General features: G+C 38.0%; 2 protein-coding genes and 1 pseudogene across 3 annotated transcripts in view; 2 read left to right on the forward strand and 1 right to left on the reverse strand.

Annotated features, from left to right (window-relative positions):
• Window positions 1-60452: 60452 nt before the first annotated feature.
• On the forward strand, window positions 60453-120144 carry VIRMA (vir like m6A methyltransferase associated). 2 transcript variants are annotated; one of them, XM_059901545.1, is made up of 24 exons: window positions 60453-60719; window positions 68999-69114; window positions 72841-72927; window positions 74028-74076; window positions 75594-75762; window positions 80157-80279; window positions 80848-81120; window positions 83002-84142; window positions 87249-87740; window positions 88748-88902; window positions 91702-91784; window positions 93896-93989; window positions 94134-94678; window positions 95199-95434; window positions 95935-96187; window positions 98097-98314; window positions 103804-103936; window positions 113292-113444; window positions 114222-114382; window positions 115048-115144; window positions 116816-116982; window positions 117437-117768; window positions 118668-118811; window positions 119803-120144. In XM_059901545.1, exons 1-24 carry the CDS (start codon window positions 60657-60659, stop codon window positions 119955-119957), a joined length of 5439 nt encoding a protein of 1812 aa, XP_059757528.1. In that variant the 5' UTR covers window positions 60453-60656; the 3' UTR covers window positions 119958-120144. The 2 variants fall into 2 exon arrangements, with proteins under 2 accessions (XP_059757528.1, XP_059757531.1); XM_059901548.1 differs by lacking the exon at window positions 113292-113444.
• On the reverse strand, window positions 105318-106029 carry LOC132351611 (nascent polypeptide-associated complex subunit alpha-like; annotated as a pseudogene).
• Window positions 120145-129703: 9559 nt separating the features above from the next.
• RAD54B (RAD54 homolog B) overlaps window positions 129704-142958 on the forward strand; it is a 112243-nt gene continuing 98988 nt past the window's right edge. The window contains exons 1-2 of the mRNA XM_059901323.1: window positions 129704-129788; window positions 142368-142518. Coding sequence (XP_059757306.1) covers window positions 142384-142518 — 135 coding nt within the window. The 5' untranslated portion in view covers window positions 129704-129788; window positions 142368-142383. The remainder of the gene's footprint in view (window positions 129789-142367; window positions 142519-142958) is intronic.

Genomic DNA, 142958 nt, shown 5'->3' on the forward strand with positions numbered 1-142958 from the left:
GTCTTTCTCTTTCTCAGTATCTGATTCATTTTCTTCTTTGCCATTTCATGGTGTGAAATTTTTATTTATGTATCTGTTTACTTGTTTATTGCTGGTACACCTCCACTAGAATGCAAGCTCTAGCCCCACAAAGCAGATGCTCAATTAACATTTGTCTAATAAATCAGTCATTTGCACAATAGTACAGATGACTGACAAGTACTCCAAGTATTCCATTTTTGGGGGGCATTGCATTTTACCTGGGATCAAAGCTTTAAGATCAAGAAGAAGCAAGCTAGGGACTTCCCTGGGGGTGCAGTGGTTAAGAATCCGCCTGCAAATGCAGGGGACACGGGTTTGAGCCCTGGTCCGGGAAGATCCCACATGCTTCAGAGCAACTAAGCCTGTGCACCACAACTACTGAGCCTGCGCTCTAGAGCCCACGAGCCACAACTACTGAGCCCATGTGCCGCAAGTACTGAAGCCCGTGCGCCTAGAGCCCACACTCCACAACAAGAGGGGCCCCAGCAATGAGAAGCCCACGCACTGAAACGAAGAATAGCCCCTGCTCTCTGCAGCAACAGAGAAAGCCCTCGCGCAGCAACAAAGACCCAATGCAGCCAAAAATAAATAAATAAATTTATTAAAAAAAAAAAAAAAGAAGAAGCAAGCTAGTGAGATTTCAATCATCAATTTACTGACTGAGGAGAATTTCTTCACCACTGTCCTGAAAAATCCTACCTCGATTTTCACAGAGGCCACCCACATTTTCTCTCTGTACTTGCTTCTGGATTCCTTCTAACTTTCCTGGGAGGTTTCCTCTGAAAACTGTTCCTCTAGTTTTCCCCCACCCCCAATATATGTTTAAGTGTCCAGGCTTACGGATTCTTGCTTGCAGTAGCTACACCTTGGTACCCTTGTCAGAGGCAATGCCAGGTTCTGGAGGTTGGTTGGGCCCTTCTCACCCTGCATCTCAGTAGTTTTCAGTAGCCTACTGCCACCTCAGCATCATGCTCCTGGTCCGTCCACACCCTCGTTCCAACCTACCAGCTCTGCTGAGCCTATGTTTCCTGTGCCTTTCCTGGCCTGTAACTTTTCTTGCTTTTTCACTGGCTAGATGCCTAATTCGGCCTCCAGCCTCTCCATATCTGGAAACATTCCACCATTACTGCTGCTGCAATTCTGCCCCCTAGCAGCTGAAACTGAAAACACTCATTTCTGACAGCAATGACAACACTCCCTCTTTCTAAACTCCCTCCATCATCAGCTTCCGTTCCCAGAAGGACCCAGGCAGTGGAGAATCTCTCAACTCGGGGGGTTCAGGAGAACTGGCTTTCTCTGTGGGGTGGTGAAGGCCAAGGTATTTCTGTATTCAGTTACACTCTCCTCCTTAACACCTCAATGGTATGGTTCCTTTTTTTCTCCATGTCCCTTATTCATGATACAGGTGGCAGTTACTCCCAGGGCTGGAATGAGAATTTGGTATCCCTTCAAATAACAGATATTTTGCAAATGTTCAACATTTATTTAGTGAGAGTGGAGAGAAACTAGTTTTCTATCAATAAAAATGACTCGGACTAAAGGATTTATAACATGTACTTTTCCAAACTTCCTGGGAAGAATAGTTTTTTGCCCTCCTGAGATAACTACTATTCTGACTTCTATTACCGTAGATTAGATTTGCCTGTTGTTGAACTTCATATAAATGGAATCAGACAATATGTGATTTTTTTTTTTTTTTTTTGGTCTGGCTTCTTTCACTCGTCGCATTTTTGAGATTTACCCATGCTGTTGCATGGAATAGTTCTTTTTATTGCTGAATGCTATTCCATTGTATGGATATAACAGATTTGTTTATCCACTCCCCTAATTTTTTTTTTTTCGCAGTGCCACATGGCACACGGGATCTTAGTTTCCCAACCAGGGATCAAACCCGTGCCCCCTGCAGTGGAAGCATGGAGTCCTAACCACTGGACCACCAGGGAATTCCTCCATTCCCCTACTGATGGACATTTAGACTGTTTCCAGATCTCTTCAGGCTGTTATGAATAAAGCTACTCTGAACATTTGTATACAACTCTTTTCATGGATGTATGTTTTAATTTCTTTGGGGAAGTTACTAAGAAGCAGAATTTCTGGGTCATAGGGCATATATATAAGTTTATTAGAAACTGCCAGTTTTCCAAAGTAGATGAGTCATGTCACATTTTGGGAGACATATAAAACCACTTAAATTTTTTTTTTTTAAATGGCAGTGCCACACTTTTTTTAAAAAATTAATTAATTAATTTATTTTTGGCTGCGTTGGGTCTTCGTTGCTGCGCGTGGGCTTTCTCTAGTTGCAGCGAGCAGGGGCTACTCTTTGTTGTGGCATGCAGGCTTCTCATTGCGGTGACTTCTCTTGTCGCGGAGCACGGGCTCTAGGCACGAGGGCTTCAGTAGTTGTGGCCCGTGGGCTCAGTAGTTGTGGCTCACAGGCTCTAGAGCACAGGCTCAGTAGTTGTGGTGCACGGGCTTCGTTGCTTCGAAGCATGTGGGATCTTCCTGGACTAGGGCTCAAACCCGTGTCCCCTGCATTGGCAGGTGGATTCTTAACCACTGCGCCACCAAGGAAGCCCCTAAAACCATTTAAAATTTAGATAATATAATAACTTGCCCTCAGTAACTAGCCCTACACTATGCTTTATTCAGTATAAGAATTTCATTTTTGTGACCACTAGACTCCAGGAAACTGTCAGCTGGAAAATCTTAGGGCTGGAGCCTCCTTTTTTAGTTGTATCATACAAATCATACATTCAGGTCACAAAATTAATCACCCAAGATCAGTCAAGTAAACCTCAATAATAAAAAAAAGATTCATCAATTCTAACAAGGCATGGCTTTTCATTTCTCTAAAAAAATACTGTTTATTTGTTATCAGTTCTGTGAGGATTCAGGCGGAAAACCAAGTTAACTGGTACAATATTTCAAATTTATTCTAGTGATGTGTTTAGTTCCCCTTACAAATCATTGCTTGGAAAATTCAGGGCATATAGATGTCTTTCTGTTATTATCATTATTGTTTTAGGCGAAGGGAATGGAAACATCTTTACTGCACCATCTAAAACCTAAAATCTTCTATAAAATCTAGTTATATCAAATATTTTAAAAAGCAAAAAATAATATGTATTTTAATAAATTGTTACAAGGCAAACACCCTGTAACCACCCTCCATGAAAGAAGACACCTGGCCAGTCACTCCAGAAGCAATTCCTATGCCAATCCCAGACACAAATCCTCCCCCTCTCCACAAAGAATAACCACCGTCCTGACTTCTATGTTCATTGTTACCTTCTTTTATTTGCAGTTTTATTACCCAGCTATGAATCCCTAAACATTGAAGTTATGTGGGGGTTTTTTTGTTTTTTGTGAAATATGTCTTTTAGGTCTCTATAGAATCGCCTTTTTACTCTTTTTTCCCCTTGCAATTTATTTGTTGAAGAAACTGGATCATTTGTCCTAGAGGTTTCCCAGAGTCATGATTTTGTTGACTGCAACCCTATAAAACAGTTTATTTATCATTATACCCTGTCTGTCCTCTGTACTTCCCCCAAATTGATGGTTGAATCTAGAGGCTTTATCAGATTCAGGCTTGATTGGGGGGTATGGGGGGAGACTCCTTTGTAGGTAGTGTTGTCTTGTTTCTCAAGAAGCACATGGTGTCTAGGTGGCTCTTTTTGCATTGCTAGCAGCCACTGAGGCTCAATTCATCAGGGGATGCAAAATGATGATATCCCAATTTAAGCATCCCTGCCACACGCATTTCTAAAAAATATTTATTTATTTATTTATTTGGTTGTGCCAGTCTTAGTTGCAACAAGCGGGTTCTTTAGTTGAGGCATGCATGTGGGATCTAGTTCCCTGACCAGGGGTGGAACCTGGGCCTCCTGCATTGGGAGCACAGAGCCTTAACCACTGTGCCACCAGAGAAGTCCCTCCACATGTAGTTTTGAAATGCTTCCATAAGGAGAAACTTCTCTTCATCAGTAATTTGGCTATCTGGTGGTATATTCATGGGAAAGGAAGATAATTCTTGAGTCTTTCGCTTTATTTAACCGTTTTCAAAATAAAGAGTTGGTTCCCAATCATCCTCCCAAGATGACTGAACTTTTCTTTTTTTTAAAGTTATTTTTTGATGTGGACCGTTTTTAAAGTCTTTATTGAATTTGTTACAGTATTGCTTCTTTTTTTTTTAACATCTTTATTGGAGTATAATTGCTTTACAATGGTGTGTTAGTTTCTGCTTTATAACAAAGTGAATCAGCTATACATATACATATATCCCCATATCTCTTCCCTCTTATTGCTTCTGTTTTATGTTTTGGTTTTTTGGCCACGAGGCATGTGGGATCTTAGCTCTCTGACGAGGGATCGAACCCACAACCCCTGCATTGGAAGGCAAAGTCTTAACTACTGGACTGCCAGGGAAGTCCCCTGAACTTTTATTATTTTATAAATTGATTATTTTAAAATTATTTTATTATTATTTATAATATATTAAAATATAACATATTTTATATTATTTTATAACATTTATTATATTATTATTAACTTATTATTATTTTTTTATTATTATGAAACACATGGATTTAAACATATTGTTATCTTTATTGATACTCAAACTGCCCCAGCTCCCAAGTCCTTGTAACATACTATCAGTTATTTATTTATTTATTTATTTATTTTTGGCTGTGTTGGGTCTTCGTCTCTGTGCGAGGGCTTTCTCTAGTTGCGGCAAGCAGGGGCCACTCTTCATCGCGGTGCGCAGGCCTCTCACTATCGTGGCCTCTCCTGTTGCAGAGCACAAGCTCCAGACGTGCAGGCTCAGCAGTTTATCAGTTTTTGATAGATCTTTTTTTCTCTCTGGTATGATATGATTTTCTAGGTTCATCTTACACATTTACTACCTTAGTCCTGGAATCAGCTTTTTCTCTCGAGAAGCATTTTCAAGACCACATTTGATTATTAGAGTTGTTAATTGCTTTTGAGTTTGTCATTATTTCTTTTCTGTTTTTTATCTCTTTCTTTCTTCCTTTCATTCTTTTTGATAAAATACTTCATGAGTCATACGGTATTTTCAATTCTAATTCAGGACTACGAGATTTTTATATAACCTTCTATATTACAACTGTGCCTTATTTTCTCCTCACCAAAAATCCTGGTTCTCAAGGACACTGGAGATAATAGAACTAGAATATCATTCTCTTGGCTTTATTTCTCTTCTTAATTAAAAAGAAAATTGAAGTATGATTGACATATAGTAAAACTCACCCATTTTAGGTGTACAATTTGATGAGTTTTGACAGATGCATGTCGATGTGTAGCCATGACTACGATCAAGATATAGAACATTGACACCTCAAACTTGATGTAAGCAGGGACTATAAAAGGGCATACATAGTGGGAGGTGTGGTTCGCTGGGGCCATATTTGGAGACTTGCTACATATCAAGCTTCCATCTGGGGCCCTCCTTCTTTCCTTCTCATTCCACATACTCTCCCAGGTAATTTCATCTACTTTCACTTCTTTAATTACTGGTTCATGATGACTCACATCCATGTATCCTGAACTCTAGACCTGACATGCAATCATAGCCTCCTGAACGTGCCACATCATCTTTTCCTAAATCTGCTCTTCCCCTGCGTGCCTTATCTTAGTTGTTACCAATTACCCAGTGATTTATCCTTTATCTTAGACCATACTATTCTCCCTCAGCTCTCCTTCAATTCCCACAGCAAATAGGTTTCAAGTCTGTCAAATACCTTTTGAAATATCTCTAGACTCAATCCTTCCCACTATAATTTTTAGACTTGAACCCTTGCCATCTCTCACCTAAATAACCTTTTTGTTTGTGTAAACTCTTTCTTCTTCCAGGCTAATACCTCCCTCCTCTCCATCCCACCCCTCCTACTCACACTTCACACTTCTTCCTTCTTCCCATCTCTTACCTTCTTTTAGTTTATTCTCAATACTCTGCAGAGTTATATTTCTAAATATAAATCCTGTCATATTATTCTACTGCCTACAATTTCTTGAATGACTTGTCACTGTTTATAGGATAAAATGCAAACATTTCTGCATCCTATACAAGGTCTTTTTCACATTCTAAAATATACTTGTAGTTTCCCCAAATAAGCCATGATTTTTCCTTCCTGCATAAAGTTCTCTTTTCTTGGTATGTCCTTCCACAATTCCCTATCCATAAATTCCTTCCTCTCCTTCAGCAGATAGAGTAAGAGCTTCCTTTTCTGTGTAGTCTGTCTTGATTTTCCCAGACAGACGTAGGGTTGCTCTCCTTATGCTCTCATTATATCTTTTACATAACTCAAGTATGTTTCTTTTTTTTTTTTTTAATTTTTTTTTTTCTGGCTGTGTTGGGTCTTTGTTGCTGCGTGTAGGCTTTCTCTAGTTGCGGTGAGTGGGGGCTACTCTTCGTTGCAGTGCGTGGGCTTCTCATTGCAGTGGCTTCTCTTTGCTGGGGAGCACGGGCTCTAGGTGCATGAGCTTCAGTAGTTGCAGCGCGCGGGCTCAGTAGTTGTGGCTTGCGGGCTCTAGAGCGCAGGCTCAGTAGTTGTGGCGTGTGGACTTAGTTGCTCCGTGGCATGTGGGATCTTCTCAGACCTGGGATCGAACCCGTGTCCCCTGCATTAGCAGGCGGATTCTTAACCACTGCGCCACCAGGGAAGTCCCAGTTATGTTTCTTTATATAATCCTCACTACGACCCCAACCCCATTCTGCAAAATATGCTTCTTCAGAATAAGAACCACCACTTTTTTAGTTGTATATTCTCATTGCTAACATAGGGACTAGCTGTATCTGTTAAGAGTCTTCTGCTATTAACAATGGAAGCCCGACTCTAATTAACCTAAACTAAAGGGAATTTACAGGAGGGATATCAGTTCATAGAAGGGAAGGATGGAGAGCCAGATTTGGAAGTAGGAAGGGTCCAGGGCTGTTCTTAAGAAATAGGAAACAGAAGTGGACAGAACAGTCTTGTAGCTGGAGCAAACTGGATGAACTCCAACAATTTTCTGTCTCTTTGGCTGGGCAAAGTTCAAGAAAGGAATATCCAATTGTCCTAGCTATGCCCATCCCTAGCCATGAAAGCAGGGCCCCTGATGAAGTACCATATAACTGATGAACTGGGATGAGGCAATTTCTTGAAAGGAAATAAGATGATTTTGGGAAGAGAAAACGGATACCTGGTAGCTAAAAAAACAACAAACATTCATTATACTAGCACATAGTAGCACTCAATAAATATTTTTATATGAATCAATGACTGAATACTTGAAAATTTTATTTCCTGTCCTATTAAACAGCCATTCCCTGGATGCCTCAAATAACCTCTCACTTCCCCTTCTCACATTTGCAGGGGCTGCCACCTCCATTGGGATAGTCCTTTCTCTTCTCTTCTGCCTGGAAATGTGTTTGTTCCTCCAAGATTCACCTTAAATGAAACAACCTCTTGGAAACTTTCCAAATCCCTTCTCTAACGTGTGCTCTTATACTCTACTCTCTTCCTCTGTCATATGCTTCATTGATTATGATTCTTTACACGTCAAGCTCCCCTAGAGTTGATTCATGTTGCTTTGTAGCAAAATTATTCTCACTGATACACCAAGACAGAAACATTTCCTGCTCTCCTACATCTTACATACTAGAATATAGTATCAAAATTCAACTTCCAGTGTTGTGGGTTTGGCCACTGAACTCCCATTTTTAACTGTTTGGTCATCGAACCACCAATTTTAAAATTTTCTATGGGAAATCTTGTGCTGAGCTCCTGAAACTTAACAAACTATAGAAACATGATATTGTATATTGTGGCCCATCTGTTTATTGGATTGTGATGGATTCATGGAAGAATAAAGCCTGGTTCCTGGATAGTTTTTATTCCTATCTTCAGGAATTCACAGGTAGAGTCTATTGGGAGAGACAGATGTTTAAATAACTGATTATATCAGAAGGCAAAACGTACATTCACAAACAGGCAACACAGCTCTCGTGAAATCTTAAAAAAAAAGTCACTTCTTTTAAGGACCAAGAATTATGTTTTACCTCATTTCTGTCTCTCATGATGTCTGCTAGTGTGCTGTCCACAAAAGAGGCTCAGTAAACAGTGTGTGATTGTTTCTCTGATATAGAGGAATTGAATGACAGTATAAAAAAGGAACCTCAGCAGAAATTAAGAAAAAGAAGATAAGTTGTAAATAAATATGTTCTTGAAATGACATATAGTAAAATAGACAAGATAATGCCTACTTGGCACCTTAAAAGGTCAGCCTGAGATTCCTGTTTATGCCTTATGTGTCATTTTAAGTATAAACAAGATTGTCTCACTGCTGACTCACGAGGATATTTTGTTTTACTAAATCACCTATATTATGTCCCAAAGCACAGTAGGTTTTCCCTGAAGGTCTCCAAAGATGTCCAGTTAGTTGTGCCTAGAAATGAAATTAGTTTGGGAGAGGAGCATAATAGATAAGGTCCCATTTAGAATTTTTCTATTTTTCATTTAGTTTTTTCTTTTTCTATGACAAACGTTTCAAGAGAATATTTAAAATATTTTTCAGGAAGAATATTTTTCACAAGTGTTGTTTTAAATTTTAAGATTTTTTTTTAAAACCTCTTTTCAGATCACCAAGTTCCGGTGTGAAATGGAGGAAACAAGTCATTAGGAATAGGAGTCAATTATTGCAACCAAAAATATTATATATACTTTAAAATGTTTTACTCAAGGCTTAGAGATTAATCCTTTACAGTTGAAATGGAAGGCTTTCATTAAAACCAAACAGTTCTAGAAAAAAATAGGAAGTAAAAAAATTGAAAACATCTTTTAAAATATAAACTATGTTGTCAATCTTCAAAATGCTTTTGTGGGACAGGATGGTGTATGAGACATGCAGGTTTGGTAATTACCTGATTGCACACACCCAGACATCTATTCTTAAAAACTGGTGAAAGGAGTCTCACTGCAGATGCCTGAATAATTTTGTGATTATGTAATGCCCAGGTTAATTTCAGAAATCACTTAATTTCTGAATTACAAAATTTAATTGGGGTGGGGATTAAAGAAGTAACCAAAAAGGATCAAAATATAAAAGGGTCATGTCCAGATATGTTTTTTTAACACTCAAATCAGAAGCTTTGATTTTTACCCTTTTCTTTTTCCAACCTGCCAAACTGGCTTTTCTGGAGGTAGGCTTGATCCAGATGAGTGGCAGTTGGTAATATTTCTGTTTGGGTAAAATCTCCTTTATATTTTTGGTCTCTTACTCCCTCCCCTTAACTCTTTAATCTTTCTCCTTTTTTCTTCTTTTATCTCTTTGTCGTGTGCTTTTTGTTTTTTTTAACATCTTTATTGGAGGATAATTGCTTTACCATGTTGTGTTAGTTTCTGCTTTATAACAAAGTGAATCAGCTATACATATACATACATCCCCATATCTCCTCCCTTTTGCGTCTCCCTCCCACCCTTCCTATCCCACCCCCTAGGTGGACACAGAGCACCGAGCTGATCTCCCTGTGCTATGCAGCTGCTTCCCACTAGCTGCCCATTTTACATTTGGTAGTATATATACATGTCCATGCCACTCTCTCACTTCATCCCTGCTTACCCTTCCCCCTCCCCGTGTCCTCAAATCCATTCTCTATGTCTGCATCTTTATTTCTGTCCTGCCCCTAGGTTCTTCAGAACCATTTTTTTTTAGATTCCATATATATGTGTTAGCATACGATATTTGTTTTTCTCTTTCTGACTTACTTCACTCTGTATGACAGACTCTAGGTCCATCCACCTCACTACAAATAACTCAATTTCATTTCTTTTTATGGCTGAATAATATTCCATTGTATATATGTGCCACATCTTCTTTATCCATTCATCTGTCGATGGACACTTAGGTTGCTTCCATGTCCTGGCTATTGTAAATAGAGCTGCAATGAACATTGTTGTACATGACTCTTTTTGAATTATGGTTTTCTCAGGGTATATGCCCAGTAGTGGGATTGCTTGGTCATATGTTAGCTCTAATTTTAGTTATTTGAGGAAACTCCACACTGTTCTGCATAGTGGCTGTATCAATTTACATTCCTACCAACAGTGCAAGAGGGTTCCCTTTTCTCCACACCCTCTCCAGCATTTATTGTTTGTAGATTTTTTAGATTTTTTTGGCCATTCTGACTGCTGTGAGGTGATACCACACTGTAGTTTTGATTTGCATTTCTCTACTGATTAGTAATGTTGAGCATCCCTTCATGTGTTTGTTGGCAATCTGTATATCTTCTTTGGAGAAATGTCTATATAGGTCTTCTGCCTATTTTTGGATTGGGTTGTTTGTTTTTTTGATATTGAGCTGCATGAGCTGCTTGTATATTTTGGAGATTATTCCTTTGTCAGTTGCTTTGTTTGCAAATATTTTCACCCATTCTAAGGGTTGTCTTTTTTATGGTTTCCTTTGCTGTACAAAAGCTTTGAAGTTGCACTAGGTCCCATTTGTTTATTTTTCTTTTTATTTTCATTTCTCTAGGAGCTGGGTCAAAAAGGATCTCACTGTGATTTATGTCATGGAGTGTTCTGCCTATGTTTTCCTCTAAGAGTTCTATAGTGTCTGGCCTTACATTTAGGTCTTTAATCCACTTTGAGTTTATTTTTGTGTATGGTGTTAGGGAGTGTTCTAATTTCATTCTTTTACATGTAACTGTCCAGTTTTCTCAGCACCACTTATTGAAGAGGCTGTCTTTTCTGCATTGTATATTCTTGCCTCCTTTATCAAAGATATGTGCGTGGGTTTATCTCTGGGCTTTCTATCCTGTTCCACTGATCTATATTGCTGTTTTTGTGCCAGTACCATACTGTCTTGATTACTGTAGCTTTGTAGTATAGTCTGAAGTCAGGGAGCCTGATTCCTCCAGCTCCGTTTTTCTTTCTCAAGATTGCTTTGGCTATTCGGGGTCTTATGTGTTTCCATACAAACTGTGAAATTTTTTGTTCTAGTTCTGTGAAAAATGCCATTGGTAGATTGGTACGGATTGCATTGAATCTGTAGAATGCTTTGGGTAGTATAATCATTTTCACAATATTGATTCTTCCAAGCCAAGAACATGGTATATCTCTCCGTCTGTTTGTATCATCTTTAATTTCTTTCATCAGTGTCTTATAGTTTTCTGCATACAGGTCTTTTGTCTCCTTAGGTAGGTTTATTCCTAGGTATTTTATTCTTTTTGTTGCAGTGGTAAATAGGAGTGTTTCCTTAATTTCTCTTTCAGATTTTCCATCATTATTGTATAGGAATGCAAGAGATTTCTGTGCATTAATTTTGTATCCTGCTACTTTACCAAATTCATTGATTAGCTCTAGTAGTTTTCTGGTGGCATCTTTAGGATTCTCTATGTATAGTATCATGTCATCTGCAAACAGTGACAGATTTACTTCTTCTTTTCTGATTTGGATTTATTTTATTTCTTTTTCTTCTGTGACTGCTGTGGCTAAAACTTCCTAAACTATGTTGAATAATAGTGGTGAGAGTGGACAACCTTGTCTTGTTCCTGATCTTAGTGGAAATGGTTTCAGTTTTTCACCACTGAGAACGATGTTGGCTGTGGGTTTGTCATATATGGCCTTTATTATGTTGAGGTAAGTTCCCCCTAGGCCTACTTTCTGGAGAGTTTTTATCATAAATGGTTGTTGAATTTTGTCAAAAGCTTTTTCTGCGTCTATTGAGATGATCATATGGTTTTTCTCCTTCAATTTTTAAATATGGTGTATCACATTGATTGATTTGCATATACTGAAGAATCCTTGCATTCCTGGGATAAACCCCACTTGATCATGGTGTATGATCCTTTTAATGTGGTGTTGGATTCTGTTTGCTAGTATTTTGTTGAGGATTTTTGCCTCTATGTTCATCAGTGATATTGGCCTGTAGTCTCCTTTTTTTAGTGGCATCTTTGTCTGCTTTCGGTATCAGGGTGATGGTGGCCTCGTAGAATGAGTTTGGGGGTGTTCCTCTCTCTGCTATATTTTGGAAGAGTTTGAGAAGGATAGGTGTTAGCTCTTCTCTCAATGTTTGATAGAATTCACCTGTGAATGCATCTGGTCCTGGGCTTTTGTTTGTTGGAAGATTTTTAATCACAGTTTCAATTTCAGTGCTTGTGATTGGTCTGTTTATATTTTCTATTTCTTCTTGGTTCAGTCTTGGAAGGTTGTGCTTTTCTAAGAATTTGTCCATTTCTTCCAGGTTGTCCATTTTATTGGCATACAGTTGCTTGTAGTAGTCTCTTAGAATGCTTTGTATTTCTGCAGTGTCAGTTGCTACTTCTCCTTTTTCATTTTTAACTCTATTGATTTGGGTCTTCTCCCTTTTTTTCTTGATAATTCTGGCTAATGGTTTATCAATTTTGTTTATCTTCTCAAAGAACCAGCTTTTAGTTTTATTGATCTTTGCTATCATTTCCTTCATTTCTTTTTTTTTTGCTTGGTTTTTTTTTCATTTCTTTTTCATTTGTTTCTGATCTGACCTTTATGAATTCTGCTAACTTCGGGGTTTTTTTGTTCTTATTTCTCTAATTGCTTTAGGTGTAGGGTTAGGTTGTTTATTTGAGATGCTTCTTGTTTCTTGAGGTAGGATTGTATTGCTATAAACTCCCCTCTTAGAACTGCTTTTTCTGCATCCCATGGGTTTTAGATCGTCATGTTTTCATTGTCATTTGTTTCTAGGTATTTTTTGATTTCCCCTTTGATTTCTCCAGTGATCTGTTGCTTATTTAGTAGTGTATTGCTTAGCCTCCATGTGTTTGTATTTTTTACAGATTCTTTCCTGTAACTGATATCTGGTCTCATAACACTGTTGTCAGAAAAGATGCTTGATATGATTTCATTTTTCTTAATTTTACCAAGGCTTGATTTGTGACCCAAGATATGATCTGTCCTGGAGAATGTTCCTTGAGGACTTGAGAAGAAAGTGTAATCTGCTGTTTTTGGGTGGAATGTCTTATAAATATCAATTAAGTCCATCTTGTTTAATATATCATTTAAAGCTTGTGTTGCCTTATTTGTTTTCATTTTGGATGATTTGTCCATTGGTGAAAGTGGGGTGTTAAAGTCCCCTACTAGGATTGTGTTACTGTCGATTTCCCCTTTTATGGCTGTTAGCATTTGCCTTATGTATTGAGGTGATCCAATGTTGGCTGCATAAATATTTACAATTGCTATATCTTCTTCTTGGACTGATGGCTTGATCATTATGTAGTGTCCTTCTTTGTCACTTGTCGTAGTCTTTATTTTAAAGTTTATTTTGTCTGATATGAGAATTGCTACTCCAGCTTTCTTTTGATTTCCATTTGCATGGAATATCTTTTTCCATCCCCTCACTTTCAGTCTGTATGTGTCCCTAGGTCTGAAGTGGGTCTCTTGTAGACAGCATATGTACAGGTCTTGTTTTTGTATCCATTCAGCCAGTCTATGTCTTTTGGTTGGAGCATTTAATCCATTTACATTTAAGGTAGTTATCGTTATGTATGTTCCTATTACCATTTTCTTAATTGTTTTGGGTTTGTTATTGTAGGTCTTTTCCTTCTCTTGTGTTTCCTGCCTAGAGAAGCTCCTTTAGCATTTGTTGTAAAGCTGGTTTTGTGGTGCCGAATTCTCTTAACTTTTGCTTGTCTGTAAAGGTTTTAATTTCTCCATCGAATATGAATGAGATCCTTGCTGGGTAGATTAATCTTGGTTGTAGGTTTTTCCTTTTCATCACTGTGAATATGTCCTGCCACTCCCTTCTGTGTTGCAGAGTTTCTGCTGAAAGATCAGCTGTTAACCTTATAGGGATTCCTTTGTATGTTAATTGTTGCTTTTCCCTTGCTGCTTTTAATATTTTTTTCTTTGTATTTAATTTTTGATAGTTTGATTAATATGTGTCTTGGCATGTTTCTCCTTGGATTTATCCTGTATGGGACTCTTTACACTTCCTGGAGTTGACTGACTATTTCCTTACCCATATTAGGGAAGTTTTCAACTATAATCTCTTCAAATATTTTCTCAGTCCCTTTTTTGTTTGTCTTCTTCTTCTGGGACCCCTATAATTTGAATGTTGGTGCGTTTCATGTTGTCCCAGATGTCTCTGAGATTGTCCTCAATTCTTTTCATTCTTTTTTCTTTATTCTGCTCTGCAGTAGTTATTTCCACTATTTTATCTTCCAGGTCACTTATCTGTTCTTCTGCCTCAGTTATTCTGCTATTTATTCCTTCTAGAGAATTTTTAATTTCATTTATTGTGTTGTTCATCATTGTTTGTTTGCTCTTTAGTTCTTCTAGGTCTTTTTTAAACGTTTCTTATATTTTCTCCATTCTATTTCCAAGATTTTGGATATCTTTACTATCATTACTCTGAATTCTTTTTCAGGTAGACTGCCTATTTCCTCTTCATTTGTTTGGTCTGGTGGGTTTTTACCTTGCTCCTTCATCTGCTGTGTATTTCTCTGTCTTCTCATTTTGCTTAACTTACTGTGTTTGGGGTCTCCATTTCACAGGTTGCATGTTCGTAGTTCCCGTTGTTTTTGGTGTCTGTTCCCAGTGGGTAAGGTTGGTTCAGTGGGTTGTGTAGGCTTCCTGGTGGAGGAGACTAGTGCCTGTGTTCTGGTGGATGAGGCTGGATCTTGTCTTTCTGGTGGGCAGGTCTGCAACCAGTGGTGTGTTTTGGGATGTCTGTGACCTTATTATGATTTTAGGCAGCCTCTCTGCTAATGGGTGGGTTTGTGTTCCTGTCTTTCTAGTTATTTGGCCTAGGGTGTCCAGCACTGTAGATTGCTGGTTGTTGAGTGGAGCTGGGTCTTAGCGTTGAGATAAAGATCTCTGGGCGAGCTTTCTCCGTTTGATATTACATGGAGCCCAGAGGTCTCTGGTGGGCCAATGTCCTGAACTCGGTTCTCCCACCTCAGAGGCTCAGGCCTGACACCCGGCCAGAGCACCAAGACCCTGTCAGCCACACGGCTCAGAAGAAAAGGGAGAAAAAGAAAGAAAGAAAAAATAAGTAAATAAAATACAACAAAATAAAATAATTAAAGTAGAGAAAAATTATTTTAAAAAATTAATAAGAAAAAAAAAGAGAAAGAAAGAAGAGAGCAAGCAAACCAAAAAACAAATCCACCAATGATAAAAGCACTAAAAATTATACTAAAAAACAAACAAAGAAACAAAAAAACCAAAGTGGACAGTCAGAACCCTCGGACAAATGGCAAAAGCAAAGCTATACAGACATAATCACACAAAGAAGCATACACATACAAGTTCACAAAAAGAGAAAAAGGAAAAAATATACATATATGAAATTAAAAAAGAAAGAGAGCAAGCAAATCAGTAAACAAACCTACCAATGATAATAAGCTCTAAATACTAAACTAAGATAAACATAAAACCAGAAACAAGTTAGATGCAGAAAGCAAACTCCAAGTCTACAGTTGCTCCCAAAGTCCACCTCCTCAATTTGGGATGATTCGTTGTCTAGTCAGGTATTCCACAGATGCAGGTACATCAAGTTGATTGTGGAGATTTAATCTGCTGCTCCTCAGGCTGCTGGGAGAGATTTCCCCTTCTCTTCTTTGTTCGCACAGCTCCTGGGGTTCAGCTTTGGATTTGGCCCCGCCTCTGCATATAGGTCGCCTGAGGGCATCTGTTCCCCACCCAGACAGAAGATGGTTAAAGGAGTGGCTGCTTAGGGGGCTCTGGCTCACTCAGGCCGGGGGGAGGGAAGGGTACGGATGCGGGGCGAGCCTGTGGTGCAGAGGCCAGCTTGACGTTGCACCAGCCTCAGGCGCGCTGTGTGTTCTCCCGGGGAAGTTGTCCCTGGATCATGGGACCCTGGCAGTGGCGGGCTACACAGGGTCCCGGGAGGGGAAGTGTGGATAGTGTCCTGTGCTTGCACACAGGCTTTTTGGTGGCTGTAGCAGCAGCCTTAGCATTTCATGCCTGTCTCAGGGGTCCATGCTGATAGCAGCGGCTTGTGCCCATCTCTGGAGCTCTTTTAGGCGGTGCTCCTAATCCCCTCTCCTCGCGCACCCCAAAGCAATGGTCTCTTGCCTCTTAGGCAGGTCCAGACATTTTCCTGGACTCCGTCCCGGCTAGCTGTGGCACGCTAGCCCCCTTCAGGCTGTGTTCATGCAGCCAACCCCAGTCCCCTCCCTGGGGTCTGACCTCCGAAGCCCGAGCCTCAGCTCCCAGCCCCCACCCGTCCCAGCGGGTGAGCAGACAAGCTTCTCGGGCTGGTGAGTGCTGGTCGGCTCTGATCCTCTGTGCGAGAATCTCTCTGCTTTGCCTTCTGCACCCCTGTTGCTGCGCTCTCCTCAATGGCTCTCAAGCTTCCCCTCCATGCACTCCCATCCCTGCCAGTGAAGGGGCTTCCTAGTGTGTGGAAACTTTTCCTCCTTTACAGCTCCCTCCCAGAAGTGCAGGTCCCATCCCTATTCTTTTGTCTCTGTTTTTCCTTTTTATTTTGCCCTACCCAGGTACGTGGGGAGTTTCTTGCCTTTTGGGAAGTCTGAGGTCTTCTGCCAGCATTCAGTAGGTGTTCTGTAGATATTGTTCCACATGTAGATGTAGTATTGATGTATATGTGGGGAGGCAGGTGATCTCCACGTCTTACTTCTCCGCCATCTTGAAAGCGCCCCCTGCCGTGTGCTTTTGGCTTTGCTTGGTTTCCTCTGGGCTCTGGTTGCTTCTCCAGTATTTCCCGCAGAAGCCCTCCTGCCCCCTCTAGTCCTGCTTTCTGGTGGCAATCTAGTCCCGTGCCTGTTTTCTGACACACTGTCCTGGAGATGGGACAGTAAACAGCAAACTTTGCTTTTCAACTGTCCTGGGTCAATTATTAATTATTGTGGCAAATCTTAACAAACAAGTATAATTGTTTGTTGGTAGTATGCTTGCTAAGAATACACATGACATATAAAATGTGGGTGGTTCTCACACTCAGTGGGATAACTATGATAAAACAAAGCAAAACAAAAACAGAAAATAGCAAGTGTTGGCAAAGGTATGGAGAAATTGGAACCCTTCCTTGTGCACTGCTTGTGGGAATGTGAAATGGTGCAGCCTCTGAGGAAAATAGCTTGGCTGTTTTCCTGAAAAAGTTAAACATAGAATTACCCTATGACCCAGTAATTCTACTCCTAGAATTATTGTTATTGTATACTCCAAAGAATTAAAAGCAGGGACTTGAACAGATACTTGTACACCGATGTTCATAGTAACATTATTCACAATGGCCAAAAGGTGGAAACAACTCAAATGTCCCTCGACTGATGAACAGATAAACAAAATGTGGTATATACATACAATGAAATATTATTCAGTCATAAAAAGGAATGAAATTCTGACACATGCTACAACATAGATAAACCTTGAAAACATTTGCTAAAGTGAAACAAGCTAGACACAAAAGGACAAATATTGTATGATTCTACTTACATGAAGTACCTAAAGTAGTTAAATTCATGGAGACAGAAAGTAAAAAAGGGGCTGCCAGGGGCTGGGGGTAAGGAGATATGAAGAGTTAGTGTTTAATGGGTAGAGAGTTTCAGTTTGGGATGATGAAAAATTGCTGGAAATGGATAGTGGTTTTGACTACACAACACTGCTAATGTACTTACCTGATGTCACTGAATTGTATACTTAAAAATGATTACAATGGTAAGTTTTATGTTATGTAAAAGACTAGTACTTTTTCCCAATGAGAGCCATCTTTGGGCTTTCTGACCCAGCTGTGGATCTGCTCTGACTCGGAGGACCTAGAGGAGATTGAATCTGTCTTCTCCAACCTCTGCCTGGAGTCAAATTACTGTCATTAAGTGGAGCACTTCCTAGAAAGCACTATTTAATAAGAATCAGAACTTCGGAAAAAGCCCAGAGCTGTGCATGATAACTGGCCTTGATATGGGACCTCTCTAGAGTTATACTGGAGAACATTAAATTGAAAAAAAGGCAAAAAACAAAACCTCTCTCATTACCAAAATAACACCTACTTATTATAGAAAATTTTAAAAATAATGGTAACCAGGAAAAAAAAATCACCTATAATCCCATCTTCCAAAGAGAGATAACTGTAACATGTAGTATACATGTATCTTTTCAATTACTTGTATTTCATCTATATTATACATATAAAACTGTTTTACAATCTCCTTTTTTAAAAAATTTGACAATTAAAAAGTATCTTTTGATGGGAAACATTTAGATAAAATATTTAATGGTTATTTAATTAAATTTGTTCTTTTTTTTTTAACTTTAAAATAAACTTTTATTTTGGAATAATTTTAGATTTACAGAAAATTTGCAAAGTACAGAGAGTTCCTGTATACCCTTCATCCAACTTCCATCTTCCATAACCTTGACACATTTTTTTAAATAAATTTATTTATTTATTTATTTTTGGCTGCGTTGGGTCTTTGTTACCATGTGCGGGCTTCCTCTAGTTGCTGTGAGCAGGGACTACTCTTCCTTGCCGTGTGAGGGCTTCTCATTGCGGTGGCTTCTCTTGTTGCAGAGCACGGGCTCTAGGTGCATGGGCTTCAGTAGTCGTGGCACGCGGGCTCAATAGTTGTGGCTGGAGGACTCTAGAGCGCAGGTTCAGTAGCTATGGCGCACGGGCTTAGTTGCTCTGAAGCATGTGGGATCTTCCCGGACCAGGGCTCGAACATGTGTCCCCTGAATTGGCAGGCAGATTCTTAACCACTGCGCCACCAGGGAGGTCCCGACACATTTTAATAAATATTTATTTATTTATTTATTTATTTGGCTGCGCTGGGTCTTAGTTGCTGCACGCAGGAACTTTGTTGCCGCGTGCGGGATCTTTAGTGGCAGCATGTGGGATCTTTTAGTTTCCGCATGTGGGATCTTTTAGTTTCCGCATGTGGGATCTAGTTCCTGGACCAGTGACTGAACCCAGACCCCCTGCGCTGGGAGCTTGGAGTGTTAATTCCTGGACCACCAGGGAAGTCCCACCTTGACATATTTGTCAGAAATAATGAATTCATCTTGGTGAATCCATGTCACCTTTTCTCAGGTCTGACCATGAATCAAACTCATCTCTACAACTTTTTAAAAATTTAGATATCTGAGCCCAATTGCCCCATCTCTTGAACCTAAATTTAATAAGGCAATGCCAATCATTTTTTGTTTGTTTGTTTGAGTCCATGAGTGATTGGAGCATTAGGAGAGAATCCAGAAGACATGGTTAAAATAATTCAATAATTCACTAAATTGAATTGACTCTATCAGTTTTTTTGATAAATTTGAGCACATTCCTTTTAGTAGATTCATCAATAGAGATATAAATAGAGGCACTTTTTCATAAAATCTATTAGATGATCATTATATAATGACCTGTCACCTCTGCATCTCTACTTCTACCTGCTTGAATAATTCCTGCTGCCTGTCAGTGATCAAATGACTGCAATATTGTCTAGAACTTCTTTACATGAGATTATGCTCCCAGTTCCTCTTCTGTGAAGTGGCAGGGAGCACTCAGAATACATTGCACTTGTCATTTTATAGTTTAGTGCTGCTTTTAGCATGGCTAAGGCACTGTTACCCTTTCAGTATCCAGGGCCCCTTCCTTTTTTTTTCAGCCACTTTTGAAAGCTCTATCTGAAGTGTAAAAGATGCACACATCTGTGTGAAAAGCTGAGTTCGCTTTGATTCTCTGCTACATGATCTACTGGGGCATGTCTGCACGCAGTAGTGGTTAGAATTTGGATCCTCATGACCTCACTTTTGCTTACAAAGCTCACTTTGTCACATGCGCCCCTTAACCATTTTGGTGGAGCAGTAAATAAATAGGAAAGGCTCCCAGGAATTATATTATATTAGGAAAACAGGACTGAGCTGCTTTATGCAAGTTGCTTCCCTAATTTATGTACATGTTTGGGTTGGAACAAGTCAAAGGCAAAGATTACAGCTAAAGAAAAATACTGCAGAAGCTCTGGAGATAAAAGAGCTTCAACAGTTTTGTCTCCCCCTGGTGGCCATATGGAGTCAGTACAGCAACTTGCAGAATTAAACTCTGCCTTCCCTCCCTGTACTGTGTTGAAGTTCCTTAAAATAGACATTCCTACCAAAGAGTTCTTCATGACAAGAGACAATAGAGATTTTTAAAGCTTCTGTTTTTGAGTTCAAGAATTCTGTCCTAAAATGGGAATAACGTCAGCTACAAGGATATATTGTACAACACAGGGAATATAGCCAATATTTTATAATAACTATAAACAGAGTATAACTTTTAAAAATTGTGAATCACTATATTGCACACCTGTAACTTATGTAATACTGTACATCAAGTATACTTCAATTTAAAAAAGTTAAAAAAGTGGGAATAATATCAATACCTTCATTTGAAAACAGAAAGGACAATAATAAAAGACAAATTAGAGGTTCCAGTGAATAAAACGTAGTTAACAGTAGGGGCATTTAGGAACAATGACAGTATTAATCAAACATGAAATATGAAGCAAGACGGAAACAGCAGTTCTGGAAGAAAAAAAGCTACTACGACATTTTCAAATATTCAACAGATAGGTAAAACTGTACCTTTTTTATTCAGTTAAAGTGTATCTGTTTAACAGTGTCAGTGTGTGTAACAGATTCGTGGGCAGAGAACATACTAGTTGCTCTTTTAAAATAAAAGAAATACCTACTTGTCTAGAATGTTATATCCCTCTGAACTAATGCACAAGTCCAATTTCTCCCTCCTACACAGAAAAACAGACTGTTGAAAGACTCTGGCCAAACTCAAGTGCTGCAGCGTGGCAATCTGGACAGGTGAAGAATGAGAGCAAAGGTTATTTTCTAACAGCTTTCTTTGCTAGATGGCTCTAGTCAAAGGGTGTGGCTTGGGCTGTGGCCAGGTGGGGACAGAAGTTGGCCATAGGTGAATACAGTCTCACCATGGTAAGTCCTCTGTGGGGAAATGTCAGCTTTATTCAGAGAATCTGTACCTCAAGGAAGCAATCTGGGGCTGCCACAGCGTTCTCTCTCAGCACTGTCAGTGTTGGTTGCATGAAAGCATTTAGTCCGGCCTCAGAGCTTTCCCACACAGAGGCCCCTCGCTGGTAACATCTTTCCCCACTCTTCACAGCACTGGCTCCCAATCCTTCAAGCCTCAGCTTGTTACCCTCTTACACACGACTTCCCTGACCATAACACCTGCTCTCTATCAGGACCCTGTTTGTTCCCTTGCTAGCACTCTCCTTACTTTTTTATTGTATTTCTTGGTTTGCTTGCTTGGTTAGTGCCTCTCTTCCTCCATAGACTTTGACCTCCACTAGGGCAGGGTCTGCATCCATTTCCATCAACATTTGTCTAGCACAACACATAACTCATCGTAAAAACTTTATACATATATGTTGAATGATTGGGCAAATTTAACATTGGCTAAAGAGAGGAATATAGGTTTTTATCTCCTGTGCTGACTCAGACCTATTGCTATGAAGTGCTTGTGTTAGGAATCTGAGACCAAATCTGTACTCAGTAAGAACTGAAAGATTGATCATTAATGGTGGGCTGAATAATGGCTCCTCAAAAATGTCTACAGCTGAATCCCCAGAACCTGTGACTATGTTACCTGAAATGGCAAAATGGAGTTTGCAGATGTGATTAAGTTAAGGATTTAGAGATGGAAAGATTATTCTGGATTATCTAGGTGGGCTTCATGTAATCACTGGGAGGAGAAGAAGATATGCCAATAGAAGCAGAGGTCAGAAAAAGAGAGAGTAGAAGATGCTATGCTGCTGGCTTTGAAGATGGATGAAGGTAATTCCTACAGCCAAGGAAAGGAAAAGGCAATCAAACAGATTTTCCCTTAGAGTTTCCAGAAGGAATGCAGCCCTGATGACCAATGTTAGACTTGTTACTTCTAGAGCTATAAGGTAATAAATTTGTGATGCTTTAAAGCACTGAGTTTGTGGCAGTTTGTTATACCAGATACAGGAAATTAATACACTCAGCATTGTCACAATATTTTCACAATATTCCTGAATAATTTACAATAAGCTTTCATGAGCAGGTACAAGCTGACTCCAACATACCACTACAGCTAAGAATGACCAGTAACTTGGGACTTCCCTGGTGGTCCAGTGGTTAAGAATCCACCTGCCAATACAGGGGACAATGGCAGGGCCCCCTTTAGGTTTCCATATTGGGCAGTGAAGCCCTACATCTTGTTGGTCTTGAGATTGCGTCCAAATAGGAAGGATATTTAGAAGCTGGCCAACCAAAACAAACAAATGTCCACTACAGAATTTGTCCATTTCTCCTTTGAAATAGTGGTCACATTATATTTATTAAATATATTTATATTTATTTTATGTGTGTCTATTTCTCCACTAAACCATCAATTCCTTGTGGACAGTGACCTTATCTTTTCACCTCTATCTTCATAGCTCCTAGCATACTGGTTGGCACAAGATCTATATAAAAGAATATTTATTCAATTTCATAACTGTGGAAAATGTCCATATTTTGTTCTTTGTATGTCCCTCATATTTCCCCCTAGTAATTAGTTAAAATTAATTAAATAGTATCAGACCTAAACCTCTGCCATTTGCCCTTTAACATTTTGTAGGTGTCTATCCCTCGAATAAAACTTTAATATTACTAAAAAAAAAGAATATTTATTCAACAGATCACTTAACGGATATAAACTATATTCTTACTTGACAGTATGTTATATTACCTGCTCAGTGGAGTTTTAGATGTAGCTCTTCTTCTAAGCTAAAATATATCTATATATTTTAAATATGCATATACTTTCTTTTTTTATTTTTATTTTTATTTATTTATTTTTGGCTGTGTTTTGTCTTCGTTGCTGTGCGTGGGCTTTCTCTAGTTGCGGTGAGCGGGGGCTACTCTTCTTTGCGTTGCGCGGGCTTCTCATTGTGGTGGCTTCTCTTGTTGCGGAGCACGGGCTCTAGGCACGCGGGCTCAGTAGTTGTGGCGCATGGGCTTAGTTGCTCCGCGGCATGTGGGATCTTCCCAGACCAGGGCTCGAACCCGTGTCCCCTGCATTGGCAGGCGGATTCTTAACCACTGCGACACCAGGGAAGCCCCCATATACTTTCAATTTTTAAATACTTTGACTCACAAGAAGTTGCAAAAACAGTACTACTGAGAGTTCCTATATGCATTCACCCAACTTCTCCCAATGATAATCAGTGTAACATTTTACGTCCGTGGTTGAATATTTCTTGACCCTGCTGTCTCTTTAGTCACTTCTCATGTTGCCAACTGATGTGAATGCAGGGAACTCACGCTAGTAATCCGTGTTTCCTCCACCATTTATTCCCATCTTCTAATTTCCTCCTTTTTCTTTCTCTCTGCCTCTTTCTGTTTGCTTTCTATGGTTATTCTCTTTAATGCCTCCCCTTTCATTCTTCTTGTACTCACTTTCAACTATATTTAAAATGTCTTAATTCCAAAGATACTTGAGGCGTAATAAAATATGCATTAGTGTGTGTGCGCGTGCACACACACACACACACACACACACACAAACTGGTCATAAATTGGGGGTGAAAAGAAAGTTGGCACTCAAGCACAGGAGTTTGTCTCATGTGTCCCTCTTCTCCCTGGAGTCCATCTACCAAGTCCACAGCCATCTCCAGTCTGGGCACTCTAAGGCCCCAAAAGTTCTTCCTCTGTTTGCCATGGATTAAATATCCTCCTTGATTACAGCCACATCTTCAGCAACTCCTGTCAGAGCAAGGTGGAGTTCACTACATGGGGCAGTGTATTAGTCTGCTTGGGCGTCATAACAAAATACCATAGTTGATTGCCTTAAACAACAGAAATTCATTTCTCATAGAGAACTTACTCTTGAAATGAGTGCATATAGCTGATTCCATGTGTGGCAGGAGACAACTGTTTAACTGAAAATTCTCCCAATTCACTCCTGTCTGGGAAGCCCAAGGTTAAGGTGCCCGCCAATTCGGTCTTGATGAGAGCTCTCTTCCTGGCTTGCAGATGGATGTCTTGATATGTCCTCACATGGTCCTTCCTCGGTTTGTGCATGCAGAGGCGGGGGGTGGGGGGAGAGAGAGAGAGAGAGAAAGTATCTTCCTCTTTTATTTCTTTTTTTTTGGCCATGCCACGTGGCTTGCGGGATCTCAGTTTCCCAACCTGGGATTGAACCCAGGCTCAGGCAGTGAAATCGCCAAGTCTTAACCACTGGACCGTCAGGGAATTCCCCGCGTCTTCCTCTTCTAATAAGGCCACCAATCCTATTAAATCAGGACGCCCACCCTTATGACCTCATTTAATCTTAATTAGCTCCTAAAAGCCCTAGCTCCAAATACAATTACATTGGGAGTTAGGGCTTCAACATACAAATTTGTGGGGGGGACACATAGTTCAGCCCATAGCAGGCAGAGTATGAGCTGGATAGTTGTGTGCTGTGCACTCCAGGGATTGTGTAGATCACATTCTTTAGCTGTATTTACTCTTTATTTCCCAACTGTTGTTCTTAAATCTTTGGTAAAGACTTTGTAGTGAATAGCAAACTTAACAACAGAGCAAACAAGTTGAAATTATGTAGGGGGTGCATTGTCTGTATTTTTAAAGCCAAAAATAAACTTTGGCTGGAGTTTTGTTATCACTATGTGCTAGTAATTCTAAACAATGTAAGCAATAACATGCTCCTCTAAAAAATCTTTTGTTGCTCTAAATTCTAAAGACTTGCTGCAGTTACTGTTGAGAGTTTTAATAGCTTCAAACTGACACATTACTATTAGTTATCTTTTAACAAACATGGTATTCTACATGGAAGTGAATTGGGAGAACTCCCAGTTAAACAGTTGGTTCCTGTCATGCATACAACTCAACTATATGAATTCATTTCAACAGTAAGTTCATGGGAATTCCCTGGCAGTCCAGTGGTTAGGACTCGGCTCTTCCACTGCCACAACCCTGGTATCCCACAAGCCCCTCGATGTGACCAAAGGAAAAAAAAAAGAGTAAGTTCATAAAGGATCAGCATGATCTGAGCTCACTCTGAGCTTAGTTCGTGTCTCCACCCCTTGTGTTATTAGATATTTTGTGTTTAAAAAATAGATTAAAATAAATAATGATAGCACAGTAATTGTATGGATAAACAGAATTTGAATGACTTCATTTCTGCCATTCACTGTGACCCCTGGAACTTGTTATCTGTGTTTAACATTTAAAACAGTAAAACAGAGTGTAAACTGCAAGTTGTGATATTTTGGTTTGGTAATGCAAGCTTTAGTTCACATATAAAATATTTTGCCAAATTTGAATAATATCTTTATAATTGAAATGTAGTATTCTTTTGGACTTCCCTGGTGGTCCAGTGGTTAAGGCTTCGCACACCCACTGCAGGGGGCGTGGGTTTGATCCCTGGTTGGTGAACTAAGATCCCAGGCCCCCCATGATGCAAAGCCAAAAAAGTAGTATTCTTTTAAAATTGTTGTTTGGGACTTCCCTGGTGATGCAGTGGTTAAGAATCTGCCTGCCAATGCAGGGGACATGGGTTGGATCCCTGGTCCGGGAAGATCCCACATGCTGCGGACCAACTAAGCCCATGTGCTGCAACTACTGAAGCCCGCCTGGCTACAGCCCATGCTCCGCAACAAGAGAAGCCACCACAATGAGAAGCCCATGCACCGCAACGAAGAGTAGCTCCCACTTGCTGCAACTAGAGAAAGCCCGCGTGCAGCAACAGACCCAAAGCTGTCAAAAAAAAAAAAATACTATCTATATTTAAAAAAAATAAAAATAAAAATAAGATTATTGTTTGTTTTAAACCTAGAAAAAGAATCAAGGAAACACAAAGTTATATCAGTGGTACAATTTAGTATAGTTGTCTAAATTGTATCTTTTGCAGGTGGTTTGATTTTTTTAAAATGTATTTATTAGTTACTGGACAATTATTTACAAAAATATTATTGTATCAGGATGTAACCAAAAGGTTAAAATTAAAACTGGTAGGTAGAGCCTGAACCAAGATGGCGGAGTAGAAAGACGTGCTCTTACTCCCTCTTGTGAGAACACCAGAATCACAACTACCTGCTGGACAATCATCGACAGGAAGACACTGGAACTCACCAAAAAGGATACCCCACATCCAAAAACGAAGGAGAAGCCACAGTGAGATGGTAGGAAGGGCGCAATCATAGCAAAATCAAATCGCATAACTGCTGGGTGGGTGACTCACAGACTGGAGAACACTTATACCACAGAAGTCCACCCACTGGAGTGAAGGTTCTGAGCACCACATCAGGCTTCCCAACCTGGGGGTCCGGCAACGGGAGGAGGAATTCCTAGAGAATCAGACTTTGAAGGCTAGTGGGATTTGATTGCAGGACTTTGACAGGACTGGGGGAAACAGAGACTCCACTCTTGGAGGGCACAAACAAAGTAGTGTGTGCATTGGGACCCAATATGTAGGAGCAGTGAACCCAGGGGAGACTGTACCAGACCTACCTGCTAGTGTTGGAGGGTCTCCTGCAGAGGCGGGGGTGGCTGTGGCTCACCGTGGGGACAAGGACACTGGCAGCAGAAGTTCTGGGAAGTACTCCTTGCCATGAGCCCTCCCAGAGTCTGCCATTAGCCCCACCAAAGAGCCCAGGTAGGCTGCACTGTTGGGTTGCCTCAGGCCACACAACCAACAGGGAGGGAACCCAGCCCCACCCATCAGCAGTCAAGTGGATTAAAGTTTTACTGAGCTCTGCCCACCAGAGCAACACCCAGCTCTACCCACCACCAGTCCCTCCCATCAGGAAACCTGCACAAGCCTCTTAGATAGCCTCATCCACCAGAGGGCAGACAGCAGAAGCAAGAAGAACTACAATCCTGCAGCCTGTGGAACAAAAACCACATTCACTGAAAGATAGACAAGACGAAAAGGCAGAGGGCTATATACCAGATGAAGGAACAAGATAAAACCCCAGAAAAACAACTAAATGAAGTGGAGATATGCAACCTTTCAGAAAAAGAATTCAGAATAATGATAGTGAAGATGATCCAGGACCTTGGAAAAACAATGGAGGCAAAGATCGAGAAGATGCAAGAAATGTTTAACAAAGACCTAGAAGAATTAAAAAACAAACAAACAATGATGAACAATACAATAACTGAAATGAAAACTACACTAGAAGGAATCAATAGCAGAATAACTGAGGCAGAAGAATGGATAAGTAACCTGGAAGACAGAATGGTGGAATTCACTGCTGCGGAACAGACTAAAGAAAAAAACAATGAAAAGAAATGAAGGCAGCCTAAGAGACCTCTGGGACAACATTAAACACAACAACATTCGCATTATAGGGGTCCCAGAAGGAGAAGAGAGAGAGAAAGGACCAGAGAAAATATTTGAAGAGATTATAGTCGAAAAGCTCCCTAACATGGGAAAGGAAATAGCCACCCAAGTTCAGGAAGCACAGTGAGTCCCATACAGGATAAACCCAAGGACAAACAAGCCAAGACACATAGTAATCAAATTGGCAAAAATTAAAGACAAAGAAAAATTATTGAAAGCAGCAAGGGAAAAACGATAAATAACGTACAAGGGAACTCCCATAAGGTTAACAGCTGATTTCTCAGCAGAAACTCTACAGGCCAAGGGAGTGGCATGATATACTTAAAGTGATGAAAGGGAAGAACTTACAACCAAGATTACTCTACCCAGCAAGGATCTCATTTAGATTTGATGGAGAAATCAAAAGCTTTACAGACAAGCAAAAGCTAAGAGAATTCAGCACCACCAAACCAGCTCTACAACAAATGCTAAAGGAACTTCTCTAAGTGGCAAACACAAGAGAAGAAAAGGACCTACAAAAACAAACCCAAAACAATTAAGAAAATAGTCATAGGAACATACATATTGATAATTACCTTAAACGTGAATGGATTAAATTCTCCAACCAAAGACACAGGCTTGCTGAATGGATACAAAAACAAGACCCATCTATATGCTGTCTACAAGAGACCCACTTCAGACCTAGTGACACGTACAGACTGAAAGTGAGGGGATAGAAAAAGATATTCCATGCAAATGGAAATCAAAAGAAAGCTGGAGTAACAATACTCATATCAGATAAAATAGACTTTAAAATAAAGAATGTTACAAGAGACAAGGAAGGACACTACATAATGATCAAGGGATCAATCCAAGAAGAAGATATAACAATTATAAATATATATGCACCCAACATAGGAGCACCTCAATACATAAGGCAACTGCTAACAGCTTTAAAACAGGAAATCGACAGTAACACAATAATAGTGGGGGACTTTAACACCTCACTTACACCAGTGGACAGATCATCCAAAATGAAAATAAATAAGGAAACAGAAGCTTTAAATGACACAATAGACCAGATAGATTTAATTGATATTTACAGGACATTCCATCCAAAAGCAGCAGATTACACTTTCTTCTCAAGTGCACATGGAACATTCTCCAGGATAGATCACATCTTGGGTCACAAATCAAGCCTCAGTAAATTTAAGAAAATTGAGATGATATCAAGCATCTTTTCTGACCACAACGCTAGGAGATTAGAAATGAACTACAGGGGAAAAAACGTAAAAAACAAAAACACATGGAGGCTAAACACTACGTTACTAAATAACCAAGAGCTCACTGAAGAAATCAAAGAGGAAATCAAAAAATACCTAGAGACAAATGACAATGAAAACACGACAATCCAAAACCTATGGGATGCAGCAAAAGCACTTCTAAGAGGGAAGTTTATAGCTATACAAGCCTACCTCAAGAAACAAGAAAAATCTCAAATAAACAATCTAACCTTACACCTAAAGGAACTAGAGAAAGAAGAACAAACAAAACCCAAAGTTAGCAGAAGGAAAGAAATCATAAAGATCAGAGCAGAAATAAATGAAATAGAAACAAAGAAAACAATAGCAAAGATCAATAAAACTAAAAGCTGGTTCTTTGAGAAGATAAACAAAATTGATAAACCTTTAGCTAGACTCATCAAGAAAAAGAGGGGGAGGACTCAATAAAATTAGAAATGAAAAACGGGAAGTTACAACGGACACCGCAGAAATACAAAGCATCATAAGAGACTACTACAAGCAACTCTGTACCGATAAAATGGACAACCTGGAAAAAATGATCAAATTCTTAGAAAGGTATAACCTTCCAAGACTGAACCAGGAAAAAATAGAAAATATGAACAGACCAATCACGAGCACTGAAATTGAAAATGTGATTAAAAATCTTCCAACAAACAAAAGTCCAGGATCAAATCACTTCACAGGTGAATTCTATCAAACATTTAGAGAAGAGCTAACACCTATCCTTCTCAAACTCTTCCAAAAAATTGCACAGGAAGGAACACTCCCAAACTCGTTCTACAAGGCCAACATCACCCTGATACCAAAACCTGACAGAGATACTCCAAAAAAAGAAAATTACAGACCAATATCACTGATGAATATAGACGCAAAAATCCTCAACAAAATACTAGCAAACAGAATCCAACAACACATTAAAAGGATCATACACCATGATCAAGTTGGATTTATCCCAGGGATGCAAGGTTTCTTCAAAATACACAAATCAATCAGTGTGATACACCATATTGACAAATTGAAGAATAAAAACCATATGATCATCTCAATAGACGCAGAAAAAGCTTTTGACAAAATTCAACACCCATTTATGATAAAAACTCTCCAGAAAGTGGGCATAGAGGGAGCCTACCTCAACATAATAAAGGCCATATATGACAAACCCACAGCAAACATCATTCTCAATGGTGAAAAACTGAAAGCATTTCCTCTAAGATCAGGAGCAAGACAAGGATGTCCACTCTCACCACTATTATTTGACATAGTTTTGGAACTCCTAGCCTTGGCAATCAGAGAAGAAAAAGAAATAAAAGGAATATAAATTGGAAAAGAAGAAGTAAAGCTGTCACTGTTTGCAGATGACATGATACTATACATAGAGAATCCTAAAGATGCCACCAGAAAACTACTAGAGCTAATCAATGAATTTGGTAAAGTTGCAGGATACAAAATTAATGCACAGAAATCTCTTGCATTCCTATACACTAATGATGAAAAATCTGAAAGAGAAATTAAGGAAACACTCCCATTTACCATTGCAACAAAAAGAATGAAATACCTAGGAATAAACCTACCTAAGGAGACAAAAGACCTGTATGCAGAAAACTATAAGACACTGATGAAAGAAATTAAAGATGATACCAACAGATGGAGAGATATACCATGTTCTTGGATTAGAAGAATCAATATTGTGAAAATGACTATACTACCCAAAGCAATCTACAGATTCAATGCAATCCCTATCAAATTACCAATGGCATTTTTTATGGAACTAGAACAAAAAATCTTAAAATTTGTATGGAGACACAAAAGACCCCAAATAGCCAATGCAGTCTTCTGGGAAAAACACGGAGCTGGAGATATCAGATTCCCTGACTTCAGACTATACTACTAAGTTACAGTAATCAAGACAATATGGTACTGGCACAAAAACAGAAACATAGATCAATGGAACAAGATAGAAAGCCCAGAGGTAAACCCACGCACCTATGGTCAACTAATCTATGACAAAGGAGGCAAGGATATACAATGGAGAAAAGACAGTCTCTTCAATAAGTGGTGCTGGGAAAACTGGACAGCTACATGTAAAAGAATGAAATTAGAACACTCCCTAACACCATACACAAAAATAAACTCAAAATGGATTAAAGACCTAAATGTAAGACCGGACACTATAAAACTCTTAGAGGAAAACATAGGAAGAACACTCTGACATAAATCACAGCAAGATCCTTTTTGATCCACCTCCTAGAGTAATAGAAATAAAAAGAAAAATAAACAAATGGGACCTCATGAAACTTAAAAGCTTTTGCACAGCAAAGGAAACCATAAACAAGACGAAAAGACTACCCTCAGAATGGGAGAAAATATTTGCAAATGCATCAATGGACAAAGGATTAATGTCCAAAATATATAAACAGCTCATGCAGCTCAATATTAAAAAAACAAACAACCCAATCCAAAACTGGGCAGAAGACCTAAATAGACATTTCTCCAAAGAAGACATACAGATGGCCAAGAAGCACATGGAAAGCTAGTCAACATCACTAATTATTAGAGAAATGCAAATTGAAACTACAATGAGGTATCACCTCACACCAGTTAGAATGGGCATCATCAGAAAATCTACAAACAACAAATGCTGGAGAGGGTGTGGAGAAAAGGGAACCCTCTTGCACTGTTGGTGGGAATGTAAACTGATAATAGCCACTATGGAGAACAGTATGGAGGTTCCTTAAAAAACTAAAAATAGAATTACCATATGATCCAGCAATCCCACTACTGGGCATATACCCAGAGAAAACCACAATTCAAAAAGACACATGCACCCCAATGTTCATTGCAGCACTATTTACAATAACCAGGTCATGGAAGCAACCTAAATGCCCATCGACAGACGAATGGATAAAGAAGGTGTGGTACATATATACAATGGTATATTACTCAGCCATAAAAAGAACGAAATTGGGTCATTTGTTGAGACATGGATGGATCTAGAGACTGTCATACAGAGAGAAGTAAGTGAGAAAGAGAAAAACAAATATCATATATTACCACGTATATGTGGAACCTAGAAAAATGGTACAGGTGAATTGGTTTGCAGGGCAGAAATTGAGACACAGATGTAGAGAACAAACGTATGGACACCAAGCAGGGAAAGCCGCGGGGGGGTGGTCGTGGTGGTGTGATGAATTGGGCAATTGGGATTGACATGTATACACTTATGTGTATAAAACTGATGACTAATAAGAGCCTGCTGTATAAAAAAAAAATAGAAAAAAACCTGTTTAGTAGGTTTATAGACCTGTGTGCAATTAAAAAAAAAAAACAAACACTACTGTTACCTTGGGGAAAAAAAAAACCGGTAGGTACTTTATTACTATTATTACGTTATTATTTAATTAATTATTATTATTATTTTTTAACTGCCAGACACACACATATAAAGTTCAGTAGAAGAAATTTTTCATTGTCTCTATTTCTCTTCTGGTCATTGCTATCATTCATTTAATTTCTTTCTTTTTTCTTTTTCCTTTTTTACTTACAGTAAATGCAGCAGTAAATCAGCAGTTGAATTCCATTACAATTGTTATGTTGGAAGAGGAAGAAAGGGGGAAAAAGTCAAATGCTTTCTTAGTAGAAACACACACACACACACACACACACACACACACACACACACACCCAAAAAAAATTAAAAACTGAGCAGAAGAAAGAAAATGAAGAGCTGGGAAATAAACACTGAGATTCCTCAAGCCCAACAGAGCTCACCGGAAAGCAGAAGAGCTGGTAGGGAGCAGAAGGAAGGCAGCAGGGCTTCCCTGGTGGCGCAGTGGTTAATAATCTGCCTGCCGATGCAAGGGACATGGGTTCGAGCCCTGGCCTGGGAAGATCCTACATGCCGTGGAGCAACTAAGCCCGTGCGCTACAACTACTGAGCCTGAGCTCTAGAGCCCGTGAGCCACAACTACTGAAGCCTGCGCGCCTAGAGCCCATGCTCCACAACAAGAGAAGCCACGACAATGAGAAGCCCGTGCACCGCAACGAAGAGTAGCCGCCACTCACCACAACTAAAGAAAGCTTGTGCACAGCAACGAAGACCCAACACAGCCAAAAATAAATAAATAAATTTATTAAAAAAAAAAAAAAAAGAAAAAGAAGGAAGGCAGCAGATAGGTCCAGAAGCTAAGGCCAATCCTGTTCCTAAGGGGGGTGGGGGAGGGGACAAGAAGCCTGGAGAAATGGTTTCCCAGTCCCAAGGCAATGAAACATCTTTGCTCCTGCTCCACGGAGAAAGCAGCACAGAGAAAAACTTCATTTTTATGAAATTTGAGAGCTATCCTAGGTCTTCCACTTGTAAGGATGCACTCTGGGTGCCAGGAAAGGAAGGGGGAAATGTATGTGTGTTTCAGGGCCACGGGCACTAAGGCTGTCCCTGGAAAGGAAAGGAATTGAAGGCCTAAGTGGGGGAACCTAAGCTGGGTCCTTCAGAAGTTCAGCTTTATGGCTTGCTCAGCTGCTCTGGGACAGAAGGCAGTCTGTAGGCCAAGAAGGCAGAAAAGTTCCATCCTAAGTCACTGTGGTCCCTCCTATCTACTTCCCACAATTTTCTCAAAACTCTGGGCTGGAACAAAAGGAGTTGAGAGTTCTCTTTTGCCTTGATGGCTTCCCAAAGACATCCTAAAATACCTGATGAGGGATGTGAAGAGAGGCTAGAGATTTAGAAATCTCTAAATCTGCTGCTGTGAGACAGCTGTTGGGGACCTTCAGTGCCAGTTGTTCCCTGCCCACAGGAACACGTGTTATGATATAAGGGGCCACAAGTAGGCTTCTGTGGTGCTACCGGCAGTGGTACAAGGATTAAACCACTGGTTGCATGGTGGGTGGGTTTAGGCGTAAGCCTGGAGGGACCAAACTAAAATTACTAACAAAGGAGGAAAGAAATAGGGCTCATGGGAGGTGGGGGACAGAACAGACTGTACAGTGGAACTGAAGATCATACCTATTTACAGGGAAGTAGAAAAGGCATGGTAATCAATGGATCAAACTGAATGTGAACCCTGGGACAGGATAGAAAACCCCTCCCTCTTGCCTGACTCCTCTTCATTCCCCTACTGTGGTCTACACTATCCTGAGATCCCTCTCCAGTTGCTCAGTTAATTCCCCAGGAAAGGCAAACCTCTACCCAAGAGCTGGGTTGGCAAGAATATAGGTGAAGTAAGAGTCAGAATTGGAGGAAGCTGACAGTGGAGACTGGGTTGGAGTAGCTGCCGCCCGTACTGTTTTCTACAGCCCCTCCCCAAACCTCAAATACACCTTGGATTCCATTTAATTAAAAAGGTAAGAAGGCAGGTAAATCAATCAGAACCCTCATAAAACAACTATCACAACTGAACTACCATTAAAGAACAAAGTGCAGGGGGATTTAGTGGCTGGGGCTAAGGCCATCTGCAGGCCAGAGGGGAAAAAATGCTTATGTATAAATCAGAGTATGGGTATCAGAAACTTGTCCCTCCTCCAATTAGATCACAGCAGCACCCAAGATTCAGGCAACCAGTGAAGATTCTTTGGAGGACTCTGGGGTCCAGAGTCTCCCCCACTATGGGGGAAAAGCTATCTAAGAGGTTGGGTGAGGGGAAACTAGGTCTTGGAAGAGATCCAGAGGCACAGATGACACTGCATCTCCACCGCTTCCACCTCTGCCCAGTTACTAACAACATGACTCCCACCTGGTGCCCAAGATTTTTCTTCCCATTCTCACCTCTACTTAGAAACACCCTCCACATGGCCAGCTCATGAATACTGCAGTGTTTTCAAAGATGAGAAACTGCAACCAAATAAAAACAAAAACTCCCTCTTGCTCTGAGCTTTACCTTCCGCCAGGGCCTTTAATGTCATTGAACAGAAAACCTCCTTCCTCAGTTCCTGGGTTCACCACCTTCTCCATCCTGGGGAGAGGAGGAAAAGGGGATGCAGATTGACCAAAAGCAGGATGGGAAGGGGCAGGAGACAAAAAGTGTTTTCTGAAAAAAGGGGGAGGAGGAGGAAAGATAAGTAGGTCACTGTCTTGTACCTATAATGCAAAGTAAAGAAAGTTTGTTTTAGAGGGTGAGTCTTGGGGGATCTGACCCCCAAGCCCCAGGGTAGGGGCTGGAGGCCAGTGGCAACAGCTGCCTGATGTTGGTTGCTAGAGTGGTAAAAAGTGCCATGATGGAGCTGTTAGGAGGCAGCCCTTGGGAGCCAGGGCTTAGTGTGCTTCTACCGTGGGGGCTGTGTGCTGAGCGGTGGGGATGGAGGTTATTTCTTAGGTCTCATGCTAGCTCTACACTTGTTTGCTGCTAGCCACCTGCTCAGTTGCTACAACACGGCTCTTATTCTGCTGGGACTGTTCTTGGAGATCCATACCCAGGCTTTGGCCCGAGGCGCCCCCAGATTCTAGCGTTCATCTGGCAGCTTCTTAGCTGTTGCCAGGAAGGAATAATTCACGTTCATAGCTGTCTTGGCTGAAGTCTCCATAAACAATAAGCTGTTTTCATCTTCATACACCTGGGCCTCTCCATATTCTACCCTGTGCTTGCTGCCTGGGTCAGCTTTGGTCCCTGACAGGGCAATAACCATGCTAGGACTGGCCTGTCACTGTAGTTCCTTTATTCATAGTCTAGTGAAATATAAAGACAAACGTATGGAGTGGCACTCAATAATTCAGGGACAAATTTGTCATTTGTGGGTTTTATATGCTGGTAAGATAAAAATTTCAGTCTTAGGGAATTCCCTGGCCGTACAGTGGTTAAGACACAACACTTTCATTGCTGGGGCACAGGTTCAATCCCTGGCTGGGGAATTAAGATCCTGCAAGCTGTGTGATGCGACCAAAAACAAAAAACAAAACAAAACAAACATTCGGGCTTCCCTGGTGGTGCAGTGGTTAGGAATCTGCCTGCCAATGCAGGGGACACGGGTTCGAGCCCTGGTCTGGGAAGATCCCACATGCCGCGGAGCGGCTAGGCCTGTGAGCCACAACTACTGAGCCTGCGCGTCTGGAGCCTGTGCTCCGCAACGGGAGAGGCCGCAACAGTGAGAGGCCCGCGCACCACGATGAAGAGTGGCCCCCGCTTGCCACAACCGGAGAAAGCCCTCGCACAGAAACGAAGACCCAACACAGCCAAAAATACATAAATAAATAAATTAATTAACAAACAAACAAACAAAAAATATACATATATATATTTCAGTCTTAATAACCTTCTCAATTTTAAGACCATTCGTATAGAGATAAATATTCTGTGAACTTTTCTGGCCAAGATAGCCTGTTATCCTGGTGAAGACACAGCCAGATTAAGAAAAAAAAAAAAAAGTAATAATTTAATTTTAAAAAAGTCATGTTCTGGTTTTACTTGTAAATCAAGAAGAAAAAAGATTAGGACATGTTAATACATGTTTTGGAAGATATAGCTACTTTCATTCAGTTTGATAATTTGATCAGTCACTAAAAAATTCTTTAAAATTTGTAGTTTTAATCTTTCTTTGGATTTTCTGGATTTTTTTAAAACAATTGGTGAATTTTTTAATTAACCAGAATTAATTATAGTTATTATATAAATTCATGCTTATGACACAAATGATAGTGATTGAGATGTATGCTGAGAGATTATGTGTGCTTAAAAAAAACTAAATGAATTAAATAATCAAAATTTTAGTATCTGAAACTGTTCACTAACTGATAAATAAGCCAGTATTTTTCAAGCCTTTATATGTGTTCAAAATGTCAAACAGGTGGCAGGACTTTCCAGGCGTGTTAAACTTGTGATTGAAGTTATAAAATATTGTTAAAGGTGTTTCATTTACAGTTATAAAATGTTGCAGTTTGTTCACAGTTATAAAGTATAGAAGATTGGTTGTGTTTATAGTTGTAAAATGTTACATAAAGTTCTTTTGCTTACAGTTATAAAATGCTTTAGAATGTTGTTATGGTTATTAAGTGTAGAAGGTTGGTTGTGTGTACAGTTATAAAATGTTGAGGAAGGTTGTTTTGCTGACTATATCGTTATTGGAAATAGTCTACTTTAAAAATACTCTAGGTTATTATATTAGACAAAACTCTTTTTGTTGCAAGTCATAGCAACTCAGTTTGATAGCCATTGACCTTCTTAGTTTCATGTGCTTGCAGCTTCTCTGCATCATAGGAGTGGGTAGTCATGGGAAGGGCTGTGGCTCTCCCAGGTTGAGTTGTGGACTCAGCTCTGAAGCAGTCACTGTTGCCATGTGGACAGGTTAATCCAAAGGTATCCTTTAGGGCATGGGGTTCAATGATTGCACTCCCACCTGGACCATAAAGAGTGAGGAATAGTGGTTCCCAAAGGAAGGCATATTGGGCAGATAAGTCACATCTGTCCACTCAGGTTTCCTTTCAAAATGATTGTTATCTGTGAACAGCCTTGTGGGGCCTAAGTTTGGATTGTCCTCATTTGGAAAATGACAATACTGCTGGATTTACTCATTATTTTTATGAAATCATAAAAAGAATAAAGTTGTAATTTGCATCATTATAGATCTCAGGGTTTGTGGTGAAACTGAAGAGACTTTCTTACAGGATAACATTTATGTTTGGTAGGAAAGGTATCTGCAAAATTAATTATGTTCATTATCTTATTATTTAGAAATAGCATATCTGACTTTTTATTTTTTATTTATTTTATTTTTGGCTGTGTCGGGTCTTAGTTGCGGCACGCAGGATCTTCATTGCGGCATGTGGGATCTTTCGTTGTGGCACTTGGGCTCAGTAGTTGTGGTGCATGGGCTCCAGAGCACGTGCACTCTGTAGTTGCGGCATGTGGGCTCTCTAACTGTGGCTCGCGTGCTCAGTAGTTGCAGCACATGGGCTAAGTTGCCCCATGGCATGTGGGATCTTAGTTGTCTGACCAGGGATCGAACCTGCATCCCCTGCATTGGAAGGCGGATTCTTAACCATTGGACCACCAGAGAAGTCCCTTAACAGAAGAAAACCATAGTGAATTTATATAATGTTCCACTATTTAAAAATTCTTCTCTAGAGTTTGGTAGGTTGTGTTAGTTTGTATAAAAACTTACTTGCAAAATTTAATTTCATTTAGCAAATGTAAAATTTAAAACTTAAGGTGATCAATTCAGTTCTATTTTATTCAATAAACAATAATTGAGGGTAAACTACAGGCCAGGGATTGTGCTGAAAGCTGGGAGTACAAAGATGAACCAGGGCACAGGGCAGAGCCAGGGCACAGTCTCTGCCATCAAGGAGCCAATTGTGAGAGGGAAGAAACATACACATAATTTTAATATAATATGCAGGGTACCATGTTAGAAGATTGTCCAGACATAAGGGAGAACTTAGAGTACCCAGCACATTCAGGAAAGGCTTCATGGAGGAAATGAGCTGAACCTTGAAGAAAGAACAAAACTGAGCTGGAAGAAGACGCTGAGAAAGGCAAGCCTGGCAGAGGCTCAGGCCCCGAGCAATGGCTCAGAGGTGTAAATTAATGTGGCACATGCGCAGAAAGCTCAAGGAGCTGGATACAGTTAGAACATAAATGTCAAGGTGAAGAGTGACAGGAGACAGAGAGAGGAGTGTCTTGACATTCTTGGCTATGATGCTAGAGAACTTGCGCTTAATGCAGGTTAGAGTTACATTTCAGATGGCCTACTGTGCTGCAGTGTAGCCGAAGGCTTAAAGAGGGGTAAGCCTGGAGGGAGGGAGTCTAGTCAAAATACTAACGTGACAGTCCGGTGAAAAGATGACGAGGGATTGAACTGGGTGAGACAAAAAATATTTTTTATTCATCTTTGAATCTCTAGTGCCTGGTATAATTCTTGGTACATGGAATGAACTCAAATAATATTTACAAGTTTAGCTATATTTATTTTTTCTCTTCTGCATTCCAATGAAATCTCCACCTTTTGGCTTTAGAACCACATTTCTAGTGACTATCATAATACAAACTGGAGTTCTAGAAGCTAAATCTATAAATACATCATGCAATATACAGCAAGAATATATATGCTGCTGAAGAAAATCTGCTTAACATGACCATAATTCATTCCACAAACATCACACTTCCCTTTGCTTTTCCTGGACCACAGGGTTGTGGATAAGAATATAGATTTAGAAGGATTGTTTAAATGATCATTGCAATAAAAAAAACTAAAGCCAAATGGCCTATCGACTAAGCAATGATTTGTGCAGAAATAAGCAAATCTGCAGCTGTGTTGCCTATAAAATACCATATACCTTGCTGGGCACTTGATTGATTTGTTGGAATATGTTTTAAAAAGTCTCTGAAACCAGAGTTTAGTCTGAAATTGGGCATTTCATATAAATATATTCCCGAAGACTGAGGTGTCAAGATGAGGAGAACTAAACAAAGCTAGTGGGTGAGGGCAGGAAAGGAGTAAAGAATCCTATGAGGCCCCGAGCAGGTTAGATTATTAACCACTGGGAATCTGACACCATTCAAGCCCTTCACTGGATATCAAAGGGAATTTCATCTGTGCCCACATTTCTTTTACTTTTTGATAAAGAATCATAGTTTTCACATTTCTTTTACATTACTCACTTTTGGACTTTTTTTCTCCAATGCCCTCTAAATCCGTGAGATATTTTGGGAGAAAATTTACTAATGGTAATGGCATATTTAGCATCTACCTTTTTTTTAATAAAGAGAACATTTTCACAAGATATTTTACCAAGACATGTGTGAGATCTCTTCACTTTGTGAAATAGGGATGGGAGTGGAACAAGGACAGTTTTTTGGTTTTTTTTTTTTAACATCTTTATTGGAGTATAACACACACAATGGTGTGTTAGTTTCTGCTTTATAACAAAGTGAATCAGTTACACATATACATATGTTCCCATATCTCTTCCCTCTTGCGTCTCCCTCCCTCCCACCCTCCCTATCCCACCCCTCTAGGTGGTCACAAAGCACTGAACTGATCTCCCTGTGCTATGCGGCTGCTTCCCACTAGCTATCTATTTTACGTTTGGTAGTGTATATATGTCCATGCCACTGTCTCACTTTGTCACAGCTTACCATTCCCCCTCCCCATATCCTCAAGTCCATTCTCTAGTAGGTCTGTGTCTTTATTCCTGTCTTGCTCCTAGGTTCTTCATGACAATTAAGGACAGTTTTTAACAGGGAACATTTTCTGGGAATATTGGAAAGTCTGGGTGTCATTTTCTTGTAAAGCTCTTGTGATTTTAGAGTCTACAATTTACCCTGTGACAGTGTCCTTAAAAGTTTGCCATTCCCAGAGATACCTATTTAATACTGTTTCATTTCTTTCTAACCACGGTGTCACAAACGAGATAGTAAAGATTAAGCATGGCAATTATTGGCAGACAAAAGACTCGTGAAATTGTTGCACAATAATCTCATATTGCTAAAAAAATTGTAAAACAGCATTAAATCTTCTGGTTGCAAAACCACTCCTGGCTCTGTAATTTCTGTAATTGTTTGTTTGTTTTTATAGATTTATTTATTTATTTATTTTTGGCTGCATTGGGTCTTCGTTTCTGCGTGCGGGCTTTCTCTAGTTGTGGTGAGCAGGGGCTGCTCTTCATTGTGGTGTGTGGGCTTCGCATTGCAGTGCTTGTTGCAGAGCACGGGCTCTAGGTGCACAGGCTTCAGTAGCTGTGGCACACGGGCTCAGTAGTTGTGGCTCGCAGGCTCTAGAGTGCAGGCTCTAGAGCACAGGCTCAGTAGTTGTGGCGCACGGGCTTAGTTGCTCCGTGGCCTGTGGGATCTTCCCGGACCAGGGCTCGAACCCGTGTCCCCTGCATTGGCAGACGGATTCTTAACTGCTGCACCACCAGGGAAGCCCTCTGTAATTGTTGAGTTGGTGACTAAGTAGAAAGAAGTTGCTGCCACCAAAGACAGAGCCGAGTCTGAAGACGTCAGACTTGTGCAATGACACAGTCTTTTTCAAAACATGTTCCATTGTTCCATGGCTGTTATTAGGTGTTGCTCAAAAGGAGGTTCCTTCAGTCAAAGAAGCTTGTGAAACAGTTGACTAAACAAAGTTCATCGGCCTCTCCGCCAAAGCATTTCTCAAAGCCTTCGCTAAAGTAGTGAGCAAAGGGAACCTCTAAGAGGGGGTTACAGTATATGTTATTTGCCAGCTTTGTTTGATCAGAGGACTTTTTCTTTGAGGAGCATCCCACTGGACTAATATTAAGTATAACTGAGTTTGGGCTTTAGACCATAAACGTGAGGTGGATTTTAAAATGTAGCTTTAAGATAGTTTATGTCGTGGACTTTTGTCAGTTGCCTTCCCAGCAGTATTCTCATCCTCTCCTTTCCTCCAATCCTCAGTTTCCTTTTTGGAATCCCAAGGTTCTGGGGAGACTGATTCTATCCTGAACCCAGGGATGAAACATATGACCTAGGCTAAGCCTGGGAGTGTTCCATCCAATAGGCTACAGTGCTTGGTTGGGGGTAGGCAGTTGACAGAACCAGTCCAATCAGAATTTTTCCTGAAAATGCTGATGGGAGAACTGTGTTGGCTTCCTCCTGCTGGATGTGAGAAAGCAAGCTATCCCAGGAACTTTACAGAAAAGGCAGTGTACAAACAGCAAGAAACTGGTCCTCAGGGTTAGGCTTGGAGTTAGCCCTACCTTTGGGCATTTTGTACGTAAATTCCCTTTACTGTTAAACCAATTGAGTTTGGTTTTCTATTATTTGCGACAAAATTCCTGCTTCCTGGTAGAGTTTGCTTACTGTAGTAAGACATATACTATAAGGAGTTACCACTTCTTTTAAGAAACCAAATATTGATTTAACCATAAAAAAATTTACTCCTTTGTCCCTCCAGTTGAATTTGAGTCTCACTTTCCTTTGTGATCTGTAATTGTTTACTGTTGCTATGACAAGGATGTTCCAAAAAAAGTGTATTGTTCCCATTTTTACACTCCTACACAAGTGTAATCAAAACCTCCTGCTCTAATTTCATCAAATCAGCATTTCTAGAACCCACTATGTACCAGGCTAAAAGGGTTCAAAGATATGACAGTTTTTGACTTTCAAGAAACTCACAGCCTAAGAGAGTTTCCCAAACTTTACAAATAATTTTACTTGAAATTGTGGGAAATAAACGTAGAAACTGGAAGCATTATAAACAGTCTGTTTTACAAAGAAGTTTCCACATTTAGCACAGGTAATCTCTTCCCATTCTGCTTGCCCTTTTGAGATATTTTCAATCTAGCTCCAAAGAGTTGGCCCAAAGTAGACTGTCTGGGTCCCTCACCTCCTGGCTCTCCCTTTTCTCTCCATGGAAGAAGCCATCTTCATTTAATACCCAGAAGTAGCTTCCTAGGCATCTTGGTTTTATTTATTTTATTACTTTATTTTTTGAGGTAAAATTCAAATAACATAAAATTAATCATTTTAAAGTGAACAATTCAGTGACTTTTAGTTCATTTACAATGTTGTACAACCACTACATTTTCATCACCTCAAAACATTTTCATCATCCCCTATCTAGTTCCAAAACATTTTCATCACACCTCAAAAAACTCTGTACCTGGGAATTCCCTGGTGGTCCAGTGGTTAGGACCCCTCTCTTCCACTGCAGGAGTCACAGGTTCGATCCCTGTTCGGGGAACCAAGATCCCACAAGCCAAGTGGTGTGGCCAAAAAAAGCAAAAAATCCGGAAAACACTCTGTACCCATTAAGCGGTCATTCCCCCTTCTCCCCTACCCTCAGTCCTTGGCAACTACCAGTCTGCTTTCTAACTCTGTGGATTTATCTACTCTGGATAGTTAATATAAATGGAATCATGTGAGGTCTTTTGTATGTGGCTTCTTTCACTTAGCATAATGTTGTCAGGATTCATTCATGTTGTGGCATGTAGTAGTACTTCATTCCTTTTTATGGCTGAGTCATATTCCCTTGTATATATATACCATAATTTTTTTTTTTTGGCCACGCTGCGCAGCTTGCGGGATCTCAGTTCCCTGACCAGGGATTGAACCCAGGCCACGGCAGTGAAAACGCAGAATCCTAACCACTAGACCACCAGGGAACTCCCCATAATTTGTTTATCAATACATCAATTGATAGATATTTGGATTGTTTCCACTTTTGAGCTATTGTAAACAGGGCTGCTATGACCATGTGTACACAAGTATTTGTGTCTCTGTTTTCATTTCTTTGGGTATATACCTAGGAGTGGAATTTCTGGGTCATACATATGGTAATTTAGTGTTTAACTTTTCGAGGAATTGCCAAACTGTTTTCCACAGCAGATGCACCATTTTATATTCTTACCAGCAACATATAAAGGTTCTAATTTCTCCACATCCTCACTTCATCTTACACTTATTTTTGTTTTTTTGATTATAGACATATTATTGAGTACAAAGTGGTATTTCGTTGTCGTTTTATTTGCATTTCTTAAGGATCAGTGATGTTGAGTATGTTTTCATGTGCCTGTTGACCATTTGCAGATCTCCAAAGAAATGTCTTTGAAGTCTTTTGCTCACATTTTAATTGAACTGTTTGTTTTATGTTGTTGTTGTTGAGCTTTAAAAGTTCTTTATATATTCTGGATAGTAGACGCATATCAGATATATGATTTGCAAATTACTTTCTCCCATTCTGTAGGCTGCCCTTTCACTTTCTTGATGGTGTCCTTTGGTTTCTAGGCATTTGACCCTTCATTCAGCAAAACCACATTAACTGTTTATCTTGGACTGCCCTCTTTGCTTCAAGCTTCTGACTGAAAAACAGACTTCTTTCTTCAGTATCTGACATCAGAAATGACCTCACCCTTCCTGGGAGACCTGCAAGAATGTAGCTTCATCCCTATAGTGTAATACTATCTTAATATAAGAAAGCACAATAATCATTCACATAAGAGGGAATTGCACATATATGGTAACAGAGAGGTACTTTTGTTTCTTGCAGACATCCTCAGGGAATAGCCATAGGGGGTTGCGGGAAACTATTGACCTGGAATTCTGTCACCTTAAAGCTAGAAATCTTGAAAACTGTAGTGGGTCATGAGGTGATATTGTATTAATATAAGTTTCTAACACTTGGTGAAGGGTTTAGATAAGGAAAGTTAGAGAAAAATTGGTCATTGTGGACCTAGCCCTGCCTGGGGAATATGGTGTGCTAACCGACTGACAACAATGTTATTACATCTGTTAAGATGTTTCAGTTCCAAATAACAGAAAACCTATCTCAGAAGGACTTAAACAAAAGGGATACCGTAGTGTCTTATAAAACAAGAAGTCTGGAAGAATAGCTGTACCAAGGATCATTAATTCAGGGACTTAAGCCTATCATCAAGAGCCCAGGTTCTGTCTTTATGCTCTGCTCCCCTCAGAGTATTGTGTAGTCCTCTCATGGTTGCAAGATGGTTACTGAAACTCCAGCAGCTCCAGGCATCACTCCACATTAAAAACTGGAGTTAGAAAAGGAACTGTTTCATTCTTGGGTCTCTCTCTTTTTAAAAATTGTGGCAAAATATATATAACATAAAATTCACCATCTTAACCACTTTTTTGAAGTACACTCACATTTTGTGCAACCATCATTACCATTCATCTCCAGAACTTTTTCATCTTGCAAAACTGAAACTCTGTACCCATTAAACAGTAACTGCTCGCTCCCCACTCCCCCGAGTCCCTGGCAACCACCATTCTACTTTCTGTCTCTTCTTTTTTACACTATCCATCCTAATGAATGTGAGGTGATATCTCATTGTGATTTCAATTTGCATTTCTGTGATGATTAGTGGTATTGAGCATCTTTTCATGTGCTTATTGGCCATATTGTCTTTGGAGAAATGTCTAAAGCCCTTTCCGCATTTTTTGGTTTTGTTTTGCTTTTTAAAAATATTTTTAAAATTGAGATATAGCTGCTGTACAACATTATATAAGTTTCAGGAGGCTTCCCTGGTGGCACAGTGGTTAAGAACCCGCCTGCCAATGCAGGGGACACGGATTCAAGCCCTGGTCCAGGAGGATCCCACAAGTGGCGGAGCAACTAAGCCCGTGCACCACAACTACTGAGCCTGCGCTCTAGAGCCCACGAGCCACAGCTACTGAAGCCCGCGCGCCTGGAACCCGTGCTCTGCAACAAGAGAAGCCACCGCAATAAGTCTGCACTCCCGCAATAAAGAGTAGCCCCCGCTCGCCGCACCTGGAGAAAGCCCATGCGCAGCAACAAAGACCCAACACAGCATAAATAAATAAATAAATAAATAAATAAATAAATAAATTTAACAACAACAACAAAAAAGTTTCAGGTATACAACATAGTTATAATTTTTACAGGCTATATTCCATTTAGTTATTATAAAATATTGGCTATATTCCCTGTACTGTACAATATATCCTTGTAGCTTATTTATTTTATACATAGTAGTTTGGACTTCTTGATCCCCTACTCCTATATTGCCCTTCCCCTCTTCCCACTGGTAACCAGTAGATTATTCTCCTATATGTGTGTCCTTTTTGTTGTTGTTATACTCACTAGTTTGTTTTATTTTTATTTTTTTATATAAATTTATTTATTTATTTATTTATTTATTTGTTTATTTAATTTTGGCTGCATTGGGTCTTCGTTGCTGCGTGCGGGCTTTCTCTAGTTGTGGCGAGCGGGGGCTACTCTTCGTTAGGGTGCACGGGCTTCTCATTGTCGTGGCTTCTCTTGTTGCGGAGCACGGAGTCTAGGTGCGCAGGCTTCAGTACCTGTGGCATGTGGGCTCAGTAGCTGTGGCTTGCGGGCTCTAGAGCTCAGACTCAGTAGTTGTGGCGCACGGACTTAGTTGCTCCGTGGCATGTGGGATCTTCCCAGACTAGGGCTCAAACCTGTGTCCCTTGCATTGGCAGGCAGATTCTTAATCACTGCGCCACCACGGAAGCCCTGTTTTATTTTTTAGATTCCACGTATAAGTGATATCATATCTCTATCTGACTTATTTCACTAAGCATAATACCCTTCAAGTCCATCCATGTTGTTGCAAATGGCAAAATTTCATTCTTTTTTATGGTTGAGTAGTAGTCCATTGTATATATATATGTCACATTCTTCTTTATCCATTAATCTGTTGATGGACACTTAAGTTGCTTCCACATCTTGGCTATTTTAGGTAATGCTGCTACGAGGATTGGGGTGCATATATCTTTTTGAATTAGTGTTTTCATTTTCTTCGGATGTATATCCAAGAGTGGAATTGCTGGATCATATGGTAGTTCTATTTTTAGTTTTTTGAGGCACCTCCAGGCTGTTTTCCACAGTGGCTGCACCAATTTACATTTCCACCAACAGTGTATGAGGGTTCCCTTTTCTCCACATCCCCACCAACATTTGTTACCTGTAGTCTTTTTTGTTCTAATTTATTTTATTTTAAACGATTTTTTATGACATAATTCTTTTTTCTTTTTTGGCCATGCCATGTGGCATGTGGGATCTTAGTTCCCTGGCCAGGGATGGAACCCATGCCCCCTGCAGTGGAAGCGCAGAGTCTTGACCACTGGATCACCTTTGTGGTCTTTTTGATGATAGCCATTCTGACAGGTATGAAGTGTTATCTCATTGTGGTTTTAATTTGCATTTCTCTGATAATTAACAACGTTGAGCATCTTTTTTTTTTAATTTTAATTTTATTATTTATTTATTTATGGCTGTGTTGGGTCTTCGTTGTTGCAGGCGTGCTTTCTTTAGTTGAGGTGAGCGGGGGCTACTCTTTGTTGTGGTGTGAGGCTTCTCATTGTCGTGGCTTCTCTTGTTGTGGAGCATGGGCTCTAGGCGTGAGGGCTTCAGTAGTTGTGGCTCGCGGGCTCTAGAGCACAGACTCAGTAGTTGTGGTTCACGGGCTTAGTTGCTCCACAGCATGTGGGACCTTCCCAGACCAGGGCTCAAACTCTTGTCCCCTGAATTGGCAGGCGGATTCTTAACCACTGTGCCACCAGGGAAGCCCTGCCTATTTTTAAATTGTGGTTTTGGTGTTGTTGTTGTTGTTCTTGAATTATATGTAGTTCCTTATATATTCTGGATATTAACTCCCTATCGGACATATTGATACACAGAAATTTTAAATTTTGACAGTCCAATTTATCTGGTTTTTTTCTTTTGTTGATTCTGCTTTGGTGTTTTATCCTAGAAATTATTGCCAAATTCAACATCATGAAGCTTTTCCCCCATGTTTTCTTCTAAGAGTTTTATAATTTTAGATTTAAGAGCTAAGAAAGCCCACTTAGTCAACTTCCCCGAATGTCTCATTGGCCTAAGTGGAACCACATGCTTCTCCCTAAATCAATCACTAGCATGAAGAATGTAGTAGCCAAAAAAAAAAAAAAAGAATGTAGTAGCCATGAAAAGAAATTAGGCCAAACGATTCGTTCTTTCAGGCTAGAACTGATGCCAGCTTTCCTAAAATTCATGGTTTTAGGGGAATGAGGAATGTGTATCCTAAACAAATTAGAATTCTCAGCATAAGAAGAAGCAATCATGGGAATTCCCTGGTGGTCCAGTGGTTAGGACTCTGTGATTCCACTGCAGGGGGCATGGGTTTGATCCCTGATTGGGGAACTAAGATCCCAAAAGCCACACAGCATGATCAAAAAAAAAGAGAAGAAGCAATCATCTATTTCTACTACAGTTGTCATCTCCCTTATTAGATATATCCCAACAGAGGGAAAGGGCATTTGGAGCTAGCTCATTCATACTGGGCTTTGGAGTTTCCTGAGTCCATTAATCACTCCTACAACTGTGATTCCATAAGGTCTATCACAGTGAGTTAACATATGTTCTGGTTTTTCAATGCAAATTAAAAAATCAAAATTTGTTTGTAAGTTTATTTGTGTGATTTATTTTTAACTTAAATTAAAAATTTTTTTTTAATTTATTTTTTTGGCTGCGTTGGGTCTTCGTTGCTGCGCGAGGGCTTTCTCTAGTTGCGGCAAGCGGGGGCTACTCTTTGTTGTGGTGCGTGGGCTTCTCATTGTGGTGGCTTCTCTTGTTGCAGAGCACAGGCTCTAGGCGCGCGGGCTTCAGTAGTTGCAGCACGCGGGCTCAGTAGTTGTGGCTCTCGGGCTCTAGAGCACAGGCTCGGTAGTTGTGGTGCATGGGCTTAGTTGCTCCATGACATGTGGGGTTGAACCCGTGTCCCCTGCATTGGCAGGCAGATTCTTAACCACTGGACCACCAGGGAAGTCTCCTGTGAGTGTGATTAAAATGGCTCTATTCTGATCACTCCTGAGGAAACCAGTTAACAAGAGTTTCTAATCCTATGGGGTCAAAGACAAACTCCTAATTGCAGATAAGTACCTAGACAATGATCATGCTAAGATGCTGCACCTCACCATAACTCTTGCCTCAGTCAGTCAGCCACACCTATTTACATTCTTATGGATTCATGGCTAATATTCTGACACAGATTCAGAATACATGGTCTCATTTGGGAATATCAAATAATGAAAAGATGAAAATATTCCATAAATTAGTAAGAATAAAAATATAAAGCAATACACATAATCTCTCACCACTCCCAGGAGTGGTTAGGTAGAAGAAAGAAATGAATACTTATTGAATACGTAATATTTGTTAGGCACCCATATGGGATTTTAGTAATTCACCACGGAGAATGGTGGATTAGAATATAATAATAATTTTTTAAAATGTTATGTGTATTTTGGGACTTCCCTGGTGGTCCAGTGGTAAAGAATCTGCATTACAATGCAGGGGACGAGGGTTCCATCCCTGGTAGGGGAACTAAGATCCCACATGCCTCGGGGCAACTAAGCCCGCGTGCCACAACTACTGAGCTCATGTGCCTCAAAGAGAGAGCCCACGTGCAGCAACAAGAGAGCCCCCGTGCCCTGTAGCCCTCGCGCCACAACTAGAGAGAGAAAACCCGCATGCCACAACTAGAGAGAAAGCTGAGCACTGCAACGAAAGATCCCACGTGCCTCAACAACCTGACGCAGCCAAAAAAAGTTATGTGTATTTTAACACAATAAAAAAAAGAAAAGAAAATGATATTCATAGTCAAATAACTCTGACCCTTGGTATATTGCTTTCTAGTTTTTTTATATGCATGAATTCTTAAAATTTTATTTTGTTTTATATACAATAGTTGGAACCATAACACGCATTTTTCCAAATAAAATAATTTTCACACGTAATTCTAAGTTATTTATGAATATCATTTTGATGGCTGTAAAATATTTTGTTTTATGATTATAGCACTGTTTACAATTACTATTTTATTGAACATTTACATTATTTCCAATTTCTTTTTATTATAAATGATGCAATACAAATTTTGTAAATAAAGCTATTTCACCGTTTTGTGATTGCTTTCTTAAGTTTCCAAAATGAAAAGTATTGGATCAAAGGGCATGACTATTTTAAGGATACGTGTATGGATCCAGCATTATCAACACTAACATATCAATATTCATTTAAATGTAGTATCCCTCTACTAGATTTTAAAACATATTACTACAACATGGCGAAAATAAAAAATGTTACGGTATTGAACAAAAATTAAAAAATAATCAATTTGTAGAACAAAACTGATGCCTGGTACAAACAAGAGTATCTTTACCTTTCAACATGTTTTTTCTCCATTCTTTCTTTCAATAACCTTGTAAAAGCAACCAGAAAAGCTTCACCATTTCAAATCTTAGAAGTGAGGAAACTGTAAACCTAAGTAAATCCTAAACACAACATTGTAAATCAACTATACTCCAATAAAAATTAATTTAAAAAAAAACAACTAAGGAAATCCTACAACCACTCAGTAATAGGGGTAAAATTAAAATGGGATAAGATACCAAGCTTGATCAGCCATTAGCAGGTTCCCAGGGTCTCTTGATCTGGTAGTGATACAGCAATTAGAGCATACAATAAAGAATAGAAACCCTTATACCATCTAGCTGCTTGACATTTCGATGACTGTATAACGTTAACCGTGACTTAAGTTTGTAGATTTGCAATTAGGAGATTATAGTCACTTCTCCTCTGCCAGCAGGTGGCAGTAGATATTGTAACAGCGCCTTGGAGTCCAAAATGTAAAACCTTTGCCTGAGATTTAAATTTTCCACATGGCTTTTTAAATTTAAGTAATAACAATAATAAACTTTATTAAAACAGCTGAATTTATTAACTCATTGTTTTGTACCGTCTTTATTTCTGTCGTTAGTACTGACTAGAATTTTAGTGTCGAATAATCAGTAAACATTGAGTTCCATGCATTTATGCTACTCATTAAAGACCATTATTTTAACAAATTTTTATAATTTCTTTTTTTATATTTATTTATTTATTTATTTTTTGGCTATGTCGGGTCCTAGTTGAGGCACGCGGGATCTTTGTCGCAGCGTGAGGCTCTTCCTTACGGTGCGCAGGCTCCAGACCTCATGGGCTCTGTAGTTGTGGCACGTGGGCTTAGTTACCCCGTAACATATGGCATCTTAGTTCCCTGACCAGGGATCAAACCCCCATCCCCTGCATTGCAAGATCAATTCTTAACCACTGGACCACCATGGAAGTCCCTATAACTTATTTCTTTTTAATGTTTCTTCTCATTCGTTTCCTTTCCATATCCACTGCAAACAATCCAAATCCAGACTTTTAACCCCCTCACATGAATTATTTTAAGAATTTTCTTAATGACCATTTTGCTTCTAGTCTTTTATTTCAATTCATTGTAAACATCCCAGGAAGAGTAATCTTCCCGACACATTATTATATAATTTCATTCTTCTTTCAAAAAGATCAAGGCTCAACCTCAACTCCTCAGTTCACTCCCAGTTTACAAAACAAATTCCAATGTGGAATTCATGGCAATCCTCCATTGGACCTCAACTGACCTCTCCCATCTTTAGCTCCTACATTCAAACTCATCTACTCACTAATCACACTGATCTTTCTGCCTCCGCTCAATTTGTTAAACCAACCAGAAACTCTCTCCCCTCCTCTTTGGCCATCTCAATTTTATCTATTCTTCAGAAACCATTTAGCTCAAATTCCATTTCCATAAAGACTTAGCTGACCATCCCAATTCTCATTTATTCAACAACTCATTCAACTATATATAGAGGGTATATATATATATATATGTGTGTGTGTGTATATGTATATAAATGGTACTAATTGTGTTCAGGTACTATAGGCAAGGAAATACAACCACAAAAATTGTGTAGTTCCTTCCTTCAAGGGGTTTGCAGTTTCTAAAAGGAAGTTTAATTACAATGCAGGAATAAGTGATGTAATAAAGTGTACAGTAAGAGCATTTAGGAGCCCCCTGCTTTTAGTGGGTGTGGTGGTCAGACAAATTTCCCCAAGTTCTAAAAAATGAATAGGGAGTTAGCTGGCAAAGAAGGGGCACGGGCATTTCAAACAGAGGAAAAGAGCATGATTAGAAGCATAAGAAAACATTTATAACCTGAGGACCAAAACCAAAACAAAACGAAACCACTCGAGCATTCTAAACACTTAAGTAGTTTTAAATGCTCACTCTCAAATTCTGTACTTAAGCTAGGAAATTAGTCGGCCAAATCTGTATTTTAAAAGATCCCTCAGGGGACTTCCCTGGCTGTCCAGTGCTTAAGACTTCTCCTTCCAATACAGGGGGTGCAGGTTTGTTCCCTGTTCGGGGAGCTAAGATCCCACATGCCTAGGGGGCCAAAAAACCAAAACATAAAAAAAAAGAAGAAATATTGTAACAAATTCAATAAAGACTTTAAAAATAGTCCACATCAAAAAAAAGTCTTAAAAAAAATAAATAAAAGATCCCTCAGGTGTCATTCTGGAGGATGCATTGGAGGAGAGCAAGACCAGTCAGAAGGCTGCTGCAGTACAATGGACAAAGGCAGTGGAGCTCAGCTCAGGGAGGGCAGTAAGGATGGAGAGGAGGGGCCACGTGTGAATGTCATTATGGAGGTGAGATGCTCAGGACTGACTGGATGGGACCTGAATGACTGCCAGGTCTCTGGCTTCAGCAAGTGAATGAAGAGTGGTGGAATAAGTGGATGGTGGTCTAAGGATCCCCATTTTATGGGATGGGGGGAACTGAAGATCACTGAGACTAAGTAACTCTCCCAAGATCACACAGCGAATGAGTGTCACAGCCCAGAGCACAGCTAATTCTGTTTGCTCCACCAGATCCACTTCCTGTACTTCTCTGCCCTGCTCCATGACCTGGTTGGCTGTACACTGTATCACCTGGGCCTTTCTGCCGTCTGGCTTCTAATTGGGTTTGGCCCCAGGGAGAAACAGAGGTCAGAGTGTGGGAGGAAAGAGAGACTGAGGAATGCATTTTCCCTAGCTCTCTCCTGAAGCGAGGTAAAGCTGAAGTTTTATCAGAGATTGAATTCCTCCAGACCAGTGTTTCTCAAACTATCAGTGGTGAATGATTGTTTTTAAAAATTACCACCCACTCGGTGGTTAAGAATCTGGCTGCCAATACAGGGAACACGGGTTCAAGCCCTGGTCTGAGAAGATCCCACATGCCACAGAGCAACTAAGCCCGTGCGCCACAACTACTGACCCTGTGCTCTAGAGCCCGCGAGCCACAACTACTGAGCCCGCGCACCACAACTACTGAAGCCTGTGCGCTTAGAGCCTGTGCTCAGCAACAAGAGAAGCCACCGGATTGAGAAGCCCACGCACCACAACAAAGAGTAGTCCTCACTCGCTGCAACTAGAGAAAGCCTGAGCACAACAACGAAGACCCAACACAGCCAAATAAATAAATAAAATAAAATAAAATAAAATAGACAGGATCCCAGAGTGTTATGCCTTTATGAGGTTGGAAAAGAGTTGGAAAATAGCTAGGGTCATTGAATCTTTCTGAACAACTGGCACTAATGGGTGTGTGCTTATTTCGAGATAGTTTGTGTAGATAATAGTTTACAATCTCTGCTTCTCAAATCTTTAGGTAATCTCCAGACTACGTTCTGAAGAATGATGTGGAAGTTTCACAGCAAGCCCTTGGCTTGTAGGGAATTATCATAATAAAGTCTCATGGAGAAAGGGGACAGCTGTTACTTTTAATCAGTGTGCTCAGAGACAGAGGAAAATGAAGGCCCTTTGTGTTCCCACTGGTGGATGGGTGTTGTGCAGTTGGCAGTTTGCCAGACTCCCAACTCAGTTGTTCTTGATGTACTTGCTCTCTGGAGAGGCTGAAATGCTTGGCAGTTCACTCCAACCCTCCTCCCGCTCTGTGTACTGATGTGCTTGTCAGTCACCTTGGAAAAGAGCTCATCTGTTACCAAACGAATGCAACATGGACTTATTGTGGGCTGCTTAGCTCTCTCCCACCACTTCTGCCTTTTTGTCACTTTGACCCTGGCAAGTGTTCAGATTTGCATAAGTTGCTTTTCACATTAGAGGCAATTCTTGTTTTTCTTCAAATGGCTCTTTTCACTGCAGGGTGGTGAAAATCAAAGAAGGAAAGACACTGCAGCTGGTAAAACAGCAATAGCTACTATGGGCTGTTTACAGAGCACTGTTACTGGGGAGTTTCTAATCTGATGAGCAAAAGAGACAGAAATGAAAGAAAAAGAATAGTACAATCCAAGCATTTGATATATAAAACATGCATAATACATAATTCTGTATCTGATTTGAAATAGTGAAAAAGAAATCAATTCATTCAATAAATATTTTTGAGTATTTAGAGTGTGCCAGGAACAGGGTATTATCACTACTTTGGAAGAAGCTCATAGGTTAGAAGGGGGACACTAACCTATGAAGAAATGGCAAAAGCTAGTTGGGCACTAGACCTTAATCTGTTGAATATACTCCAAAGTACAGATAAAAAAATATCAAATCTGAGGAGTCAGGGAGCCGTGTGGTACAGGAAGTATATATACACCACATTTTGTTTATCCATTTATTCATGGATGGATATTTGGCTTCTTTCCACCTTTTGGCCATTGTGAATAGTGCTGCTATGAGCATTCATATACAAGTATTTGAGTACTTTTTTCATTTCTTTTGGTATATGCCTAGCAGTGGTAATATGGTAATTCTATGTCATATGGTAATTCTATACTTTTTTTCAGAAACTGCCAAACTGCTTTCCACAGTGACTGTACCAGTATACATTCCTAATGTACAAGGGTTCCAATTTCTTTACATCCTCACCAACTCTGATTTAAAAACAAAAAACAAAAAACCTGTAGCCATTCTAATGGGTGTGAAGTATCTTACTGTGGTTTTGAGTTGTCTTTCCCTAATGACTTAAGACGTTGAGCATCTTTTCATGTACGTATTGGTCATTTGAACTTCTTTGGAGAAATGTCTATTCAAGTTCTCTGCCCATTTTTTCATTGGGTGGTTTGTCTTTTCGTTGTTGAGTTGTAGAGTTTGTTATATATTCTGGAGAATAGACCATTATTATACATATAATTTGCAAATATTTTCTCACATTTTATAGATTGTCTTTTCACATTGTCTTTTGATAGTGTCATTTGATGCACAAAAGTTTTTAATTTTGATCAAGTCCAATTTATTTTTTCTTCTGCTCAAGTTTTTTGTGTCCTAAGAACCCATTGTCAAATCCCAGAAAATATAGATTTACCGATATGTTTTCTTCTAAGACTTCTATGGTTTTAGTTTTTATATTCAGGTTCTTGGTCCACTTTGAGTTCATTTTTGTATACGGTATGAGTTAAGGGTCCAATTTCACTTTTTTTCATATAGACATCCAGTTATCCCAGCACCATTTGTTGCAGAGATTATTCTTTCCTCCATTGAATGGCCTTGGCACCCTTGTTGAAAATCAATTTACCATATATGTAAAGGTTTATTTCTGACTCATTTAAAAAACTTTATTGAAGTATAGCTGATTTACAATGTTGTGTTAATTTCTGCTGCACAGCAAAGCGACTCAGTTATACATACTTATATTCTTTTTCATATTCTTTTCCATTATGGTTTGTCACAGGATATTGAATATAGTTCCTCGTGCTATACAGTAGGATCTTGTTGTTTATCCACACTATATATAAAAGTTTGGGAATTCCCTCGTGGTCCAGTGGTTAGGACTCTGCAATCTCACTGCCGATGGCCTGGGTTCAATCCCTTGTTGGGGAACTAAGATCCCACAAGCTGCGTGGCGTGGCCAAAAAAATGTGCATTAATTTAAAAAATTAAAAAATACAGGTTTGCCTCTGCTAATCTCAAACTCCCAATCCTTTCCTCCCCTACCTCCCCCTTGGCAACCACAAGTCTTTTCTCTATATCAGTGAGTCTGTTTTTGTTTTGTAGATATGTTGATTTGTGTCGTATTTTAGATTCCACATATAAGTGATATCATATGATATTTTTCTCTTTCTGACTTACCTCACTTAGTATGATAATCTCTAAGTCCATCCATGTTGCTGCAAATGGCATAATTTCATTCTTTTTTCATGGCTGAGTAATATTCCATTGTATATATGTACCACATCTTCTTTATCCATTCATTGGTCGATGGACATTCAGGTTGTTTCCATGTCTTGGCTATTGTAAATAGTGCTGCTATGAACATAGGGGTGAATGTATCTTTTTGCATTATAGTTTTGTCTGGGTATATGCCCAGGAGTGGGATTGCTGGATCATATGGCAACTCTATTTTTAGCTTTTTGAGGAACTCCATACTGTTTTCTATAGCGGCTGCACCAATTTACATTCCCACAAAGAGTGTAAGAGGGTTCCCTTATCTCCACACCCTCTCCAACGTTTGTTATTTGTAGACTTTTTAATCATGGCCATTCTGACCAGTGTGAGGTGGTACCTCATGGTAGTTTTGATTTGCATTTCTTTAATAATTAGTGATGTTGAGAATCTTTTTATTTCTGACTCACTTCTATTCTGTTGGTCTATATGTTTATCCTTATGCCATTACCACAGCTTTAATTACTGTAGTTTTGTAGTAAGTTTTGAAATAAGGAAGTGTGTATCCTCCAAATTTGTTCTTTTTTTCAAGATTGTTTTGGCTATTTGTGGCCCCTTGCCCATATGAATTTGAGGGGCAAATTTTCTATTTCAGGAAAAAAATAAAGGCTGTTAGACTTTTGATAGGGATTGCATTGAATTTGTAGATTGCTTTGGATAATGTTGTCATCTTAACAATATTAAGTCTTCCAATTCATGAACATGGAATGTCTTTCCATTTATTTAAGACTTCTTTAATTTTTTCAGCAATATTTTGTAGTTTTCAGTGTATAAGCTATTCACCTCATTGGTTAAACTCATTCTGTCATTCTTTAGGTATTTCATTCTTTTGGATACGATTGTAACTGTACGTAGGTTTTTGAAAGCCATATTGAGGGAGTCATATTCAAAGTAGAGGAAAACATGTAAGCAAGGGCACAGAGATGTGAAATACCTCTGGATTAAGGGAGCCATCTCTAAATGGGAATCGCTGAATCATCAGAGTGGGAAGAGGTGAAAGAGTGAGCAAGGAGAAGTGAATTTGGGGCTCTACACACTGTGAGAGGTGATGGATAGCCAATCAGGGATTCTGAGCTCTCCCAGAAGTCTGGCTAATACATTTCTCTTTTTTGACCTCCTCTACATCTTTCTGCCCTCTCAATCATAGCTGATGATCGCACAGAGACAATAGAAACCATCAAAAAGGAACTCCCTTATTTCCACATACTAAATCATTACTCCCACCTGCTGTGTACCCATGGACTCCTTCTTGCCCCTGGTTACTAGGCAGCCGGTGTTCTAGCAAAGGTCACTTTCTACTTGTCTACCAGATACCATCCCTCCCTCCACTCAGTACATTGCTTCTTGAAATATCCCCCCTCTTTCTTCATCATCACTGTTTCTCCATTGCTTTATTCCCAGCAGTCTACATGCTCTATTACCCTCCATCTTAAAAATACTCTTTGATTCCATTTCCCCTCCAACAATTACCTCGTTTCTTTTTTTTTTTTTAAACATCTTTATTGGAGTATAATTGTTTTACAATGGTGTGTTAGTTTCTGCTTTATAACAAAGTGAATCAGTTATACATATACATATGTCCCCATATCTCTTCCCTCTTGCGTCTCCCCCCCTCCCACCCTCCCTCTCCCACCCCTTTAGGTGGTCACAAAGCACCGAGCTGATCTCCCTGTGCTATGCGGCTGCTTCCCACTAGCTATCTATTTTACGTTTGGTAGTGTATATATGTCCATGCCACTGTCTCACTTTGTCCCAGCTTACCCTTCCCCCTCCCCGTATCTCAAGTCCATTCTCTAGTAGGTCTGTGTCTTTATTCCCTCTTGCCCCTGGGTTCTTCATGACCATTTTTCTTTTTCTTTTTTTAGATTCCATATATATGTGTTAGCATACGGTATTTGTTTTTCTCTTTCTGACTTACTTCACTCTGTATGACAGACTCTAGGTCCATCCACCTCACTACAAATAACTCAATTTCATTTCTTTTTATGGCTGAGTAATATTCCATTGTATATATGTGCCACATCTTCTTTATCCATTCATCTGTTGATGGACACTTAGGTTGCTTCCATGTCCTGGCTATTGTAAATAGAGCTGCAATGAACATTGTGGTACATGACTCTTTTTGAATTATGGTTTTCTCAGGGTATATGCTCAGTAGTGGGATTGCTGGGTCATATGGTAGTTCTATTTTTAGTTTTTTAAGGAACCTCCATACTATTCTCCATAGTGGCTGTATCAATTTACATTCCCACCAACAGTGCGAGAGAGTTCCCTTTTCTCCACACCCTCTCCAGCATTTATTGTTTGTAGATTTTTTGATGATGGCCATTCTGACCGGTGTGAGATGATATCTCATTGTAGTGTTGTTTTTTTTTAAAATTATTAGCACCTTTAATTAATTAATTAATTAATTAATTGGCTGTGTTGGGTCTTCGTTTCTGTGCGAGGGCTTCCTCTAGTTGCGGCAAGCGGGGGCCACTCTTCATCGCGGTGTGCGGGCCTCTCACTATTGTGGCCTCTCTTGTTGCGGAGCACAGGCTCCAGACGCGCAGGCTCAGTAGTTGTGGCTCACGGGCCTAGTTGCTCCACGGCATGTGGGATCTTCCCAGACCAGGGCTCGAACCCGTGTCCCCTGCATTAGCAGGCAGATTCTCAACCACTGAGCCACCAGGGAAGCCCCCTCATTGTAGTTTTGATTTACATTTCTCTAATGATTAATGATGTTGAGCATTCTTTCAACACTCCCTAACACCATACACAAAAATAAACTCAAAATGGATTAAAGACCTAAATGTAAGGCCAGACACTATCAAACTCTTAGGGGAAAACATAGGCAGAACACTCTATGACATAAATCACAGCAAGATCCTTTTTGACCCACCTCCTAGAGAAATGGAAATAAAAACAAAAACAAACAAATGGGACCTAATGAAACTTCAAAGCTTTTGCACAGCAAAGGAAACCATAAACAAGATGAGAAGACAACCCTCAGAATGGGAGAAAATATTTGCAAATGAAGCAACTGACAAAGGATTAATCTCCAAAATTTACAAGCAGCTCATGCAGCTCAATATCAAAAAAACAAACAACCCAGTCCAAAAATGGGCAGAAGACCTAAATAGACATTTCTCCAAAGAAGATATACAGATTGCCAACAAACACATGAAAGAATACCTCATTTCTTTGTTCTATGCAACAAAAGTTCTCGAAAGAGTTGTTTATACACGTTTTTTATACTCAATTCTTATTCATCTTAAAAAGTTTTATTTTTTATTAGGTAATACATGTACATGGAAATAAATTCTATTTCTGTACCTTAGCCATCAAGCTCCCATCACTGGAGGCAAAAATAATGATCAGTTTCTTGCACAATTATTTCAGAGATAGTCTATAAATTCAAATACACGGATGGTATGTATGTGCAACACAAAGAGTGAAGCCTAATGTAATATATGGACTTTAATTAATAATAATGTATCAATACTGGCTCATCAATTGTAATAAATGTACCATCCTGGGAAATCCCTGGCAGTCCAGTGGTTAGGAATTGGCACTTTCACTGCTGTGGCAGCCCGGGTCCAACCGCTGGTTGGAAAACTAAGAGCGGCGCAGTGAGGCCAAAAAATAAATAAATAAATAGATAAAATAAATGTAGCCCCCTAAATAATGCAAAATAATAATAATAGGGGAATCCTTGATAGAAAAAAGGGGATATATAGATAGGAACTCTGTACTATCTGCTCAATTTCCCATAAAACTAAAGCTGCTCTAAAAAATAGTTTATTATTACTATTATTAGGCCATGCCTCTTGCGGGATCTTAGTTTCCCCACCAGGGATTGAACCCGCACCCTCGTCAGTGAAAGCCTGGAGTCCTAACCACTGGACTGCCAGGGAATTCCCCCAATATTATTATTTTTTTAAATCTACCTCACACTACTCTTAGGTCAAAAAGAAAATCAAAGATAAGAAAATCAGACTATGTAAAAAAATACCAATAATAAACGCACTACATGGTATACTAGTTTCAGTTAAAGCAGAGTTTACGGAAGAGTTGGTAGACATAAATATACAGTAATAAATAAGAATATAAGTAACTTAAGTATCACCATAGAAATTAAAGAACAGCATATAAGCCTAGAGAGCAGAAAGAAGGAATTAGCCAATTCAAAAGCAGAAACTAAAGAATCAGAGAACAGAAAAATGATAAAAGTAATAAATATAAATGCAAGAAGTGGTTCTTTGAAAAAAACAAATAGCAAAAGAGATAAACAGCTAATAGAGGAAAGTGGATGGGAGATTTACTTTAAAAATTAAAAATTAATTTATTATTAAATATTTCAGACATACCAAAAGGTACAAACAATAATGTTAGGCACACCTGTGAAACAACCACCAACCTAAAAAATAAAACATTACCAAAGCATTTGAAGCCCATGTGCACTTCTCAATTACATCTCCCTCTGGTTCACCACTATCTTGAAATTTCAGTGTTTATCATTCCAGTGCATTTCTTTTTAATTTTATAACATATATGTTCCTAAAAATTTGTTATTTTATATCTTTTGAACTATTTAAATGCTATATACTCTTCAATGTGTGAAGAATAAGTGTTTGCTTAACCATTTGTTAGATTATCCATGTTAGTAGATATAGCACTGGTTCATTCTTTCTACATGTTTTATATTAGTGCATTGCATAAATATACCAGAGTTTACTGATTATTTCTTATTAATGACAATTAAGTTTACAGCTTTTTAAAACTATAAAGTGTTGCCATGAATATTCTTGTATCTGTAGGTATTTCTTTGGGCACATGTGCAAGAATTTTCCTAGAAGTGGGGTAGGCACATGTAATTTTACTAGATAATTCCTAATTGCTCTCCCAAGCACTTGTGCCAATGTAAACTACTAAATAATTCCAATTGCTGCAATGTTCATCAACAGGGAGCCAGGGAGGCTTACTTTTCACTCGACATTTTAACTGTTCATGGCATTTCACGTTTTACAATTTTTTGAATTTTACTTAAATAAATTTTCACAATAAGCCTGTGGATTAGGTATTATTATTGACAATGCACCGTTTCCAGATGAGGAAACAAAAAATCTCTTCGTTTTGAGACAGTTTCCTTTCTTTTTTAAAAAAAAAGTCTTACTTTCCAACCTCGCTGACTGCACCTTTTTCCTGCCAGCCCTGTAAAGGTTGCTTTTTGGCCGGTTCACTGGGCTGGGAGTCCTGAGTTGGCTGCGTTCCCCACCCCTCCTCCGCCTCTCCTAAGCCTGCTCCACACTCCCCCCCCCCCCCCCCCCCCCGCGGCTGTCGTGGCTCTAAAACGCGGTAGAACGACGCGGTTTGAACCACTGGAGACGCCGTAGTCCCTCCCCTTCTTCCTCTTCCCCTCTCGGCGCTCTGAGGGCGCCCTCCGCCGCGCTGGAGAAGGCTGGGCCGGCGACTTCCGGAGGCGCGACGCCTCGCGATAGGTTCAGGCTTGCGGCGCCAGCGCTCTGGTCAACGGAAGTACCGCCGTCTCTCCCTCTCCTGAGCCGCTGTCGCCGAGCTTGGAGGGCTGCCCCGGAAGTCCTCCCCTTTCCCCGGCCCGCGGCAAACATGGCGGTGGACTCGGCGATGGAGCTGCTATTTTTAGACACTTTTAAACACCCGAGCGCTGAGGTAAGCCTTCGCGACTTGATTCCGACCCTTTTTCTCGAATTGGGGACTCTTACAAAAAATCGTTAGGCGTGTCTCGACTGTTCCTCGTGCCGATTGCCGCTTTAATTCCTCACACACACCCTCCCTTCTCCTAGCTTGGGTGTGGGCGCCGCGTCTGGGGGGGTGGGTGGCGGTTGCCACCCCCAACCCCCTACATTTCCCTGCAGTAGTTTCGGCCCCGCGTCGTCTTTGGTTGAGTTGGCTGCGCTACTTGCTTTGGTCCCCCACCCACCTCCCCGACCCCCTGGGTCCGCTTTGGGCCTTGAAAAGGATCATGGTTCTCAGGTTTACCTCAGGTGATGTTTTGGAAGTGGTCTCGGACACCTTGTGTTTGACAGTAGTGTTAGTGACCGAGCGGGTCACGTTGGCTTCCTGGTTCCCAAATCCCTTTTCCTAGGTCTCTTTTCTAACGGGAGTTATGCCACCAAGATGTGACACTCATTCGGTTTAGGATTGCGGTGTTCTCCAGTTTGTCCTGAAACTTTAATAGAACTTATCTCTTGGAAAGATTTCACACGTTAGGACAAGAAGAACTTACACAGAACGTCCTTTGTGTGCAGCATACTTGTGAAGAGGAGAGAATTGTAGTCAAACTGTAAAGGACAATTGTGTTGTCGTTTTGAGGGGCGAGAGTGGGCTGTTGTAGAGTAATCGTTCTGTATGAACTTGAGCGCCCCTGAATGCATGACTGTTTCTGCCATATGTAAATTGAATAGTCAACCGGCCAAGAACGTACAGCAATGAAGTTCATAGAGAAATTCAAAGAAACCCCAGAGCTCACATTTCTCTTTCAGTGTAAACTTAATTTAGAGAACTTTTTGTTGTTGTTGTTTAAATTTGGCTGCGCCGGGTCCGGGATCTTCTTTGCCGCATGCGGGGTCCTTTTTTAGTTGCGGCGTGCGGGATCTAGTTCCCTGACCAGGGATCGAACCCGGGCCCCCCGCATTGGGAGCGCGGAGCCTCAACCACTGTACCACCAGGGAAGTCCTCTAGAGAACTTTTTTAAAAAAATTGAGGTATAGTTGATTTACAATATTAGTTTCAAGTGTACAACGTGGTGATTCACAATTTTTATAGATTATACTCCATTTAAAGTTATTATAAAATATTGGCTGCATTCCCTGTGCTGTACAATATATCCTTGTAGCTTATTTGTTCTATACATACAGTAGTTTGTACCTTAAGAGAGAACTTTTCTGTCTTCAAAGGTAGGGATGGTAGTGGGTAGCAGTTGTACTTTGGTACTTGTTAAATAAAAAGTTTGACAACCTTGGTCTTCTGATTATTTTAACGAATGGTTTATAGGTCTATAAAAATCAAATATTTGGAAACTTTAGCATATCTTACTAACAGTGAATTACCTTGTGGTCTCTCATTTCATGTGGGTCAATTAGCTCTGTTTGTTCAATGACCATACTTTTCTGACTGCAGTTCCAGCTAGGCTTTAGAAAACTCACAGTGGAGGCAGTAGTTGGATAAGAACAAACCTATCATGCGTACAGAGATAGAGAACAGTTAAAAACGAAAAAAAAGCATATGATGAATTAGTTTAGTAGTTTACTAGATCAGGAAAGTTAGCATTCATTCACTTACCATATATTTAGAAATCTAGTATTCATTCATTCTTAAGCAAGCATTGAGGACCATGGAGAGGATAGGACGGGTAGTAAATACCTTCTGGCATTGATGGAGGAAGGCTTAGTAGAGATCATATTTGAACTGAGTCTTGAAGTAGGAGTAGGGGTTTTTTGGGGATATGGAATATTGGGATGTTTGTTCTCAAGGAGTTTATAACTAGTATTGGACATGAGGTCCACAAAATTATGATTCAAGTTAGATTATGATGAGTGCATAGAGACAGAGTAGAAATTTCTTGAGGTTTGTCTCCTTTATTTCCAAAATGCTTATGAGTGTCTGATATATTAGGACCCCAGTCAATATTTATTTAGCTCCCTTTGGTGGTACAAAAAAAGGCTACGTGATTTCAGAGGAGGCACAGATCACTTTTCATTTGAGAGTATCAGGGAAAACTTCATCAAGGAAGGTGGCATATGAACTTGGTCTTTGGTGGAAGAGAATATGTTCCACAGTTATATATAGGAAAGGAGGGCATTCTCCTGGAGTAGTCAGTCCTTTGGAAGGGTATGCTGAAGTAGTAGTGTGAAGTGGCACCTGATAGGCAGTTTGAAGCCAAATCACAGAGTTCCTTAAATGGTCACCAAAGGAGTATGGGCTTTATTTTGTAAGAAATAAGTAGTTTTTGAGCAGGCAAATGATATGATTAGTAAAATTAAGGTAGGTTAGTACACCAGTACATTGGTACATCAGTAATGCCTAAAATGGTTCAGAATAATTAGAGGTGGCAAATTGAGAAGAAAAGGTGAGACATAATGAAAACTTGAGTTAGCAGATGGGCAGTAATCATTGATAGCATTTATTTTTTAATTTTTAAAAAGTTTTAAAAAATGTTTTGGCTGCGTTGGGTCTTCATTGCTGTGCGCGGGCTTTCTCTGGTTGTGGCGAGCGGGGGCTACTCTTCGTTGTGGTGCGCGGGCTTCTCATTGCAGTGGCTTCTCTTGTCGCGGAGCACGGGCTCTAGGTGCGCGGGCTTCAGTAGTTGTGGCTCGCGGGCTCTAGAGCGCAGGCTCAGTAGTTGTAGCGCGCACGGGCTTAGTTGCTCCGCGGCGTGTGGGATCTTCCCGGAGCAGGGCTTGAACCCGTGCCCCCCGCATTGGCAGGCGGATTCTTAACCACTGCGCCACCAGGGAAGCCCGATAGCATTTATTGAATGCTTATTTTGTGCAAGACGCAGTGCTTTGGTAATTTAAATACATTATCTCTAATTCATGAATCAATTTTGAAAGATAGTTATCCCCATTTGATAGATAAGGAACTGAGCATGAGAAGTTAGGTGACTTTCCTCAAGTGGCATAGCTGAATTAAGACATACCAATGCACATTTCCTGGCTCTAAACCTGTGCAGTGCTGTGTCCCAGTGGGATTAAGGAGGAGGGAATAGGTACAATATAAATTTTGGTTGTAGAATTGACAGGATGGCAACTGATTGTGTGAGAGTAGTTAAAAATGATAGAATTCTAGTTATAGAGAACTGGTGGAACTAGCGAACTGGTGGGGCCATTGTTAGTCATAGAAGAGTCTGGAAGTGGGTTTGAAGTGGCTTTGATGGGAACAAAATATTTTAGTTTTTGATTTGTTTAGTCAGACACCAGATAGATTCTCACAGTAGGAAGTTGGGAATCTGTTTAACAATTATTTATGAAAAACACTTTTGAAGGTGAGGCATAGCTCTAGGAGGGGCAATACAGGTAGCAAAAAAACCCAAAATTTACTGCACTTGCTTTCAAAGGAATTTGTAACCTGGTAGGGAAGACAGGCATTTATTCAAGTTTCACAAGGGGAATATGTAAAGGGGTTTGAGTAGTGCTAAATGAATTACAAATTGTGTTGTGGTTTGTATGCCACTTTTAAAAAAATAAAAAATATGTTATTTTAGTAAATTTTAATTTTATTATAGAATAATTAGAATTTACAGAAAAGCAAAGGCTTTCATAGTTCCATCTTTCGTAGTCTCATCTATCATTAACAACTTTCTTAAATTTTTCACAAGTCCTCTAGTAATTTAAAAATATATATACACATACACACGTACACTTAAATGTATACACCAACCACACACATTAAGGTACTGATAACTATAATACTGTTTTCTGGTTTCTTTTCTCACCTAACAATGTGTTGTGCATCTTTATAAGTGAAGAAGTACACCTATACAACATTTTAAAAGTAAGCTTCATTTTCAAACATTCTCTCTCTTTTTTGACTAGGTAACACACGTATGAGGTACCAATTCAAAAGTGTGTACAGTAAAAAGTAAATCTTTTATCCCTGTCCCAAGCCATCCTGTTTTCTTCCCAAGATATTCTGTATAATATCTTTTTTATTGGTTGTGTAATAGTTCTTTAAGTGGTAATGCTATTATTTATATATTAAATTCTCATACATTTAGGCTTCTGACTTTTTACAGTGATGTGATATTCTTGAGGCTAAATTGTATGTCTTTAATTAGTCCTTTATTACTTTCCAGAGTGAAATTGCCGGCTTAAAATTCAGTCTTACGAGGGTGATTGATGTTAGAAAGTCCTACTTCATTTTAGAGTTTAGGAAGCCAATTTGGAACTCATGCAAACAGCAGTGATAATGGAAGTGGCAGGAATAGATGACATAGCCTTAGTTTACCCTTAGGAGAGGATAGGGAAGAGAAGATAGTTGCAGGAATAGGAAAGTAAGGAGAGACAGCTATACTGTGACCTTTAAACACACAATGACTTCTTCCTTAGATAGATGTGGCTGAGTCATGGAACCTGACCAGTCTGTCCTTCACTTTACAGGTACCTCTCTAATCATAAACCTTCCATTCCATGGTTTCCCACTGTCAGCCTGTCTTCCTAGGTTTAGGTACTCTAGATATTTTAAGCCCCTGCTTCATTGTAATATTTTTAACTTTGAAAACACAATTCAGTCAACTCTTATTAAGCACCTGTTAAAAGTCTTTCAGGCTTCCCTGGTGGCGCAGTGGTTAAGAATCCACCTGCCAATGCAGGGGACACAGGTTCGAGCCCTGCTCCGGGAAGATCCCACATGCCGGCAGGGCAACTAAGCCCGTGTGCCACAACTACTGAGCCTGCGCTCTAGAGCCCATGAGCCACAACTACTGAAGCCCGCGCGCCTAGAACCCGTGCTCTGCAACAGAGAGAAGCCACCACAGTGAGAAGCCCGTGCACCACAATGAAGAGGAGCCCCTGCTTGCTGCAACTAGAGAAAGCCCGCGTGCAGCAAGGAAGACCCAATGCAGCCAAAAATAAATAAATAAATAGATAGATAGATAAATAAATAATAAAAAAAGTTTTAAAAAAAGTCTTTCATTCATTAAATGAATATGCCCAGCACTATGAATATAACAGTAAACTGAGACTTGGTTCTTGTCTTCTTGAAATACCACTCCAACAGGAGAGTTAAAAGAAGCAATTAGAATTTAGTTTGATAAGCACTCATCTAGACTTGATCTGACTTAGCTTTTAAGAGAAAGTTGACATCTGAAAGGAGTTGGGAGAGGAGCGTGGAAGGGTTCTAAGCAGAGACAGTAGCATGAGTGACGGCATAAAGATGAGGAAAACCAGGGTATGTTGGGGCTATAAATTTGGAGTGGTGAGAAGAGACCATACTTGTTTATAAGACCAAGGAATTTGGCCTAGTGTCTAGAACTAGAGGAGTGACAGCGGAAGTGGAGGGAAATGCACAGATCTGAGAGCTGTTTAGAGGTTTAATCAGTAGGACTTGATGTTTGGGTGAAGGAATTATTTAGGTGAGAGAGAATGAGAAAGAATCCAAGGATGATAATGTTTTCTCTCTTGGCCATTGTCTGGATCGTGGTGCCATCACTGATGTAGGACAGTTTAGTTTTGGACTTGTTGAGTTTTTGGTGCCAGAGGGACATTCAAATGGAGATGTCTAGTTGACAGTTGGATACAGTGGTCTGGGGCTCAGGAGAGAGGTGCTAAATGGCGATACAAATTTTTGGAGTTGACTTCTGGCAGTGAATGAAAAACTTATTTCTTGTAATTCTATTGATTGTGTTTAGCTACTCTGCCCTATTTTCCTCCCACATTTTGCCCTCTAGGCTTGGTGAACTATGCTTGTAATTTCTTGAACCTTCCAAGTTCTTGTTTGCATTCCTTTTGCACATGCTTCTCCCTTTGCCTAGAAAGCTCTTTCTCCCTCTGTTCCACTGATTCTTGTTTTCCTTAAACACTTACTTAGATCAGGTGCTACTTCTTTTGGGAAGCCTTCCCTGACATTCTTCTTTTCTCCCCACAAATATTTGCCCACAGTCTGATTTAGGTAAGTACGCTTTTGAATTTTCATAGTTTCCTGTGTGAGTCTGTATCATAGCAATTTATCTATTCATCTGCTACGGTAGATTGTACCTTAATGGCAGGGATTATGTCTTGTCTTTATATTCTCAGGACCTAGCATACCTTGGAACATTATAGACATTTAGTAAGTGTTTCAAAATAAATGTTGAATAAAAGTGGTAGCAACTAATATAAAAACTCTTCTACTTACAAACAAAATAGATTTTGAAAGGCTATTTGTAAAACCTCAAGTTCATTTTTTTAGGTCCACAGTGACTACACCCTAACTACTACTAATACCATTCATTAATTAGCAGGGGGCAGGGTGGAAGGAGGTTAGAATAAATAAAGTTTTGTTCTAAGTTTCCTTTGTAAATATTAATGAGAATTTTTAACCATATAAGCAAAGGAGCTTCTGTATAGTAGACTTTTTAAGTAGAGGAGTTCTTTACAGGACGGAAACAGAACCAAAGTTTGAGGCAGAATGCTTATTTCTTTTATATAAATCTACTGTAATATTTATTGAATACCTACAGTATATTTGTAATAATTAGGATACAATTTCAGCTGCTTTCATAAAGTCAGGATAACAGTGGGTTAGATAAAATAGGGTTTTCTCTTTCAATCTGGTTTTAAGTATTCTAGGGCTAATGTGACAGCTCTGCATTGTCAGAGACAGGTTCCTCTCCCATTCTTAGGGAATTGCCTGCATTGTCCAAGACAGCTTACCATAACATGTGTTCTAGAAAGGCAGCAGAGTATAGAAGAAGAGGTGGCAGGAGTTTCTGAAGTCTGAATCTTTCCTTTAAGGACATGACCCAGAGTTGCCTACATCATTTCCATTTACATCCCATTGATCAGAATCTAGCAATCACATGTTCACACTGGCTTCCCAGGATATGGGAAATTCAGTTTTTAGTTTACTTTTGCCCAACTCAAACTTCTCTAGAAGAAGAGTTGTATTGGAAAACAAACAGCAATCAGCCACACTTTGCATTCATCCTGTTTCTTTTATATCTTTGAGAGTATAAAGTACACTTGAATAGTTAACATTATGTTAAGATTTCTATACCTATATATTTAATGATATTTAATCTCTGAGCTTAAAATGCAAAATTGGAAAGTCATCCTCTGTCACATTTTAGGAAAGACTCATTTGACTAGTCTTTTGGTCTGTTGATAGGCACAGTATTCTTTGCAGCTTCAAGAGGCACTTAGGACTCAGTCTTTCTAGATGCAAATAATATGAACCATTCTTATTATAAACTTTGACCACTAGATAATGATGTTTAGCTGAACTGCTAGGAAAAGTTGATATAAAACAGTCGTCCAAAAACAGTGTAAAAAATTTCTTTTTAAATTATTGATTGCAAGAACTACATTTGTCTGATCTTGTGTCAAATGATACATAGAAATAAATGTACACTAAATTTATGCTATCCATTTATGTTATTATAATAAATTCTTAGTTTGTGGATTTTTTTTCCTTTTTTAAATTTGAGAGGGTTTACCTTAACTGTTCGGTGCCTAAATGACTTCCCTTGATCTCTTGATATTAGTATGTAAGTTTGGTAAATTAAGCTAATTTAAGTAGAGATTCACAATCTCTCATCTATAATTCAGAAATTCAAAAATGGCAGAAAAATCTGCCCTAAATACATGTGGCCACATGGTCTGATTTGAACTGATATGATGCTAGTTATAATCTTTATTTAGTGTAACTGTTTATACATGTTGCTGCAGAAGTATTAATGTTTTGGTTACAAGGTACTGCCCCAGAAGCCACTGGGGGTGTTAAGTAATATGTAGTGTTTGTATCATTTGCTTTCTAAAAATCTGAAAAGTCAGGATTCTGTTTTGTCTTTGGCTGGCGCTGCCTGGTGTGCGGGATCTTAATGCCCTGACCAGGGATCAAGCCCGTGCCCCTTGCAGTGGAAGCGCGTAGTACTCATCACTGGACCGCCAAGGAATTCCAAAACTCAGGATTCTGAACGGTGTCTGGCTCCAGAGGTTTCCAGTAAAGGATTGTAGGTCTATATTGGCCTAAGCAAAACATCAGCAGGGAAGCAGATGCAGGAAATGTTGTTATACAAATGGAGAAATTTAACTAGGTACATTTGATCGTCAGATATTTTTAGGAGTGATTTTTAATACCATTATAAATAATGTAATAGCACTGTTTCAATGATGTGGTGTTTATTTTAAAATTATTTGTGGCATTCTGAATGAAACAAATTGAAGTGAATAAATTTTGAATAGACAAAGTGTTTTGCTTACAGTATATTCCTCTCCCCCTTTTTCTTAAAGCAAAGTTCTCATATAGACGTGGTTCGTTTTCCATGTGTGGTTTATATCAATGAAGTCCGAGTCATACCCCCAGGAGTAAGAGCCCATAGCAGCTTGCCTGACAGTAGAGCATATGGGTAAGTCAGTTTTCTTTTTTAAAAGTACTTTTGACTAAAGTTGATCTAGAAACATACTCTTAAATGCAAAAATTTAAGGTAATATTTTGTAAGTAAAAAACAAAAAACCTAAAACTTTATTCAGTTATGGTTATGCTATGTTGCATTGTAATTGACTTTAGGTTTTCTGTATAATTCATATATTATTATAAACTTGAAAAGAGTCATTATTTGACCTGAGTACTAGATTAAGTTTTTCTTTCTTCATTTCTTTTTTTTTAATTGGTGGAAATAGGTTTATATTTTCCAAACCATTCTAGGGTGGCACAGTATAGTAGAAGAAGTATTTTTAACGTGACTTCTTCCTTGAAAGTAAATAAAAATGAGTCTGAATATTTAGAAATATATCTTTTATTATGTTGCTACAGTTTTTATTATATTATTTTATAGTATCAGTTTTCATGACTTATTGGTGATCTCCTTAGCCTGATATGTGTGTCTTTTTATAAATATGTAGCTTCACATTAGCCATTAGTTGTACTCAGCACGTAGTTATTTGAGCATCATTTCTCTTTCTTAGGCTCTTTGTGAAATAAACCAAATGTAAGACATGGTTCCTGATGTAGAGTTTTTTTTTTTTTTTTTTTTTTAATCTTTTTTTAATTTTTATTTTTTGGCCATGCAGTACGGCTTGTGGGATCTTAGTTTCCTGACCAGGGATTGAACCTGGGCCATGGCAGAGAAAGCACCAAGTCCTAACCACTGGACCTCCAGGGAATTCCCTGTTGTGGAGTTGTTGATAATTTTAACAACTGACATAAAACAGAGGAATTTGATCTTTGTTGTAACATGAATAATCATCTTCTTCTGATTTTAATTACATGAATTGGAGATGAAAGCTAAATTTTGGTTATAGAAACATGAATATGTATAATAAATATATCTGTGGGTTTTTAGCTTATGGCTTAGGTGTTACTCTTATGTATCAGTGCCACATTTTGTTATGTCCATGCTGTGATAGCTCAGTTTCTATTACCTGAAAGAGTTAAGCCAGCTACAGGGGTGACTGTTAATGGTACAGATTCAAAGTTAAGGGCTCATTTCTTCATAATTGTGAAAAGTAGTTGGTTATTCGTAGAGGTAGATATAAAAATCTTCAAATGTTTTCAGGTCATTCAAAGGTAAAACAAATACAAAACAAAACAGTAAGAATGATTAGTATTTATAATGACAAATCATTGTAATTGACTACATATCTTTTTTGCCATGTGTAAGGAAATAAAAACTCCTGTTTTCCTGTATTTCTTTCTACTTTTCCTATGTGTGTAGAATGAGAAAGATGGAGTAATGATAGTGTATCCAGCAGTCTTCTCTAACTGTACTGCTTTTGGTCAAGAAAGGTCTATTAGTTATCTGTTGCTGTATAACAAACTGTAGAAAATTTAGCAACCTAATCCCCCCCTATTTCTGAGGGTCAGGAACCTGGGAGTTGCTTGATTGGCTCAAGTTCCCTCATAAGGTTATAACTAAGATATAGGCTTTGGGTTGCAGTCTCAGATTTGACTGAGGCTGGGGAATTTTAGAAGCCTGTTCACATGACTGTTGGCAGATCTTCAGTTCTTTGCCAGGAGATCCTTTCTATGGGTTGCTTATGTCACAGCATGTATTTTTGCAGGGTGAGTGATCCAAGAATGAAAGTGAGAGAGCATGCCCAAGAAGGAAGCCACAGTTGCTGTATTTTATAACTTAATATCAGAAATGGCATACTGTGACATACTTCAATATACTGCTTTTACTATATTCTGTTGATTACATATTCTACTGGTACAGTGTGGGAGGGAACTACACAGGGGTGTGAATACCAGGAAGCAGGGGTCTTTGGGGGCCATTTTGGAGGCTGGCTACCACAGCAGGCAATATGAATCTCTGCCATTAGCTGCAGTGGGTAAGAGTATTTGTTACATTTCTGCTCTTCTTATCTCTCTCCTTTTTCTTAGCTGGGCGTGAATGGCTGTTCATGTTTTAATAGTTCCAAATATGAAATTATTATCAGAAACAACTTGATACACAGTATGTTGTAGAACAGTAAAATAAGGTATTGATTCAGTAATACAAATATGTAAGATGTTGGGAAGCCTGAAATCTCAAGGTTGAAAGTAATGTTAGAGATGATATATTTGTGCAGCACACTTTATGATAGTATTTTTTCTCATTATGAAATTCAGAACTATGTCAGGTAAAATTAAAACCCCTGTTATCCCTCCATTCTGAGAGAATCTTAACATTTGAAGCCATGTGTTTTTAAATTTATATGTGTGCGTTTGTATATATATTTTGGTTTTTTGTGTTTTGTAAATGTGGTATCTTATGTGAGGTTAGGTTTTAGAGTCAACAAGTTTTAAGATGAAAGTCTAGTGGAGTCAAATTACCATTGATTCTTTAAATCGCTTTTCAGTGACCAGGACCTGAGTCTTTGGTGCTTCCAGAGGAAAGAATTTGCATTTCAGTCCTTTTTCCTTTCCTTGAGATATTGGAGGCCAGGGTCTGGTTTGAAGAGGAAGGATAGGACAGAGAGACTAGAGCTGTTGAGCACATATAGTTGAATTTGTGTAAGATAAAATGTATGATTCTGCTCTGATCCCACTGCATGCTATTCTGTGTATTCCTTTATTTCATTTAACATTATGTCAGGAGTACTTCACATCATTTAAATTTATTTGAAAATATGATTTCTAATGACTGCATAATCTAACAAATCAATGTACTCTTATTTATTTGGCTAGTTCTTAAAGTGGAGACCATAAGATGGTTTTTAGTTTTCAAATTATTTGTATAATGCACCTCCTCTTGAAAAAAAGTCTTTGTATATTAGTGTTTCCATAGAAACACTTAGTAGAGAAAAGTATTTTTGGATCAAATGGTGTGAACATTTTCTCAGTCTCCTGAATTTTATTGCCATATTGTCTTTCAGAATGATTGTACCTGTTTGTACTTCTACCAGAAATACATAAGGGAATCTCTTTCAGAGTACTCTGGGCATTACACTTTTTACCATTTGGATTTTTTATAAATAAACAACAAAGCATGCATTGTTTAAAAATCAAGGTTTTAGTTGAGCCTAAAGAATTTCAGCAAGGGTGTAGCAAGGTTTCATTCTAATGCAAATTAAATAGGCTTTATCTTCATTATAGAAGTCTATAGAAAAATCAAAATATTTATGTAAATCAGTGCTATACAAATTTCAGTCTGGGCTTTAAGTCACAATTTAGGACTCTGATGCTCAAATTATTATTACAGTCCTGTATGAATGTGGGTTAAATTGAAATTAAATGGTAATTATTATTTACAACTTAGAGTTAGTTAACGCCTGATTCTTTTTGCTAATAGAATAATGATATAAGGAATTATAAAACTAGATATCATGATTAATTAGCATTTGCATTAAAATACATTAAAAAATTTAAATATCTGTGTGTTTTAAAATGGTCCAAGTAGCAGGCGAAAGATATTTTATGGCTAAAAATTTTTCAGTAATACTCAAAGTGAATAGTTGACTACTTGAGAATTGGATGTGAATAAAATTACAGGAAATATTGCAGTTAACTCCGTGTTTTTGTTATTTACATATTAGGAATATTTTATCTTAATTCTAGAATTGCTCTTAAATTTGTACTTACTTTGTCTTTTGTTTTAATTTAGGAACTGATTATTGTAAAGGCTGACGTTTCAACTTTGTTTCATTCACAGGGAGACATCACCGCACACATTTCAATTAGACTTATTCTTTAACAATGTAAGCAAACCAAGTGCCCCAGTTTTCGATAGGTTGGGAAGGTATGTACTTACTAGGTAATTTCACCAGAAACTCATAAGTTAGTAAGCAAAACCTTTTTATTCTTTAGATAGAAGAAAAGGCTATGTATGGTGGTAGACCCAAGAACTCAGGGTTTAATTTTCTCAATCGACAATATTAAGGAAATGTCAAGCTCCTAAGAACATGTTGAGTTTATTTATAAAATAAAATTTTAAATGTGTGAAACATTAACCATCTTTTGTTTGCTTTTTATTGATGTATGCATTATACATATCACATGATTTGATAATACCCTTCTAATTTGGAAAAGATTACTTTTTGATTCTTAAAAAAACCTATATAAACACATTGAGATTTTGTCTATGTTTTTTACATCACACTACTACGTAATTTAAAATTCCATAGTCACATTTTTGTAAAATGAGAATTTTGTTAATAGTTACTCCTATTTTGAATTACGTGATACATGCTAGATATGACTAACACTAGTTGTTTTGATGTCTACAAATGAATTAACCGTCAGATGGGTTTACTCATTTATAAAAACTCATTTATAAAATAAAAATTTTTTAAAGGCAGCTTAAAAATGGAAAATTTTCTGTCCCTGTCAGGAATTAAGTTTTCTAGATTTTGCTTATTCTTTTATTGATTCTCCACTCATTTATTATTAAATTATATTGATAATTTAACCTCTTTTTAAAATGAAGGGAACCTAGGTAATCTGAAGCAGCTAATTTTTAATATTATAGAATGTTATTCTTATGTCAGTACCTGATAAAAATAGGTGCTTTTTAAAAATTTTGGTCCCAGTATACATTTTTTTGAAGACTATAATGCTATGGGTCTCTACTCTGGCTGTACATTAGAATTACCTGGGATGCTTTTAAACAAACATTGATTCTCACACACACCTCAAAGCAATTGGACCAGAATCTCTGGGGGGTTTGTTTTATACTTTTTCTTGATATCATTTTGTGGAGAGTAAATTAAACCCAAACTTTGTAGTTCATTAAAACACAAATCTAGCATTTGATTGAAATATATGAATCTAGAAAAACTTCTTCATGAACTGTGATGTTCAGTGTTTGAGCCTATATATTTATTCCTACTCTTTTGGCAGCCTGGAATATGATGAGAATACTTCCATCATCTTTAGACCCAACTCAAAGGTAATTGTAGAAGTCAGTTTTCAACTTGTTACTACCGTTGTTCTCACCTCCATTCAGAGTTTTTGATCCAGATAAACCAGTGATGCAGAATGTCAACTTACTTGGTTCTAGTTCTGCAGAATATCATCATTTCTTGTCTGATTCCTCTTGTATTCCAGAATCTATTTTAAAATGGAGCAAAGACGTTGTAATGCTATTATCTACCCATATAGCCGTTTATTCTAATTTTATACTTGGGTCAGGAAGAAGCCAGCATCTGTGCTTTTCCTTCTTTTCATTTAGGTGGGCAAATTCAGAAGACAGGCAGGTAAATTATTATTAAACACCATTGTACCTTAATTAAGTTTTCTTTAAAATTCATATTTCATACTTCTTCCTTGCGTATCAAAAGTGTCTTTTTCTTGATACCAAATGCCATTCTAAAAGCATCTAAAAGATCTGAATCATGGAAGAGCCAAAATCCAAAAATAATGGTGATCTAATATGGAACTACTCAGCCTGCTGTTTGTTTTTGGTGGGGGATGGGTATTTAATCCTCTGCACCTTGTTTAGACTGAAAATTGTATTCTTTATCTATTTATCTTCCTTCCAGTGGTATTTCTGTTTAGAGTTTGTCAATCCGTGGGCATAGTCTTTGAGCCTTTCTTCTGGTCCCCGATTTCCCTTTGCTAGAGTTTACTAAGGTTAGCAAGGAGAATAATAATTTTTTTCTTCCTCTAGAACCCTCTAGGGTTCCATTACCACTTATTATTTCATCTTTACCCAACGCTGTAGAGTGGGAGGAGAACTCAGAAGTCAGGGGCTTTGGTTTCTAGCCAAATTTTTCTACTGACGCTCTCATTTTCTTATTTGTTGATAATGTTTGCTCTGATTACCTCTCATAGTTATTCTGAAGATAGAGTGATTAATAGATAAGCTCTGAAAAACATAAAGTTATTTTATAAGGAAATATTGAGGGTTAATGGCATTGATAAAGTCTTTGATCTTTTTAGGATAAAGTTTCTTAGCAAAAACAATTTGTTTAATGCCTCTGGTTACCCTTACTTTTTAAGTACAATGTAGATACATAGAATATACCTGCATGTCATGTAAAAAGAATGCTGTATAATTTTATAGGCTTTATAATTCTTGAGACTGGGCACAATTTGTACTTTTGTGTATCTCCATGACCCCTGTAACTATTTGGGTTTAATTTATGAATTGGCAGTAGCTCCCTCGTAATTTCCTTCTCATTTCTCTTTTCTTGGTTGGGAATCTGGTTATGCTTTTTGAATAGGATTGGCCTAAAGTATAGAACTGGGGAGATGTAGTCCTGAGACAGTTTTAGGTATGGTAACTCTGGAGGGCCATGCAAAAGTTGTGCCTCTGGGTGAATTTCCACCAGTATTGACCTTTGCATTTCAGCATACTTTTATACTTTAGTTGAACCACAAACTAATTTGATATCAGTTTACTTCTGACATAGTAAAACATTCATTTGAAAGATATCTCTTCCCCTCCCCCTCCCCCCAAATCAGGTGAATACTGATGGTTTGGTGCTAAGAGGCTGGTACAACTGTCTGACACTGGCAATATATGGATCAGTGGATAGAGTCATAAGTCATGACAGAGACTCTCCACCACCTCCACCTCCACCTCCACCACCTCCCCAGCCACAGCCAAGTTTGAAAAGGAATCCAAAACATGGTGAGAATTTAATTTAATTTAATTTAATTTTTATTATTTACTTTTGGCTGTTGTGGGTCTTCGTTGCTGTGCACAGGCTTTCTTTAGTTGTGGCGAGCAGGGGCTACTCTTTGTTGCAGTGTGCGGGCTTCTCATTGCGGTGGCTTCTCTTGTTGCAGAGCATGGGCTCTAGGCGCGTGGGCTTCAGTAGTTGTGGTGCATGGGCCCAGTAGTTGTGGTGCATGGGCTCTAGGGCATGTGGGTTTCAGTAGTTGTGGCACACTGGCTCAGTAGTTGTGGCTCATGGGCTTAATTGCTCCATGGCATGTGGGACCTTCCAGGACTGGGGATCGAACCCATGTCCCCCTGCATTGGCAGGTGGACTCTTAACCACTGCGCCACCAGGGATGTCCCCTTGGTGAGAATTTTAAATTTGCTTTTATCAGTGACACTTATGTTCATTATAGTAGGAAAAGGTAACTCAAAGGACTCTTATACTTTTTGAACCTTGTTTAAGGCTTGACAAGTTATCTGTCAGTCTCCCATTCTTTCCTATAAGAGTGTCTTTTATGTTGAAGTGGTTGCATTTTATTTTCTTCCTCTACTTTGCAAGAATGCTTTTTTAATTGACCCAAGGTGTTTTTTTTTTTCATTTAAAATATGTATATGATAATATAATCCATGGTTATTCATGGTTTACTATGAAAATTGTCTTTCAAAGAATTGAAGAATAGGCAGTAAATTTGGTAGGTGTTTTTGGAATACTCATGTTAATGGCATTTGTTTTATCAGGACTGCATTTCAAATTTCCTTAGATGTCTAAATCTTAGCTAAGGCAGATTTTCCTGCTTTTGAGAACCTTTTGCTTATTAACTCAAGACAAGAAAAATAAAAACTCTAGGGACTTCCCTGGTGGTCCAGTGGTTAAGACTCCCGCTTCCAATGCAGGGGGCATGGGTTCATTCCCTGGTCAGTGAACTAAGATCCCATGTGCCTCATGGCGGGGAGAAAAAAAATAAAACAAACAGGGGCTTCCCTGGTGGTTCAGTGGGTAAGACCCTGCGCTCCCAATGCAGGGGGCCTGGGTTCAACCCCTGGTCGGGAAACTGATCCCTCATGCATGCCACAACTAAGGGTTCATGTGCCACAACTGAGGGTCCACATGCCACAACTAAGAGTCCACGTGCTGCAGCTAAGACCTGGCGCAGCCTAAATAAATAAATAAATATTAAAAAAATAAAAATAAAGCACAAGCAACTTTATAAAAGAACAAACAAAAAACCTCTAATAAACTTTAGTGACTTTCATTTTATAGACTCATGTTTTCCAGGGTCTCTTTTCCTCACTCTAGTATTACTCGTAAGCTGTTGAGCTAAGGAGATTTGGGAATAAATTTTGAAATTATAGTTGAGGTCATAGGGGAAAATATTTTGCTTTACAATTAGTATTTTATGAGCACAAATAAAATGACCATTGCTTCTCTTAAATCCTTATATAATAGTGTGGTGTGAGATCTTTGCTCTGATGGTGGTCACACACTGTAGTTTAATCTTTTTTCTTATATCTTACCTGCTAAGCACAGGTAAATTAATTGACCATATATGCATGGATTTATTTCTGGGCTCTCTGTTCTGTTCCATTGACCTTTGTGTCTCTTTTTATGCCAATACCATACTGTTTAAAGTACTACTGCTCTGTAACGTTGTTTGTAACGTTGTGTGATACCTCCAGCTTTATTCTTCTTTCTCAAGATTGCTTTGGCTCTTTGGGGTCTTTGATGGTTCTATACAAGTTTTAGGATTGTTGTTCTATTTCTGTGAAAAATGCCATTGGAATTTTGGTAGGGATTGCATTAAATTTGTATATTGCTTAGGGGAGTATGGACTTTTTTTTTTTGGCCACGCTGTGTGGCTTGCGGGATCTTGGTTCCCTGGCCAGGGATTGAACCCGGACCCCCTGCAGTGGAAGTGTGGAATTCTAACCACTGGACCCCCAGGGAAGTCCCCCTAGTATGGACATTTTAACAGTATTAATTCTTCCAATCCATGGGCACAGAATATCTTTTCATTTATTTGTGTCTCCTTCAGTCTCTTTCATCAATATCTTGTAGTTTTCAACATACTTGTATTTCATGTCCTTGGTTAAATTTATTCCTAAGTGTTTTATACTTTTGGATACAATTGTAAATGGGATTTTCTTAATTTCTCTTTCTCGTAGTTCATTATTAGTGTATAGAAATGCAACCTTTTTTGGGTATTGATCTTGTGTCCTACAGATTTACTGTATTTGTTTATTAGTTCTAATAGGTTTTTAAAAATTTTTTTATCTATTTTTATTTTTGGCTGCATTGGGTCTTTGTTTTGGCATGCGGGATCTTCATTGCAGCATGCGGGATCTTTCATTGCAGCATGCGGGCTCTTCGTTGCAGTGCATGGGCTTCTCTCTAGTTGTGGTAGGCGGGTTTTTCTTTCTCTAGTTGTGGTGCGTGGTCTCCAGAGAACGTGGGTTCTGTAGTTTGCAGCACGCGGCTCTCTAGTTGAGGCGCACGGGCTCAGTAGTTGTGGTGCGTGGGCTTAGTTGCCCCGTGGCATGTGGGATCTTAGTTCCCCGACCAGGGAATCAAACCAATGTCCCCTGCGTTAGAAGGTGGATTCTTTACCACTGGACCACCAGGGAAGCCCCTCTAATAGGTTTTTAATGGAGTCTTTAGGGTTTTCTTTATATTATACAGGTTTCCCCTGCTGTCTGAAATAGAGTGTTCCTATGAAACCTTTCATACACCAAAATGGTATAAAACGAAGAAACAATTACCTTAGGACACATCTTGCTAATGGACGCACAAAATAAATTGAGATAAAGCCCAGATGTTCACCGACATAGTTCAAAGCTATGGTGGCTAAATGCTGAGATGCTGAGTGTAGTTGCCAGGGAAGGAGCTTGGCAGTGCCACTCTCACTCTTTGGGGTTATGTTGCCTCTATAACAGCTCAGTGCAAAACAAATGCTTAACACTTATTTTCTCTTTTCACATTTTTTTGTAAAAGTGAAAATCCACTTTGGATTTCTTTTGGTTAGTGAAAACAGGTACTAAGATAGGTCTTTTGTAAAAGTGAAATGGCATAAAATGAACTTCCAAAAAGCAGGGTATACCTGTATCAGGTTATCTGCAAAGAGCGACAGTTTTACTTCTTCCTTTCCATTTGGTTGCCTTTTATTTCTTTTTCTTGCCTAATTGCACTGGCTAGGACTTCCAACACTATGTTGAATAAAAGTGGCAAGAGGTGGGTATCCTTGTTCTGTTCTTGATCTTAGAGGAAAAGCTTTCAGTTTTTTACCATTGAAAATGATGTTAAAGCTATGGGCTTTTCACATATGGCCTGTTATGGTGTGGTACATTCCCTCTATACCTGTTTTGTTGAGAGTGTTTATCATAAATGATTTTGAATTTTGAAAAATGATTTTACTGTATCTGTTGAGATGATCATATGATTTTTAGCCTTCATTTTGTTAATGTATCACATTGACTAATGTGCAGATGCAGAACCACTCTTGCATCCCTGGAATAAATGCCACTTGATCATGATGTATGATCCTTTTAATGTATTATAGAATTCGTCTTGCTAATATTTTGTTGAGGATTTTTGCATGTATGTTCATCAGGGATATTGGCCTGTAACTTTCTTTTCTTGAGGCATCCTTGTCTAGTTTTGGTATTAGGGTAATGCTGGCCTTGTAAACGAGTTTGGAAGACTTTGAGAAGGACTGGTATTAATTCTTCTTGGAATATTTGGTAGAATTCAGCAGTAAAGACGTATGGTCCTGGACTTTTGTTTTTGGGAGGTTTTTGATTACTGATTCAATCTCCTTATAGTAGTTGGTCTGTTCAGATGTTCTATTTAATCATGATTCAGTCTTGGTAGGTTGTATGTTTCTAGGGCTGTATCCATTTCTTCTAGGTTGTCCAGTTTGTTGGTGTATAATTGTTCATAGTAGCTTGGTATGATCCTTTGTTTTGGTGGTATCAGTTGTAGTATCTCCTCTTTCATTTCTGATTTCGAGTCCTCTTTTTTACTCGGTGAGTCTAGCTAAAGGTTTGTTAATTTTATCTTTTCTAAGCTTGTAGTTTCATTGATCTTTTCTGTTGTCTGTAGCCTTATCACAGCGTCTGACAAAGTCTCCATTTCTCTGGGATAATGCCCAAGAGTTACATACATTATATTTTGGTATATGGGACATCAGAAATTCTAACTTTCCCATTATAAACTAATTAGCAAAATTTCTGTTACATGTCAGGAAGGAAAAAGTTAATAAATTCTGAAGATGAAAACTCAAATGAGGAATAGCATTTTTGTCATGCATTTATTTCGCTATACTTAAGTCATTTGAAAGTTCTTTTTCTTTTTCTAATAAAATTAGCTGATGGGGAGAAAGAAGATCAGTTTAATGGAAGTCCTCCGAGACCACAGCCAAGGGGACCAAGAACTCCACCAGGACCCCCTCCACCTGATGATGATGAGGATGATCCCATGCCATTGCCAGGTAGAAATAATATCAGTGATAGTTTTTTTCCCCCTCTTGATTAATGTTAATAGTACTTTTTGATTAAAGAAAAAAAATTAGATGCTGGTAATCAAATCTTGATGAATATCCTCTGCCTCCATTCTGTGCAGTGTTTTCTTGTGTTTTTTTGTTGGCAAGTGAATTTGTTAAAAGAAAAAAAATCAGTTAATTAATTTGAAGCTGAAGCAACATTACTTTGAAAATAAAATGTTAATGTGCTACAGTGGTACGTACAGAACAGCACCAGTAAAAATAAACAGTAGGTATCGGAAGAGATAAAAATCTGTATAGTTACTTAATAGCTAAAAAAGAAGAGGATTATTGTATTAGAACATAACATAGCATACTTTATTAATTCTCACTGTATAAAGTTGTGTACTGTATACTCAATATTTTTTAAAAGCAAGTAATTCTACCACTTTTTCTTTTAAGGATGTTATGAGGTAAATCATCCAGAATGTCATTAAGTAGTTGCAGTATCCAGTCCTTCTGCCTCATGTTATTTAAAAAGTCAAAATAATCTGTGCCTTAAACCTCAATTTTTCAGTGTCTGGTGACAAGGAAGAGGATGCTCCTCATAGAGAAGATTACTTTGAGCCCATTTCTCCTGATCGGAATTCTGTTCCCCAGGAAGGTCAATATTCTGATGAAGGAGAAGTAGAAGAGGAACAACAAGAAGAAGGAGAAGACGATGAAGATGATGTGGATGTCGAGGAAGAAGAGGATGAGGATGAGGATGATCGCCATACAGTAGATAGTATCCCTGAGGAGGAAGAGGAAGATGAAGAGGAAGAAGGTGAAGAAGATGAAGAAGGTGAAGGTGGGTTAAATTAGCTAGGACTTTTTGGTTTTAAGTGCTAGAAACTAGCTTGATGTAGCTTTTAGTAATGCAAAAGAATTTGTAGCAGAGATAAATGGCTTTCAAGAAACCTAAGAGTCAGACTGTAGCTGGGCCTTAAGACTCGACTAGAGCTGGGATTTCCATCTTTTCTTTGTTTTGTGTTTCTAATTTATATTCTGTTAACTAACTGTTATATCTCTGTTCACCCCACATGTTTAACCTCTCTTTAACCAGCCAGTCTAAACTACCTGGCTGTGTCTCAGATCCAGATCCAGTTGTCTGGGAGAGAGATGCTGTTTGGCTTGCTGTGGTATCAGCTGCCCCTTGATACCACCAGCTTTGTCCAGGGAAGCAGGGATATGCAGTAAATACATGGTGATTAGGGATTTGGTGATCTGTTTTGAGAGTAAAGGAGTGGTGTTTTAAGCTGGGTGGAATTGCTAAAGATGTCTGCCACCTAGATATTTTGGCAAAATGCTACATTATTTTTAGAAATTCAGAAGGAAAAATCTCAATTACGCAGGGACATATGGCAGCATTATGCAGTCCTTTAGTTAGGCTTTATTTTTCCTTTGAAAGCAAAAAGAGATATTTAAGCTAATTGGCTCTTAATTTCTCCAATAAATGGAATGTAGTGTTAAAGTATTTATGTAAAATGACAGATTATCTGCCTTGTTCTTTTATAAGATAGTAAGGGTGAGCGTCGTTCTACATGAGAGAGAGGACCATTCTAGTATCACAGGGGCTCTTTTACAAAATATAAATAATTGGGTTATTGAGTGATAACCTTTTTAGCTTAACCCCATTTCCATATTACCACAAAATCCTTTTTAGATTTATTGTATTTGACTGGCAAGTAGTAGTTAGATTTCATGCAGGCTTTGTTAATCAGATGACATTTTTATAGAGAAGGTGAGAGAATGAGGCTGGTTAATTTGATTTTTACCAGAAGACATCTGGTGGTTGTTCCAGAGTCAAGTCTCTATAGGCCCTTCCTTTTCAAATATGAGTGTATTGCTATGGCTAAATTGTTTTGAGCTAAAGAATGTCAAAAGAGGGCTGTTACTCGAGGAATACTGTGGAACCATTTCCTTTTCTTTCTTAGGCTGTAATTGCACATCTCTGTTTTACCACAGCCAGGTAATAGTAGTGTTAAAAAGTAAAACCAACAAGTTTTCCGTCTCTAGTCCTGTATTACTTCTAGTCCTGTATTAATAAATAGAGGAAAAAGCTGCATGTGTCATAATATGAAAACTCTTTGTTTTGGCAAAGCTGAGCACTTTATATGAACAAATTTTCCCTAAAAACATAATACAGAACTGGGGAAACTGTGTGACAGGTAAATACAGAGACGTGAAAGTGAAGGAATATGAAATTCGTGTTATAAAAAGAACATAGAATGTTCTTCCTGGAAATATTTGGTGTAGCTTGGCATTTATGGTACTAATTCTTAGTTAATTTAATAATTTTGGCCCATCAATTTATTTTTTCCATCTTAAAAATACTCTCTCATGAGGGCAAGCTTAATTTCTTTCCTCCTGAGAGAGGTATTTTTGGTTTGTTTTTTGAGGCATTTCTAATTTAATTTTGTGAGGAAAATATCTGTAGCAGAGTTAGTTGTAAAGCTGAACAGATATAATAGAAGACTTCACATATGAAGTTTCTCCATAATTATTCTATTAGAAACTATAAAATGTTAGTAATTGTTGATAAGATATTGGGGCAGAAATTAATTTTGTTGAGGAAATCATTAATTTTTATTTTTTGCCACACTATTAAATGATTTTTTTGACAAACCAGATTGTTCTGCATTAAACAACAATGATGTAACAACTAAATATTATTCAAACTGATTTTCAGGGGATGATGGTTATGAACAAATTTCCAGTGATGAAGACGGAATTGCTGACTTGGAACGTGAAACATTTAAGTATCCAAACTTTGATGTCGAATACACTGCTGAAGACTTAGCTTCAGTTCCTCCTATGACGTATGATCCATATGACAGGGAGCTTGTACCACTTTTATACTTCAGCTGTCCATACAAGACTACTTTTGAAATTGAAATCAGTAGAATGAAGGATCAAGGTCCAGATAAAGAAAATTCAGGGGCAGTAGAAGCCTCAGTGAAGTTAACTGAACTGTTGGATTTGTATCAAGAAGATAGAGGTGCAAAATGGGTAACAGCTTTAGAAGAAATTCCAAGTTTAATAATAAAAGGATTAAGTTATTTGCAATTGAAAAACACAAAACAAGACGCCCTTGGCCAGTTGATAGACTGGACCATGCAAGCTTTAAATTTACAAGTAGCCCTTCGCCAACCCATTGCCTTAAATGTCCGACAGCTCAAAGCTGGGACCAAATTAGTATCCTCACTAGCAGAATGTGGGGCCCAAGGAGTCATGGGACTGCTGCAAGCAGGAGTGATCAGTGGATTATTTGAGCTCCTGTTTGCTGACCATGTCTCATCTTCCCTTAAGTTAAATGCATTTAAAGCTTTGGACAGTGTCATTAGTATGACAGAAGGAATGGAAGCATTTTTAAGAAGTAGGCAGAGTGAAAAAAGTGGCTATCAAAAACTGCTGGAGCTCATACTTTTAGATCAGACTGTGAGGGTTGTCACTGCTGGTTCAGCTATTCTTCAGAAATGCCATTTCTATGAAATTTTGTCAGAGATTAAAAGACTTGGTGACCATTTAGCAGAGAAGACTTCTTCTGTTCCTAACCACAGTGAACCTGATCATGATACAGATACTGGACTTGAGAGAACAAACCCAGAATATGAAAATGAGGTAGAGGCTTCACTGGATATGGATCTTTTGGAATCCTCAAATATAAGTGAAGGGGAAATAGAAAAGCTTATTAACCTCTTAGAGGAAGTTTTTCATTTAATGGAAACTGCACCTCATACAATGATCCAACCTCCTGTTAAGTCTTTCCCAACGATGGCACGTATTACTGGACCACCAGAGAGGGATGATCCGTACCCTGTTCTCTTTAGGTAAGACATTTTTGGCTTTGGGAAATATATTTTACCAGTCATTAGAGGCAATTTTATGTGGTTGGTTTTTTTTTTTTACTCTGTCTGTAGGTCAAGGATACTTGATATTTTAAAATAAGTAGTAGTGGAACTGAGAAGTATGTTACTATGGGTGAGCTATATTTAGTTAATACTTAAAGTTGTAATAGCAACTTAAGTTAAAGATAGTAATAATCAACAACAGTGCTTATATAAGCATGTCTGTGAGCAAGAATAAATGAGAAACCGCTGAGTGGCTTCTGGGAAGGTGGTACAAAGAGCATGGAACAGGAAGGAGAGAGCTTTTCAGTGTAAACCTCTTTGTACCTTATCACTGTAATACATTGTAGATTACCTGGTTAAAGATATATTAAAGGTTTAATTACCACTTGTTTCTGCCGTCTAACTCACTAGTTATCTATTGGTACAGTTTTGCCATTATTAGGTACCCACAGTAGATTTTTTAAATTTTGTTTTAATTTTTGAGTTTCTTTTTTGGCATTTTGCCTGTAAATAATTTTTTAACTAAATGCAAAAATTGCATTTTTATTATGTTATTCCTTATTTCTGTGAGTATTTTTTGCCTTGCTTTGGAACATAGTGCATTAACAGAAAATCAGTACTTGTCCATTCTAAAATCTGTACCTATCCATTCCTATTTTTAGCTGAAAATATCAGATCTTGCCTTAGTTTGAGTTCTTACAGGAGTGTAAGGTGGTAATTGCTAAAGCAAGGTCTGGTAGGAGATGAGGTCAAGAGTACAAAGTAGGAGTTTGGCTTTGAACAAGAGAAAGGAAACCTTATATGTATACAAATACAGATATCTTTGTAGTGTGGAGACAGTAGAGGAGACAAGGCACTTCTCACTGATCCTATTTTTGATAAAGTAGGAATTGAAGTCATGCACTGAGGATGACTGAGTGTCAGAAAAGGGTGATGCTCTCACATAGTCATTGAGGGGAAACTAGTAATTAATGGCCTACTAAGTCTTGTTTTTCTCCCCATAATTGGAGGAGGTATGTTTGGGTATCAGACTTTAGGAAATAAAGGGCTTTGAATGCTGTGCACTAAGGAATTTGGATTTTTTTTTTTTTTAATTTATTTGTTTTGGCTGCACTGCGTAGATTGTGGGATCTTAGTTCCCTGACCAGGGATCAAACCCGGGCCCCTGGCAGTGAGAGCACCGAGTCCTAATCACTGGACTGCCAGGGAATTCCCAGGGATTTTGTTTTTAGAATGTGGGAAGATCTCGAATATTTTGGAGTAGCAGATCTGGTATGATCAAAGTAGTGTTCTAAGATTATATTATAGTTACAAGATATATTGCAGTGGAAGAGAAATTGGAGTTATTAGGTAGATAAGCCTGTCTGAAGATTCTAGGTGGTAGGTGTTGTGCTAAGTACTTGGCCTGATACAGTGGCATTTACAGAAAATGGGAAGACAAATATTGTGCTAATATTGAGAGTCTGTGAAAAAGCATTACTAGGACTTGGCAACTGAACCTAGTAAGAGAAAGTAAGAAGGAGCTTTGATGTTTCTAGCCAAGGTAACTATTGGAACTGTGGTTTTATGGACAGAAACTGGTAAATTAGGAGGGAGAGTGAATTTTGAAAGGAGAAATAATTACATTTTGGAAGGATTAGTTTGAAGTGACGGCAAGGCTCTAATGTCCCATGTTGGGGTCTTCAAGATAACCCCCGAGATTTGCTAGATGGAGTCACAGGACTGTGTTGTAATCATGACCACGATTTATTATATCAAAAGGATACAAAACACGATCAGCAAAGGGAAGGGGTACATGGGACGAAGCCTGGGGAAACGAGTCATAAACTTCCAGAGTCCTTTCCTCATTTAGGCACACAGGACCCGCTTAAGTCCCCCAGCAACAAATTGTGACACGTGTGAAATGTTACGTACTGAGGAAGCTCATTGGAATCTCAGCATCCAAGCTTATTATTGGGGGATAGCCATGTAGGCACCCAGTACCTAGCATGTATCAGAATTCCAGACTCCCAGAAGGAAAGCAGGTGTTCAGCATAAACCATATTATTTGCATAAACAGTTTAGGTGCAGTGAGTATTCTTTCCAGTTGGTGGGCGGAAACCCTCCCAAAATCCAAGTCCCCAGAGGCCAGCCAAGGGCCAACCTTGCCAGCAGGCCTTTCTAAGAATAAACATTCTGAGGCCTGCCATGTTAACTATTTTCTGAACGTTCCATGAGGTGCTTAAGGATGCTCTTAGAGCATAATAATGTTTACTTTTGTGGTAAGAAGTTAGTGGAGGTGTTTTTATCATGATACAGAAGCCTGAGTTTAAGCAGAAGTATGATTGAAGAGGCAATTTTATGCTATGTGATTACAACTATATGACATTCTGGAAAAGGCACAACTGTGGAGACAGTGATTGCCAGGGATTGGGAGGGAGGGAGGGATGAATAGATGGAGCACAGAGTATTTTTAGGACAGTGAAAGTACTCTATCAGTAGCAGTTGGGTCTATTTAGGGGTGTTAGGTAAATTCAGACTTTTTCTACTAAAACTACGTGTACTAAAAACTGGTTCTTGGATTTGATTAAAGAGTCTATTGTATTAAATACTGAATATTGATAATTTGAGTTTTTTTTCCCCTAGAGGTACTAATTCAGATATACTACCTATAGTAAATCTGAATATACTATAAGTTTTTTATAGTATATGTACTATATTCTCCCTAGATATACTAATTCAGATATACTGATATGCCATGGGTCGAGTAGGACCATGGTTAAAAGGAAGGAGCATTTGATAAGTGGCCTGGAAGGAAGTCCCAGATCTTAAAGTCGTGGTTGATTCTGGAAAGAGAAAACTTGTCACAGTTACTTATTAAACATCCTTTGAATGCTAGGAAAAAGCCTTACAGAACTTTCACTTCTGTTTGGCCTAGTGTATAGAAGACTTGCTACTTACAGTACTATTTTAGTTAAAGCAGTATATTGCTGAAGATAAGGATTATTGCCATTAAATTTTTTACCTCTCTCCTGTCTAATGAATACTGAATAAATGAAGAATGTTTTACACTGACTTAACATATATTTTATTACTTCTTCTACAGGTATCTTCACAGTCATCACTTCTTGGAGTTGGTTACCTTGCTTTTGTCAATTCCAGTAACAAGTGCACACCCTGGTGTGCTGCAAGCCACAAAAGATGTTTTAAAGTTTCTTGCACAGTCACAGAAGGGTCTTCTTTTTTTTATGTCAGAATATGAAGCAACAAATTTGTTGATCCGAGCTCTGTGTCACCTTTATGATCAAGATGAAGAAGACGGTCTCCAGTCTGATGGTGTTATTGATGATGCATTTGCCTTGTGGCTACAGGACTCAACACAAACTTTGCAGTGTATTACAGAACTGTTCAGCCATTTTCAGCGTTGTACAGCCAGTGAAGAAACTGACCATTCAGATCTCTTGGGAACTCTTCACAATCTTTACTTGATTACTTTTAATCCTGTGGGAAGATCAGCTGTTGGCCATGTTTTCAGTCTTGAGAAAAATCTCCAAAGTCTTATTACTCTAATGGAGTACTATTCCAAAGAAGCCTTAGGGTAATTTTATGCTTAATCCTTAAATTTTCTATTTTATTGGAAAACTACATCACTAATGGGGTAGTTTCTTGAAAGAATGTGTTTTGAAAATAAAAACTGTAATTTTTTGACATAACACATAACTTCTTAATTAAGGATTAGAATGATGAAATCTCTAAGATGTGGCTATAAAGAAATGAAATAGCAGCTTCTTCCAGTTTCCCCACGGTGTTAACAAAGATTGCAGCTGTAGTACTCCTGCTAATTTTTGTGGAGGGAAATCCTAAGGTACAGGAATATACGTATACCTTAAGAGTCATGAGGACTATCTTGCTGTCTTCTGCCCTCACCTTCTAAGCTATTCATGGTGCTCGGATTTCAGAAGTGTTTTGACTGGATGAGGGGGATTGAGAATGACAGTAGTTTTCAAGAACTTGCCCTATAGGGCAGAGGGTTTTAGTGTATGAGAAGAGAAACATGCTCTTCCTGGTTCATGCCATACAAAGCAGTGGCATCCTTTGCATCGGGGTCTTGATATGACTCCTTGAGTGATGGATCTTTTGGGGGGACCTATAAAAGGCAAACAACAGTGACTTCTATGCCTAGCTGTATATTAACAGCTCTGTAGTGGAAGTCTGAATAATCATGGTGGTAGGTTGATTCATCACACTTGTTCCTATTTATCCAGAGTGAACAACCATTTTAAAGGAGACCGATGAAGTGTACTTCCTAATCTTTCATTGCTAACGAAGTACACTTATTAATATTTCATTGTTCTGATCTTATTTCTTAATAGAATTTCACTTTCCATTTTGATGCATGCGCTTTGTTACTACATACTTTTAAGTAGTGGTGTCAGGTGAATTGAAGGTGAAACTTTAAAATGCGATTTCCCGTTTTCAGGAAGTCAGTCACGTTTCATTGTGAAATTCCTTGATCCCTTTAAAACCAAGTAGAAAAAAATGTTAAAAATTGTTCCTAAAAATTTATTTTCATTTCAAAAACTTTAAAACCTTATTTTGTTTCAGTGATTCCAAGTCTAAGAAGTCAGTAGCTTATAATTATGCATGCATACTTATTTTGGTGGTGGTTCAGTCTTCGAGTGATGTCCAAATGCTAGAACAGCATGCAGCATCTCTCTTGAAGCTTTGTAAAGCAGATGAAAATAATGCTAAATTGCAAGGTATGGTACTTGAAGTTATTTTAAGCATTTATGATATGTGAAGAAAAAAAGCCTTTGAATATCTGTTGTTAGTACTTTATCATGTTTTGATTATATACCTGGTAATACCCTGTTTTTAACTTTCTGAAAGTTAAGATACCTTTTATGGAGGTATTTTATATGGTGTTCTTAAAAAGATTTTTAGGAAATTGTTCAAAGTACCTTTTTCTGAAAAGCCATGGAAATTTGTGGGTGGTTGAAGTTCCTAATCAAAGTAGAATTAAAGATGAACTCAGAAGTTCAGTTTTGTGTATAGTTTGCATGTGTGTGTGCTTTCTATATATGTATTTCTAAGTACAACACTGCTCTAAGTACAACTTAGAAATCCATTTTTATGGCAAACCTTATGTGGACAGTCTTGAAAAATTTAAGGTATTTAATTACAATTTTTTATTATTTTATTTTGGTTCTTGGCTTTCTGACCTTGCCAAGTAGAAAATTTGATAACATTGAGTACATGTTATGATAGCATGTGGCCTCTTTTCTTTCCTTCTTTTTTGTTTTGGCCGCACTGCATGGCATGCGGGATCTTAGTTCCCCAACCAGGGATTGAACCTGTGCCCCCTGCAGTGGAAGTGCAGAGTTTTAACCACTGGCCCTGGACCGCCAGGGAAGTCCCAGGCCTCTTTTCTTTTTAATCCTAAATTTTATGTGAGATACCACCAGTAAAAGTTGGGTACTGCACTCAACTTTCTATATTGAAAATAGATTTTTTTCCCCCCGAAGTATGCCTTTATAAAAGGAGGGTATGCAGCGTCTTCAAAGGTATTATTAATGCTTTACTACATTTTCTGTGTGATGGGTACACTAGTATTTGTTTTATTATTCCTTATAGCTTTCATTTGAGCACTGTATATTCTACATATATGAAAGAGTTAATTTAAAAATGCGTAGGAAAATACTCAGATGTAAACAGTTTTAATCCTCAGGATTGTAGTACCAAGGAAGGGTGACTACTATTTGCAGTTTCCGTCAGTCATTCCTATAAAGTGTCTAGAACTTATTACGTGAGAATGCTTTTCTAAAAACATTTTTGGTGATAAAGTATAGGTTTTATGGCATAGCTTCTAGGAGAGTTTTGAGTTTGGTTGCAGTAAATGGTATATTTCATGTGTTTCTTTTATAAACAAAGCTTGCTGTTATTAGTTTTGGGGCGATAGTGATTACTTTTAACTTTATAAAGGCAAATTAGGAAATTGATAAAATTTAAAATTCATGATAAGGGAAAAGGCACTCAGCAAATGTCCCCCCATGGGTTTGATCCTGTTAGAAATGAATACATATTGGGTATACTTTTTTGGGGGTGTGGGAATCAGTGGCAGCATTAGGTGAATAAACATTATGTTATTATATTGGTTTATGAATGGTCACTTTTATAATTCTTTTTTAATGTAAGTTGATTGCTGCAAAAATATTCAGTATAGTTAGATGGTTTAACCATGTAAACGTTTAAGTTTTCAGAAACCAAAAAACTAAGGGCGGTAACCTCTTTTTTTTTTAATATATATATATATATATATTTTTTTAACATCTTTATTGGAGTATAATTGCTTTACAATGGTGTGTTAGTTTCTGCTTTATAACAAAGTGAATCAGTTATACATATACACATGTCCCCATATCTCTTCCCTCTTGCGTCTCCCTCCCTCCCACCCTCCCTATCCCACCCCTCTAGGTGGTCACAAAGCACCGAGCTGATCTCCCTGTGCTATGCGGCTGCTTCCCACTAGCTATCTGTTTTACGTTTGGTAGTGTATATATGTCCATGCCACTGTCTCACTTTGTCCCAGCTTACCCTTCCCCCTCCCTGTATCCTCAAGTCCATTCTCTAGTAGGTCTGTGTCTTTATTCCTGTCTTGCCCCTAGGTTCTTCATGACCATTTTTTTTTTTTTTTTTAGATTCCATATATATGTGTTAGCATACGGTATTTGTTTTTCTCTTTCTGACTTACTTCACTCTGTATGACAGACTCTAGGTCCATCCACCTCACTACAAATAACTCAATTTCGTTTCTTTTTATGGCTGAGTAATATTCCATTGTATATATGTGCCACATCTTCTTTATCCATTCATCTGTTGATGGACACTTAGGTTGCTTCCATGTCCTGGCTATTGTAAATAGAGCTGCAATGAACATTGTGGTACATGACTCTTTTTGAATTATGATTTTCTCAGGGTATATGCCCAGTAGTGGGATTGCTGGGTCATATGGTAGTTCTATTTTTAGGTTTTTAAGGAACCTCCATATTGTCCTCTATAGTGGCTGTATCAGTTTACATTCCCACCAACAGTGCAAGAGGATTCCCTTTTCACCACACCCTCTCCAGCATTTATTGTTTGTAGACTTTCTGATGATGGCCATTCTGACTGGTGTGAGGTGATACCTCATTGTAGTTTTGATTTGCATTTCTCTACTGATTAGTGATGTTGAGCATCCTTTCATGTGTTTGTTGGCAATCTGTGTATCTTCTTTGGAGAAATGTCTGTTTAGGTCTTCTGCCCATTTTTGGATTGGGTTGTTTTATTTCTCAGCCATTATAGTAGGACATTACATTTCATTTTGAAGCTTGTTTAAATAATTAGACATAAGTTCATTCCTGTATAAAATTTAGTTTATTGAAATGAACATGGATCTGATAATCTAAAACCATGGTTTTTCTCAGGAAAAGAATACCTTTACCTCCCTTGTTTTAAAGGCTTTGTTATAAAGGCTTTTATTTTAAAATATTATATTATGAATTACTGTTTTTGTTTTTAAGAACTTGGCAAGTGGCTTGAACCTCTGAAAAACCTTAGATTTGAGATTAACTGCATCCCAAACCTAATTGAATATGTTAAACAGGTAAGTAAAACTTAAAAGTGCCTTGATTTTATAGAACTGTGTGGTAGTATTTAGTAATACTGTTTTAAATCACTTGTATAGGTAATGCAGTTAAGTGTACTTGATTGATTTACTAGTCTTGTGGGTATAGATTGGTACTGGGTATAGATGGGTATGTAATTGTGTGTATACATGAACACAGATGTACACAACCTTATTGCTTTCTATTACCAGCTTCTGTCCTACTTTTTTCCCTCTCAAATAGGAATAATATCACCTACCATTTTGATCACATTTACAAAGTGTTTTAAAGTTAAATGCTATGAAAATGTAACATATAATTATAGTTAAACTTTAGTGGAAAAGAATTTCCCTCAAAATTTGTACTTGAAAATTGGTAGAGTCAGTACCAGATAATTGCAATGGGGACTAGTTCTGTTAATTTGGTACGGTTAAATCTGCAATTGAAGTAATTAATGAGAGTTGAAAATCATATAATTCATAATATTACAGTTGAAAAATTCATATACACTTCAAGTAATTCATAATGAAAAAATTCATTAAAATCATTGCATTGTTAGTTTTGGAAGTTTGAAAAGTTTTCTTTGCTCCTTAGCTGATCCAATGTGTATCATAGGAAGAAGGGCTAAAAGTGCTCATAGATGCATAAAAAGTTTTAAACTAGAGGGGCAGAATGGACCTTGAATTATCTCCTTTTTCATTTAACAGATGAGCTATATGTGTTGTGTATGTGTGTGTGTGTCTGTGTGTGTAAACCACCTTGGTCTTGGAGCTGCAGTGTGTTATTGAAGTAATGTACGTGTATTATCTAATCTGTTGCTGTCTTGACCCACCAACAAAGAGCTATTTGGGTTTTATCTGCTTCAGATTTTTCTTCACTAACTTGTCTCTCTTCTCTTTTTCCTCCATCTCCCCTAAGAGTACTTTTTCCTCCTATAATGCCATCATATTCTTCTGTTCTTTATGCCTCAGATGATATCTAGAGTTTTTCATTATGTTCGGTCTTTTATTTAGCAGAAGTACAGTAGTGTCCTGTAAATTTAGATGGTCAGGTATTTAGGGTACTTGTGCATGGTTAGGAGAATATATAAAGTATCCAATAAATATCAGATGGTTTCACTTAAAGTATTTAACCAATAAAAAGTTCAGTACTAGAAATTTGAATTACATGCTGTAATTAAGAGTTTTAATTTTTATGTAAATCTTTGTCCCATTAATTATGGTTATTATAAATGACTCTCATTCTAAGATGTACTAAAGACAGTTGATCTAAGACTGAAACTTCACTCTGTGGCTCCCTGCTGCCTTATGTAATTTGTGAATTATTGAAAGGCAGCAAGGAAGAAATTAGAGGAAAAGATAACCTAAGATGGGAAACATATGAGGAAAAAGATTTTCTTATTTTTAGGTTTCTCCTCTGAGGTTTAGAAGCTGAAATAGTAACATTTTAAAGTGCTATTTCTTTTAAGTTTTTTTAGCCATCTGTATGCTGCTCCTTGGAAACTACAAAAATAAAGCAACTTAAACATAACTCTTTGTTGCCAGGAAGCATAGCGTGGGCAGGTGCTAAGGACATAGGCAACTGTATTTCTTTTTCCTCTAGCCATGCCCCAAATGGCCATCATAACTAGATTCTTGTGGTATCTGCATTTTTTAAAATGTATGTTATGTAGTGTTAAAACATTCCATCATGCTTCCTCAGTTTTCAAAGAGCTTTAGTACCCACAGGGCTTTGTAAAATCAGAGTCATTTCTTCCTTTTTGGGAAAGAGGATATATAGTAAGAGTATCCAAAAAGGAGCTATTTTAAATTCTTAATCCAGAGAGTTTCATACATAATCTGTATGTAGCCTTTCTTTTAGTCAGTACTTTTTAATATACTTGTGTTTGCAATTACTCATTTTATGCTCAAAATGTCATATATGGTACAACATATGCCAAAGATTATATAACCTTTATAAACTTCATTAGCCTTATTCATGTTTTAAATTTAGTTAAGAAGTTTAAAATGATGTAAGCACTTAACTTGAAACTCATATTTTTAACTAATACCTTCTCTGGGCCTGATAGGTACCAAGAAATTAAACTTTCTGTTCATTTTTATTTTTGAAGAATATTGATAACTTGATGACCCCAGAAGGAGTTGGCCTTACAACTGCCTTGCGTGTTCTCTGTAATGTGGCATGTCCACCACCTCCTGTTGAAGGTAATGTGGCTACTATACTTAAAAACTACTGTTTTTTAGGCCTAGTATAAATATCATTTATTAAATAAAATATTCAAAATCTTAACCAATGATTAATATGTAAGTAATTAGAGTTTTTTTTTTTTCTCCCTTATTTATATAAAGGTCAACAGAAAGACCTGAAATGGAATCTTGCTGTCATTCAGCTTTTTTCTGCTGAAGGAATGGACACCTTTATTCGGGTGCTGCAAAAATTGAACAGTATTCTGACTCAGCCTTGGAGACTCCATGTCAACATGGGGACTACCCTTCACAGAGTTACTACTATTTCAATGGCTCGCTGCACACTTACTCTTCTTAAAACTATGTTAACGGAACTCCTGAGAGGTGGATCCTTTGAGTTTAAGGACATGCGTGTCCCTTCAGCACTTGTGACTTTACACATGCTCCTGTGCTCTATCCCTCTCTCAGGTCGTTTGGATAGTGATGAACAGAAAATTCAGAATGATATCATTGATATATTACTGACTTTTACACAAGGAGTTAATGAAAAGCTCACAATCTCAGAAGAGACTCTGGCCAACAATACTTGGTCTTTAATGTTAAAAGAAGTTCTTTCTTCGATCTTGAAGGTTCCTGAAGGATTTTTTTCTGGACTCATACTCCTTTCAGAGCTGCTGCCTCTACCATTACCCATGCAAACAACTCAGGTATCACTTCCATATAACATGCATCTTATAAATGACTGCAATAACACTTTTTAAAAAGCCAGTGATTTTGTTTAAAAAACCCTCATCTCCTTCCCCTAAGAAAGACATAAGATAACTGGATGAGGGTGAGATAAAACTGAAGCAAGTTGGTCATTAAGGAAATATGGGAGTAACATTTTAAATAAATTTTTGTTAATGTGAATTTTATTATGCTGTTATGTATACTTGTACTTTTGTTATTTTTAAATCCTTTCCCCCCACCTTTATCATGTGTTAGAATTTGCCGTTAACTAGGTTGCTTCACCAATGGACTCTGCTCTACTGACTGCTAACCTGAGAACAATAAGATTTTTTAGATGCATTGAATTCAAGCAAATGTTTAATTGTAAACAGAAAATTAAATGTTTTAAGCATGCAGTAAAGATGTTCTTTTCGTAATAGTTCTTCCTGAACAGTTTTTGTGACTATAAATAAATATTTTAAAAAATCTATGTACACACACATTATACTTTTTTAACAGGTTATTGAGTCACATGATATATCAGTGGCACTCAACACCCGAAAATTGTGGAGCATGCACCTTCATGTTCAAGCAAAGTTGCTCCAAGAAATAGTTCGCTCTTTCTCTGGCACAACCTGCCAGCCCATTCAACATATGTTACGGCGTATTTGTGTTCAATTGTGTGACCTTGCCTCACCAACTGCACTTCTGATTATGAGAACTGTGTTGGATTTGATTGTAGAAGACTTGCAAAGGTATTTTCATTTTGCATTAAAAATTTTTTTCCTCAAGTTATTTTTGACACATTCATTTTTTTTTAACTTAGAATTTGGAAACCAGGGTTTAGTGTGCTCAGATAATATGTGTACATATAAATATACACATATACATATATACAGACACACAGACACATGAATATATATAGATTAATTTTAAGTAGGAAACTATTTCATTATTTCATGTGCAAGATATCTTGAAGTGTTTCAAGATTTGGGGTGTTTGAAAGGTGAGCTATGAAGTACTCTGATTTAAGAAAATACATTATTAAAAACCTGAAAAAAAAAAAAACAAAAAAAACAACCTGAATTTACAAAATTTTATAGTAATTGTAAAATTCCAGAGAAGTTGTCATACCCAAGGAATGAAGTTTTTTTATATAAGATTTGTGTAAGTTGATATGTGTTGAAAAACAAATTATTAAATAATGCCTTAAAATCAAGAATTTTGTTTACTAAATGTGTTGATTTTATTTCAGCACTTCAGAAGATAAAGAAAAACAGTATACTAGCCAAACCACCAGGTTGCTTGCTCTTCTTGATGCTCTGGCTTCACACAAAGCTTGTAAATTAGCTATTTTGCATCTAATTAATGGAACTATTAAAGGTGATGAAAGATATGCAGAAATATTCCAGGATCTGTTGGCTTTGGTGCGGTCTCCTGGAGACAGTGTTATTCGCCAACAGTGTGTTGAATTTATCACATCCATTTTGCAGTCTCTCTGTGATCAGGTATTTATAGTTATTTTTATAAATTCTTTGTGTGTGTATGTGTTTTTTAAAAGCTTCTCTTGATGTAAATCTTGGCTGTTAACAAAGAGATCACATCTGTTTCATTACTCTTACTGTTGTTTAGGGAGATAAATTTGACCAGTGAACCAACAATAAAATGATTTGGTGCTATATAACTTTCTTTGACTTTGTACTTCACAGGTTTCTCTGAATAGCTCTTTTCCTTTTCTTTATGAGACACTGTCTTTGGATATTTACTTTACGTGCCCTTGTATTCTTTGGGGTTGGTTATGTCTAGTATGTTCATTTTCCTTCTAATTATATTATACACCAATTCACTCTTGAATATTGTAGTTTTGTGATTGGTCGAATTAATACCATGATTTCTTGTTTGGACAATTTTTAAAAAAATCTTTTTTGGCTGCGCCCCACGGCATGTGGGATCTTAGTTCCCTGACCAGGGATCAAACCCGTGCCCCCTGCATTGGAATCATGGAGTCTTAACCACTGGACCGCCAGGGAAGTCCCTGGACAACTTTTGAAGGCGTCACAGGCTGCTACTACATTTTAGTGTGTTTCAGACTACTGTGCTATAAACATCTATAAAGACGTTGACTAAAAGTAGTAGTATTTCTTCCTGCTGTTTATATTATTGACTTCCAGTTTATAGTTCCATGAGTTAACGAGAATTGTTTTAACTTTTAGAGCCCATTGTTATTGCGATATTTGGAGATTTCTATGTCTAATGGCATTTTAGCTTGTCAAAATGCTCCTACTATCTAAATCAATCAAATGTGATTTTTCCAGGCAGAATATTTTTAATAGGATCCCATCATAGAAGATTACCTTTTTCTAGCTAATCAAAATCCAGTTTGGTTACATTTGACATTCAAGAAGGAACATTTTTGGTGTGACTTGTTTTCACAAAAAGGGGATCTGGTAGAAAATAGTTTTGGACCTGGTAAAAAGGCTTATTTTAAGTCTTTATACCTCAGAATGTGCAGTCAACTGGTGTTTGTTAATATAATTCACGGTGGGTTGTATGACTGTGATGAGTTACGCTTTAGCATCCTAGCTGCCCTGATCACTTAAACCTCATTCTTGGCTGGCCTCACCTTACTATATTTCCATTTTGTTCAAGCTTTGTTTTATAGTTCTAACCCAAGTTGAATACTTGTTTCCAGTGTGTTGAAGGGATTAAAGGTGATAACACATACTTAAAAATGTTTCTGTAATGTCTGCTTTACTTCTATAAAAAGAGTAGTGTGAGTTTTTAGTTATTTTTAGGTAAACTTGCTGACATTGAAAAACTTGAATTTTAAACATATATGAAAACTACAGGAAAATATTGGAAGACTGTGCCTGAATGTTTTTTTTTGCTCCATCCATTTCTTTTTGTGATGTTTTAATTTCAAATATGGATATATTTATTAAAATTTATTTCTCTGATGCTTTCTTTATAAATTTAAAAATATTCAAATGAATGAATAATACAGTAATTTAAAATATTTTAGTACCAAAAGTACTAACCTAACCATCTGAAGATAGAAATTACACTCAGTGTAATCCAGAAGGAAAAAGTTTTCAAAGAGATGTTCTTTTAAAATAAGAATACTGTGAGTCAGGCGCAGTTGCCAAGTGGTAAGGCATCGGTCTCATAAAGTAAAAATACTGTGAAACAACATATTTGTCTTTATTTCTTTAGGTGTGTATCCTTGTATTAACCTTTATAGAAGAACAAAACAACTCCTTTGTTCTTAATGTGTTTGAATCTATGTTTGGGATGGGACAGTAACCATAGTATTTTGATAATTACTAATTGCTGTGTATTTCAGAAATAAAAACGCTAAGTGATAGTGACAATCATTTAAAAAAATTGTTTTTTCCCAACTCCCCTCCTCCCTCACAGGACATTGCACTAATTTTGCCAAACTCTTCTGAAGGTTCTATTTCTGAACTGGAGCAGCTCTCCAATTCTCTACCAAACAAAGAATTGATGGCCTCAATCTGTGACTGTCTCCTGGCTGTGCTAGCTAACTCTGAGAGTAGTTACAACTGTTTACTGACATGTGTCAGAACAATGATGTTTCTTGCAGAGCATGATTATGGATTATTTCACTTAAAAAGGTAATGCTTTATCTAATTTTATATACTCTTGTATTTAAATCCCCCCGTATTAATTAATTCATAGCTGTTGTAGAAGGTTGAAGGTATGATTTCTTTCATGTGCAGAAATTTCGTATTTATGGAAAAGATTCATTAGCAATGAAAAGTGCTAGTAATAAAATCTTTAGGATTAAAAATATAAATTGAATAGATAGACATATTAATGTGGGCATCTTGCCGTATTTAACAAGGAAATCTTATTGTTCCAGGGTCATTAATTCATGCTCTAAGATATTTGTTTTGTTGGTATATTCACTTGTAGTTCTTCAAAGATGACGGTAGTGTGATATTATGGACCCTAAAGCTGAAAGTGCTGATTCTGTGTTTTTTATTCTCTAGAGGAATGGCTGAGATGAAATTTGTTTGAAATGATGTAAATCTCATGCTGCTCAGTCTCTCCAGTGTAACTTCTGCTCCCGTCTCTCTGTCCATGCCCTCATCTTTTTCTTCACTAGGGAGATAGCTGGCTACTACATAGTTTTCCTTGGAATTTGTAGAAGTATGTAGAATTATGAGATAGAAAGGATTAGGAAACATGTATTTGTACCTCTCATTAATTCTTATAACATTGGTTGAAAATTTATGTTCCAGCTACTGTGCTTGGTGCTGGCTGCTACCTTTTCCACCTGCTTAGTCTGTCTATTCTCCTGTATTCTCTCTCAGTTGATGACGTCTGCTGAACATCCAAGTTCTCCCCCCCACCACCTCCCAGTCTCTCACCAAAAAGTCTTTAAATTTTACTTCTTGAATGTCCTTTTTCCTATTGCCTGGATATTTACTCTATATCCTTTACGACTCATACATTACACATACAAGAAAACCAAAAAGCTTTCCTTGATTCCTCCATTCCTAGCTGGGTTAGTTGCTCTCACAAATACCCTTTGCATACCTCTGCCATAGCATGATATGTGATGTCGTTGGCTCTGCTAGATTCATGTAAGTCATCATAACCTATTCCCTTTTCTTTCTTTAGCTCTGATCTTTCTGCTAAGCTCCAAGTAACCCATGTATCTGTTTGACATCTCTACTTGGCTATCTAATGGGCATCCAAACTGAACCTAAAGCAGAGCTCTTGATATTCTTGCTTCAAACATGTGTCTGTCCTGCTTGTCCTGGTAAATGTTAAACTTCAAGATTCTTGATTCTTCTCTTTTCCTCACTCCCTACATCCAGTCCATCAGTAAGTCCGGTTCATTATGTTTCCAAAATACCTCCTGAATCTGATGACCCTTCTCCACCTCCATAGTTACCACCCCTATCCAGTCCACTCTTTTCTTTCATGACCCATTGCAGTAGTCTCCAATCTTCTCTTCTTACTTCAACTGTTGTCCCCCTAAAATACATTTTCTTAGCACTCAGACTGATCTTTTTAAACTTAAAACAATATACGTGTCATTGTTTTGCTTAAATCCTTCTTAGGGCTTCCTGTTGCACTGCAAATAAAATTCAAACTCTATAATGATCTTTAAGCCTCTATACAGTCTGACCCTTGCTTATCTCTTTGACTTATCTCATAGCTCTTTTATCCTCAGTTTTGTTCCCTTTCAGGCTCGTTCCTACCTCCAGACTTTTTTTTTTCCTAAATGCTTTTCCCCTAGATTCTTCTAGGACTTATTTCCTCACTTCACTCAGGTATCTGTATCAATATATTTCCTGTCTAAATGCCTGTCTAAAATAGCCTATCCTTTGTGTCCCCATTCCTTATTCCCCTTATATTTTTCACTGTATTTATACTGTTTGACATCACATTATGTAGACTTATTGCTTATTTGGTTGTCTCCCTCACTAGAATGTAAGCTGCACAAGGACAGGGACTGTTTTCTTGACTGTACTCCCACCAGCACCTAGAACCTGGTTCATAGTAGACATTATGAAGGAATAGAAGTCATTTAGTCCACAAATATTTATTGAATGCCCTCTTCTCTGGGCCAGACACTGTTCTAGGTGCTGGGGATTTAATTAAAAAGAGAAAAAAATCCCTGTCTTCTTGATGCTTTCATTCTATTAGAGGTAGACAGATGCTAAACATGTAAATAAAATACATAGTATGTTACAGAAAAACATAAAGTAGGGCAGAGGGATAGTGAGTGCCAAAGTGAGGGTGAGAGTTGTCATTTGAAGTATGGGGAGGTGATCAGGGAAGTCCTCACAGAGAAGGTAGCCCTTGAACAAAGAACTGAGGGAGGTGAGTGAAACATGTTAATATCCTGGGGGAGAGCAATTGCAAATAGCATGCCTAACTTGTCTGAGAAAAGGCCTTGAGGCCATGGTGGTTGCTCCTAAAGTGAGTAAGCAAGGAGAAAAATGATAGGGCCTAGGGTCAGAGAAGTAATGGGTGGGTGTGGGGAGGGCAGATCATCAAGGGCCTCTAGAGTTATTTATAAGGGCCATTGTAAGGTTTTGAGTAGAGGTGTAGTATGATCTGGCTTTTTAAATAAACAGATCACTATATACTTTTCATCTAGTCCTGAAGAAGGCCCCACTCAAGAAAAAAAATTTTTTGAGATAATTTTAGACGTTAAGAAGAATTACAAAAATAATAGTACAGAGTTCAGATATACCCTTCATCCAACTTACCCTTATGTTGATGTCTTATATAACCATTGAATATTTACCAAAACTAAGAAACTAAGCTTGGCATAATACTATTAACTAAAATACAGAATTTATTTAGGTTTTACCAGTTTTTCTAGTAATGTTCTTTTTCTGTTTCAGGATCCAAGATAGGATCCTACATTGCTTTTAGTTTTAATGTATCCTTTGTCTCCTGTATCCTCATTTTTCATGACCTTGACATTTTTGGAGAGCGCTTGTAGAATGTCCCTCAATTTAGTTTTGTCTGATGTTTTCTCATAATTAGATTGAGATTATGCTTTATTGAGAAGGATACTACAGAGGCAATGTACCTTTCTGAGTACATCATATCAGGAAATACGTCATGTATTAGTGACGATATTAACCTCGATCACTTGACTGAGGTGCTGTCTGCCAGGATTCTGCACAGTAAACTTACTAATTTTCTGTTTTTAAGTACTAAACATTTTGAAGAATATACTTTGAGACTATGTAAATGTCCTATATCTACTTAAAACTTTCGTCCACTCATTTTACTATCCATCAGTGAATCTTGGCATGTGGCAGTTATTACTGTGGTGTTCTAATAGTGATTTCCTATTTTTCTCATTTAATTGTCCTTCTGTAAGAAAGAATTCATCACTTTTCCCTCATTTATTTACTTATTTGGGTATGTCAATATGGATTCGTGGACTATTTTTTCTTGTATAATTGAACACTATTGTTATTTTATTTTGTTGTTCAACTTAATGTTACCGATTTTGGTTCTTCTCGTTGGCTAGAGCTGGGAAATATATATGTGTCCTAAATCATGTGTATACACAAATCTACGTTTATTTTTTCATCTACTTATTTTATGTATGTACTTTTTAAAAATATCTTTCCATTTATCTATCTATCTGTCTGTCTGTCTGTCTGTCTTTCTGCCTGCCTGCCTGCCTGCCTGCGCTGGGTCTTAGTTGCAGCATCTTTAGTTGCGGGATCTTTAGTTGCGGCATGTGGAATCTTTTAGTTGAGGCATGTGGAGTCTAGTTGTGGGATTCGGGGTCTTTAGTTGCGGCATGTGAACTCTTAGTTGCAGTGTGTGGGATCTAGTTCCCTGACCAGGGATCGAACCTGGGCCCCCTGCATTGGGAGCGTGGAATCTTAGCCACTGGACCACCAGGGAAGTCCCTGTATGTATGTATTTTTTAAAATGAGTCCATACAGATACTTTGATTCTAATACAGTATCAGAAGGTTGATTCTAGCTTTCCCCCTTTCTTTGTAACCTCACCCATGTTTTATGATATACAGTTCTGTGGATTTTGACAAATGTGTAGAGTCATGTGTCTAGCATCTCATTTCCATGCAGAGCTATCTCCATCACCCCAGCAGTCCAGTGTGCTACCCTTTTATAGACAACTTCTCTGTAAGTTGACCAACAAAATGCCAGATTTTGGTATTGCTAGTTTTTTTTTTTTTATTGTAGACATTCTAAAAGGTGTGTAGTGGACCCCAGTTTTTGATAGACCGTCTAAGTAAGGTTCACTTTCTTAAGGTTATAAGTAGAGGCTAGTAATTGGTGTAGTCCAATTTTGAACCTTTGCTTTTTCCATTAATTGTATTATGTCTGTATTTAATCTCATTCCTGTTGGTTGTGCCTTGTCCATTTCATTATTTTATAAAGTTCTCAAGAGCATGAGTCTTCTTTCTCTCTTTTGTATTGCTTTACCCAAGTCTTGAAATTTTCTTTTGATCAACTATGAACTGTGTAAATGCATAGGATAATTTTAGCAGGACTGTATATTGTCATGATTTTGAATACATATCATGATTGTTTCTTATGCTGAAATCTCTTTATATCAGGGGTTGGTAAATTGTGGGCCACAGGCCAAATCCAGCCTTTCTTGGAACATAGCCAGTATTTATGTGTTGTCTGCAGCTGCTTTCCCACTACATCAGCAGTTGAGTAGTTGTGACTGAGACTGATGTTTTGTGTAGAGAGAAACAGATTGAGTTGTGTATAACCCCGTAAAGCCTAGAATATTTATCATCAGGCTCTTTACATAGAAAGTTTGCTGACGCCTACTCTGTACCCTTGATTTCTTTCTGTCAGATTACAATGTCATAAAGATAATTATTCTTTGTAGTTACATAAGTTAGGTTTTCTGGTCAGGCTTTTGAGACAGCTATAACCTCACGTTAGAGAAATCCTCAGGTTATAAAAAGTGTAAAAAAGGGAACCTGCAAGTTTATTTTGCTAAGTTTTATAGCTTTATTATTGGGGGAAATTTTTTCTTTCAGTGCTTTTGAAGTTTACCTTCTTTAAAAGGAGATATCAACTATAAAAAATGCTTTGTTAAATGGTTTGTGTGACAGATACACCAAAGTACTTTTTTACATTCTTGAAATGTGAAATTTTAATTTTACTAAATTTTAGGCTGTCTGAACTGATATAGTTCATTTTTAAAAAATTAATTAATTAATTTATTGTTTATTTTTGGCTGCATTGGGTCTTTGTTGCTGTGCGTGGACTTTCTCTAGTTGCGGCAAATGGTGGCTACTCTGTTGCAGTGCACGAGCTTCTCATTGCGGTGGCTTCTCTTGTTGCGGAGCATGGGCTCTAGGTGTGCGGGCTTCAGTAGTTGTGGCACACGGGCTCAGTAGTTGTGGCTCGCGGGCTCTAGAGCACAGACTCAGTAGTTGTGGCACACGAGCTCAGCTGCTCGATGGCATGTGGGATCTTCCCAGACCAGGGCTCGAACCCGCATTCCCTGCACTGGCAGGTGGATTCTTAACCACTGTGCCACCGGGGAAGTCCCGAGATAGTTCATTTCTTATAATAGATTTAATATGCTCAAATTTTAAGAAATTGCCTATTTTCTTTATTTACAGTGCTTTAAGGAAAAACAGTAATGCTCTGCATAGTTTACTGAAACGAGTGGTCAGCACATTTAGTAAAGACACAGGTGAACTTGCATCTTCATTTTTGGAATTTATGAGACAAATTCTTAATTCTGATACAATGGTAAGTATATATATGTATTTGGTATTTCTTATAAACTTTTACATATGTTAAAAAAATCGCTTGGGTTCAAAAATATCTTGGAATAACGTTTTTTGGAACTTGGAACTAACAGTACTGTTTTTTTCTATGTCCTCACCCCACTATAAGTACGGGGTTTTGATTTATCAAAAAAGTAGATGTTTAAGAGTAGAATTTATTGAACTCTAATTTATTAGGCATCATTATTAATTTGTGAATACTCTATGATTTGCATTTTCTTAAAAGAGTGAAAAATACTACCTATAGTGCATTAATTTTTTTACCTAATTCTTTACATTGAGTTACCTTGCTAGGGTCACTCAGAATAGTCAAGTTTTATCAGTCTCTTAATCAAGTATTTACTTACTGTCACTTAATTGTACATTTACTGGCTCTGTTTTGGATGTTGTGATTTTTGGGGTGAATGTAAAGTTTATTATACTGGAGTATTTTGGATCCATCATAGATACGAATTAAAGATTATTTCCCCAGCTTTAAAATCTTATTGTTAAAATCTAATTAAAAATTTCTCTCATTAGTATTTATCAAAATTGTGGTATATATTTTGGACACAATTCTAGAAGCCACTTAATAGGCCTGCCTTTAAAAAGTGTCAGATAAGTTTGGAAATGTCTCCCCAGATGGAGCTCAACTGCACAGTAGTATATTAAAAGCTCTAAAAGGCCCTGGATGAATAGAAACTTGCTTTACTGCAATTTAATCCAGTTTTGTCCAAATGTATTGCCTGCAGAATACTTGTGCGTCTGTGTGTATGTGTATGTGTGTGTGTGTGGCTGTTAACATCCTATGGGTTTGATATTCTGTCAACATTGATTTAAGAAATGCAGCTCATAATTAAGATTTCTGTTTAGAAAGAGTTATAGAGGACCTGTTTAGTACAGTATTACCAAAATAAATGTATGTGATGATTTCATAAGAAAAAATTAAATTTACTGTTTAGTATATTTCTCTTAGGCATACAATTTATATTGAGAATATTTCCTCCAGTAAGCCCTTCTTGGCTGCCTGTTGTGTTTGTAGTTATTGTTGTGCCAATTTTATTGGCAAATTATTGTTTGTTCTGTGTCATGTAGTTTATTAAAGTGATTAAATTTACCAGATGCTTTGATTCTGAAAGATTGGTATACTTAACAGGAGGACTGTAGCTACTCTAAAGAGATTTTAGTGTCTTACTTGATGGAAGGCCACTTAATAGTTTTACCAGATGCTAAGTGACATGTTGTTAATAAATCAGTATGACAGATTTTTTTTTTCTTTTTTTTCATCCAACAAGAAGCCATAACTTTATTAATGATAAAAACAGTACAGATTTCCAACCCAGCTGCAGTTACTCTTTTGAAACACCAAAAAAAGGCCCTCTTTTCAGATGGTTACATTGTTAATTTCATAATAGCATTTACAGTATCATTACTGTTGTTCTTCAGGGCTCGGACTGCCTTTGCTCTTGACACATTTGCTTGTGACATGACCAATTCTGTGTCCTTAACTTCCGCACCTGTTTCATCAGTCTCTTCCTCTTCACTCTCCTCTTGTACAGTTGGAGTCTGTGTGTTTTCTTGAATGTTTGAGACAGCTTCACCTTGAACTTTGAATTTCTCAGCAGCTGCTAACTGTGCTTGCTGAGGTAAATCCTCGATCTTGGCTTCCCCCAAAACTATGTAGGTATCTGAAGCTGGGCTCTTGTATACTTCTGGTTTTGTGATGACAAAAAGGATATTCTTAGATTTCCGGATAGTGACTCTAGTAACCCCTGTAACCTGTCGAAGATTCAGTTTGGACATATCCTTCTGTGCCTTCTTTTCACTCTGGCTCTGTTTTGCTTTACTGACTGGTTCGTCATTGATTTCAGCTGCTGCTGCCAGCTGGGCTTGTTGTGTGGTTGCCTGTGTAGAATCCTGTTCCTGAAGCTCTGGTACTAATTCATCACTATCAGATTCTGTTCCAGACCCTGTCTCACCCTGGGACTGTGGCAACTCTGCTCTGTAGCAGGGATGGTTTCTGTGGCTTCACCAGGCATTTTGTGCGGGGAACGTGGAACCAAGATGGTGGCAGAAAGGGAGCCAGTGAGAGCGTGACCCATGCCTGTTGCAGGACAGTTTTCTTAAACATGTCATCAGTTAAACAGTTTCTAATCAGAAACCACTAACCAGTGTTCATTCATGCTGTCCAGGTTCTTCTGGGCCCTCAGGACTGCTAATTAATGCTTTTATTCATCCCTCATCAATGCATTTGCTTTTCTTACTTCCTTCATTGAGAAGATCAATGCCACCCTGTTTAATTTCTAAATTCTTTCCCTCTCCCTTAGGTTCTTTCCCTGTTCTTTCTGCTCTGTTGTGTTCTTCCTTAATCAGAGGAAAATGTACCCCTGTATCACTTCATTTCTATCTATGAGGTAGATCTTACCCCTTTTAATAACCTGCCTGATTCCTTTTCCCTCTTCTGTGTTTCCCTCTCCTGTCTACCCTTGCGTTCTAGTGGATAGAATCTCTGAATATCAAAAATCAAATTTGTTACCTTTCCCCGTAAACTTGGTTCATCTTTCATGTGCCCTGCTTTTATACCATTGATCTTTTCTGACCTTCAAGTTAGAAACCATGAACACTGGCTAGCTTTCCCCCTTTTGTTCACCATCTTCAGCAGCTGCTCATTCTTGTCAGTTTCATTCACAAAACCTTTTCATACTTCATTCCTTATGTTGTATTTCACTGCTGTTACCTTGGTTTCTCCTTTTTGCTCCTTTTTGCATAACATTTTCATAACATCCCATAAAATTCACCCTTTTAAACAATTTGGTGGTTTTTAGTATACTCATAGAATTGTGCAGCCATCACCACTATCTAATTTCAGAATGTTTTCATAACTCCACAAAGAAGCTCTGTGTGCCCATTAACAGAAACTCTCCATTCCTTCTTTCCCCTAGCTCCTGGCAACCACTAATCTCCTTTTCCATCTCTATGTCAATTTCTGCAAAAAGACTGCTGGGATTTTGATAGGGATTGTATTGAGTCTGTAGGTCAATTTTGGAAATATAACTGTCTTAGTACTATTAAGTTTTCATATTCATGAACATGGCATGGCTTTCCATTTATTTAGGTTGTCTATATTTCTATGATGTTTCGTAATTTTCAATGTATAAGTCTTGTACCTCTTTTGTTAAGTTTATGCCTCTAATTAAATTGGGAATTTAAAAAATGCTGTTGTAAATGGAATTGTTCCTTAATTTCATTTCTGAATGTTCTTTGCTAGTGTTTAGAAATGCAATTGATTTCCATATATTGATATTGTGTCCTGAAACCTTGCTGAACTTGTTTATTCTGAAAGTGTTTTTAGTGGTTTCCTTAGACTTTTCTAAATACAAGGATGTCATCTACAAATAGCCATAGTCTAACTTCTTCCTTTCCAATTTGGATACCTTTTATTTCTTTTTCTTGCTTTATTGTCCTAGCAAGAACCTCCATTGCATGTTGAATAAAAGTAGCAAGAGTTGACCTCTTTGTCTTGTTCCTAATCTTAGGGGGAAGGCTTTCAATCTTTCACCATTAAATACGATGTTAGCTATGGTTACTCATAGATATCCTTTATCAGGTCAAAGAAATTCCCTTCTATTCCTAGTTCACTGAGTGTTTTTATCATGAAAGGATGTTGGATATTGTTAAATACTTTCTCTGTGTCTATTGAAATAAATGATCATGTTGTTTTTCTCTGTATTATATTTTACATTGATTGCCTTTTACATGTTGAACTGACCTTGTATTGCTGGAATAAATACCACTTGTTCGTTGTGTACTATGTTTTTGATATGTTGCTAGATTCAGTTTGCTTTACTTTATTGAGGAATTTGGGGTCTATATTCAATAGGGATATAGGTATGTAGCTTTCTTGTGATATCTTTGGCCTATGTAGAGTGAGATAGGAAGTATTCTCTCCTCTTTTATTTTTTGGAAGTTTGTGAAGGATTGTTGTTAATTCTTTAAACATTTGGTAGAAATCATCAATAAAGCCACCTGAGCTTTTCTTTGTGGAAAGTGTTTTTGATACTAATTAAATAGCTTTACTTATAAATCTGTTCAGATTTTCTGTATCTTCTTGAGTCAGTTTCAGTAGTTTGTGTCTTTTAAAGAATTTGTTTCTCTTCATTCAACTACATGACTAACTTGATGGTACACAAATGTTTATAATATTTCCTTATAAACTTTTTTTATGTCTGTAAGGTTGTTAATGATGGCACTTTTTTCATTCTTGATTTTAATAATTTAAGTCTTCTCTCCTTTTTTCTCCCCTTTTGTTAGTCTAGCTGAAAGTTTGTCAGTTTTGTTGATCTTTCTAAATAACCACATTTTGATTTCTTTGGTTTTCTTCTATTTTCTAGTCTATTTTATTTATTTCTGCTTTAATCTTTATTGTTTCCTTCCTTTTACTAGCTTTGGGGTTAGTTTACTCTTCTTTTGCTAGTTTCTTAACTTGGAAGGTTAGGTTATTGATTTGAGATCTTTCTTCATTATTAATATAAGTATTTACAGCTATAAATTTCCCTCTGTGCACTGCCTTTGGTATGTCATGTTTTTGGTTTTGTTCATCTCCAAATATTTTCTAATTTTTCTTCTTCTTTGGCCCCTTCATTATTTAAGAGTGTGTTTAATTTCCACATAATTGTGAATTTCCCAAATTTCCTTCTGTAATTGACTTCTGGTTTTATTCCGTTGTGGCCAAAGACCATACTTTGTATGATTTCAATCCATTTAAATTTATTGAGGCTACTTTTACAACCTAGGGGTATTTTCTATCCTGGAGAATGTTTCATGTGCAGTTGAGAGGAAGGTGTCTTCTGCTGCCATTTGGAGGAATGTTCTATACAGGTCTGTTAGGAGTATTGGTTTATAGTTGTTAAAGCCTTCTGTTTCCTTGTTGCTTTTCTGTCTAGTTGTCCTATCCACTGCTGAAAGTGAGGTACTGAAGTCTCCAACTATTGTTGAATTGTCTCTTTCTCCTTTTACTTCTGTCAGTTTTTGTTTCATGCATCTCCGGGCTCTATTGTGAGGTGCATATATGTTCATAATTGTTATATCTTCCTGATGGATCAACCCTTTTGTTGTTATAAAATGTCCTTCTTTGTCTCTAGTAATAGCTTTCATCTAAACATTTATTTTGTATTATTGGTATAGCCACTCTAGCTTTATTTTGGTTATTGTTTGTATGGTATATTTTTTCATGCCCTTTTACGTACAGCCTATTTGTATTTTATAATTTAAAGTGTGTGTCTTACAGACAGCATAGTTGGATCATGTTTTGTTTTGTTTTTTTACATTCTGCCAATTTTTCCCTTTTGATTGGTATATTCAAACCATTTATGTTTAATTATTGATAGGTAGGATTTATGTCTGCTGTTTTGCTCTTTACTTCCTACATATCTTTTTGTTTTTCTTTATCTCTTTTTTTTTTTTTTGCTTTAAACAGATGTTTTCTACTGTGCTGTTTTAATTTCCTTTTTCTCTCTTTTACCTTTTTTAAAAGTTATTTTCTTAGTGGTTGCCCTGGATACTACATTTAACACCTTAATTTAATAGTCTCTTTCTGATTAATCCCAACATAATTTCAGTAGTATACAAAAACTGCTACAGTATAGCTTTGTTCCCTTCCCTTGTGCTGTTATCATACTAATTAACATTTTTATACATTGTGAGCCCATCTTCACTGTTTTATTATTATTGCTTTATTCTGTTGTCTTTTAATTCAGATAGGAGAAGAAAAGAGTTACAAACAAAAATACGTTTATACTGCCTTTTACCTAGCCTTTACTGACACACTGTTTCTTCATGTGGGTTCAGGTTACTGTCTAAAGTCCTTTCATGTCACCGAGCAGGACTCCCTTTAGTATTTTTTGTAGAGTAGGTTTGCTAGTGACGGATTCTCTCTCACTTAAAAAAAAGAATTGAGAATGTCTTTATTTCTCCCTCATTTTTGAAGGATAGTTTTGTCAGTTATAGAATTTTTTGTTGATAGTGTTTTTCTTTCAGCACTTTGAATATGTTTTCCTACTGCATTCTGCCTTCCGTGGTTTCTGACAATAAATCAGTTGTTAATATTTTATTAGTTGAGTCACCTCTCTCTTACTGCTTTCAAGATTCTCTCTTTTTTTTTTTTTGGCTTTTGACAGTTTGATTATGATGTGTCTAAGAGTGGATCTCTTTGAGTTCATTCTACTTGGAGTTTGTTGATCCTCTTGAAAGTGTAATGTTTTCATCATATTTGGGTAGTTTTCAGTCATTATTTCTTTTGATATTTTTTTCTGACTCTTTCTTTCTTCTTCTTCTGAGACTCTTTATTATGTGTGTGTTGGTGCTCTTGATGGTACCTCACAAGTCTCTGAGGCTATGCTTGTTCTTCATTCTTTTTTCTTTCTGCTCCTTAAAATGGATAATCTTAGTTGACCCTATTCAAGTTCACTGATTCTTTTTTTTTTTTGCCAGCTCAAATCTGCTGTTGAGCCCCTCTAGTGTATTTTTTTTTTTTTTTTAAGATTTTTTTTGGGGAAGGCACATCCTTGGTGGTCCAGTGGCTAAGACCCCATGCTCCCAGTGCAGGGGCCAGAGTCTGATCCCTAGTCAGGGAACTAGATTCCACATGCTGCAACTAAGAGTTTGCATGCCGCAGCTAAAGATCTTGACACAGCCAAATAAATAAATAAATAAATGAATGAATGAATGAATGTATATTTTTAAAAAGATTTTTTTTTGACGTGGACCAGTTTTCAAGTCTTTATTGAATTTGTTACAATAATGCTTCTGTTTTATGTTTTGGTTGTTTGGCCAAGGGGCATGTGGGATCTTAGCTCCCTAACCAGGGATCGAACCCACACCCCCTGCATTGGAAGGCAAAGTCTTATCCACTGAACTGCCAGGGAAGTCCCTCTAGTGAATTTTTTGTTTCATTCATTGTACTTTTCCACTCCAGAATTTATATTCAGTTTTTGTATAACTCTTAGCTGTTTATTGATATTTTCTTGCAGAGTACTGTATCAGCCTTCTCTCCAGTTTCCTTCCAAACATTTACTTCTTTGGTACATTCTGAATAGTTCTGTGTGAGTTCATAACTTCCTAAAGCAGACATCAGATCATATCACTCTACCCTACAATACCTTTTCATATCTATAGAATAAATTCCAAACTTTTTAGCATGGCATTCAAGACTATTCACTGTATGGCCAAAAAGCTACCTTTGCAAACACTTCTCCCTTACTGGGAGCCATCGTCCATAAGTCTCATCTACTATATGTATCTCCTTGGCCATGCTTCTCTTAGTTTGTTGTTCTCTCTCTCTCTCTCTCTCTCTCTCTCTCCCTCCCCCTCCCTCTCTCCCCGCCCCCTCCCTCTCCCTCTCCCTGTCCCTCTCCCTCCCTCCCTCCCTCCCTCCCTCCCTCCCTGGTCAAACTATGCCTATTTATAGTGCCTATTTATAGTGCCTATTTGTAGTGCCTATTTTAATGTATCCCAATTTGTGAAGCCTTTTGATATTACTTTTCTTTCTGTACACTTCACAGCATGTTATTGAATGATTTCTTTTTATAGATCATTTATATGCCTATTTACCATTTCCTACTCCACTGACTGTTAGGTCACTTAGGTCAGAGACCATGTCTTACTAGCTTTTTCCCAGTGTAATTGTACAGTGTCTTGTATGGTTTAATAGTTGAAGCGTTTGACAAATGATTAAAGAGATTTGAAATGGTATCACAAACAAATTTGATAGAATTTTCATTTTTCTGAAATAACTTTGTAGCTTAAAAAATCTCCTTAAAAATTCTTTTATTACTTCTCACAGTAATGTATATATAGAAAACATTAAATTGTGCTAAATTTGACCTTAGATTTTCTAAGACTACTTTTAATAACAAGTAGGTAGATTAGAATTTAAAATGCGTTTTATGTTGTTTAAAACTGTTTTCTGTTTATAATAATGAAAAAGCAAGGTAGTAGAGAGAGATGAAAATTTTACATCATTCCAAATATTTTAATTAGTTTATAGTTTTTCCCCTCTCTTTTAAAAAACTGATTATTTTCTTCTGTTTTCCCTGACCTTTAAAAATAATAATCATTATAATACTTTCTGATTCAGCTAAACTGAACTTCCCACCTCTGGTTAAAGTGGTAAGAATAACTAAGAGTGAGGAAAGAAGTCAGATAGATGCCTTGATAATTTGTATTCTGGTTAATATACTTATTTCTATAAAATAAATTTAGTCTGTAATTCATACATTTTAACAACATGTAGGGGACAGTTCCTTTAAAGATAACTCTTCACAGTCTGTTAGTGCATTTTGATTGCTTTTAACCCATTTAACTTAATTTTTTAAAAATAAAACATGAAGTAGACCATCGTCAACCTAGTCTTCATTGCTACCTCCAAACAGAGCAGTTAAAACCCTTGTAGACATAATGGTTTATTGAATTTCTTATTAAAACTGTATGTCCTCTTCCTTAGTACAATGTAAATGACTTGCTCAGTCTAGTGTTTTCTGAAAGGAACAAGTGTGCTTCAAGCACAGTATCAGTTTGAGTGGGAATCTGTGAAGAACAATTTTCATTTAGTTTTCACCAAAATGTGTCCAGTTATAGGACAAATGGTAGGAGTTACAAACAAATTTTAATTGTTACTGTTAATTTAAAAATACTGACTCTTACATCTGTATTGGTAGGACCAATATTCATGTTGAGCCATTTAAAACAGGGCTGTGTTCTGAAGATTTGAAACTAAAGTGTTCTTTCATATGTGACAATATGGATGGATTTATTGTCATGAACTGAGATTTGTTTTGCCTGGTGAATTTTTTTCACCATTCCCATATTCATTTTATTATGTGGCATACTTTTTAAAGCAGAAAATGTTAACTTTCTGTATGACTGCACATAGTCTTAAATATGATAGTTACTGTTTTCTTTAGTTGTTTGCCTTATCTCCAGAAAAAAACAAATTCAGCTTCCATTAGTTCTCTGTTATAGCAGGCATTTTATTAACTTGAGTATCAATTAATGTATTAAGTTTCCTGCAAGTGCCAGTGTATTTGTCATTGGATATTTCTGTTGAGAAATCTTGGTGCCAGTAATTTGAATACAAGTGTTTACCTATTTATTTTGTGAGTCTTAACTCAAAGAAAACTTGTTTCAGCCTTGAGCTGGCATTCTTAAAACTAGCCATTCATACTGATGTAAAAACAAAACATTGAGGGGAAGATTGCAGCAGTCTTAAATATCTGAGTAAGTTTGGAAGCATTTTGCAAATTTCTCTGCTCTCAAATTTAACTTGTGTGTGACATTTACAGGGATGTTGTGGAGATGATAGTGGTCTCATGGAAGTAGAGGGAGCTCATCCATCACGGACGATGAGTATTAATGCTGCAGAGTTAAAACAGCTTCTACAAAGCAAAGAAGAAAGTCCAGAAAATTTGTTCCTTGAACTAGAGAAGCTTGTTTTGGTAAAAAAACAAAACAAAACAAAATAAGAAGAGCTCATTCCCAAGACATATTTTCTTCTCAGTTTGACTTGTACAAGTTTTCTTAGTGACTTTTTAAAATAGTGAACTCTCAGTTGGGTATTTATACTCTGAATTAATAATTTGGAAAGAAGTCTTCCATACTATTATGAATTTTTAAAAAAATTTTGTTATGTTTTATTTTTGGCTGCATTGGGTCTTCGTTGCTGTGCGCGGGCTTTCTCTAGTTGCGGCGAGCGGGGGCTACTCTTCGTTGTGGTGCGTGGGCTTCTCATTGTGGTGGTTTCTCTTGTTGGGGAGCACGGGCTCTAGGCACGCGGGCTTCAGTAGTTGCGGCGCATGGGCTCAGTAGTTGGTGGCACGTGGGCTTAGTTGCTCCACGGCATGTGGGATCTTCCCGGACCAGGGATTGAATCCGTGTTCCTTGCATTGGCAGGCGGATTCTTAACCACTGTGCCACCAGGGAAGTCCCCATACTATTATGAATTTTAAGGAGTACATGAAGGCAGTACTTTTTGAATTATCTATTGTTTGAATGCAGGGTGCCCCCTGCTACCACTCTTTAGAAATAACAACAATCGTTTTTGGTGTTTGTTTTATTTTAATATGTTTAATGTTAAGTTGATAATTTCTTGATGGTGTTCCAAATTTCTTAGTAGTGAAATAATACCACCTTTTCTACTAAAGAGTCAGTAGATGATGGGCATAAATGTTCAGGTTTTACCTCCACCTTCTTATTCTGCTTTTGTTTGTATCTAGGAGCATTCAAAAGATGATGACAATCTGGATTCTTTGTTGGACAATGTGGTTGGACTTAAGCAGATGCTGGAGTCATCAGGTGATCCTTTACCTCTTGGTGACCAGGATGTAGAACCAGTACTTTCAGCTCCAGAATCTCTCCAGAATCTATTTAACAATAGGTAAAACAAGCAATGTTTTGTGGTTGAATAGATATTGTATATTTAATGGCTGGGATCTAGAGAGGGCCAGCAACTTATTTTTCTCTAAGGGCTAGATAATAAAAAATCTAGACTTTGCAGGCCACATTCAGTCTCTGTTGCATATACTTCTATAGCTTTTTGCTTGTTTCTTTTGTTTTTTTAAAAAAAACTTTAAAAATGTGCCAACCATGCCTAGCTTGCAGGCTGTACAAAAACAGGCTGGCAGAATGGGGGTCATAGTTTACTGATCCCTGGTCTAGAGGATGTGCCTCTTGATCTTTGGAGCACTGTCCTTTTAGAGCAGAATGAATATTTAGTATGATGGAATTATTCTCTAAATTTAGAAAAATTACACATTGGTACAGTGTTATAAACTTGGCTTTTTGGGAATAAAGCCAGGGCTCTGTTTTATTTTATTGAAAGATCAAAATTTGTCACAACAGGATTAATTTCCAAGTTACTGATTTTTAAGGATACTTAATTCTTAAATAGCTTCTCAAAGGAGTCTTTTTGAGTGCTAATCTTACTAATACTTTTAGAGGGTAATATTTTTAATTGTGCTGTTCACATGTTTTACTTAGAAGTTAAGCTAAAATATTTAATTTTGGAATTCTGCTTTTTAAAAAATACTTTCTCTATTCTAGAACTGCATATGTGCTAGCTGATGTCATGGATGATCAGTTGAAATCTATGTGGTTCACTCCATTTCAGGCTGAAGAGATTGATACAGATCTGGATTTGGTATAAGTAATTTTATTACTAAATATTTAGGAAAAAATTCTGCTGATTTTTTGTTTCTTTGCATATTGTTAGGACTAAAATAGATTACATATTATATGACTGTTAAAAGTCTGTCTCGGGACTAGTACTGCATTATTTTTATGTCAGTTGCCCACTTAATGGTGTCCAGGACTCTTCGTTTTTTTATGCTACCTGTTTTGCCTCTTTCTAGTTAGTGATCTGTATATTTGAGAATGAGTGGAAAATCACATTTTTGCATAAGTACTCTGAAGCACTTTGGTTTCTTATATTTGTAGGGTATAGAATAGTATCCCACAAAGTTATAATTAATTCCTATATTTGGGTTTAAGGGGAGGAATCTGCTCTGTTGTGGTATCTGCTCTTAATTTGGGGAAATGTAAAAAAATATATTTGTTAAAATAATATAGTATGAATCCAAATTGACATTCTTTAACGTAATACTGAATAGGTAAAAGTATAGTTAAAGATTTTAATGCAGTCTGTTTAATGATTCTCATAGGGAGGATGATTTCAGTCACATCTTATTGTACCATATATTGTTTTTTCTTGATTTAAAAAAATATATATTTTTTTGATAACATCAGATTTATTTGTAAATCAAGAGGAAGGGTACTCCAGAAGAAGAGTGGATACTCCAAGAAAGAAATATATTTGGATATTCCCTGGTCCAAAAAATGCTAGTATTCATTATGTACAATAAAGCTAAAAGAAAGATTTGCTTCACATTTAAGGTGTATTTGGTGTATTGAGGACTCCTTTTCCTTCTTTAAAATATCACATGCAATTGAATTAAAATTGCATTAAACAAGTTTTTTTCTTTAGTGTAAGTTGTTCAGTGATTCTTTAGAACTGTAGTGAGAGAAATGTTCTGTAATCTGCCCTGTCCAGTTAGCCACTAGCCCCATGTGACTTTTGAGCAATGAAATAAATGTTGCTAATATGACTAAAGAACTGAATTTTATTTTGATTTAATTAATTTAAATTTAAGTAGGCACTCGTAATTAGTGGCTACCATATTTGGCATCACAGGTTGAAAATATTTGTGTTCTAACTATGTTGAATCACAGCTGTCTTGAGATGATGGTTATGACCTTTTGGGGTTTAGGGAAATTTTTGGTCTTTTAGGTTTGATTAATTTGAATAACACTTAAACATAATTTTCATTCTTCTGAAAGTTGACTTAGGTTGGAACCTCATTAAATTCATAAAACTAGGAGATCTGTGGCACAGAATCCTTTTATAATATGTAGTGACTATACAAGGCTTGGGGAGTATGTTATTTTCAGATTATTTTGGAAAAGTTCTGGAGATACTTCATTGTTACTTTATGTAGAGAAATGCTGAGATCCTTGTCAGGCAGCAGAGGTCTCCCAGACTAATAGCCCTTCTGTGAGGAGGAGTGCTACCCACCCCACCCCCAAGTGAAAGCAGCTGAATTCCTAAGGTATTTTTTTAAAAACTACCAATGGTGTTGCTTTTTGAAACGATGAAGGACCTATAATTTATTTATTATGAGACTCAAATATAGTTTATAGGAGATAAGAATCCCTGTAATCAAATGATATATTAATAGTACATTTAAAGTGTAATGTCACATTAACAGTTACATTTAAGATATATCTTTCATTTTGTTTCATTTTTATGACTCAGGTAAAGGTTGACTTGATTGAGCTCTCTGAAAAATGTTGTAGTGACTTTGACTTGCACTCGGAATTAGAGCGCTCGTTTTTGTCGGAACCATCATCTCCAGGAAGAACCAAGACTACTAAAGGGTTCAAACTTGGGAAGCACAAGAATGAGACCTTTATAACTTCAAGGTAAAATTTCTTTTAATAAAGATCTTGGTTGGGGTCGAGTAAGCTTATTTATTTTAATGTGTTTTCATAGACACATGACTATTAAAGGAGAAAGGAAGCTGACATAATACTTGAGTCATGAATATTGTTCTGAGTTTTTTAAAAGATAGTAATTTGGCCAGGACATACCTGGTACACTTATTATATTGTTGTACTTAATGAGAGTTCAGAAGGTTTGAAAAAGAGCAAACTGGATTATTTAAAAAAATTGTTAGTCATATCAATAAAATGTGAGTACCATTCTTAGCTAGTTTTGTTGTATTTCCCTGGAAAGTCATAGAGATATTTGCAAATTTAACAAAATTGGGATAAGAAATAATTGATATGTAGTTTTCAGTATTGCAAAGATTGGCTTATATTTTCACTGGAAATGTGTAAAGGAGAAAGTTTTCATGCAGTATTTTTGTTTTCATAGTGGAAAATCTGAATACATTGAACCTGCCAAACGAGCCCATGTTGTGCCACCACCAAGAGGAAGGGGCAGAGGAGGATTTGGACAGGGTATACGACCCCATGATATTTTTCGTCAGAGAAAACAGAACACAAGCAGACCACCATCTATGCATGTGGATGACTTTGTTGCAGCCGAAAGTAAAGAAGTGGTCCCTCAAGATGGAATACCCCCACCAAAACGGCCACTCAAAGTATCTCAGAAGATTTCTTCTCGGGGTGGATTTTCAGGCAATCGGGGAGGACGGGGTGCTTTTCACAGTCAGAATAGGTTTTTTACACCACCTGCTTCAAAAGGTAATGAATTATGTATGTTTTCTAATGAATTATTCTAATATTAGAATATTGAATAGACGTGATTTGAATAGAAGCAATTCAGATAAAGTATTTTTCTGTTACTAGAGTTAATCTGGCTCTAGGCCAATGGTACCATTTGCAAAGTCCTTTATTGTATAGGAAAAAATCATTTTTTAATTTAACTTTTGATTAATTGCATATTTAGTGATGATTTTAAAAGAAGTATTGGCTAATTATTTTCCTTTTTACGTTGAGAATTGTGTTTATCCTTTCTGAATAATATGCATACTCCATACATTATTTTCACAGTTGTATTCATCAACAGTTCCCTTAGGATTGTTCTGTGTAGTTCACCATTGATTCTCTTATCTACTTGCTTCCTAATGTTATATTTAATCTGTTTTAAATTTTTCAAGATTTTAGAATCTGAGTTCTAAAATATAAACTTACAGAAATTATATTTTACTAGTGGATTGATGACATGTTTTCATGCTTCTGAGTTAAGAGGGTGGGAGCAAAAGAGAAAAGGTGTTTACATTAATAATAAACACACAACTTTGTTAGGAACTGTTTTAAGCACTTTGCATGTAATACTCTTATCAACCCCATGAGATAGGTTCTTTTAGTAGCCCCACTTAATAGAAGAGAAAACTTGTCAGTTACCTGACCAGGACACATAAAATTTAAGTGGCAGAACCAGTATTTGAACCCTGGCAGTCTGGCTCCAGAGCCTCTGCTTCTGACTACATACGATGCTGCCCCTCTACCTTTATTCCATGTACAAAATTTCATAGTTTCTCTTCCGTTGCTTTTGAAAATTAAGAAAAACATGTCATATCTTCCTTAATCCAGTTGAAGTTGTGGAAAAAGTAGATTTTGATCATGTTGCCTATGTTTAGGAAACTACAGTCGTCGGGAGGGAACAAGAGGCTCCAGTTGGAGTGCTCAGAATACTCCCCGAGGAACTTACAATGAAAGTCGTGGCGGCCAGAGCAATTTTAACAGGGGCCCTCTTCCACCATTACGACCACTTAGTTCTACAGGTACACGTTCTTACTTGATAATTCTGAGAGAGAGGGAGGTGAATCCTTTTCAGATTGTTGAATGTCATATATTCTCATTTTGGGAGAGAATATTTTAGAATGTAGACATATAATTCTAAAGTCAATTTAATTTTATTTCTGTGAGTGAGTGCCCAGTGTACATCTTCTGTATAAATACTCAGAATTTTAGATTCTGAACATTGTGTGTATAATGAGTAGTTCCATGTTGATGTGCTGTTTTTTTATAGTTCAATAAAGAAGGAAAATCATTCCTTAAGGTACCTTTTTGACCAAAGTAAACCGAGATGTCTTCATAGAGTATACAAGTTGACTCTTGAACAATGAAGGTGTGAACTGCAAGGGTTGTCCACTTATATGGGGATATTTTTAACAATAAATAGGATCCATGGTTGGTTGAAATCGAGGTTGCAGAGGAACCTCTGGATATGAGGGCCAATTATAAATTATACTTGGATTAACCCTTGAGTTGTTCAAGGGTCCACTGTATTCTGTTTTTGTTTACAGTATTGTCTTGTGTATGTAAGCATATAACCTTTTTTTCCCCCCTAAAACATTCCTATGTCAAGTCCAAAATTCTGGTCAGATGTAGCTTTTGGTTTCAAATGCAAATTTTTTGTTTTTTTGGCTGCACCACACACCATGCGGGATCTTAGTTCCCCTACCGGGGATCAAACCTGTGCCCCTGCAGTGAAAATGCAGATTCTTAACCATTGGACTACCAGGGAAGTCCCAAATGGACATTTTTAAAATAACAGCTTTATTTGAGATGTAATTCTTATGTTTAGACAATTTACCTATTTAAAGTGGACAACCCAGTGGTCTTCAGCACATTCACAGAACTTGCACTTGGGTTTTAAAGGAGCAAACAGTAATCCCTGTCTTGGTTTGAGCTCGGTGGTGTAGATTAGTATTTATGTAATGGGAAAGGAAAGGATGTTGCAACTGAAAATTATATTCTTTTCTTTTATAGGCTATCGCCCAAGTCCTCGTGACCGTGCTTCCAGAGGTCGTGGGGGACTGGGGCCTTCCTGGGCAAGTGCAAATAGCGGCAGTGGAGGCTCAAGAGGAAAGTTTGTTAGTGGAGGCAGTGGTAGAGGTCGTCATGTACGGTCCTTTACACGATAAAAATTTTTTTGGGAACATCCTAAGTGTATATGAACATTTCATGAGGACAGTAAAAATAAAACAAGACATTGGAGGACCAATTTAGACTTAGCAGTTATCTGGATACATCTGAGAGAATATTTTTATCTGAAGAAAGCAAATTTTGTTTGATACCTAACACAAGATTTCAATAAAAATCGAAACTTTGTATGTTTGTATATATTTTTTCCCCTTCTTACATGACTATTTAGAAAATCTCTTAGGTAGAAAATGAACAGTGAAATAACGTTTTTGTTTTAGTGTATTTCTTGCGTATACCACAGATGTCCCCAATACTTTCTCAGCTCATGTTGCCCTTTACTGTTTCAGTAGTCTTTTCACAATACACCTAGGCCAAAAGAAATGCCTAATGATTCCATTTATTAAGCAATTAGGTCCAAACAACTTAATAAGAATTTAACAAGTAATGGTGGTTGCTGCACAACTTCTCAGACCTTGGAATCAGTTTGAACACTGCCAGTATTCCTGTTCCACTATGCTTTTTGCATAGTACTTACTTCAACTGCTGAAAATCCAGTTTTGCAAAGATACACTGCCATGGGAAGGAATATAATGCTATCTAATACTGAAAATGTAAACTACCTCGAGCTAGCATTTTGTGTTGTGTCCAACAGATGTGTTCTCCTCAAAAATTTAAAATGTCATATGGCACTCGTGTTAATTTACTAGGGTGACCTAGTGCACAATTTTGGGAACCTTTTAGCTGTTCAGAAAGAAACATGACACTCTTCTCCTTTATGCTAGAAAGAAATACATACGTGCTTTGTGCTTTAGCTTTATACCTACTTACACTATTTTATTATGCAGTTTTTTAAAGCCTAAAATGAGGCATATCCTAATACTGTTATTTTGGAAATCAGAAACATCTAATAAAATCTGTACTTTATATGCAGAAATGAAGTTTATACTTTGAGAAAATAGTCATGTTTTCCCCAAGAGATATCTTAACACACTGAGCCTATATAGAGTTCTCTTAAACAACAAAGGAGTATATGAGTCTCATTCCATCCCTTTATAATGCTGTTTTGTTGAACTGTTTGTGAGTGAATAGAAAGTTTGTTTGCTAGGAAAACCTTGAAGAAAAGCTCAGTTCTAAAGATTCTGGTATTTAAGTGAAAGGTAACGGAAATCTTTTCTTAACTAATGGCCTCAAAAACCCAAGGTAACCTAAACCCCTTCTAATCCTGTAACTAATATGCTCATTTTCTCTAAATATGCATTTTTCACAGTAGATAGAATTTGAAGTTTGTCCTTAATGTCTGACACAATATATGTAAAAATAATTGTTTAAATAATTATATTTCTTAATAAGAATATATGGCCATATATAGATATGTTTCTTTTTTAAGCTTTAGGTTGAATATAAGCTCAGAAATATCAGAGAGCCATTTCTGCTTGTTTGTTAGGTTAGTACCCAGTAATTCAGGCCAGCCAAAGTAATAAATTATTAATGTAGAAGCAAATTAATACCAGGCATATATCACTCAGTCCAGCAAAAGAGGTATTATCCTAACTTCACAGATGGAGAAAGTTGAGGAGCTTTACTCAAAAGCGATAGAAACAGGATTTAAAACCAGGTTGGCTAGCTCCTAATTCTTTAGTTCTCCTTTGCATCATGGAGAGCTAAGAAGCTACTTTTTAGGTTGAATGGTATTAGAGATCAGATTAATTTATTCTATGGAAATGGAGTTCCAAAGACCTACCAGTCTGTTTTAGTCATTTCAGAGGTGAGCCAGATAGGTACTGGGGGGTGGTTGCTGTCATATGCATTTAGATGTGCATGTAAGGCCACGCACCTTCAAAAATAAACATCAGTTTCATGAGTACTTTGGTAGAATAGGTATATGTATTATTTGCAAAACTTTTTTACGCAAGAGATTTCAGGAAAAGTTTTAAGTGGTGTTTAGAGATTAATGTAAAACTCAGAATACCTTTGCGAATAAAACTTTATTTAATCTATAACACAAGGAGTTAATAGAATGATCTATTTTTTTTAAAAAAATGATTGCTTTATTAATTAATTAATTTATTTATTTATTTAATTTTTGGCTGTGTTGGGTCTTCCTTGCTGTGCGCGGGCTTTCTCTAGTTGCATTGAGTGGGGGCTAGTCTTCGTTGCGGTGCGTGGGCTTCTCATTGCGGTGGCTTCTCGTTGCAGAGCATGGGCTCTAGGCACACGGGCTACAGCAGTTGCGGCACGTGGACTCTAGAGCGCAGGCTCAGTAGTTGTGGCGCACTGGCTTAGTTGCTCTGCGGCATGTGGGATCTTCCCGGACTAGGGATTGAACCCGTATCCCCTGCATTGGCAGACGGACTCTTAACCCCTGCGCCACCAGGGAAGTCCCAAAGAAAAAAATGCTCTGAAATATTGCTGTGCTTCATTTAAGAGCAATGGTAGTCATCAGGGTGTGTGAAGCAGTACCAGGTCCAGTTTAGTTTTATTGCTTAGTGCAAAAAAATTGCAAAAACATAGAGACAGAGAATGTAGGAACGAGAGTAAGTCTTCTAAGTATCGTGTTCCGTATACCGTAGTACAGCCTTGGGAATATAAGGATGAATAAGATGCAATTTCTGCCCTCAAGAAGCTCATATCTAATAGAGAAAACAATCATGTAAACAAGTTTTTTTTTTAAGTAAATAGGTGATTGTATGAATACGGAACAATTTGGAGTGCTTGATTAATCCAACTAGTACATTTCAAACTGATTTTATTGTGGAGTTTTTAAAGTAAGTGTATATTTAAAATAACCAAAGGAAAAAAAGAAAAGACTTGACATTATAATTATATTGTTAGACCATAAATAACATCTTTGAAATGGTTTTTGTATAAAGGCTAGTTAGGATGGAAAAAATATGCATGTGATTTGTATTTTTAAATTCAAAGGACAGGTTGGGAAGTAATGAGCAAGATCTTATAAACATTCTGTAAATTCATGAGCCAGAGAAAAGGATGCAAACTCAAGTACTAGCAATGGCCTTGAAAGTAACAGAAATGAGAGAATAGGCAGTGAAAACCGCGGAAGAGTTGGCCGTTGACACTTTGGCCTTTGTATGAGGGAGAAAACTTGGAGAGTTGGAGCTGGTGGCCCTGGAGAGGGCTTACAGTGTTAAACTACTCTTCTGCTTCAGCTGATTGATACGTTGGAAAACTGACAGATACAATGCTGATGCATCTTCTAAAAAAATTTGTTTTTACTGTTTTAAGTTTTAAAATTAAAAAAAATTTTATTTGTGGTTAAAAAACCACAAAATTTACCATCTTAACCATTTTTTAGTCTACAGTTCAGTAGTGTTTAGTATATTTACATTGTTGTGCAACCAACCTCATGAACTTTTTCATCTTGCACATCTGAAACTATACCCATTAAGCAACAACTTCCCCATCCCCTCTTCCTCCAGTCACTGGCACCCACCATTCTACTTTCTGTCTCTGAATTTGATGACATGATGTCCTCAAGATTCATCTATTCTGTAACATATGTCAAAATTTCCTTCCTTATAAGGCTGAATAATATTCCATTGTATGTATATACCACATTTTGCTCGTTCATCTGTCAATAGACATTTGAGTTGCTTCTACTTTTTGGCTATTATGAATAGTGCTGTTATGAGCATGGATATACAAATATCTCCTCAAGACCCTACTTTGAATTCTTTTGGGAACATACACAGAAACAGGAATGCTGCATCATGTGGTAGTTCCTTTTATAAGTTTTTTAGGAATCGCCATACTGTTTTCCATAGTGCCTGCACCATTTTGCATTTCTACCAACAAGAATTCTAATTTCTCCACATCCTCACCAACACTTATTTTCTTTTTGTTTATTTTAATAATATCCATCCTAATGGATGTGATTTTGACTCTTAAAAAGAAGCCAAAAATCTGGATTGTTGATGTGTAATCAGTTTTCAAGTATGGCAATTGAAATTAAATAATTTAAAACATTATATGAGCCAAGCAAATGTGCAGGGCAAAATGTGGCCAGAGGGTTCCAGCCCGAAGATAAGATCAGTTTTAGGAATTGGAACTTGATTACTATAAAAACTTATTTTCATTTGAGATGGTAAAATTTACCGAGTAAGTTTGTGATAGGACGTGATACTGTAGAGAAGTACTTTGGAGCCAAATCTCTCTGCTATGCCTACCTCACTGAATTTTGGAGGTTAAAGTCTATATTTGATTTTTTAAAAAATATGTAGAGCAATATTGGTTCAAATGTTGGCCTGGAAAAATGTATACCATATATGACGTACTTGATAAATTATTTCTGAAGTCATTGGAATTAGTGCCTGCCTGAGAAATAACATGTAAGTTAGTAGAATTATACTAATTTATAGCTCTACCAGACAATTTAGATGTGTTTTTTTTAGGGAGAGTTTTAGTTTGGGGGCACTATTTTATAATGGTCTTATAGACATAGATTGTAAGTGAAAATAGTCTACTTTCTAAGAATTTCCAGGATACTTTGGGGCATGTGGTAGTATTTTTAAAATATAGTATTTATACTTTAAAATATAAAAGGTTGTAGACGGTATGAAAATGCAGAGAACAGTGAGTAGTCTACTTTGGCCAGTGTAGAATGCAGGGGTGGGAGTAGAGGAAATGGAGGGAGGTGTACTTGGAGATTAGGCCTAAATTATGAAAATTATTAAAGGTCTTATTATTTGCTATATAAACCATAGGGAGTAACTAAAGTTTGGTTGTTGTTAATTTGAATGACATTTTTAAATTTGGTACATTTTTATGAGGATCTACTACTAGCCAGTCACTTAAAGGTGTTTTCCATAAATTAACTCGTAATCATCTGCTTTAGAAAGACTCTTCCTCTGGTGCAGCAGGGAGGACAGATGAGAGAGGGAAGAGTCTGAGTCAGGAAGAGCAATTAAGCAATTACAGCAAAGATCTGTTGATAAATCAGTGATCCTCAAAGAATGGTTCTCAGCCCAGCAGCCCAGCATCAGCTGGGAATATATTAGATGTGCATATTCTTAAGCACCACCCCAGATGTAAGAAACTGGAGGTGGGGCCTAGCAATGTGTGCTTTGACAAGTCCTGCAAGCGATTGTGCTAAAGTTTGATGCCCCCCAAAGTTTGTATATCAATGGATTTCAAATTTAGGAATCATCTGGGGAGGTCATTAAAAATTCAGGTTCCAGACAGAGGAATGGATAAAGAAGATGTGGTACATATATACAGTGGAATATTACTCAGCCATTAAAGAATGAAATAACGCCATTTTCAGCAACATGGATGGACCCTAGAGATTGTGATACTGAGTGAAGTAAGTCAGAGAAAGAGCAGTATCATATGATATGGCTTATACGCAAAAAAGAAATGATACAAATGAACTTATTTACAAAACAGAAAGACTTAGAGAATGAACTTATGCTTACAGGGGTGGGGGGGGGGAGGAATAGTTAGGGAGTTTGGGATTGATATGTACACACTGCTATATTTAAAATGGATAACCAACAAGGCTTACTGTATAACACAGGGAACTCTGCTCAATATTACATAACAACCTAAATGGGAAAAGATTTTGAAAAAGAATAGATACATGTATATGTATAACTGAATCACTTTGCTGTACACCTGAAACTAACACATTGTTAATCAGCTATACTCCAATATAGAATAAAAAGTTAAAAAATATCCAACTTCCAGGAGCTACAAATCTATTTTTAAAAACTTCTCAGTAGATTCATCAGCCAGGTTTGGATCCAGTGACCTAGATGAAAAGTAATGTCCTCAGCTAAGATAGTGGTGATGGAAATGGAAGGATCAAATAGAAAAGATATTTCTAAGACACTCTAATACCTCTAGAATTATATTAGGCCATGATGGCATAAAATTATACAAAGCAGTTACTGGTTTGAAAGTACTTTCTAGTGGGAAAAGAGATGGGCAGGTGCTTGAGCAGGATGAGGAATAAGTTAGCATGTCAGTAAAGCAGAACTGAAGCAGCTCAAGAGACCTGAGGTTTAGGGGTGGTAAGTAGTGCCACATGCTCCAAATGATCACAAAAGGTGAAGATGAAAAGATGCCCTAGATTTGGCAATTTGAAAGATTTTATAACTTTTGTCATGGCAATTATATTGGAGTGTGAATTTGTGGGAAGGTACGCAGAATTCATAATGCTATTTGTAGCATGATTGAGAAGTAAGAAATATGTTCAATTTGTGGGGAACAGAGAAGAGATTGCTAAAAGCTATGTGCGCCAAAGCCCTCCTCTTGCCAATAGTTTACATATAAAGATTGCCTTTGGGTTTGTGGTCCTAGATTGTAACTGCAGAATCTAGTTGTGTTTTTTGTAATTACCGACTGCTTTGGAAATTCCATTTCTGATTGTTGTGTTCTAAGTTCTTATATCTGCTTCTTTCATATCTAAGATGTTCTTAAATATGCTGCATTGTTTCATGCTGCCTAAGTATCCTCAAAGTGTAGTTTTTTAATGACCCTATTCTGGTTAGTATGTTTATCATATTATGTATTCTTGGGTTTTTGTTTTATTTTGTTTTGTTTTGTTTTTGGCCAAGCCACACGCGGGATCTTAGTTCCCTGACCAGAGGGACTGAACCCCACACCACGGCAGTGAAAGCACCAAGTCCTAAACACTGGACCACCAGGGAATTCCCTAAGGGTTTTAAATGGAATAATGTTTTGAGGTATTAATTTGGAAAAATATAATGCTGAATTGCAAGGAAAAGACTAAAATAGCCAAGCAAAGACTAAAGCAAAGGAGAAGACTAAAATAGCCAAAGAAAATTCTTAAAATTTTTTCAAGTTAGTAAATCTTTTTTTAAAAAATATTTATTTATTTATTTTTTTGGCTGTGCTGGGTCTTAGTTGTGGCACATAGGATCTTCAGTTGTGGCATGCGAATTCTCAGTTGTGGCATGTGAACTTTTAGTTGCAGCATGTGGGACCTAGTTCCACCTGCATTGGGAGCGTGGAGTCTTAGGCACTGGACCACCAGGGAAGTCCTTCAAGTTAATAAATCTTAAAAAATGATTTGTGTTGACAAACTGTATATTATTCCTCAGTGAAGTTCTCTTTGTTTGCTAAAGAGAGGCTTTGGGAGTATTTTGGTAAAGGTTTGAACTAAAGCAGGCCTAATGGACCCCCTTAAGTCTGCAGCTGCTTTAAGTTGTTTAGGGATGAAGCTTTTCAATGTTCTGGTAAACCTGGAACAGTACAATTGCTACTTACTCTGACTAAACATTTCACCTGGCTCTGCTAGAACAATTTAGGGTCCTCTGGAATCATTGTTTTCTTTAAGTTAAATAAGGAATCAGAAAGAATTCACTTGTAAGCCAAAGTCATGTAAAACAAATATCCAAAGCTGCTCCATAAGCATGTGAAATTTTAAAAAGCTGTTCAATAACTGTATCTCCAAAACTCATTTTGATGAAAAAGCATAAAAATTAGAAATGAAAAAGGCTAGGCACTAGTCCTGACTTTCCTATTCATTAACTTGCTATGTGATATGAACAAATTAAATTATCAGTGGGCCTCTGTTTTCTCATATATTCTTAAGTATAAAATAGGATTCAGGTGATAAACCATAATGGAAAATAATATGAAAAAGAATGTATATATGTAATATAACTGGGTCACTTTGCTGTACAGCAGTAATTAACACATAGTTGTAATTCAACTATACTTCAGTAAAAAATAAATTTAAAAAATAGGATTCAGAATGTGTGTACTGTAGAGTATGAATCATAAGAGATGTTATTACAGATATTTATTGAACAGTTGAAGTAAAAAGTAGCAGTCCAAAATTGATGAAATGTAGTGGCTAAGAGACAAGTGGAATAAACACAACTGAAAAAAGAAGGGTAATCTCACGAAAAGGAGGAATTCAAATTCTTTTTCTCCTCTCCATTCCCCCTAGGAGAAACATTCAGCTCTGATGTTGGTGTTGGTTAATCAATTAGCCGACATTATCAAAACCCAATTAACAAATGTTAATTCAAAATTTAGTTACAGAAACTTTTACTTTCAGTAGTTCTAAAGTTAACTGAACCTGAGGACACAGTATAATGTCCTTATAAAAAGTATTTAATTGTGATAACACTTTAGTATTTAATTAATGATTAAAGGAAAGGAACTGAAGTTTACCAAAATGTTTTTTTCCCAAGATATCTGTATCCATAGAATTGCCTAGATGAAGATTTTTTATTTTTTATTTATTTTTGGCTGCGCCTCATGGCTTGAGGTATCTTAGTTCCCCGAACAGGGTTTGAACCCAGGACACTGCAGTGAACGCGCTGAGTCCTAACCACTGGACCGCTAGGGAATTCCCCAGGATGAAGATTTTTTTTTTTTTTTTTTTTAAACTATATTCACTATCTTGTTCTCATTCAGAGTCATGGCTTTATTTTATTTGTCTGTTTTTAAAATTTTTTGTTCTTGGGGTCATGGCTTTAAATAGCACCTCTACATGCTGATTCCTCTAAATTTCCAACCTAGACCTCTCCTGTGATGCCCCAGATTTGCATCTTGACATCTCCACCATTGCCTAGTAAGCACCTCAAATTTGATGTACCCACATTGAGCTCTAGATATTCCCTTCATGGTAACTACTCCTCTGCTATTTTCTTTTTCTCAATAAATGGCAACTCCATGGTTCTAGTTTCTCAGGCCAAAAACCTTAGTCATTCTTATCTGCTCTTTTTCTCTCACACTCTACCTCTGATCTGGCTTCTACCTTCAAAACATAACTTGACTCCAAATGTTACCGCCTCTGCTGCAGCCACCCGGGCTAAGCCACCATTGTTTCTCGTCTCAATTATGTAAACAGTCTCCTAACAGCTCAAAACCCTCCCATTTCAGAATAAAAGCCACAAGTTTCTACATGATTTTCCCCCTCCTTGTTATCTCTTTGACCTCATCTACTATTCTCTGAACTCACTCTGCTTCAGCTACCACTTCCTCACTGATTTTACCAAAATAAAGTCCAAAAAATTATAACAATTTATTATATAAAAAAGCTACTCTACTACAATTTGGTAAGATTTAATACTGTAATTCTTCACGTATTTTTAGAGTTAATGGCTTTTGAAAATCATGCTAAATGATGAAAATTATTGTATTCACACGTTTTTAAGTGTTTTGTTCAAACCGGAATATTTTTCTACATATTAACAGACCGTGACCTGGTTTGGGGATACTTTTACATTAAAGGGCCCACGACCTATGTATTTCTAACTAGTCACCATATTAAAAGGTGTTGGACCAATTTTAAAACGTCAGTTCACTTATTTCGGCTGGGTACCTAAAAGGAACATATTAACAAAGTCGTTGAAATTACCTCATTCCTAAAATGCGGCATAATTTAGGAGCTATATGGTAAAAATCCATTATATTTTTATATTTTTACAATGCAGACGGACCATCAAACTGCACAAACATATCCATGTAGATGTTCTCAGATTTAAGAAATATGCCTCATCTGTCCTAGGATGTGGTCTGTAGCCTCAGCATGAACATCATGTCTGACCGTAGGCAGCAAATAAATATTTTTCGAATTGAACCATAATCCCGAAGCAAACTTGGAAGAGCTCAAGGAGAAACGCAAAAGCACTTGCGCAGTGATTCGATAAGGTCGTCCAATCAGAGTCGAGCTGGACGGGGATCTGCGGAAGGAAGGTAGTGCGCACGCGCGATGAGCTCGTCCGCAATTGGCAGCGCTGAGGCGGGAACCTTGAGTTGCTCTGGCGTTGAGGGAGCGCTGTCTCCCCCGGTTCCTCCTGGCTGGTGGCGCAGCTTCCTTCGGAACCTCTCTGGTGCGTCCCAGGAGGGGGAGGCTTGTGAGGCTGCGACAGCCTGTAGACTTGTGTGGGGCAAAGAGGGGAGAGGCGCGGGAGCAGGCCTCCGACGGAGGAAGGAAGGAAGACGGCGGAGCTCCTGTGGCCGCCTCCTGCGGGTCTGGGAGCGCGGAGGGGTCTCAAGTGTGAGGGGCGCCTTCGCTGCTGGCCGTGGGGTGGCTGGTGGCGGAGGGCGCGCCGCGGGGGTGTGTTTGTGGTGGGGAGGCCGACGCGAGAGGCGACTCCGGGCGGTGGTGCTTCCGCGCCCGCACTGCGGTCAGCCCGCTCGGCTTCTGTGGCGCTTGGGTTTCTTTCCCCAGGACTAATCTCCACTCTCCTGCACGGTATTAATTAATAGTAAGTAACGGAAGATTTCTGTAGGCCGGTTTAGCGGGGCCACAAAATCAAAGGAGCGACCTAAGCCACGAAGCGAAATAACTACTTCCTAATGTAGTTGGAAGGCGAAAAGCAGAAACAGCAGGGGGAGGTGCGTAGCTGGTTCTTGACTGTTTTATTTGCATTCTTGCATCCTAGAGATTTTTTTTTTTTCATCCTAGAGGTTTGATGGTTGCACCCCATCCCCCCTTCAAAGCCAAAGCGAATCCACAGATTATGGTCATAATCCCCTTTGTCGAACTTCATCCTTTGCTATCCCCCCTCGCGGAAACTCTGCTCTCATAGGACCTTATGTATTAAACATCTAATAATGATTATCATAGATAGTAATATTACAGGTAACATTGAGTGCTTACTGTGTGTCAAATTTTGTTCTAAGTACTTTAAGTATTTCATTTAATCCTCCCAACAATCTTATGAGTAATTATTGTTGTACCGCCTGTCATAGATGAGGAAAGGGAGACACAAAGAGGTTATGTAAACTGTGCAAGATCACATGCTTGGAAGTGTCAGTCCAGATTTATATTCAGGCATTTGCCTCCAAAACTGTCTTCTTAATTATTACACAGTACAGTGTATTAAATTGCCAAGTGCTGTAGGCCTTCTGATGTGTCATCAGCCTGGATTTGCCATTTTACTTGGGAGAACAGAAGCAGTAGGTGTTAAGAGTGTAACAGATGTTGGAGCATCACAGTAGGGCTGCCAGATGGGCGTTATTTTTAGGGCCTGGGAAGAGGGCTCAAATAGCACTAATTTAAGAAGTAATAAGGATCCAGAAGCATTTAGGGGGAAATATACTGATGTCTGCAGTTTACTTTGAAATGCATCAACAAGTTAAATGGCTTGATGGATGCCTAAGGTCATACATAAATGGCAGAGCTAGAAATCGAGACAAGGCAGGCTGGCTCCAGAGTGCCCTGTGCTGCTTCTCACACGCCTGCATACTCAAGTTCATTATTATTTTCTTTAGTTTACAGGTTAAATAGAAGGGTCGAAAAATTAGACATTGTGTATTAGATGTAGAAAAGTTTAAGGGTTTAAGGTAGTGATTCTTAGAATTTAGTGTTGAAAGAAGTTTTAGCAGCTAGTCTGTTCTCTTTATTTTATAAATGAGGAAGTTGATATACAGAGCGTTTAAATAGCTTGCCCAAAGTTTCTAGTTACTGTATTTTTCTAGTGTTCCTTTTAAAAAGGTGTCAGTCTGCAGGTGGGTCTGACTAAATGTAGAGAATGGAACCTATTACATTTCATGATGTGGACATCATTTTTTTTTAAAAATTTTAATTAATATATTTTTATTTTTGGCTGTGTTGGGTCTTTGTTGCTGCGCGTGTTGCTAGGCACGCGGGCTTCAGTAGTTGTGGCACGCAGACTCAGTAGTTGTGGCTCACGGGCTCTAGAGCACAGGCTCAGTAGTTGTGGTGCACGGGTATAGTTGCTCCGCAGCATGTGGGATCTTCCCGGACCAGGGCTTAGAACCTGTGTACCCTGCATTGGCAGGCAGATTCTTAACCACTGCGCCACCAGGGAAATCCCTGGACATCATTTTTATTAATGATATCTAGAATTTATTACGTTAAGTGGACTCATCATTATTTTATTTCAGTTGAGCTGTGGTTGTCTAAAGGCCTTGAGTTTTTCATCTGAACTTCCCATTGTTCTGTTTCATTTGACTGAGTAACTGAGTCTAAATGCAAGGCCTAACATTTACCTGTTTTTAAGTCATCTTGTTGCAGTTAGCTTTTGTCAATTTCAAATTTATTTCAGTTACATTTCTAGAGACATGTAATATTCTGCTGACCTATTATAAAAAGGAAATGAGGTTGATGAGGTTATTCTGGCATGACTTGTTTGGAAAGAATCTGTGCTGACTATTGCTACTAGTAAATACTGCTTCTAAAGTAAACAAATAATCACGAACAATCTATATAATAATTTGATGTAAGATTGTGCTAATAGAGATCTGTTTTGCCCTTTGTTGACCTTAAACAAATAGACTGCAAGTTAATTCTCTAGCAAAAATGGGTTTATTCAGGATAAGCAAAGAACTGTAATTCAGAGTCTGCAACGACGGTGAGCCACATGCAAGTCCTGCACAACAGAGAGAGAAGACTTCTTTTATAGCGGGGAAAGGAAATTTATTTATTTATTTATTTATTTATTTTCTATTTATTTGTTTATTTATTGGCTGCTTTGGGTCTTTGTTGCTGCGCGCGGACTTTCTCTAGTTGCGGCGAGTGGGAGCTACACTTCGTTGCGGTGCGTGGGCTTCTCATTGTGGTGGCTTCTCTTGTTGCAGAGCACGAGCCCTAGAGCGTGCGGGCTTCAGTTGTTGCAGCACACGGGCTCAGTGGTTGTGGCTCACGGGCTCTACAGCACAGGCTCAGTAGTTGTGGCACACGGGCTTAGTTGCCCCATGGCATGTGGGATCTTCCCAGACCAGGGCTCGAACCCGTGTCCCTTGTATTGGCAGGCAGATTCTTAACCACTGTGCCACCAGGGAAGCCCAGGGAAAGGAAATTTAAAGGGCTATGGTAAACAAAGAGTTCAATGGAGGAATTGAGAATTTGAAGTATCATGGCTTTTTATTGGCTGAGCTCTTGCCAAGCAAGAAGAGGAGCTCTTTCTTCTTCCTGTTGGGCTCTGTTGTCTCATAGGGCATGAGAGCTCGCTCTTCTTGCCTCCTAACTCTGTTATAATTGAGGTTTCTGTTTATTAATTTTTACATTTTCCCCTTTTGATCAAGGTCTTTCTCTGAATGCATCACTGATCAAGAGTCAGGTTTTCCAGTTTCAGCAGCTTTCTGTCCCTTAATGCCAGGAAGGGCCTTTCCTGGGTGAAGTGTCCCTTGTTGGAGGGGAAAATGCACAGATTGGAAAACTATTGAGGTCACATTTGAGTAACAAGGAGGAGTAGGAGAAAGAACTCTCAGGCACTTTTTATCTAAAGTCCATATGTCATCAAGATTTTAGACATTGAAGATCATCTGAAGTGTTATGTCATCAACAAAGGTGTGGCAGACAAATTTCCAACACGCCTGGTTTGGATATCCTTGGAAAGCTGTCTCATCAGATGTCATCTGCTTCAGTTCTGGGAAATCTTTACTTTTGGGTCACCAGATGATGTGCTGTCCAGTCAGGGTTTGGTGCTTTCTTTGGATATGTCACGTGAATCCAAGTGTCCCCTGGAGTTTGGCGGCACATTGGTTGGGTAGTATTACCTGATAGGGGGCTTTCCATTGAGGTTGAAGAGAGTTCTTCTGGAGGCGTATTTTCTAATAGATGAAATCTCCAGGTCACAAAGTGTGATGGTTAAGGTCTTCACTTCCTGAGAGTGCACTGTGGAAAGATTGCTCTACCAAAACATTGTTATTTTTTTTTTTTTTTTTTTTTCATTGTTATTTTTAATAGAAGCAATTTGGCCTTTGCATTATTGGACTATCTCTTCTTTTATTAGTTGTGTTCAGAAGAGCCAAGTGCCTTGAGAGTCCTGTGACTCTCAAAGGGTGAGAGTTTATGAGTTCCAAAAGGGGTAGATGTGAGATTTAGAAGGACCAATGGCAATGCTTTTGGCCAAGGTATTTGGAGGGCCTCTACAAATTTTGTCAGTTGAGTCTTAATAATGCCGTTAGTGTGTTCGACTAAACGAGAGCATTGAGGGTGGTAAGTGCAATGAAAGTGCTGTAGAACTGGCCAGACAGTGCAGACTTGTTGAAGTGCCTGATGAGTAAAATGGGTTGCTCAAATATTTTGAAGTTTGAGGTTGGGGCAATCTTTTCCAAAAAGGCTTTAGCCACAGAAGAGGTGGTAACTTATCTGTAAGGGAAGACTTCAGTCTGGTGTGAAAATGTACAGACCATGACTAGAACATGTTCATATCCTTGAGATGAAGGAAGTTGTGTGAGATCCATTTGCCAGACCTCAAATGGTCCAGTGGCCAGTTTAAAATATCTGTGAGCAGTACCAACAGGTTCCCTGGGTTGTATTTTGGACAAGTGGGACAAGTGAGGTAGGCACTTTTTTGCAGCCTTGTTAATATTTCCCCACAAATATCGATTCATGAATGCCATCGTTTTGTCAGTAGACCAGTGGTTTAATGCATGTACAGTGGTTAGGAGTGGGAATTTTAGAGTCTCCAGTAGTCTGGGTTGTTATCTGGTCTAAACCAGAGCTTTCTCTTTTTATCAAGCCGTCAATTGTTGAATTTCCAATCTTGTTTTTCCTTTTCTGAGGCCCATTGTTGGGCTTGTCTAGCCAGTTTTTCTAAGTTGCCATTTGGGAGAATATCCGTTTGGACCATGAGAAACGTTTGGCTGCCATTGGTTCCTTTAAGGGCAGCATTCCTTGTGGAAATGTCAGCTGGGTGATTTCCCTTAGCTTCCAGAGAGTCAGGTTTAACAGAATCTTAATAATGGCTAATGTGGCAGGTAAAAATAATGCATCCAATAACTCCTGAACATAGGAGCCATTTAAAATTTTATTTCTGCTGGAAGTAAGGAAGCCACATTGCTTTCACAGCGTTCCAAAATCATGAGCTACTCTGAAAGCATATTGACTATCAGTATAAATATTTACAGTTTTCCCCTTGGCTAAAGTACAAGCCCATGTAAGAGTATATAATTCAGCTTGTTGGGCTGAAGTAGTAAAGGTGCTGCCCCAGCACTGTCAAAAGGAGTTGCAATATTGTCACTCTCTCAACCATCAGTGAACCGTAAGATGTCAGTGTTACCCAAAGGAATTTCCTGCAGATCATTCACAAGGATTCAGGAGATGATCCCTCATCCTTAAGCAGTCATGAGGGACTTTGCTGACAGAGGGGAGAAGAGTAACGTGTGTCAGGTTATTACACTGTAAAAGTGTTATGTAAGGAGTGGTTAACAAAAGGAGGTGAGGCAGCTGACTGAGAAATGTTGAATGTGATGAGACTTTAGGAGGATTTCTACTGCATGAGGTACAAAAATGGTTAAAGGGGATCCCACAACTTTTTTCTTTGTGGTCCTAATCAAAAGGGCAGTGGCAGTAATGGCTGTAATACCCTATGGGTTGATGGTGGTCCCTGTGTTTTTGGATGAGTACTGCAAGGGCATTTCCTTCCTTTTCATATACAGAAAGGAAAAGAGGAATCTGATAATTGGGATGCCCAAGGGCAGGTGGGTTCATCAAACCCTTGTTTAAGACCTTAAAGACTCTCTTGTCTGGTTCTTCCCATGACATTGGTTCCGGGTTGTTCTTTAGTAAAACATACAGAGGATTGGCCATAAGAGAGAAATTTAGAGTGTTATCAGAGTGATAACCAACTAGCTTGAGAAAACCTCACAGTTGACACTTAGTTTTGGGTTTTGGGAAACTTTGGACGCTGTGAAGGCTATCTGGATCTATGTGGAGCCCTTGTTCTGATATCAGATGCCCTAAATTTTGAACCTGGGTTTGGGCAAGCTGCGATTTTTCCTTGGTGATCTTATGTCCCTTTAAGGCTAAAAGCTTTAGCAAGTGGTTGCTTTCTTCCAGTGAGGTGGCTTGAGAAGGAGAGCAAAGAAGCAAATCATTCACATATTACAGCAAAGTAGAACCTGTAGGGAACTTTATATCATCCAGATCAGACCTTAGGATTTATGAGGAATAAGGAGGACTCTCAGTAAAACCCTGAGTTGTTGATTTCACCAGAAGCTAGCTATTTATTTATTTATTTATATATTGCTGTGTTGGGTCTTCGTTGCTGCGCGCAGGCTTTCTCTACTTGCGGCGAGCGGGAGCTACTGTTCATTGCAGTGCACGGGCTTCTCATTGCTGTGGCTTCTCTTGTCGTGGAGCACAGGCTCTAGGTGCGTGAGCTTCAGTAGTTGTGGCACGCGGGCTCAGTAGTTGTGGCTCGTGGGCTCTAGAGCGCAGGCTCAGTAGTTGTGGCACACGGGCTTAGTTGCTCTGTAGCCTGTGGGATCTTCCCAGACCAGGGCTTGAACCAGTGTCCTCTGCATTGGCAGGGGGATTCTTAACCACTGCGCCACCAGGGAAGTCCTTTATGATGTTGATGTTGTTGCTTTTATCAGTGGCTCAGCCATGCAGGAGCCAAGCCAAAGGCAGCTCAGCAAAGCTCTAGTGAAACAGCCTAGTTCTGCAGGAATGAGCCCGAAGGTTTAACAGTGCAGTTCCACCAGAACAGCCCATTTCAAAAGGAATCTGGCCAAAGGCTGAACCGGCACATTTCCAGTGAAACAGCCCCTGTTCCACAAGGAATCAGGCCGAAGGCTAGTGCAGTTATAGTTGAAACAGCCTGATTTTTAAAGGTGTCAGGCCAAGTGCCAAATGAGTACTCACAGACAGAACAAGGCCTTAAATAGAAAGAATGGGCCCTTAAAATAGATCCCGAATAAAACCTAGAGAGCTTCAAAACACAAAGAGGGTGGAAGCTCAGATCCAGGAGAAAGACTTACTCTTGAATCTCAGGGTTAGGAAGAAAAGCAGTGGGCATCAATGGACTCTGTGTGGGTACTGCATTTGTTTGCTCACCAGCCTTGAAGTCATCAGGGGTCTTCTCTGGATCCCAGTCTGGGCCACCAAAATGTTGACTTTAAGCAAATAGACTGCCAGTTATTTCTCCAGCAAAAATGGGTTTACTCGGGATGGGCAAAAAATTGCAATTTGCGGTCTGGAACCATGGTGAGCCAAGTGCAAATCCTGCACAACAAGGAGAGGAGAGCACTTTTATAGAGGGGGGGGGAAAGGAAGTTAAGAGGGCTATTGTAAACAGAGTCCATTGGAGGAATTGAGAGTTTGAGGTATAGTGACTTTTCTTTTTTGGGGGGAGGTGGGGTCACACCGTGCCCCCTGCAGTGGAAGTGGACCACCAGTGGACCACCGGGGAAGTCCCAGTAGTGGCTTTTCATTGGCTGAGTTGTGACAGTCTTATTGGCTGAGCTCTTGCAGGCAAGAAGAGGACTCTTTCTTCTTCCTGTTGGGTCTCTGCTATCATCATATAGCGTGAGAGCGTCCCTGTCTGGCCTCTGGTCTGTATTTTTTTTTTTAATTAATTAATTAATTATATTTATTTTAATTTATTTTATTTTATTTTTTTTGGCTGTGTTGGGTCTTCATTTCTGTGTGAGGGCTTTTTCTAGTTGTGGCAAGCAGGGGCCACTGTTCATCACGATGCACGGGCCTCTCACTATTGTGGCCTCTCTTGTTGTGGAGCACAGGCTCCAGACGCGCAGGCTCAGTAGTTGTGGCTCACGGGCTCAGTTGCTCTGCGGCATGTGGGATCTTCCCAGACCAGGGCACGAACCCGTGTCCCCTGCATTGGCAGGCAGATTCTCAACCACTGCGCCACCAGGGAAGCCCTAATTATATTTATTTTTATTTTTGGCTGTGTTGGGTCTTTGTTGCTGAGTGCGGGCTTTCTCTAGTTGCGGCCAGCAAGGGCTACTTTTCATTGTGGTGTGTGGGGTTCTTATTGTGGTGGCTTCTCTTGTTGCAGAGCGCAGGCTCTAGGCGCGTGGGCTTCAGTAGTTGTGGCACATGGGCTCAGTAGTTGTGGCACATGGGCTTAGTTGCTCCATGGCATGTGGGATCTTCCCTGACTAGGGCTTGGACCTGTGTCCTCTGCATTGGCAGGCGGATTCTTAACCACTGCGGCACCAGGGAAGCCCTCTGGTCTGTATTTTAATTGAGGTTTCTGTTTATTAATTCTTACACCACTACTAATCCCTCAAACTATATAAAGCCTGGTTATTTATCGAATACTCATGTATGTCATCATTTTTAAGTTGCTGTAATTGGGAAATGTCTAACCATCAGTGATGGCGTGTCACAGCTTAATTGGCTGCAGTTCTTTTTTTTTTTTTTGTAGAAAATTGGAAATACATAGGAAAGAACTCAGAAGAAATTTAAAAATTACTGGTAATTCTAACATCTAGACATAGTGTTAATGTTGTGGCATGTGTTTTTCTAGTCTTAAAAATCTTTATAGATGTGTAATTTACAGTTTATAATTCAATGCGTATACTTAGATGAGTTTTGACAAACTTGTAATCACACTACAATCTGATGCAGGTTATCTCAGTCACCCCGAAAAGTTCCTCATGCCCCCTTGCTTTCTAGACTTTTAAAAAGTACAAACACACATACTATTTTTTTGTCTATTTTTTTGTTTTATAAAATTGGAATGATGCTGAACATGTTTGGTAGCCATTTGTGAAATTAAAACATTATTTTTAGAGCAGTTTTAGGTTTACAGCAGAGTTGAGGGGAAGGTGGAGATTTCCCATATACCCCTGCCTTCCCTCATTATCAGCATCCCTCACCAGAATGGTACATTCGTTACAGTTGACACACATAAGCACCCAAAGTCCATAGTTTACAATAGTATCCATTCTTGGCATTCTACATTCTGTGGATTTGGACAAATATATAATGACATGTATCCATCATTAGGGCATTATACAGAATATTTTCATTGCCTTAAAAAATTCTGTGCTCTGCCTTTGCATCCCTGCCCCTCCCCTAACCCTTGGCAACCACTGATCTTTTTACTGTCTCCATGGTTTTGCCTCCATAGTTTTTCAGGATGTCACATTGTTGGAATCATACAGTATGTAGCCTTTTCAGATTGCTTCTTTCATTTAGTAATATGCATTTTTGGTTCCTCCATGTCTTTTCATGGCTTGACAGCTTTTTTTTTTTTGAAGTGTGGAATAACATTCCATGGTCTGGATATACCACAGTTTATTTATCCATTCACCTACTGAATGCTTGGTTGCTTTCAAGTTTGGCAATTATGAATAAAGTTGCTATAAACATTTGTATGCAAGTTTTTGTGTGGACATAAATTTTTAACTCTTTGTTGAAAGGAGTTATCCTATGTTAAAAGTATGTTCAGTTTTGCAAGAAAGTGCTAAAGTGTTTTCCAAAGTGGCTGTACCGTTTTGCATTCCCACCAGCAATGAACAAAAATTCCTACTGCTCCACATCCTCAACAGCATTTGGTGTTGTCAGTGTTCTGGATTTTCTTCATTCTTGGTGACATATGATGTGGAGCATCTTTCCATGTGCTTATTTGCTATCTGTATATCTTTTGTGATATGTCTTTTAAGGTCTTTGGCCCACTTTTTAACTGGGTTGTTTTCTTATTGTTGAGTTTTAAAATTTCTTTGTACGTTTTGGATAATAGTCCTTTATCAGATGCACCTTTTGCAGATATTTTTTCCCAGTCTGTGGCTTGTCTTTTCATTCCCTTGACATTGCCTTTTTTCAGAGCAGAAGTGTTTAATTTTAATGAAGTCCAGCTTATCAATTATCATCTTTCATGGATTGTGCCTTTGGTGTTGTAGTTAAAAAGTCATCACCATACCCAAGATCATCTGGATTTTCTTCTATATTATCTTCTAGGAGTTTTATAGCTTTGCGTTTTACATGTAAGCCTCTGATTCATTTTGAGTTAATTTTTGTGAAGGGTGTAAAGTCTGTTTCTAGATTCATTTTCTTTGATGTGAATGTCCAGTTGTCTCAGCACCATTTGTGGAAGACACTGTCTTTGCTCCATCGTATTGCCTTTGCTCCTTTGTCAAAGACTGTCTTTATGTGGGTCTGTTTCTGGCTCTCTGTTCTATTCTATTGATTCATTTGTCTATTTCACCAATACCACACTGTCTTGATTACTGTAGCTGTATGTTAAGTCTTAAAGTCAGGTAGTGTCAGTTCTCTTTGTTCTCTTCTTTCCATATTGTGTTGGCTATTCTGGGTCATTTGCCTCTCCATATAAACTTTAGAATCAGTGTGTTGATATCCACAAAATAACTTGCTGGGATTTTAGTTGGGATGGTATTGAATCTATAAAGTTGAGAAAAACTGACATCTTAACAATATTTAGTCTTTCTATCCATGAACATGGAATATCTCTCCATTTATTTAGTTCTTTGATTTTGCTCAGCGAAATCAGATTTCACAGCCAAAATCTTTTGATTTTTCCCCATATAGATCTTATACATGTTTTGTTAGATTACACTTAAGTGTTTCATTTTTATGAGGTGCTGATGTAAATGGTATTGTGTTTTTAATTTCAGATTCCACTTATTCATTGCTGGTATGTTGGAAGACAGTTGACTTTTGGATATTAACCTGGTATCTTGCAACCTTGCTAAAATAGCTTTTTGTAGCCATTTTTTATTTGATATATAAAAAACATTTCTCATTAAACATTCTTTTTTTTTTTAATTTAAGGACTTATTTTTTATTATTAACTTGGAAGTATTTTTGATACCAGTTTTTAATTATTATTATTATTATTTTTTTAAATTAATAGCTACTTTATTTATTCATTTATTTTATTTATTTTTGGCTGTGTTGGGTCTTCGTTTCATGTGAGGGCTTTCTCTAGTTGTGGCAAGCAGGGGCCACTCTTCATCGCGGTGCGCGGGCCTTTCACTATCGCGGCCCCTCCCGTTGCTGGGCACAGGCTCCAGACGCGCAGGCTCAGCAGCTGTGGCTCACGGGCTCAGTTGCTCCGCGGCATGTGGGATCTTCCCAGACCAGGGCTCGAACCCGTGTCCCCTGCATTGGCAGGCAGATTCTCAACCACTGCGCCACCAGGGAAGCCCTAATTATTTTTTTAATGTTTATTTATTTATTTGGTTGCACTGGGTCTTAGTTGCAGCAGGTGGGCTCCTAAGTTGTGGCATGCAAACTCTTAGTTGCAGCATGCGTTTGGGATCTAGTTACCTGACCATTGATCGAACCTGGGCCCCCTGCATTGGGAGCGCAGAGTCTTATCCACTGTGCCACCAGGGAAGTCCCTAAACATTCTTTTAAAATGTGATATTTTCCCCATTAATGGCTGTAGAATTATTTATATAACAAATACTGAATGCCTTCTTGTGTTGGTACTGGCAATATAGTGATGAATGGAATGTAAGACTTCATGCCGGATCCAGGAGTTTACAGCTTGGGGGAATTAATAGGTAGTTTCATTACAGTGTGAAAAGTGCTTGGGTAGTGCACACATAGGAAGGGTCTCTAATCCAGTCTTTGAGCAGAGATAAAGAGGGCTCATAGTTAAGAGTCCTAAAGGATAAATTGGAATTAATCAGGCAAAGGAAAATGCATAAAGGCATTCCCAGCACTGTAGAGGGGAAAGTTTGTTCAAAGGCCTAGAGGAAAAGAGAACATGGCTTGCTTGGGAAACTGCAGTACTACTCACCATTTTAGTGGTGTATGAAGAGAGTGTGTTCCATTTTGTGGATGTGACATAACTTATTTATCTAGTACCTTCTTATGGATATTCAAATTTCCTTTTTTTCTCTTACTATAAGTAATATTGGCATGATTACCTTTATACATAATTCTTTGAGTATATCTTTGGTAATTCCTTAGGGTAAATTCCCAGAAGTGGAATTTCTGGATTAAACAAATAATATTGGTAGCCATGTACATCGTTGTTGATGCCATATCTTGTGTAGTGTTTTGTGAGATTACTTTGAATAAGAGTGCTTACTGCCATCCATTGCAGAAGCATGATGTGTGCATGTAATGTTCTTGCCTTTTTTATCTGTCTCACCTGTTCCTGGTGGAAATAATATTGAGCAAAAGTTTGGAAACCTGGTTCTAGTCTCATGATTTATATATTTAAAATATCCCACTGTTTTAAAAGGAAACTGAACTGTAAATGTGTTCTTTTAATTGCCAGGATTTTATTCATTCATTCAAAAATATTCTTTAGTGATTATAATGTATCTGGCTTTGTGGTCGAAGCTGCTTACAGAGTGGTGAAGAAAACAAGAATGATTGCTACCCTCATGCTGTTTATGGATTAATGGAATAGAAAAAAAGCAACATGCTCGATGTATGTCTGTGAATAATTATGTTTCTTTTGATTTTGAAACTACTATCTAAATTGAGTTTAAGGCTTTATAATCATTATCTAATCTATAGTTTTATCAAAATTGATACAATATATGCTCAGGTTTACACCATGTAATTTAAATCTTAAATATTTTTCAGAAGCCTTTTGTGATGGAAAACAAAATGTTACCAGCTGTTGAATTTGTTTCCTAAGGCTTTTTACAGGCTTATTCTCTTATATTTTTAAAGATGTCGTGATTGTAGTGATGATATACTTGGAGGTGATTCTAATCTGACTTATGATTAAATCATTTTTGTTTTGGGTATTTTTCAGGTTAATACTGCTGAATATGAGACGATCGGCAGCACCAAGTCAGTTTCAAGGGAATCCCTTCAAAAAGCTAAAATTTATACCGCCAGCAAGAAGTAATCCAAGTCCTAATGAAGAGGTTACAAAGCTGAATTCAGATATAAAATTATTTGAGGTAAAAAAACAAAACAAAACAAAACAGTAAAGGAAGTATAATCTAGAGAAGCATGTATTTTTTTTTAAAAAGTGCCATTTAAACAGGTAATAATACTTAATGCCTATAGGAATTTTCAGTATCTCTGATAAATTCTTCTAAAAACCTTAGAAATAATGACTAAATATATATATTTTAAAGGAACGACATAAAATAAACTTGGGTTAGGTCTGTAAAATAAACTTTTGGTAACAGTGAAAAATACCTCTGCAAGGGAAGGAGTGGAGATTCTTGTTAAAAAAAAAGTTGTTCTGATCAGTGTTCTTTTTAAAGGTACCACATAAATAAGTGAAAACTTTACATAAGGCAATTTAAAGGGAAAACATATAAATAATGCTTTATATCACTGTTCTGGACACTTCCTTTCATTTATACTTGTAAAAAGTAAGTGCTTGAAACAG

Source organism: Balaenoptera ricei, chromosome 17, assembly GCF_028023285.1.
Source record: "Balaenoptera ricei isolate mBalRic1 chromosome 17, mBalRic1.hap2, whole genome shotgun sequence".
Classification (NCBI taxonomy): domain Eukaryota; kingdom Metazoa; phylum Chordata; class Mammalia; order Artiodactyla; family Balaenopteridae; genus Balaenoptera; species Balaenoptera ricei.

Bases quoted from the DNA above. Each gene is read 5' to 3' on its own strand.
- VIRMA (XM_059901545.1), top strand. From the start codon at position 60,657: ATGGCGGTGGACTCGGCGATGGAGCTGCTATTTTTAGACACTTTTAAA. The intron at 60,720-68,998 runs GTAAGCCTTCGC...TTTTTCTTAAAG, and splicing joins TTAAACACCCGAGCGCTGAG to CAAAGTTCTCATATAGACGT. The intron at 98,315-103,803 runs GTAATGCTTTAT...CTTTATTTACAG, and splicing joins GGATTATTTCACTTAAAAAG to TGCTTTAAGGAAAAACAGTA.